The sequence below is a fragment of the Macaca fascicularis genome, chromosome 18 (assembly GCF_037993035.2).
Source record: "Macaca fascicularis isolate 582-1 chromosome 18, T2T-MFA8v1.1".
In the NCBI taxonomy this organism is placed as follows: Eukaryota; Metazoa; Chordata; class Mammalia; order Primates; family Cercopithecidae; genus Macaca; species Macaca fascicularis.
The window spans coordinates 753,920-877,077 of record NC_088392.1 but is presented as its reverse complement, the minus strand read 5'-3'; the positions used below and the strand labels follow the sequence as shown (position 1 = coordinate 877,077).

The following is a 123,158-nucleotide window of genomic DNA, read 5'->3' as shown; positions in this document are numbered from 1 at the left end:
ATTATAGGCGCATGCCACCACGCCCGGCTAATTTTTGTATTTTTGTAGAGACGGGGTTTCACCATGTTGGCCAGGCTGGTCATTAACTCCTGACCTCATGATATGCCTGCCTAGGCCTCCCAAGCCTCCCAACGTGTGGGGATTATAGGCGTGAGCCACCACGCCTGGCCTAAAATTGTTTATTGTAGACAGAATCTTGCACTGGTGCCTGTGCTGGGATACAGTGGTGTGATCAGAGCTCCCTGCAGTCTCGAACTCCTGGGCTCAAGCTGTCCACTTGCCTCAGCTTCCTAAGTAGCTGAGGTGCCTACCCACCATGCCCAGATTATTTTAAACAGTTTTTGTAGTGATGGGGCTTTGCTGTGTTGCCCAGGCTGGACTTGAACTCTTGGCCTCAAGCCATGCTGCCACCTCCCAGCCTCCCAAAGTGCTGGGATTACAGGCATGAGCCACCAGCCTGGGCTTCTGTTACCCTTTTTTAGCAGCTATTTTAGTCTGATGACTGTTGTGTGCAGTTTCTTAGATTCATTAAAGAAAGCAGCAGTTAATTAAACACTAATTAAGAAAACTTAGCCCCAGAACTGTCCTAGTTTTCAAGGTCTTTTTAGAAAATAGCACACATGCACTAACTGCTTGATATTGCTAGGAAGGGGGCTGCATACCTGATGACAGTCATCCTTGCTGCCTGCTGTGCCTGTGGCATGGCCATCGGCATGTGTTCTCACATTTAGTCCCACAGAGTGGGTGGTAGTCACCCCTGTCACACCTGAGGAAATTGAGGCATGGAAGTAGATGACTTGCCTGAGGTGGAGGCCTGTGAGGGTGGACAGTGCCAGAGTGATAGCTGAGTGGCTTCTAACATGTATTATCCCATTTAAATCTCACAGTAACCCTATAGGTATTAAGTTGTCTGTATTTTACAGAGGAAGAAACGGGAGCTCAGAGGCAGAGTTGGCTAGCTGTCCCAGTTTGCTAACAACTTGTGTGATTTCTCTGGACTTTAGTGCTAAAAAGGAACCTCTTAGGCAGAGGGACAAGCTCGTCCCTCCACTCAATTTCAGTTTGCCCAGGAAGACATGTTGCTTAGCAGTGGTGCAATATTATTGTTAGACCTGTATATTGCCCTTTGGGTATCAGGGTGAATAGGGCATCCTGATCCTAGACATCCTTTTTCTGGCAGTGCTGTCAACACTATAATAACAATAATAGATATGGTTACCAGAGCAGTTCCTATGTGCAAGGTGCCATTCTAAACATTTTGCATGTTAAATTTGATATTAAATTTGATAGTGACAATATATTAGTGACGAAGAATGATAGTCCTGAGTTAGTGAAAACAATAAAAAATGCATACAGTTTTGCTGTTTAGATTCTCTCTCTGCTGAATTTTCATGAACTAAGGAACAAAATTGCCATCTATAAAGTACTGCTGGAAATTTCTCTTATGGTTATTATGTGTCCAATTTCTTCAAGCTAATTTCTTTTCATAGGTGGTGAAAGTAAATGTTAAATGTTTCTGATTATAAGGGTTTACTTTGTAGCACACCTGCTAATTTAGGCTTCTGCAGTTTCGACTTTCTGTTGTGCAGATACTACATCACAGCTTTAGAATTCTGATTTTTGATCGTTTGTCCTAATTACTAAGTCTTTAATATTAACTACAAGTTTAAATATCATTTTAGCAATATAGAGGTTATGTAGGGAAGCTATTTTCATGTTTTGTGAATATGCCTAAGAATACACTACTTAGAACGGTACCCAGCACTTCACTTTCTTCAGATCCTAAACTTAGGAGTTTCTTAATTTATGATCCATGAACTTCCTTGGCTAAAAAGTGTAAATATGTGACCTAGAAAGTTGGAAAAATGTTAAAGTCTAGAATATTATCAGATTTTTTCATAATAGAGAGTTAAAATAAGAATGTACTTACACTACCAACTTCAAAGACCTATGCTTATTAATATGGGGACTGCTGTCCAGGAGGGCCACCGTATAAAGTAGATTAAATGCCAGAGCCTGTGGAAGATATTTAAAGTATAAACTAAAGTTTGGCAGCCACGTAGACATGTTTGCTGTGTGCAGACTAAGATTGTGAGGTCATACTTTCAAATACAAATTCAGAATTAATTGCAATGAATCAGTGTATTTATTTTTCCAGAGATTGTGTAGTTTCCTACAGTTTTGAACCCATGATATGGAAAGTTTAATGTTAAATAATTTGCCATTCACCTCAAAGTACACTAGAAAAATAGAACATAAGCAATGAATCATAAGGCTTTAGTGGTTCAGTGGTTTTTCTGACGGTAATCTTTCTCTGTTAGATGTATGTATATCTTGAAAGAGTCATAAAATTCATAAAAACATCCTGTGAGAGTCACAGATAGATTCATTCGTTGCACTTCCTGGCCTCCTACCAAGCAGCTTGTTTAGAATGGGAAGACTGAATGTATGAAAACCACACAAGACAGTTTGTTGAAAATAAAAACAATTCACACTCCAAACATCACATATACATATTTAGGATCCCAAATTTGGACTCTCATAAGCTACAAATGCTTGAAAGAGTCCCTGTGTAGGCCCAGATTGGAGGCCTCATTACAATAGGGAAAGGGATCTTTGGTCCTAAAAAGGATGGGAGATTCATCCACCGTTTGTTATTATATTGTGGAAAACAACTTCAGGAAATAACTGGGAATTTATAAGAGGTCATTTTAAAGAGATTAGGGATTTTTTAGGGAAGGTCATTTTTGGCTATTCAAACATTTTTCCAGGTTTTGTATGTGCTTTCAAATGATTAAATAGATCAATAAGACTACGTGAAAGGAGAGGACAGAATTGAAGGGGAGGGCAAGGGTTTTTGGAATGCGCTTGGGAATCCCAAATTCAGCCCTGCTCTGTCCCCTGCTCCTATTCCAGCCCCACGACCCCTTTGGGATGAAGCAGCTTGTGTGTCTAATTGTGTTGGTTCTACGGCTGGCACTCTTCTGGTTCTGTCTAATTGTGTTGGTTCTAAGGCTGGCACTCTTCTGGTTATGTCTCACATGTTGTTAGAAAATTGATAACCTCATCCAGAACTGCACATTGCATTTACAGTGCTTCTCTCTACACATTGCATTTACAGTGCTTCTCTATACCCCCACTTCCTGGTCTCAAACGACTTCACTTCTGACTTCATTTTTTATTCATAGGTGGTAGTAGTGGTCATCTTTGTCTAATAAGCTCCTGATTGAGAAGTGAGCAGAATACATATATATCAGCACACAGTGCTGTACATTTTCTAGCCATTTCCTAGCTATTTATAGCATCGGGGTTTTGTTTTGTTTTGTTTTGTTTTTTGCTTTGATATAATATTCCATGTTTAACTGGTTTGATAAATTAGGGTAAAAGTTGAGATACTAAAAATAGATGTGTTACTACTAAGATGCTAAACATGGTTTCAGTTCAGTATCTTTTGAAAAAGTTCAGTATGAAATCTGTTTAGTAATAAAGTTAGACTGTCCAGGGACATCACCATGTCTGTCAGTTCTTATCTGAGTCCTACTTAGAAATCCTTAAAAACATTTTTAGAATGCACGTGGTTTTGTCTAAATGAAACTTCTAGTTTTCAGGGTCAAAATACTTATCCATAATGTTTGAAGGACTTGGTATAATGTAACAATATCCTCAATCTAATTTCTCAACACTAAAGAAGTTCTGTGACTACATAAGCTGCTTCTGCATCTGAGAACCCACGCCAAGTTCTTGCTCCCTTGTGTCTGCTTCTCCGTTTACAAAAAGGTGGGGGTGGGAGCAGTAGGAAGATGTTTTCGGAATAATCATGTTTATTTTCCATGTGCTAGATGTGGAGGCTGGATCTTTGCCATTTCCTGAACAGTTAATTAGCAAGCTGCTTACCTGCAGTGGTCTGCACATTCATGGATGCCACACCCTGCTCTCCTGAAGGATTGCCATGGCGGCTGCAGTGGTCTGCAGATTCATTGATGCCACACCCTGCTCTCCTGAAGGATTGCCATGGTGGCTGCAGTGGTCTGCACATTCATTGATGCCACACCCTGCTCTCCTGAAGGATTGCCATGGCGGCTGCAGTGGTCTGCACATTCATGGATGCCACACCCTGCTCTCCTGAAGGATTGCCATGGCGGCTGCAGTGGTCTGCACATTCATGGATGCCACACCCTGCTCTCCTGAAGGATTGCCATGGTGGCTGCAGTGGTCTGCACATTCATGGATGCCACACCCTGCTCTCCTGAAGGATTGCCATGGCGGCTGCAGTGGTCTGCACATTCATGGATGCCACACCCTGCTCTCCTGAAGGATTGCCATGGCGGCTGCAGTGGTCTGCACATTCATGGATGCCACACCCTGCTCTCCTGAAGGATTGCCATGGCGGCTGCAGTGGTCTGCACATTCATGGATGCCACACCCTGCTCTCCTGAAGGATTGCCATGGCGGCTGCAGTGGTCTGCACATTCATGGATGCCACACCCTGCTCTCCTGAAGGATTGCCATGGCGGCTGCAGTGGTCTGCACATTCATGGATGCCACACCCTGCTCTCCTGAAGGATTGCCATGGCGGCTGCAGTGGTCTGCACATTCATGGATGCCACACCCTGCTCTCCTGAAGGATTGCCATGGCGGCTGCAGTGGTCTGCACATTCATGGATGCCACACCCTGCTCTCCTGAAGGATTGCCATGGTGGCTGCAGTGGTCTGCACATTCATGGATGCCACATCCTGCTCTCCTGAAGGATTGCCATGGTGGCTGCAGTGGTCTGCACATTCATGGATGCCACACCCTGCTCTCCTGAAGGATTGCCATGGCGGCTGCAGTGGTCTGCACATTCATGGATGCCACACCCTGCTCTCCTGAAGGATTGCCATGGCGGCTGCAGTGGTCTGCACATTCATGGATGCCACACCCTGCTCTCCTGAAGGATTGCCATGGCGGCTGCAGTGGTCTGCACATTCATGGATGCCACACCCTGCTCTCCTGAAGGATTGCCATGGCGGCTGCAGTGGTCTGCACATTCATGGATGCCACACCCTGCTCTCCTGAAGGATTGCCATGGCGGCTGCAGTGGTCTGCACATTCATGGATGCCACACCCTGCTCTCCTGAAGGATTGCCATGGCGGCTGCAGTGGTCTGCACATTCATGGATGCCACACCCTGCTCTCCTGAAGGATTGCCATGGCGGCTGCAGTGGTCTGCACATTCATGGATGCCACACCCTGCTCTCCTGAAGGATTGCCATGGCGGCTGCAGTGGTCTGCACATTCATGGATGCCACACCCTGCTCTCCTGAAGGATTGCCATGGTGGCTGCAGTGGTCTGCACATTCATGGATGCCACACCCTGCTCTCCTGAAGGATTGCCATGGTGGCTGCAGTGGTCTGCACATTCATGGATGCCACACCCTGCTCTCCTGAAGGATTGCCATGGCGGCTGCAGTGGTCTGCACATTCATGGATGCCACACCCTGCTCTCCTGAAGGATTGCCATGGCGGCTGCAGTGGTCTGCACATTCATGGATGCCACACCCTGCTCTCCTGAAGGATTGCCATGGCGGCTGCAGTGGTCTGCACATTCATGGATGCCACACCCTGCTCTCCTGAAGGATTGCCATGGCGGCTGCAGTGGTCTGCACATTCATGGATGCCACACCCTGCTCTCCTGAAGGATTGCCATGGCGGCTGCAGTGGTCTGCACATTCATGGATGCCACACCCTGCTCTCCTGAAGGATTGCCATGGCGGCTGCAGTGGTCTGCACATTCATGGATGCCACACCCTGCTCTCCTGAAGGATTGCCATGGCGGCTGCAGTGGTCTGCACATTCATGGATGCCACACCCTGCTCTCCTGAAGGATTGCCATGGTGGCTGCAGTGGTCTGCACATTCATGGATGCCACACCCTGCTCTCCTGAAGGATTGCCATGGTGGCTGCAGTGGTCTGCACATTCACCGATGCCACACCCTGCTCTCCTGAAGGATTGCCATGGTGGCTGCAGTGGTCTGCACATTCATGGATGCCACACCCTGCTCTCCTGAAGGATTGCCATGGTGGCTGCAGTGGTCTGCACATTCATGGATGCCACACCCTGCTCTCCTGAAGGATTGCCATGGCGGCTGCAGTGGTCTGCACATTCATGGATGCCACACCCTGCTCTCCTGAAGGATTGCCATGGTGGCTGCAGTGGTCTGCACATTCATGGATGCCACACCCTGCTCTCCTGAAGGATTGCCATGGTGGCTGCAGTGGTCTGCACATTCATGGATGCCACACCCTGCTCTCCTGAAGGATTGCCATGGCGGCTGCAGTGGTCTGCACATTCATGGATGCCACACCCTGCTCTCCTGAAGGATTGCCATGGCGGCTGCAGTGGTCTGCACATTCATGGATGCCACACCCTGCTCTCCTGAAGGATTGCCATGGCGGCTGCAGGCAAAGACTGGACAGGCAGATTCAGAATTCAGGAAACAGCATATTCCTGAGCGAGACTAGATGTCTGTTTGCTTTCTAATATAAAGTCCAGATCATATGAACTCAGGCTTTGGAGATTAGCGTAACTGTCTTGATAAGTTTGCTCTCTTTGCATCTCTGTGACAAGGTCTTTCTGCCTGTGGTAGCCCTCGGGAGAAGTGATGTGCAGAAGGGACCACCAGGAAGATCGTGCCAGAATGATTGCTTTTATTTGAAATCTACCATCCGTTAACTTAGAGGTTAAGCTGCCACCTACATTTGGCAGTGTTATATGCTTCTGTTTTCTCACTGTTAAAACATTTGCACATATAATTTAAGATTATAGAGTATACATACTCTATCAGCAATAGTATAAATATTTTACATAGGGCTAATACTGCAGACCTTTTTTCCTAAAGCAGTAAAGTATCTTGGACCAGATTTCCCTGGTTATATTACCACATGCATTTATCTCCTATTAAAGTTTGCATTGACTTTAGATAATATTTCCAGTAGTAGAAAGATGCTAATGAAATATAAAGGGCAACTTGCGGCCCAATAAAATTACACGATGAGGTGCTTCAACTGTTGAACACACTGAAGTAAATGCTGAGCTGGTTATGTCCTTCGTGATTTTATTTGTATTGAGTTCATTTGAATCTTTCCAAGTTGGCCCCTGTGTGTCTGCTTTATTTCAGTAGCCTTAGGAGGAGTACCACAAATCTAAACCTAAGAATAAAGGGTGAGATTAAAGCATGTTACTCTGAATCTACATCATTTTGGGTAAAATGTGATCTTCATTACTACTTTCATATATATAGGTTTCTAAAATTTGTTGAAATCAGTCATTAATGCTGAACCAGAAGAGTTGAGGTGGATTCATCTGTCATCACTGTGGGCTCCTGGGGGTATGGCTGGCTTGAGTCTGTTTAGATTGCTTCCAAGCCCTTTCTGTTGATTTTGTCCATTTTCGCTACAGCCCCTATGTGAGTTGGTGTTACATTGCTGTTGGCCAAAAGCATGAACTGCCCTAGAGATTTAAATTCTAATATTTACTTGCCAGGTGCTAATGGGCAAAATCATAACCCAAAATGAAAATATAGTATATCAAATAGCTTTTTTTCTGCTGTGAATTCAGTTGGCATCTGGATATTGGAATAGACCCAATTAAAAATCCAAGCATCTTGGCAACTTCATTGCTACATCTTGGTATTTAAATTACAGCAGTGTTAGAGATATAAACCAAACATACCTTATCTAACATCCCTCAAAACTCGTCAATTCTAATTCTAGTTAGAAAGTCTTCAAGACTCCTGTCTAAAGCTTTGATTTGTAATAAATAGGATTAATTAAGTTTGTGCATTTGTGAATAGAATCTTTGTTTTTAAGAACTCTGCAAAGAATAGCATTGGTTATTGATAATTTCATTATTTTTTTTTTCTGAGACAGGGTGTTGGTCTGTCGCCCAGGCTGGAGTGCAGTGGTGTGTGTGATCTCGGCTCAGTGTAGCCTCCGTCTCTGGGGCTCAGGCGCTCCTCCCGCCTTGGCCTTTCAAAGTGCTGGGACTACACGCGTGAGGCACTGCGCCCGGCCCGCTTGGTAATTTCAGTAGCAAAACTGAGTATTCGCCTGTGGAATGCTAGTTGGTGTAAGTTGCTAATTAGCAGTAACCATTAATTCAATTCGATAAACCTGCTGGGTTTTGTGTTTCATTCTGTCATTTGTGAAGCCCGGCAGGAAGAGTGGAGCCCCGCGCTGTGGTGCCTGTGTGCGTGCGTTTTAAAGCGTGTTGGAAACGTCTATAATGGCAGCCACGCGGCCTTGGCCACCCCGAGCTCACGGCCGCAGCCCGGCCCGGGCCCCCTGGACGTCCGGCCTGTCTCCGCCTTCCTGGTACGAGGCGGCCGAGGGAGCAGAGCGGCCGGGACTGCGCTGTGGCCGGACGGCGGGTGAGGCTTCTTTCAACAAGGCGAGTTTCAGTGAGAAATGTGTGATGCTTTTGATGTTGCAACAGAACATTGTTTCTAAGATGATGTATTTTGCATGTTTGGCACTGGGTGGGGCGCTCATCTTTTTTTTTTTTTTGAGACGGAGTTTCGCTTTGTTGCCCAGGCTGGAGTGCAGTGGCCGGATCTCAGCTCACTGCAAGCTCCGCCTCCCGGGTTTACGCCATTCTCCTGCCTCAGCCTCCCGAGTAGCTGGGACCACAGGCGCCCGCCACCACGCCCGGCTAGTTTTTTGTATTTTTTAGTAGAGACGGGGTTTCACCGTGTTAGCCAGGATGGTCTCGATCTCCTGACCTCGTGATCCGCCCGTCTCGGCCTCCCAAAGTGCTGGGATTACAGGCTTGAGCCACCGCGCCCGGCCTGGCGCTCATCTTTTGACTCCGCTATTGAGGTAGAGGCGGGAGAGGAGGAAGCAGCTTTCCCTAAGACCCGCACACCCTTGCCCTGTCAGTTTACCATTGCCATGGCAACACCCAGAAGTTGCCGCCCCCTTTCCACGGCAACACGTTTATTCTAGAAATCTCTGCATAATCTGTCACTTAATTTGCATATAATAGTGGGTATAAATGTGCGTGCAGCCCTGTCGTGTCCCCAGCTGCTGTCCTGGGCCCTCTGCCTTTGGGGTCACTGTGGTTGCTCCTGAGCTTCAGTGGGACTAGAAGCTGCCGCCCAGAAGCAGCGGGGAAGAAACCTTTCTGGGCAAAGCCATGACCCCTCCGAGGCTAAGCCCCAGTTTGGAGGCTCACCTGCCTTGCATCATTCCAGCCTGTCCCAGAGGCAGATCAGGCTGCATCTCCTCAGGGTGAGCCCCTGTGGCCTCAAACGGGCTTAGGACGCGGGGCCATTGCTGGGAGAGGCAGATTTAGGCTGGGGATCTGGACTCCGTTCCTAGCATCTGCTACCTCAGGACAGAGACGAAAATGCTATAAAATGTGTAACCGTGTGATAACAACTCTCCTGAGAAAGGAAAGGGGATGCTTCTGAGGAGAATCGCTGCTCCCCACAGAACTCCCCAGCGATCCCGGATGGGAGAAGCTGAGCTGCGCTGGCGCTGCCCTCACCCCCGGGGTGAAACGTGGCTGAGATTTCCACAGGTGACAGAAACCAGGCAGTGATTCAACTCGTATTTGACTTTCACATTCTCCAACAGTGTTCTTCAATCTGGGAAGGGTAGAAAATTGAAGTCAAAGGTAAGGAGAGTTAAAACATGAGATCATTTCAAAGTGGATGCAGCCTTGAAGCCCAAATGAATTAATTACAAGCTCCAGTTTGAAAGCTGCTGCAGGTGTGATTGCAGAACCGCACGGTGGCCCCGGAATGGGGAACTGCTGCTGAAAGGTCAGAAAGGGTGCGGACTGAATTTCGGGTAAGAGGACGCCAGCGGTTCTGGAGCAGGCGGCCTTCAGCTACGCCTGCGTTCACACGTACATTATTTCAGACTCACCCCACGTTTACATCTCTAAGCCCATCCAAGCCATGGCAGCGCGAACCTCTCCCTCCCCCAGCTCAAGGCCTCTGGGCCCCCAGGACAGAGGACAGGAGAAGAGACAGCCCCTCCTAGCTCAGGGGTGCCGGGACCCCGTGATGGCTGCTGTGCCTCTGCTGAGGTGCCAGGTGAGAGCCGAGACTTCCGCTCCCGCTCCACCAGCTCCGTCTGTCTCCAGGCGCAGTCAGTCGTGTTCTCCAATCCCTTCTGAGGTCCCATCTTACCTGGAAAGGCTTGTTGCCTTGTGTTTGGGACTTTTTATTCTGTGCTTTTCTTTTGGATATTAAATTTCATATCCACTCTTGCTTGTCACTCAGACCTTGCAGCCCTCTCCCTTCCATTGGAACACTCTAGTCATTTCTGTTTTCAACTAAGAACCAGCCTCATTCATGGTGAGAAATTAATGCTCCCTGGCTGTGGTTAGCAGACAGTATCAAACCGTGCAATCTGTTAAGGTCCATTCAAACACAGACCTCCGAAGTGATTTATTGTTCCGCATATTCTGGTCATACGGCGTTTTCAAATCATAGGTAAACAGGACTGTGTGTGTGTGTGCAAAAGAATGATTGTGCCCAGCAATCTCGGTAAACAGGTCAACTAAGAGCCCAAAATATATTTCTAGAGTGCTTACATCCAGAAGTGAGTACTGATTTGCTTTTAAGTAATATTTGGAATGCATGGGGTACCAGGAGGACCCAACTATGAAGTATTTATGTGGGTGGTGAGACTAGGAGTGATTTTGTTCTTTGTGTTTTTTTATATTTTAAAAATTTTCTAAACTGAATGTGTGTTTAGTCCTCTAAAAATATAAGTAATGTCCCATTTAACAGTGCTACCAGTTGGAAAAAGTGATTAACGTCATTTATCCATTAATTTATTGTATATAAAGCTGTTGCTGTCATTGTTGAAATTAGGTGTTGCCAGATTGTGCAAGTATCAAAGCTTGAAGTTCAAGAAGAAAAAAAAGTGGGTCATCAGATTGGTTGTTGATCACTCCAACAGCAAAGTTCTAGGCAATTAATGTTTTTGTTACTTCTGAAACATAAGTGCAAGGAATTAACAAAAAGTGTGCAGGGCAGGGACAGCTCCTCCGCCCTGGCCTCATACCGATGTTCTTGAAGTTTGCTTTGTCTTCCCTGCTGCTTGCATTTGCTGAGCAGAAAGTGAGGTGTGTGCTCCACAGGAGTGGTTCATGCAAGTGATGCTGCCCTGGCCCCGCACCCTGAGGTGAGGAGACGGCATTGGGGCAGGCAACGGGCCAGGAGACAGCAAGCAAGTATTTTTCCTGTATGTGGAATCATATTTAATAATTGTTGAAGAAAAAAGTCTTCACACCACACGTAGCAAGTTTGAATAGAGCTCTCTGATTACCTTGGTCCCATGGCTGACCAGTGACCGCCATTATGCCTGCAGAGATGGGATGGTGAGCCATCATTTCTCCTTCCTCTTTCGTGATACCATCAGTGGCTTAGTCTCCGTGTGTCCATCAGATCCTCCCCAATGCTGGGGATAAAACATGAATGAAATGGAGTTACCCCTCAAAGAGCTCCCAGCTCTAAAGCCATGACCCTGTGCTCCATCAACACACAGGAGCAAGGGGAAGGCAGATGTTCTGGGAGGAGCAGAGAAGGCTTCACAGAGGGAGGCAGCACAGCTGACCCCAAGTGTGAAGGGAAGCTGTGGGGGAAGTGCAGAGCGGTCCCTTTCAGGTGGAGCAACAGCACAAGATACCTTTGAGATGTAGACGTGTGAGAGGCACAGCTGTTTGAGGAGCATTGAAGAGTTTAGGGGCACAGTATTGGACTTCAGGGTTAAGTTCAGGATCTGGGATCAGAGTCTGATAAGTTTAAAGGTTCTTGAAATAATTCTGGTAAATAGATGTGGTAAGACAGTGCAGCAGTACAGGTGCAAAAGCTTCAGAAGCCTTCCTCTTTCTCCTCTCATCCTCTTCCTTCCCTCTCAGCCCTAAATTGAGGCAGAGTGAAGAGGGCTCCAACTGGCAGGGGAAGGACTGACAGGTGGTGCTTGGAGTCGGCTGTGGAGCCAAACAGGGTGGTGAGGAAAGTTCCCCTGGGGAAGGTGAGAATGGCCCCTGTCAGTGCGAGTGGGGCTGGGAGGTTGAGAGGTAGCTGTGAAGGGGCATCGGGCCTGGAGATGGGAGAGGGCACCTGTGTGGGGAAGAGGGTGGTGGTGGTGACGGAAGGTTGGTGGTTACATTCAGGGGACTGATCAGCATGTAAGTATATTAAAGATAATGGGAGCAGGTTTCTTACAAATAAGGAAAGGAAGAATCAATAGAGAGGTAAATGTGTGTGTGCACATGTGTGTCTGTATGTGAGAAAGAGAAAGATCATCCCCAAGACCACCCTCAGGTTTAGTGAGGTTCAGAAAGAACTCACAGGCCTCAGAAGTCATCTACTCAGGGGACACTGTAAGAGGGAAAGGCACAAGGCAAAGGCTGCAGGAAGCCTGTGTGAGGTGTGAACTTCCTCTCCTAGGGCAGTCATGCAGGGTGCTCCTAACTGCGCCGCAGTGAGCTGCGATGATGTGTGAGGTGTTGTCTGTCAGGATGCTGGCCTGAGCCTGAGTCCTGTGTGTGGTTTGGGGAATTGGTCCCATAGACACACAGGAGGCTACAGAACCCTGGAAGAAAATCGGGGGTTCATTGTAAGTCACATCATTTGTATGAATTGTCCAGAAATTGTCCGGACAAAAGGGTGCAGGTGATGCACGTTTCTAAGTGTGCGAAACACTCATGCTACAGTGTTCAACTTTTTTGGCTTCTGTGGACCACAGTGGAAGAATTGTCTTGGGCCACACGTAAAATACACTAATAATAGCTGATGAGCTAAAAAAAAAAAAAAAAAAGTCCATGCATAATTTTCATGATAATCTTATTAAAAAGTGGGCAAAGGACATGAGTAGACATTTTTCAAAAGAAGACATACATATGGCCAACAGGTATATGTAAAAATGCTCAACATCACTAATCATCAGAGAAATGCAAATTAAAACCACAACAAGATATCTCATCCTACCCTAGTCAGAAGGGCTGTTATTTAAAAAGTCCAAAAACAGATGTTGGCGAGGATGCAGAGAGGAAACTCTTATACACTGTGGGAATGTAAATTGGTACAACCTCTATGGAAAACTGGAGATTTCTCAAAGAATTAAAGATAGAACTACCATTTGGTCCAGCAATCTTCCTACTGTGTATCTACCTAAAGGAAAAGAAATCCACATATCAAAAAGATACATGCACTCATATGTTTATCACAGTACTATTCACAATAGCAAAGATATAGAAACTAGCTTGAGTGTCCATCAGTGGATGACTGGATAAAGAAAATGTGGTGTGTATATATATATATATATATACACACACTATATATATATATATATACACACACCCACACATACACACACACACACATATACACACACAGTGGAATACTATCCAGTCATAACAAAGAATAAAATAATGTCTTTAGTGACAACATGGATAGATTAGAGGCCGGTATCTTAAACATGTCAGACCCCAAAAGACAAATATCATGTGTTCTCACTCACAAGTGGTAGCTAAAAAATGTGTGCACATGGATGTAGAGTGGAATGACAGACCAATTTGGAGACTTGGAAGGGTGAGAGGGCAGGAGGTAGGTGGGTGATGAGAACTTAAGGGGTACAGTGTATGTTATTTGGGTGATGATACTACAAAAGCCCTGACTTGACTGGCACACTTTGTGTGCATATATCCAATTATGCACGGACTTTTTTTTTTTTTTTTTTTTTTAAAGATCATCAGCTGTCGTTAGTGTGTGCATGCTGAATAGGGTATCCAAAACGATACTTGTACCCCACAGATTTACACAAATAAAAAAATGGTTACTAGTAAGGATGACTAAGATTTCTGCTTAGATTAGTACTGTAGTAGCATTCATCTAAGACATTCTTTGTCCAAAATACTTTCAAATACAAAAGTCATGATTCCAAGAAAGTGAAGACACAGGATGCTCAGAGAAAGGATTGCCTGTTTCTCACTAATTGTCTTTCTATGGGTCAGTGGCGCTTAGCAGGGAATATTCCCTTCAATATTTTCAACAGCAACTTGAGTGACCCTTTACATATAAGACTTTTAATTCCAAATTTTTGTTTGTGTGTTTGTTTTTTTGAGACGGAGTCTGGCTCTGTCGCCCAGGCTGGAGTGCAGTGGTGTGATCTCGGCTCACTGCAAGCTCTGCCTCCCAGGTTCACGCCATTCTCCTGCCTCAGCCTCCCAAGTAGCTGGGACTTCAGGCGCACGCCACCATGCCCGGCTAATTTTTTGTATTTGTAGTAGAGATGGGGTTTCACTGTGTTAGCCAGGATGGTCTCAATCTCCAGATCTTGTGATCTGCCCGCCTTGGCCTCCCAAAGTGCTGGGATTACAGGCATGTGCCACCACGCCTGGCTAGTTTTGTATTTTTAGTAGAGACAGGGTTTCTCCATGTTGGTCAGGCTGGTCTCGAACTTCCAACCTCAGGTGATCCATCTGCCTCGGCCTCCCAAAGTGCTGGGATTACAGATGTGAGCCACCGCACCCAGCCTAATTCCAGTTTTTGACCGAGGAGTGAAGTCACTTACACTGGATGACAGAGTCCTATTGCTGGCTAGAATAGACAGTGAAGGTGCATCCCAGAATAAATAAAAGGTGGTGGATGGTGTCTTTCCTTACCCAGACTGTGTGGATAAACATTGCATTTTTATTTATTTATTTTTTTTGAGACAGATTCTCACTCTGTCGCCCAGGCTGGAGTGCAGTGGTGCAGTCATAGCTCACTGCAGCCTTGACCTCCTAGGATCAAGTGATCTTCCCACCTCAGCCACCTGAGTAGCTGGGACTACTTTTTAAATTTTGGGCGAAGAGAATATGTACTTGGCTAATTACAAAAACTTTTTTTTTTTTTTTTAGTAGAGACAAGGTCTGTGTTGCCCAGGTTGGTCTTGAACCCCTGAGCTCAAGAGATCCACCTTGGCCTCCCAAAGTGATAGGATTACAGGCGTGAACCACCACACTCAGCCTGCATTTCTGAAAACTGATAGATGGGGTGAGAAAAACACTGAAGCCAGAACATACAGGTGTGAATTATGGCTCTGAGAAGTATTTGTGTGATATTAGAAATATTAGTGTGCCTTCATTTTCTCATCTGAAAAGTAATGGTAAATGATAAAAATTCACAGTATCCTCTTTCTGGCTCTGTTTTTCTTGTCATTTATTGATAAATGAATTATGTGTTACCTTTTGTTTGTTGCCTGTTTCTGCAGCATGAGCTGCAAGGAAACATTGGTTTACTCATCCACACTAAGTAGGATCGTCAGTAACTGAACATCAGAGAGAACACGACAGCCTCTGAACAAAGAGCTTATGCTGGCATGGGAAACAAATGCAAAACCGTCGTGGCAAGTGGAGGACATGAAGTCGGGGTTTCAGTGTTTTTCCCTGTTGCCTGTTACCACCCGTTATGCGGAAGTAGATTTGGGACTCAGGTACTCTTACTAGCTTGTGTGGTGCCCTCTGCGGCCCGGTTCTGGATATGCAGCCCAGTTACTGAACGTAGGTTTGGGGCTCAGATCCTGTCATCCACGTGTGTGGTGCCCTCTGCAGTCTGGTTCTGTGCAGTTCTCTTTTTATGACTGGTAGTCTCTGTGGCCCAGTTCTGTGGAGGTGGTTTTCCATCTCTGATTCTCTCATCGGTGTGTGCTGGTCTTTGGAGTCTAATTAATTGGAAGTTGATTTTGGATATTCTCCTCATTCGTGTGTGGTGCTCCCAGTGGTCTGGCTTTGTGGAAGTCGATTTTGGATTGTGATCCTGTCATACATTTGGCATTCTGCCGTCCCCTCGTATGAGGTATGTTTGGCACTGTGCCCTTCTTACGCTGCAGTCTTACGAGAAAGGAGGTTCCACACTCTGATCCTTTCATCTGTACATTTGGGTCTCTGCAGTGTGGCCTCAGGTGGGTTTCACATAGGGTGTGTAATTTGGCTCTGAAGAGGTAAGACAGACTCCTCTGTCATCACGGCCATGTTGCTTAATAGCTCACATGACAGTCTACTGGAAGTCCAATTCTTGTAAAAGAGCGCTTGCCCGGCACTTTTTCTTGAGAGCAAGGGGACTCAAGTCAAGAAATAATGTGTTTATCTTCAAAGCTCACTGTGAAAGCAAATTTGGAAAATGGAACTCATTTTCTGGGTTGCAAGACCAATGATGAATCACGTTGTTTGCTGCTTATTACTGTTAGAGTTTATGTCTCTCCTTGGGAATATGGCTCAGTATTGAAAACATTCTCAATACCCTCAAGTTGCTTTTTTTTTCCCCTATGAGGATAAAGGAGAATAAAACACAAGATAATTGAGGGAAAGTAAGAGGGAAAAAAGAATTTGTATATTGATTTGGAGTGTCTTCAGGAATAAATAGGAGATGTTCAAGGCAGAAAGGAGAACGTTAAGAAGACTAGGTGTATAGATGTGGCACCAGAATGGTGGTGGTGGGAGATAATTCAAAAAATAGCATTTGTGCACTTAGGAAATACTTTTACAGGTTACCTGATGTGAAATTACAATACTGATACCAGCACAACATCCTAGAGGGAAATCCTGTGTGCTTGTTGGATAGGGTCTTGATCATCAAGTCCAAGTTTATAGGCAAGTCCTATAAGCTTTGGGGATTAGCCAGTGGTTCTCAAATGTGATTCCTGCACCAGCAGCATCAGAATCTACTGGGAACTTGTTAGAAATGAAAATTCTCGGTCGGGCTCGGTGGCTCATGCCTGTAATCGCAGCACTTTGGGAGGCCGAGGCAGGCGGATCACAAGTTCAGGAGATTGAGACCATCCTGGCTAACACAGTGGAACACAGTCTCTACTAAAATACAAAAAAGTTAGCCAGGCCTGGTGGCAGGCGCCTGTAGTCCCAGCTACTTGGGAGGCTGAGGCGGGAGAATGGCATGAACCTGGGAGGCGGAGGTTGCAGTGAGCCAAGATTGCGCCACTGCACTCCAGCCTGGGCCACAGAGCGAGACTCCGTCTCAAAAAAAAAAAAAAGAAAATTCTCAAACCCCACCCAAGTTCCTTAAGTCAGAGCCTGTGGGGTAATCCAGGTACTCTCTTTGTTTTGTTTTGTTTTTTGAGACGGAGCTCACTCTGCTGCCCAGGCTGGAGTGCAGTGGTGTGATCTTGGCTAACTGCAACCTCAGCCTCCCAGGTTCAAGTGATTCTCCAGTCCCAGTCTTCAGAGTAGCTGGGAGTGCAGGTGCACACCACCGCACCCAGCTAGTTTTTTGTATTTTTAGTAGAGCTGGCGTTTCCCCATCTTGGCCAGGCTGGTCTCGAACTCCTGACTTCAGGCAATCTGCCCGCCTTGGCCTCCCAAAGTGCTGGGAATACAGGCATGCGCCACTGTGCCTGGCCAGCAGGTACTCTTTAAACAAGCTGTTCGAGGGGTCTAGGGTTCACCCTCCAGTTTGTTTGAAACAGGAGGTCCTTGAGCTCACGCTGAGCAGCTTACCTTTCCAGAAAAGGGCAAGCTGGACATCAGCTAAGTAGGTTCATCCTTTCAGTAGGGATGGTACACAGTAAGTATCTTAGTGCATTTGGGTGGTCATTAGTTCAGCCTTCCAGCATTTTAATAAACTATTCAGGCCATGTGAGTTTTAGTGCTGCCATAAAAAACTTCATACTGGTGCCAACTCTTAAAATGCAAGGATCAAAAGTTGACCCTATCACACTTGGTTCATACTTGCATCCTTTAAAAACATTCCACAGAGGTGCAGGTAACTTACATGTCCTTCTGTTGGAAAATTTAGATTTTCGCTAAAATGGATTTCATAACAATCATGGCATTTTCTAGATACCTTTGCACCTTGCCACAAAACCCCCACTCGCAATCATTTTATGTGAAACCATCAAATATTAAATACCCTCACAGAATTGTGAATAAATTCACAATATCACTGCATGCTCTGGGGTTTATGATCTGGATTATCAGGTCAGGGAAACCCAAGCCTGAGGCCACACCTGGCTGGCAGCCAGGTGTACATGTGGCCTCTGCTCACACTTAAGCCTCGTATCTCATCCTGTGCCATGTGTTTCTGAAACCAGACATTAGTTTTGGAGAGTGTAGCCAGTGTTGGCACTTGACCCTGCCTTATCAGACTGGGGGGGTCCACTGTCCAGCTGCCCACAGTCCCAAGTTGCTGTGTGGACTCAGCAGGCGGCGAGTACTTGTGAAGCTCCTAGTGGGGTGCTGGTTCTCAGTGTGATCACATCTGTAATTTGCTGAGGAATTTTTTTTTTTTTTTTTTTTGAGACGGAGTCTCGCTCTGTCGCCCAGGCTGGAGTGCAGTGGCGCGATCTCGGCTCACTGCAAGCTCCACATCCCGGGTTCACGCCATTCTCCTGCCTTAGCCTCCCGAGTAGCTGGGACTACAGGCGCCCGCCACCTCGCCCGGCTAGTTTTTTGTATTTTTTAGTAGAGACGGGGTTTCACCGTGTCAGCCAGGATGGTCTCGATCTCCTGACCTCATGATCCGCCCGTCTCGGCCTCCCAAAGTGCTGGGATTACAGGCTTGAGCCGCCGCGCCCGGCCTTGCTGAGGAATTGAATTTGTAATTGTAATTTGAATCTTGGTGGCTGCCAGAACAATAGTGTGAATGAAAACTGTGCCAACCAGGGCATACTTGGGAAGGGCTGCATGCTGTATAAATTATTCAGAAAAGCTTTTTCAAAAAGACTTTGAAAGAGGGTTCTGGACTGTAATCTGTGTATCTGAGCTTAGGTCCATTTCCCCATCTACTTTCCTCAGAATGTGTGCAGATTCAGTGAAAAAAGATGGCCCATGATAGGCACATGATAAAGCTGTCATTCTCTTTTTGAGGGATTACTTTATCTCTGGTATTCTCTTCCACTTAGTACACAGCAAAAATATTCATACGTTTTGTTTACTCAAAAATCAAAAAAGTTTTTATTATCTGATATATAAAACCAAGAAAACTTTAATACATATGACATAGTTTTTTTTTTAAAAGGAAAAAGTGGCAGAAGTACAGACCTGTGTAGAAAAATACACTCAAGCAGCTGTCCCAAGCAGTAATTCCTAAAATTATGAATAGCACACATCTCACTGAAAGTCTCATTTCTTAAAAAAACACATTTGCTTAACAACTTAAAGTGATAAGAAATATAACCTTCCTTCTCGATAGCAGACCCAGTTATATAACAGACATTCAAGAATCAGCAATAACTTAGTAAAAGAACATCTCCTTTGTGAGAGTAACAGTATTAGTTTTAGTTCCACAGAAACCGCTTCTGACTGCTGGGGCACCGAACGACATGCCCTTCATCAGACAGCAAGTCTGGGGAGATGCGGATCCTCACAGGAGAGGTCACGGGGAAGCATCTTTGGTCTTCTCTGTGCTTAGGAACAAAGGACCAGCAATCCATTGCATACAAGTAACATCAAACACAGAGGCAGGAATTCACGACTCCTCAGCAAAAGCTATTTCTTACAAATAGAACTTACTTTTCACTTAATATTCAGAAAAAATGAAAATGCTGAGATGCAGTTTTCCCTCTTAGCAGTCCCATGTTCACGAAGTCAGGACAGTTCCGCCACTGACCAGCAGGTGGTGCTGGACCACAAGGAGAAGCAGCAGGAGGTGCGCGGCTGCGACAACCTAGAAAAATATTTTTTTACCTGTATCTGTATGAAAGATTTGGTCAAAGTTCTCAAAGTATAAATGTAACATTTTATTCCCAACATTGTATTCAAGCAAAACATATTATATAAAATTTAATTCTATCAAATAGGAATTTTTAAAATTACTAAATATATAAATGTTGCTGGAAGCTCAACATAAAGTGAGGATGAATTTAGTATTTGTTAAAAACCACTAAGTTCCACATGACTTCTTATAGTTGAAAATGAGAACTGCCAGGGACCATTCTAGAAATGAAGATTAGCATGTACTGTGACTTACAAAAAGAAACGTCTGTTTCAAAAAGCAAAGATGAGAACTCACATGCAAATGACTGCTTTCTCAAAGCCCTTGCTGGCCGTGTGCGATGCTTATCCTTCATTTCTGCTGAAAACATTTCAGAAATTGCCCTCGGAGTCTGTCAACCCACGGGAAAAGGGCTTAGATCCCAAATGGGACTGCTGAGCCCAGTCCAGCAGAGCTGCAGCAGAGCCCACCCTGGATTCCCCCTCGAGGCTGAATGGGCCATCTCTGTGGGTCACAAAAATAGTCCCTGGTCCGGTGCAGTGGCTCACACCTATAATCCTAGCATTTTGGGAGGCTGAGGGACGGATCACCTGAGGTCAGGAGTTCAAGCCCAGCCTAACCAACGTGGTGAAACCCGATCTCTACTAAAAATACAAAAATTAGCCGGGTATGGTGGCACGCGCCTGTAGTCCCAGCTCCTTGGGAGGCTGGGGCAGAATCGCTTGAACCCAGGAGGCAGAGGTTGCAGTGAGCTGCGATCACTCCAGCCTGGATGACAGAGCAAGACTCGGTCTCAAAACAAAAAACAGCCCCGGAACAATTCCACAGCTGCGGATGCCAGAAATGTGCTGGTGGGAGCTCTCCTGCCCCAGCCGATTTATGACTATGAGCAGTGTGAAAATCTGGATTTCATCTCCGTGGTTGTACCTGTGACAGGTTTGGGTGTATTTCTTCTTCGTTTTTTTTCTCCCCCCCAAGACGGAGTCTCTTGCTCTGTGGCCCAGGCTGGAGTACAGTGGCCGGATCTCGGCTCACTGCAAGCTCCGCCTCCCGGGTTCCCGCCATTCTCCTGCCTCAGCCTCCCGAGTAGCTGGGACTACAGGCGCCGCCACCGCGCCCGGCTAATTTTTTTGTATTTTTAGTAGAGACGGGGTTTCACCATGTTGGCCAGGATGGTCTCGATCTCCTGACCTCGTGATCCGCCCGCCTCGGCCTCCCAAAGTGCTGGGATTACAGGCGTGAGCCACCGCGCCCGGCTGCATTCGTTTTGAAAAACCAGCCTGTCACATACATCAGCACAGCCGGCCTCGCCTGCAAGTCAGCAGAAAGCACAGCAAGAATGCTGAGACATATTTTGCATGGGCCAAGTTAAAAACATGAATTTGACTATTTTTAAAAAGTAATTTTAAAGCTTCACTTTAAAAACAAAGTATGCGTAAAAATTTTTTAAAGCATTTGTTTACACTTGGTCAGATCTTTTCCATCACTTGGCAAAGGCGCGAAGAGCTGCACTCAGGCCTGGTACAGAGTTGTCTTCAGGCATTCATTTTAAGTTCGTGGCGAAATTCGATAAAAATAGGCAGTATTTGTGTTTCTATATCCAGAAGTTGAAACAAAGAGCTGAGTTGTTTTTGTGGTCAGAAAAACAACAACAAAGGAGGGGATGCAGTCTGCAGGTCCTGTCCCTGTCCTTACCCGGGAACTGGAGCCAGGACTGGGGGGCCTCTCAGTCTAGAGCGTGACCGCGGGCCCGTGCTCCTCCACGCCGCCCGGTGGCAGGGCCAGGCTGTGACGTGGGTCGGCCCGCAGGGAGCTGAGCAGCCGCTGGAGGCCGCCGTCCAGGGCCAGGTCCCGCTGCAGCCGCTGCGCCAGGCCCGCGCCGTTGACCCGGGAGAGGCTGCCCGCGGGGGCGCCCGGGGCCTGGGGGGGGCGTGCGGGCTCCAGCGTGCCCTCGATGACCACGTCGTTGTCCTCGTCGCTCTCCGCCTCGTCGGGGTGGAAGTTCTGCAGGACGCGCGGGGCGGGGGGACCCAGGAGGCCCGCGGTGCCGTCCGAGGCGGGTCCCGAGCTGCCCAGCGCGCGGCCGCCGCGCACCACGTTGTTGCGCTGGTTGGCGGGCTTGACGGTGACGATGAGGTTGTGGCTGTTGGCGATCATCATGTCCGTGACCTGGTCCAGCGTCTTCCCGGCCACCTCAATGCCGTTCACTTCCAGGACCTCGTCGTTCACAGCCAGCAGCCCGGTGCTCTCCGCCAGGCCCCCGGGGACCATGCGCGAGATGAAGATGCCGGGCACCTTCTCCAGCCCGTGCGGGGTCACGCGCACGCTGGCGCCGTCGCGGATGTAGAAGCCCAGCGGCTTCTCGCAGCCGTGCCGGTGCAGCCGCACTCGCCGGTGCGTCTCGGGGACCAGGTCCACATCGATGATGGACGACACGGGGCGGAAGTCGCGCGGGAGGCCGATGTCCAGGTGTGCGCGCCGCCGGGGTCCTTCGTCACGCAGCGCGCCCAGCGCCCGCCTCCGCCTGCACAGCGAGCCCGCGCCGAGGCTGCCACGCTCGGCCTCCTCTGCGGGAGAGGGGACAGTTAGAGGGACACACACCGAGCCCCGCCTGGGCCCTCGGCCGCCACCTGGCACTGCTGTTCCATCTGCGTGACGCCGAAGCACCCAGGTGCACAGGAGCGTCCCAGACCTGCAGGCTGGGCGGAAATCAGGCAAGCTCCAGTGCCGTCCCCTAAAATTAACTCTCTAGCGCTCTCCTTGCTGCTCCACAGGCACCAAACCAAAGGACTTACCGACTAAAAGGTGCTAGCAGGCACCTGCAGCAGAGAGAATCAATGGCAGAGGAGGGTTTGGGGCCCGGCGGACTGGCGAGTGCCTCAGCCTTCTGGGAGGCAGCAGGCTGGACTGGGGACTTCTTAAGCTTTGCCCATTCTCCCATATTTCCTTCTCTAAACTGTAAGATGGAGGCTCGTCTCTTTTTTCCTAAGGTTAATTACAACTAAGAGAGACCTTTCCTGCTGCTGCTTTCCTTTCTATGTGCAAGCCCCACCACGGTGTCTGCTAGTCAGCATTCAAGGCCCCTGAAGGTGTCGCTCAGTCGGGCGTGTGAGCATTTCCCTGCATTTTGGGTTAGCAGCTGATGAGGGGAGACAAGTGGACGAAGGAGTGGGAGCAGAGGACGGCTGCTTCCCTTCTGTGGGGCCCCACACACTGTCAGTGGTATCTGTAGGTAGGTGAAGCCTGAAGGCTGCACGGCTCCCTTCCTCAGGGACGCTGTGGGACCCGCCTGGCCACACCTGCCAGCCTGTGGCATGACACATTTGTGGCAGTGTGGAAACTTTACCCTAGAGTCGGGCTACTGCAAAATAAAAGTCCACTGAATTAATCAAGCAGAAACGTTGTAAGGAACTTAGTGTAAAGTAAAAATTTTAAGTGAAGACACTGGTGGCATTTGGAAACTCTGAATAAGGCATTTTCCTTGAGTCAGAAAAAAAAATCTTGTTTTATTTAATTTTTATAGGAAGCCTCTTTTGTTTTTGACACACAAGGGTCTGTAAAACAGGTGTCTTGGGGAGCAGAGGGAAGGGCTTGCTCTGCGAGGCTTGGTCCTGTGGAGTTGGTGGCATCCACAGCAGCCTGCTCTTTGGGCTGGGGAGGCTCACATCTTTGCTTTGCCAGTGAAAGCCAGGAGGGCTGGGAGCCCAGGCAGAAGCAATGCCATAAACAGGCGCTCCTCAGAGCAGAGACCTCCAGACTCCAGGCGTCAGTCTGGCTTCTGCCTTTCAGTGAGCAGGCAGGGCCCATTATGACCTGCTTTGGAGATGGGGAATGCTGGGTGACAGTTCTGGAAAGGACTCGAAGGCAAATTACTTTCACCATGGAGGCAACATTCAGGCAGCCTGGAGGGGAGGCCAATGCTCAGGCATCACCTCTCTCAACCCAGCAGAGCCCATGGCTGCCTAGACAACAAGAAGGCCCTAGCACAGGCTCTGGAACATGCTGCAGGCAGCAGGGTTAGTGCACCCTGGAGCTGGGATGCCTCAGCATGAGAACTGTCTTCCTGGGAGCTGCATCCCGGCCAGCACTCCACACAGCTGCTCAGTGACGGAAGCCATCCATCATCCCTTATCAGCATCATTTATTACCCACGGACACAGTAAGGTCTGAAAGGGCTTTAGAAATAAGATGACTTTTAAAAACTACACCTGTAAACCCTGTTTACCCTGATGTGATTGTTAGGCATTGTATGCCTGTATCAAAATCTCATGTAACCCATAAATATATATACCTAATATGTACCCACAAAAATAGAAAAATAAATTAAAATTACAATTGTAATACTCCTTTCCAGCTGTGACCACCTTTCCTGCACACTCACACGTACACATGGATATGGTTGTCTGTGCTTGTTTTATAGAAACAAGATCTCAGTTTCTGGCCAGCACCCGGCCTCTCTGCACCTCACAGACTCTGCAAATGCTTACTGGGTGACTTCAGGGATACAGATGAGTGGATAAAGTCCCTGCTCTGAAGTAGCCATGAAGCAAGTGGGAGCAAGAGATACAGACTGAATTTTCCATACAGCCACACGGAGAGCACCGTGAGACACGATGTGCACAGGATACGATGGGAACAGTGCAGGGGCATCTGGGGAGGTGGCAGTGACGCTGCCCGGGGGGTGTGGATCCACAACAGAGTTGAAGAGAAGACGCCGGAGGGTGAGGGGCTCAGACTCTTTCCGTGATGAGGAGAGGCTGAGCCTTTAGCGTTCGTCTGGTCTGGCTGCCGCCGCAGGTTTGGATTAACCAAGGGCCTGGGACAGAGTGGGCTCTCCCTGGACTAAAAGCTAAACCTGAACAAAGGCATCTGCCTCATGGTGTGCTCATTCTAAGTGGGAGGGAATGTGGATCCACGGGGCCACAGATGGAGGTGTGGCAGCATCCGAGGCACAGTGCTCTGCCTGTTTTCCATGATATGGGCTCTTCCCAAGGGGTCTCCTTGGATGACAAATCTATGCACTTTCAAGAGGGCAGCCCTTCTGGCAAACTCATGCCTGCAAGAACACTGTCGTGCATGTGGCCATCCACATGCTCCTCCCCGGGGACAGGCCCTGTGCTCGGGGCTGTGAGCAGCAGGGCCCAGGAGAAGAGACTGAGGTTTTATGCAGGGCAGGTGAGGCCTGACTGTGATGCTGAGGGTCGGGGAGTAAGAAATGGTGCGTGTCCATGCGCGAAACAGCCTGGCTGGCTGTCCCACACACGGGCAGAGTACAGTGAGGCCTGGCCTGGGAGAGGTGACACCTCCTGTTCCAAGCATCCTCTTTCTCTCTACCACTGACTCAGAGTTTCAGATTCAATTTCACCTCCCTCCGGGAGCCACTTGTCTTCAAGTCCCAGTTCACAGCCACCCATCCCGGGAGCCCCACCCCTGTTCCGCATAGTGCATTCCCTTCCACCAAAACCACAAACCTGTCTGCGTCACAAGGGCCAGGCGACAGCATCTCAGCCATCCCCACAGGGCAGCAGGTGCTCTGGCCGCAGTGCACGGTGGACCGGATTAAGGCTTAAGCCCAGAACTGTGGGATACAGAGAAGGGCACAACGGGCCAGCCCCCTTCTCGTAAGGGGCTTATAAATCACAGGTAGACCAGGGTTCCCTGCACCAATAAAAGCAAGTGTGTGGACCTCTGCTTCCCGGGAGTCATGTAGTCCTTCCCATCCCTCCTGCTAAGTTCAACAAAAACCCTGGATGTTACATACAAAACATAAGATGATGCAGGAGAGAAGTCACACTAGCTGGGGCCTCAGGACCCGAGAAGCAACATGGCAGCAGCTCCTTGGGTTTTCTTTTAGCCTCGTCATCTCAGACTTGGAGCTGAAGGCATCAGCAACCTGGATGCACCAACAGTCATAGACCAAAAAGCCCCAACAAACGTCTGCTCTGTCTGGACGAAGATCAGAAAGAGGCAGCCTGAAAGGATGGAACACGTGTGGACAATAACTGCCCCACCTGCCGCATCCCACTCACGGAGCCTGGAGCCTCACCTCCTCAAGGCTAGAATGGGTGCCCAACAGCCCCTGGCTCTGGTGCTAGAGAGACTAAGCAGGAGTGAGGACCTCGCCTTTGGTCTTTTCTCCATGGACCCCACAGTCCTGAGGGGGCCTCTCCTCCCTCAAAACACTCAGGGGCCATCCTAACAGCCCCTCCTCCCGGCCAAGTCCCAACTACTGCAAATCCCTTCCCTGCACTCCAAACCCTCCAAACCTTGAGGGGCGTTGCCTCTGTGATGTGCTCTCCATGTGTCTAAAGGGCTCCACCTTTTAACTTTCATGGTTGGGTGTCTCCACCGGGTCCACACTGCTCTTCACATCACATCTGAATGTCATGCCCATAGTAAGAGGATGAAACTGTTGGGTCCTGGGCCTTCAAGGACTTGAGCAGGGGGGAGCCTTGTTTACCCACCTAACAATAATGTAAAATATAATCCTAGCCAACCTCAAATTAAACCTTTTGAAGATATGTATCGGGGGAACCCACCCCCAATATTTCCACATAAGTTCTTTCTATTTGCCATAAGTGTCGGCCGGCTGAGAAATAAAGAGAAAGAGTACAAAGAGAGGAATTTTACAGCTGAGCCACCGGGGATGACATCATATATCGGTAGGCCTGTGATGCCCACCTGAGCCTCAACCAGCAAGTTTTTTTTAAGGGTTTCAAAAGGGGAGGGGGTGTAGAACAGGGAGTAGGTACAAAGATCACATGCTTCAAAAGGCAAAAAGCAGAACTACCAATAAGGGTCTAACAAAGATCACATGCTTCTGAGGGAACAGGACAAAGGGAAAAAGCAGAACTACTGATAAGGGTCCAACAAAAACAAGGCAAAGGGCAAAAGCAGAACTACTGATAAGGGTCTGTGTTCAGCGGTGCACATACTATCTTGATAAACATCTTAAACAACAGAAAATGGGTTGAGAGCAGAGAACTGGTCTAACCACAAATTTACCAGGGCAGAGTTTTTCCCCACCCTAGTAAGCCTGAGCGTACTGCAGGAGACCAGGGCGTATCTCAGTCCTTATCTCAACTGCACAAGACAGACGTTACCAGAGCAGCCGTTTATACGCCTCCCCCCAGGAACACATGCCTTTCCCAGGGTATTAATATTAATATTCCTTGCTAGGAAAAGAATTTAGCGATATCTTCCCTACTTACACATCCATTTACAGGCTCTGCAAGAAGAAAAATATGGCTCTTTTTGCCTGACCCCGCAGGCAGTCAGATCTTATGGTTGTCTTCCCGTTCCCTAAAAATTGCTGTTATTTTGTTCTTTTTCAAGGTGCACTGATTTCATATTGTTCAAACAGACTTTTACAATTTGTACAGTTAACACAATTTAAAAAATCAATTTGTACAGTTAACACGATTATCACAGTGGTCCTGAGGTGACGTATATCCTCAGTTTTCAAAGATAACAGGATTAAGAGATTAAAGACAGCCATAAGAAATTATGAAAGTATTATTTGGGAACTGATAAATGTCCATGAAATCGTCACAATTTATGTTCCTCTGCCATGGCTCCAGCTGGTCCCTCCATTTGGGGTCCCTGACTTCCCGCAACAGATATGTCTTTGTGTCTAAAACTTGGTAAAGGTTTGTTTTTAAAAAACGTGGTGTTGAATTGTTAAACCTCCAGGAAGTTGCCAGAAAACATTATAATTTATCATTTCCACTGGGTGTGGTGGCTCGCACCTGTAATCCCAGCACTTTGGGAGGCCAAGGTGGGCGGATCACCTGAGGTCAGGAGTTCGAAACCAGCCTGACCAACATGGTGAAACCCCGTTTCTACTAAAAATACAAAAATTAGCTGGGCGTCATGGCATCCGCCTGTAATCCCAGCTAGTAGGGAGACTGAGGCAAGACAATTGCTTGAATCTGGAAGGTGGGGGTTGCAGTGAGCTGAGATTGTGCCATTGCACTCCAGCTTGGGCAACAAGTGCAAAACTCCATCTCAAACAAACAGAAAATATTTCCACTGATTTCCTAACAAAACTACCACTTTGTCACCATCTGGACCTGTAAACAATGTGACTGTTCCCTTGTATTTTTCCTTCTGAGAGGAAGGCAGGCATGTCAGTGGCATGGTCAGGTCGGCACCGACACAGCACACCACCCCAGTCATTAGTGTGTTCCTCCTCTCCACCGCACCCCAAGCAGAACAAAGGCCCAGACGCAGGGCTGTGAGCGTCTCTCCTGGCAGCCCCACCTGGGTGCTGGAAGGCCCCAGTGGATTCTGCCAAGCAGGCAACTCAGTCTGGGGCACGTGTGCCATGGCAGACACTGCTGGCGTGACCCTCGGTCGGGGGGCATCAGGACACCTTAAGTTCATTGAAAGTGACCGATTACAGCCTCCTCAATGGTCAGATCTAGTAGCCCCATATGAAACACAACGGCTCTGTGGCAGCCTTTTTAGAATAGTATTTTCAATTTTCTGGTAAATGTCCTCCGTAGAGAACGTCAGACAAGCAGGGGAGGCGTGTGCCTCTTTCATCCTGTCCTGGCTCCTGACATCCTCGGAGCACAAGACAGCCCACAGGGTACTCCACATTTCCACCTTCCCAGGGAACTTCAGGGGAGTGCACTGGCCCTCCCTGCAGACCAGGAAGGTCTGGTCCTCCCCCCACCATTCTCACAGAAGTCCCTTTAGGGGCCCTTCTCCACACTACAGCCCCTTCTTTCTTTTGGGGCCCCACAACTGCAAACACTTGAGGACCCAACAGGCTGGAGCCCGCTTAGATCTTGGTCGTGCTGGCCAGACCCTAACATCCCATGCCTACCCCTCTGGCCTTGGCCCTGTGCTCCAAGGGAGTTTCAGCGTATCGAAAGGTGCAGGGCCCAGGGTGTCACCATATGGAATAACTACCACTTCTCAGTGCAAGACACTGGTCAATCAAAACAGTGAAGGTTAACAATTACAAGTGACATCCACTGGGCCTCATGGGCCACACCCCCGCTGTGGGTCCTCTGTTGTGGTTCCTGCCTGAGAGCATCATGTTGCATGTGGATGTGTGTGCAGGATAACACATGGGCAGTGCTGAGGACAGGGCACGGCTCTTCATGCAGCAGCTCACTCAGGGCAGCAAGCTTGGAGCAGGTACTCCTGGGGACACAGGCTCAGGGGTTCAGGGGCCTGGAATGGCCTGGATGGGGAAGGTCTTGTGTGTAACCCCCATGACAGGCAAGGCAGCAGCAACACCACCATGTTTCCAGACAGACTTGGGGTCCTGGAAGGAGGCACTGCAGAGGGTGGAGCTGGGGCCATGAGATGTGCCCAGGCCTGTCCTCACTTCCTCCCCCAGTGTCTCTGGTGCTCTGAGCCACGTAGGGAGATGAGGACAACCACAGGAACACGGCCCATGATGAACGTGCAGGGGATTTCTGAGCAGCAGGGAATGGGTCCCCTCATGGTGCAGCACCTCTCAGGAGCAGGCACACAGACCACCCTGTGCAAAGGCAGGTTCTGAACCCTTGGGCCTGGGGTGCAGCTCGAGGGCACTCAGGTGAGGTCGATGCCATGGGTTCATAAACTAATTCTGAGTAACAGGAGGTTGATGAGCTAAGTAACGTCTGTCACTGTCAAATGGCTGTGTAAGCTGAAAGATGAACACGTTCATAGGCAGGGGGCAAAAAAGCAAGCGGCTCAGTGGAGGAAACAGGCCGACACCCTTCTTGGAGGAGGGCCAGCAAGTGCATGCCACTCTGGTTCTTCCTGAACTCTTGACGGGATGGGCCGGCCATGGTCTGCACCCCAACCCCCTTCCCAGCATCCAAGGGCCCAGGGTGCGTTTGGTTCCAGCCACCCTGCCTGCTTCCAGTGAGCTGTGGCTGGGGTGAGAAAACACACAACCTGCCTGCCTGCAGTGGGAGGTGCAGGAAGGAACTGCCCGCATGCGGCTGCTCACACTGCAGCTGACCACTCACCCTGGCATGGGGACGAGGTGACTGAATTTCAGACAACAATCCATTTCTCCATCTCTTTCAATATGAACCACTGTGTATGGACTTCATTAGTGAAAAATTCCAGACTTTCTTAGAAATAAAATTTGTTTTAAAGAATACCCCATTTCTAAAATTCCAACTTTGATTTCTAAAATACCTTTTTACAAGAAAAAAATTGTCACTGCTTCTTTTTCAAGCAGTATGTTAAATCTGGTATTTTCCACAAAGTAAACAATTCAAGGAGTCACATTTTTTAGGCAACTGTCTAACCACCCTCTCTCCCCATATCCTGTTTTCAAATTACATTTGTGTGTGTGTATATGTGTGTGTGTGTGTGTAAATTTTTTTTTGGAGACTCTGTCGCCCAGGCTGGAGTGCAGTGGCACAATCTCGGCTCACTGCAGCCTCCACCTCCCGGGTTCAAGCAATTCTCATGCTTCAACCTCCTGAGTAGCTAGGATTACAGACGTGAATCACCACACCCAGCTGTCAAATTAAATTATATTTTCTTCTTCCATTTCTATTTTGAAGTATCTGTAACAAGAGGGGGAATTGGAATCTGGTCTTATGAAGCTCTCATGGTTCCAAGTTTTCAAACTAAAGATTTTCTAATAAATATTTTCTTACAAACAACCCCTTCTGTCACATAAGGGTTTGACCTGAATTAAAACTATCCTGACTCTCCGGCAGGGAAGGGTGGAAACTGGTGAAGCTTCCAGGGTCCTTCTCCGGGACGGAGCCTGTCCAACTGCACTCTGGGGAAGGGAGAGAAACAGGAAGGCGTCGCCTTCACGCTCAGGTCAGTCGCTCAGGAAGGTGGCTGCGCGTGCCTGAGGGCTTGCGCCCGGGAGGAGGTAACCGTGGTCCCGAGACACGCCCTCTGCCCACGCCTCCCTGCTAGCCTGGCCAGACGCATGGGGTGCCCAATCGTCTTCATGGTGGCAGCTGCAGAGGTAACAACTCATGGGCATTTGGAGAACGCACCAGGCCCGTGCTCAATGTTGCACTTGATTCCTGCGAGTGCTCAACAAGGGAAGCACCAGACAGATGCCAAAATTTAGGCACAGCAGCACTGCTTTGCCTCCCTTGGCAGCACAGGGCTGCAGAAGGACGGCGGGGAGCCCTCTGCCTCAAGGCGCCCCACCAGGACACACCCCTCCTCAGCGGTTCCTCTGCATGTTCTTTAGAATCCGATACATCGGGCCTGGATGGGAGATGGTGCCCTCGGGCACCAGAGCGTGTGGTCCACTTCACAGCCACACCCGCCCCCATTCCTGATCTTCCCGAGTCTCCTGGCTCCCGCTGTTCCTCGTTCTCAAACCACTCGCTTCACTGCTTCTGATTCAACTTTTCGTCACCTAAAGTGAGAGATACAACCTCTTTCTTTCCCTCTCAGGATCAATGACTTGGTTTTAAGTCACCCTGGAGAGGAGCAGTCAGAGCTCACACATCTGCCACACTTGATTTCAGGAGACGAGCGACTGTGAGGACCATGGTCACCTGGTGAATTGCCCAGGCCAAACGCCATGGCCTTGCCTGCTCACGGGCAAAGCAGCTGCCAGCTTCAATGGTAAGAAATCAATAAAGAAAGGAAGGAAGGAAGGAGGAAGCCGGAGGGGAGAGCACGTCTCAGTCTCTCAATGACGTCATCAGGACGCGCCCCGCCGGAGACCTCAGCTGCCAGATCAGCACGGCCTATTAGGGCCTTGTCCAGTCCCAGCTTGTCCAAGGGTAGTTAAGACCAAATTCCCTCCCCATAATTAAACAGCATGTAGACACATACAAAAAATACCGCAGAAGAACTACACCACTGGGTCAAAACACAGGCCAGAACAATATTTCACTTTTAAAGACAACATAAATGTCAACATTTTAAAAGTGTGCCACATTAGGTGAAAACAAAGCGGGTTGTGTACTAGTCTCAGAACTCAGCGGCAGTTTTATCTTTTCCACAAAACTGTCTTCAAACGCCAAGACCTGTCTCCTTGGGGCATCTCCACAGGCCTGGTCTGCAGCATGCATTCTCAGGGGATTCTTCCGGGCTCACCTGGCCATGATCCCCAGCACCGAACAGCTCAAGAACACCGTCTACCCCCACCTGCCGGAGCAAATCTATTTTCCACCAAGACCAGGACTGTCGGCTCTCAGTCACCAAGGACACACCATGGTTGGAGGCGACCAGCATGTTCTGATGAGGGAGGTGACGGTGCCTGCCCCAGGACCCGTATGTACTGCAACAGGCAGCCTGCAGGGCATGTGCCAGAGGCCAGGGCCTGAGCAACACACACAGTGCTGCCCAGGTGGGCCCTGCACCCTTGCAGTAAGGGACAGCGTCAACCAACGAAAACACCACACACACAAAGTCCTAGTTTCCATCTAAGAAGTGTTTTCTGGAACTTTAAGCAATGTTTTATTTCCACAAATATGGGGGAAAAGGAACCCTATGGTGCATAATTCTTATCTTACTTTAGGGTCCTGTTTCTGGACTCAGTGGACTCAAGTGTAGCCAGGTCCAATCTCTGCACTTGCCTCTGGAATGTTCTGCCAACACCCTTCCCCCAGCAAAAGGCTGCGGGCAAGGAGAGGAGGCCATTCCCGGCCCCGACCCAGGAGGAGAGACGGGAAAGGAATGAGCAGACTTGAGTTTAAATTTTCATTGGAAGTATTTAAGAAACATCTCATGTTGGTCCTGGTTCTCTATTATTTCTCTCTATTAAAAATACCACCCGAAGGCCGGGCGCGGTGGCTCACGCCTGTAGTCCCAGCGCTTTGGGAGGCCGAGGCAGGCGAATCATGAGGTCAGAAGATTAAGACCATCCTGGCTAACACGGTGAAACCCCATCTCTACTAAAAATACAAAACATTAGCCGGGCGCAGTGATGGGAGACCAACTCAACCTGCTTGGAAAGGGGCAAACACAGCCGTGCGCAGTGCTCATGCCTGTAATTCCAGCTACTTGGGAGGCTGAGGCAGGAGAATTGTGTGGGCCCAGGAGGCGGAGCTTGCAGTGAGCCGAGATCACGCCACTCACTCCAGCCTGGGCAACAGAGCGAGACTCCATCTCGGAAAAAAAAAAAACAAAAAAGCCACCCCACGTAATCTGTACTCACTAGAGAAAAACTGGAAGTAAAAATAATAATTGAAAAATCCCTGAAGCCGTAACTCACTCCTAGGTTACTGTAGTCAGCATTTGCTATGTCTTGTCCAACAAGCTGGGGTCACCTCAGGAAGGCCGACTCTGCCATGCCCACTGCCCTCCCCCCAAGCCCTCCGCCTGCAGCGTCCCTGGTCAGGCCGCGCTGCCTTTTGACAGGTCACTCTGGGTGGGGGTTTCCACCCTCCTGGAAGTCTCTGGAACAGAAAGCAAGAGACACAGGAGCACCCAGGCCCCATCCCTCCCCCAGTTCCCGTGGAGCCAGCAGGGGGCGCCACAGCAGTCCAGCAACAGGCACCTGGTTGCCGACATTACTGGCCCATGCTCATTCCCTGTGCATTTTGCTTAAAAATTTTCAGAGAAAATTTACATAACATAAAATTAACCATTTTAACCATTTTTAAAGTGTACAACTCAGTAGCTTTAGCATATTCACAACATAGTGGAACCATTACCAGCAATTACAGAACACTTCTATCACCCTAAAAAAAAAGTCCGTACCTCCCAATGCCTTCCTCTCCTCAGCCCGACAACCATTCATTACTTTCCGTCTCTATGGATTTTCCTGCCCTGGACACTTCATATAAATGGAATCTTACAACACGTGGCCTGTGTCTGGCCTTCTTTCACGTAGCATCATGAGTTAAATGTTCATCCACACTGTATAAGGAGGTCCGTGTTCCACTGTGCTGAGACACCACGTTTATTCATCCATTAATTTAATTTGGGTTGTTTCTAGTTTTGAGCTATTGTGAATAATGTTGTTGTGAACATTTATGTACATTTAACAAATGTTATATCAAATGTACATTTGATAAAGGGGGAAGAATGATAGCGTGTTGCTCTTTTGGTTTGGATGTTTAGTCTGGGCTTTCCAGAGAAGCAGAACCAAGTTTTTGTGTGGACATATTTTTCCTTTCTGCCAGATATACACCTGGGGGTAGAATTGCTGGGTCATATGGTAACTCTATGTTGAACTTTTTGAGGAACTGCCAGACTGTTTTCTACAGTGGTTGAAACATTTTCTATTCCCACCAGCAGTTCTGAGGGTTATGATTTCTTCACATTCTTGACAATACTTGTTTCTGTCTGTCATTATCAGCCATCACAGTGGGTGTGAAGTGGTGTCTCACTGTAGTCTGGGTTTGCATTTCCCTGATGACTGATGATGTTGAGCATCTATTCCTGTGCTTACTGGCCACTTGTATTATCTTTTTTGGAGAGAGGTCTCTTCAGATCCTTTGCCCATTTTCAGTTGGGCTGGGTTGTATGTCTTTCGTTGTTTTGAGACAGAGTCTCAGTCTGTTGCCCAAGCTGGAAAGCAGTGAGGTGATTTCAGCTCACTGCAACCTCTGCCTCCCAGGCTCAGGCCATTTCTGAGGCTGAGTGCCTCAACCTCCCAAGTAGCTGGGATTACAGGTGCCCACCACCATGCCTGGCTAATTTTTGCATCTTTAGCAGAGATGGTTTTGCCAACCTGACCTCAAGTGATCTGCCTGCCTCGTTCTCCCGAAGTGCTGGGATTACAGGCATGCACCACTATGCCCGGCTGGGTTGTCTTTTCTATTGACACGAGTATTCTTTACATATTCCGAGTAAGAGTCTCTTATAAGAAACATAACTTACAAATGCTTTCGTCCATTTTGTGAGGGGGTTCTGTTTCCTCAATAGTGTCCATTGAAATACAACAGGTTTTAATTTGAAGAAGTTCAATTTATCTAATTTTTCCTTTTTGCTTGTGCTTTTGTTGTTATATTTAAGAAATCATTGCCTAATTCAAAGTCACATCCCTGCCGGGCGCGGTGGCTCACGCCTGTAATCCCAGCGCTTTGGGAGGCCGAGGCAGGCGAATCACAAGGTCAGGAGATCGAGACCACGGTGAAACCCCGTCTCTACTAAAAATACAAAAAATTAGCCGGGCGCGGTTGTGGGCGCCTGTAGTCCCAGCTACTCGGGAGGCTGAGGCAGGAGAATGGCGTGAACCCGGGAGGCAGAGCTTGCAGTGAGCCGAGATCGCGCCACTGCACTCCAGCCTGGGCGACAGAGCGAGACTCCGTCTCAAAAAAACAAACAAACAAACAAACAAACAAAAAAAACAAAGTCACATCCCTGTGCCATTCTAAGTAAAGTAGCAAATCACATTATCTGTTGCTCTGGTAGAAACAAGCACAAAAAACCAGAAACAGAAATGTCACCATATGCTTGGGGCCAGGCTTATGAGAACATTTCCATCGGCTTTGGAGAAGTGAGCCCTGAATATCAGGCATTATTAGAAGTTGTCTGGAACCAGCAGGATATAAAAATGAACAAACCGGAGGCCGAAGTGGGCAGATCACAAAGTCAGGCGATTGAGACCATCCTGGCTAACACGGTGAAACCCCGTCTCTACTAAAAATAAAAAACATTAGCCGGGCGTGGTGGCGGACACCTGTAGTCCCAGCTGCTGGGGAGGCTGAGGCAGGAGAATGCCGTGAACCCGGGAGGCGGAGCCGAGATCGCGCCACTGCACTCCAGCCTGGGCGACAGAGCGAGACTCCATCTCAAAAAAAAAAAAAAAAAAAAAGAACAAACCAACTACCCAATGTAGAAAGTCCTTATTTAAGAAATTAAGTACCATCATGTTCAGCCACTAGGTTCCCAACATCATGAGCGTGTGATGCACACTAGGAAGCATGTTGCTTGGGGCTACAGAAAAAGTTTGTCATGGAGGATAAAGACACGACTCAACTACCAGGGCAGGGGTCATGGCCGGACACCAACCCAACCTGCTTGGAAAGGGGCAAACGCAGCCGTGCGCAGTGGCTCACACCTATAATCCCAGCACTTTGGGAGGCCGAAGTGAGTGGATCATTTGAGGTCAGAAGTTTGAGAGCAGCTTGGCCAACATGGTGAGACCTCATCTCTACTAAAAATGCAAAAAGTAGCCAGGCGTGGTGGCACGCGCCTGTAATCCCAGCTACTTGGGAGGCTGAGGGAGGAGAATCACTTGAAGCCAGGAGGCAGAGGTTGCAGTGAGCCGCGATTGTGCCACTGCACTCCAATCTGGGTGACAGAGCGAGACTTCGTCTAAGAAAAGGGGCGAACCCTGGGGAGACATCACCTGGGAAGGGGGAAGAAGCAAACACTGATGTTGATTTTTTTCTGTTAAATGAATTTCTTCAAACAATGGCTTTTTCCTAAAAACCCTCAAAGTGGCCGGGCGCGGTGGCTCAAGCCTGTAATCCCAGCACTTTGGGAGGCCGAGACGGGCGGATCACGAGGTCAGGAGATCGAGACCATCCTGGCTAACACAATGAAACCCCGTCTCCACTAAAAATACAAAAAAATTAGCCGGGCGTGGTGGCGGCGCCTGTAGTCCCAGCTACTCGGGAGGCTGAGGCAGGAGAATGGCGGGAACCCGGGAGGCGGAGCTTGCAGTGAGCCGAGATCGCGCCACTGCACTCCAGCCTGGGCGACAGAGCGAGACTCCGCCTCAAAAAAAAAAAAAAAAAAAAAAAAAAAAACCCTCAAAGTAAAAATAAAGCAAACTCAGACACACTTTTCTCTGCCACGAGGAAATGGTTCCTCAGCTGGAGGTGGCCCCGGAACTGCTCCCCAGCAAGTGTGCTAAGCCTCCTTCGAAGCGTGTGGCTACTGCCTCACAGAAGCCGCTGCGTTGTGAGTCCTGGGGCAGTTTCCAGGTCACGACAGGTCACGAATGCCCGAATTTCCTTGGCTTTGTGGCTTCAGGATACAGGGAAAGGCAGTCAGTCTGTAGAGTTAGGGAAGCTCTGCCCAATCCCAGAGCCACCATCCACTGCCTGGACCAGTTCTGAGCCCAGTGTTAACACGTGTAAAATGGGATGTGCCACCCTCCCTCCCACAGGGCTCCTATAAAACCCCAAGGCAGGGCCTACGGCCCTCACCTTTTGTGCTGCAGCAAGTTCATAGCCAAGCCTGTTCTTTCCAGGTCCTGTGTCCGCTGACGTGGAGGCTGGACTCCCACCTCCTCCGCTGACGTGGAGGCTGGACTCCCACCTCCTCCGCTGACGTGGAGGCTGGACTCCCACCTCCTCAGGAAAGTCCCAGAGGCTCCATAAAACCTTCCCACCTATTTCCTCCTTGGTATTCCCAGACCTTGAGGCCAATGACAACTTCCTTTGACAGAGAGGGGAACTGAGGCTGGAGGCTGCTAGGTGACAGCAGGGTGACAGACAACTCCTGGGTTCAAGCAATCCTCTCACCTCGGCCTCCCAAAGTGCTGGGATTACAGGCATGAACCACCGCGCCTGCCCACAAGTGCTTTTAATCACGGTTTCCACTATGTCCACTTGGAAGAACTCAGTGCACTGAGAAAAGACTGACGGATGCAGCCCACATTTAGTTCACACTCAGGGGTAACAGCAGGACCCAGGTGCTCTGACTCCAGCACTGGGTGATGCAGGAGGACAACCTCCCAAAACACAGACCCCTTTGCCCAAGTAAAAAAATGTTCGTTGTAAAAAAACAGGATCTCTCATGCATTTGTCTGTTCATTCCTAACCAATGCTCAGGGACAGCACCCAACACACGCCAGGCTTTCTCCCACATGCTGGGATCAGAAGACTAAACAGACTGGAGAAAATGGATTAAACAAAGCAGAAATAAATGCCCCATAATCCTTCTTCCTAACAGTCTAGTACACACTTCCCCAGACTATTTAGTGCAGCTAACACATTCTAGATAGGAAACAGGTAACACTTTAATAATCGTTTTATTGCAGAAGTGTGAACATAATGTGTGTCTTAGCTCCAGCTGCCATAACAAAATACCACAGATGGCACAACTTAAACTATGCACATTTATTTCTCACACTTCTGGAGGCTGGAAAGTCCCATATCAAGGTCCGGCTTGTCAGTTTCTGGGGAGGGCTCTCTTCCCGGCTGACAGACAGCTGCCTTCTTCCTGTATCCCCACGTGGCAGGGAGACCAAGATCTCTGGTGCCTCCTCCTCTGCTTATGACACAATCTGATTGGTCAGGGCTTCATCCTTACGATCTTATGTAACCTTCATCACCCCCTAAAGACCCTGTCTCCAGATACAGTCACACTGAGGGCTAGGACTTCGACATAAGAACCTGGGGTGACGTGGTCAATTCAGTGCACTACGCACACTGTTTTATAACTGTTCTCTTGCTGAGTGTATCTGAGTCACGTTCTCTGCCAGGGCACATCCTCATTCCACCACTGCAGGGACGTTAGGTGTTCGGGCTTTTGCCAAATGTTCACCATCACAAAAAACACCACAGTGAACAACCACACAGACCTGCCGCTGAGCATCTAGGGTGGTCACTTCCTAGATGCACGACTGCTGTATTTTATGTTAGTGTTCTCTGAGAGACACTCTCAGGCTTGTTTCTCTGAGACTCTGCAGGTCATACCTCTAAATCCCAAAACTCCAACTGTCCACCAGCTCCAGTCACATTGGAGGTGAGAGTGCCTGCTGGGATGTCATGCTGGGAAGAGTGTGGCAAGTTCTGAGGGGCTTCCTGGAGGAAGTGACTTCCAAACGGGAGAAGAGGCTGGCTGTACCCTGAGGGTCTGTGGGAGGTGACCCAGAGGTGGTGGAGGAGAGAGCTCCTAGAGCCAGGATGAAGAGAGAAAGGCGGGGGTGGGGGGCAACTGATACATCTTGAAACAGAAATTCACATTTTTTCCTGAGAAGTACCAGTGGTATAGAGAAGCACATTAAAGAGGAAGGAATAACATTATAAAGTAGGAACTGGAGCAGGTAACTTGATCAGGTTTAAAGTATGCACATGTGCTTTTAATCAAGTTTTTCCTTGTGTCTCTACCTGAAATAACTCAACCCACTATGAAAAGACTGATGGACGCATCCCACATTTACTTTACACTCAGAATACATACCTATATTTCAAAACCAGTACCTCTTTATTTCAACTCCAGACCTAATGCCCAAGTAAGTGCCCACTTACAAGGTATACTTCCTACTCCCTTCAACACGAAAAACAGAACAAAGGCCCTGGAACCACCTCACAGCAGCTGGTCCTGAGTCTCATCCACTCAGGTCTCAACCTCAAGAGAAAGGCAGGCGACAGTCAGTGTTGGCCAGGGTGGGGAGAAGGGTCGCAGCTTGCTATGGAAGGGGGTGCAGGCACACATTTCTGTGGGGGACTGGAAGGGAAATACGGGAAAGAATAAAAGTACAAGTCAGCCTTGAAGAAAGCCTCCCCTCTCGTCGCCTGCTGTGGAGAAGGCTGAGCTCCTAACAGGGCGAACAGCTCACCAAAGTGGAAAAAAGCTCCTCCCTGGTGCCGCGGCGGCCACAGGCAAAACATGGTCTATGTAAACAGCCCTTCATGATCCTTGGAAAACAAACAGGACACACACACACACACGGGATAAGTCACAGTCCAGCTGGGAAGCACGCATACACACATCATGGACATGAACGCGCACACACACATGCATGGGATGAACTGCAGTATAAATGGTAAGCACACACACATGCACACACAGGATAAATACCCCAAATGGGAAGCATACACACATATGCATGCAAACACACACACACGCACACGCACAGGCACAGGATAAATTACAGTCCAAATGGGAAGCACACACATGCATGAGATAAATCAATGCCCAAATGGGAAGCGCACACACACACAAGCACACACACAGGATAAATCATAGTCCAAATGGGAAGCGTGCGTGCACACACACACGAAAAATCGCAGTCCAAATGGGAAGCACACACGTGCACGCTCACCCAACACACATGCATGAAATAAATCGCAGTCCAAATGGGAAGCTCACGCTCACACACACACACACACACACACACACACACACACACACACAGGCATGGGATAATCGTGGTCCAGCAAGATCACATATTGCCTTAGACAAGAAACTTTTTCTGTGCTTGATTCTTCCAGATACAGCTGTGGTTTGCTCCTAAGACCAACCCAGCACGTGTGAGATGGGGAGACCTGGATTGCATCCGCGTGTCTGTCCCAGTGGAGATATCACTGGAAAAACTGCAGTGATCTCTATAAAAATCTCAACCACCCGCTCCCGGTAGGGTCAGCGCTGCACTCTAGGAAGAGAACGGGTCTGACTCCTCAAGGAGATGCCTCCGGGTCCAGGCTTTCTAAACCTGGGCCTTCCAGCCAGACTCCTCCGAGCTCAGTGTCCGCTGTTGCTGGGCTTAGAGGGGAGCCCCACTCCTTCACCGCCGACGCCTGCTCCTGGCTGCACCTGCCCTTGCAACAGTGTCTCCTCTCAAGAAAGGGAGAATCCTTCAGCCTTCGGTGCCTAAATGCTGAGAACCCATAAAGAGGAGCATCCCTGGAGAATCCCAGCTTGCAGCCATCCTCCCTCAAGCCCATTTCCAGTGTCCAACCTGGCTTTTTGGTCATTTTTGCTTTAGGAATGCCTCCGACCACAGCACTTTGGTAAAACCATGTCCTAGCCCCCAGTCTCCCTAGCAATGTCGGCTCTCACCCCAGATGGTTCCTGCCAGGATGGGAGGGTGGAGCTCACAGAGTCTGAAGGAGTGCCACCTTCACACGGCACAAGCATCTTTACAGAGCACACGAGGCAGAAAACAGACGTCCACAAATCTGGGCAGATGGACACATGCCGACAGCATGGCAAGGTCCCCTCTCTTTGCCCTGCCCCATCACTTCCTAACGTGTGTAGGAGCAGGTCCACCCAAAACAGCATGAAGGTTTCAAGCCAGTGGCTCCTCTCCTGGGGAGGGAGTGAGGAAGGAGGAGCAGGAGGCAGGCAGAAGAACTCACTGGGCAGGTGGCGTCCTGCAGGGAGACAGAGAACACCACGCCAGAGCCCACAGAGAGCACTAACCACCACTGACACTTTCCCGTTTCATACATTTTTTCTGGGGCCATGAAGAGGAGAAGCCTGTCACAAAGCACCAGTGGGAACTCACTGCCCCCCAGACTTCCCGACGCATCGGCTGGTGAGCACCAGAAGCCAGCCCAGTGCCCACAGCCAAGCCCACATGGTGTGGACCACAGCGCCTTCACGGGAAGGGCCTGAGGGTTGGCTGCAGTCATTTTTTTTTGTTGTTTTCAAACTGGAGGGGACCATTTTTCCTTGGTAAACCCCTGGCACTGAAATCACTCAGGTGAGCCTCGGTGATGAAGCCTCAGACTTCTTCAGGGTCCGGGGAGGATGAGCTCATCCCTGGAAGCCGGGCTCACATGCCCCAGACTGCAGCAACATGCCCTTCCACCCACGCCCGCTCCCTTGCCAGGGCGAGTCCTGCCTCCAGCGGGCCATTGGTCCCCAAATCCACCAGAGAAGGCCAACAGGACAGGGGAGTCCCCCGTGACATGCCACTGCCCCCCCGCTCAGGAGGCTTGCTTTAGGGTCCCCTGCTGCCCTGGGCCCACGTTACATCAGCTGTTCCATGCAAAGACTTGCAGAGCCAAGAGGGGAGGTGCAGGCAAGCTGTTAGGAGCACTGGTTTCTCAACGGTGTGGTCTCGCTGCCACCACTGGCCGCTGCCTGGGCCTTCCAGGCAGCGACTTCACCTCCTCTGGTAACAAGCACAGTGGCAGATGCCCATGCCATGGGTTCCATGCACCATCACCATACGAAGTCCAAGAGCAAGAACTCTGCCAAGACACTATTACCATCAAAAGCAAATGGTTTGGGTAATGCAAAATCCAGAATGATCCTGCAGTTTATATTTTGGTTAGGAATGCGATGGTCAAAGACCTGAAGCCACACGAAGGCGCCGTGAGCGTGCTGCCTGGCCCATCTCAGAGGGGCACCCGGCTGCTGGGAGCTACGTTGCAGCTGGTCTCGCCTCTGTCTAGGGAGGCAGAGCCTGACGGGAATGCCCCATTGTGCCTCAGAACGAAAGTTCAGTGGTCTGCAGAGAGGAGAGGAAAGGGGAAGCTGAATGTCCTGTGGAAAAGTGGCACAGAGGCCTGGCTGGGTGAACCAGGGCCTGGGAAGGGAATGGCCACTGGTGCGTCAGCTGCTCACCTGGGCCTGGGTGTCCAGGTCCTGAGCTGACTCCTGGTGATACCCCTCAGCAGCCCAGGTGGCAGAGGGGGCAAGGAGTGCCTGCTACCCAAGGCCTCTGCTTGGGAAGTTCCTGGCAGGAGAGCCAGGCGGGGCGTGGGCAGCCACAGCTGGGGCCGGCAGGTGAGGACACGTAGCTGGGAGGGGCGTACCTGGGAATGCAGCACTGTGCTCTTCCTGGGGCTGTGGCCTCACTGAGGCTCCCAGGCTACATGGAGGAGGCTCCACTCCATGGTGTGCACCCCCCAGGCATCACGGGGGCCCTCCCAGGACCAACCCAGACAGTGTCAGGGGTCCTTGTTTTCTGCGGGCTGGGGCACACGGTGGCCTCTGGGTGTTTTCACACCCAGAACGGCAATCACATTCTCAAGCTTAACTGTCTCTATGGCACCGCGAATGGCAGGGCTGCTCGCCACTCCCTGGAGGAAGTGAGCCTGACCCCCCGTTCCCGCCAGTGAGCTTGGCATAGGCACCACATGCTCTTGGGTCCCCCTCATACAAGCTTTGTCGGGCGGCAGACGTCCACCTGCAGGCCCAGCCCCTCCTCATCACAACAGAGTCCACCACAGGGGACAGTCACAACTTAGCCCCATGGTTCTGCCCCCAGCAGACATGTAGTGATGTCAGGAGACATTCTAGTTAGCACAAGTGCGGGGGACGCTCCTGGTATCCAGATGGCAGAGGCCAGGGGCACCGATAGCTGTCCATGTGCAGATGCCCCACAGCAAAGAAATGTCCAGCCCAGAACGTCAGCAGTGCTGAGGGTAAGAACCCTGGCCTCACACGCACGTTTCCAGCGGGTTGGAAGGCGGCTCCTGCAGTGAGGCTGTTCGAAGGCCTGAATCTCATATGTGATCTCGACATTAGAACATGGGCTGCGACTGGAGAAGCAGCCTTGCAGGGGTGAGACAGGAAGGGGCGCCACCCTGAAGGCTCAGTCTGTGTGGCAACGACACCCACCGACGAGCCCTGCGTACCCTGACGTAGACTGGTGTGCCCAAGCATGCCAGTGACCCCAGGTCACACGCCCCTGGGGGATAGGAGAGGTGGTGTCTGTCCCCTGGTCCCTCAGCCAAGTTAGCTGATGTCCCCAGCTGGGATGTCTGTGGAAGCTGTGGTCCTGATGCCACACACGCCAAGGCAGGCATCATGCTCTGGGCGCCGGGGGACCCAGTGTGCTTGGGTGCATTAAACACCCAGGCCACCAGGGACATGGTGACATGCCACTGTGAGCCCCCAAGAAGGCCTCATCTCCACACAGCGCTGCAGCCAGCTGGTGACAGACAGGTCTCAAAGGGAGGGAGCAACCCTACGTCTCTACTTCCAAAGCCCAGCAGGCACGTCCTTCCCCTAAACTTAGCAGATCAGATCTCCCTCCCCTCTCCCCACAAGGAGGGTCTCCTCCCCAGTCTCCCTCACCAGTGACTGTGCCCCTGCCTCCTGCTCAAGGAAGAGCTTCTCTCTGCTGCCAACCTGGAACCTGGCCCTTCCCCTCCTTCCTGGCTGGGAGCTGCTTCCAGCTCCTGGTCTTCCTGATGGGCGTCGGCTCCCCTTTCCTTGTGTCCTCTCCCCCTGCACAGAGCATGTGTGGGGACAGGCAGCTGGATGAAGCACCTCAGAAATCCACTGCCCAAGGCTGCCCAGTAGACCTGTCCCTGGGAGGGAAGCAGCCTGGCCCCGCTGATAGAACCTGCATTTCAGTCAGACCCAGGGCTGCAGCGCACAACACATTTCCAGCAGAGAAGCCCTTTGCAGAGTTCAGAGCTCTGGCACGCCTCATGTTCAACTCCTCATCTTGCCACCTGCTTTTGTTATGCGAGAAACTGAGGCAGAAAGCAGGGAGGCAACACAGCTGGGTAGGGCCCAGCAGGGTCTCACCCCAAGCTCCCCAGCTGCTCACCCACAGTGCTCTGGGCCCCTCCCACTGCGACCTGTTTTTGACCTTGACCGTCTGTCTCCCACTCCCAAAATGCCTGTGACCAACTGGCCTGCCTTTGATGAGATGCTCAGAGGAACAGCAGCCACTTGCCCACTGGCCCCCAGCCCTCCCTGAAGGGTGGCAGCTGATGCCTGCGTGTATGAAGGCAGCTCCTGCCCCCAGTATCCACAAGGAGGGATAAACTCTCACATAGACAGTGAGGGTGTGACAGGCCCCGAAGAACAGGTTCTGTGTCCACTTTAGATGCTGGAACTACACTTAAAGAGCGGCCAGCTTTTACAGATACAAAAATAAACACGTTTGCCTTTGCTTGTTATTGCCAAGGAAGCCATCTTCCCCTGCTTTGACCCCTCAACTGCGAACGCATTTCCTATAACATCTGAAAATGTACACTGAAAATCAAGTCACATTTTAAGGTAATGTTTTTGGCCAATTTGTTCTGAGAACACATATAAAACTACATAAAAATAACTTCCACAGGGAAAAAAGGTGCAAATCCAACAGACACCCTTTCCAATCACCTAGACGTCACCTGGGTGTTGAAAACCACCTTGAGCCCAAATCCATCTGCACCATCAATTCTCTTGTGTCAGGTGCCTCCACGGCGCTTATCAAAGCTGTTTTATTCTTCTAAAAATGACAACTTACTATTTTGGGCAGGACAAATGTTCCCGGAGAACTTTTAAATCTGATATTAAAGTTTTATTTCTTAGTTCTAGGTACAGGGCTAGACGTTTGGCTGAAGCTGTGTGTGCCACAACACTGCAGGCCCCACACCACGCAGCCAGACGCCCCTCCCAGCCCTCCTTCCTCTTGACGTGGCTCCCGTGGAATGAGATGGCCGGGGTCTCACGAGGGGCCCGTGAGAATGGGTGGGCCGTCCATTCACTACCATAGCATGCCGACAACGGGGGCACAGAGAAGCCCCCCTTTCGAACCAAGATTTGAGCTGAAGAGTCAGGTTCCTGGTTGCAGGCCTCCATCATCTGCAGGAAAATTAGTGAAGAAGTGGAGGGCCTTGCAATGTGAAAGGGTGAGAGAGAAAAAGCCAGAGAAGATTTCTGCAAAACAAGCCACAGATGGGCATGGAGAAGAGCAAAGCCACACACGGGCAGAGTGGAAAATTACGCTGATCTTCTCAGTGTCTCTAAAACAACAACCAAAAGACAAAAAACCACCAGCATCTGTCTTCTTCCTTTCCAGCCAGACAACTCTCCCCGGCCCTGATGGGTTTCAGGCAGAGATGGTTTCCGGAGGGCAGCGCCAGTCAGAATGGGTGGAGCAGGCCCCGGAGCTTCTAATGGCCCCAGCTGAGTCCCCCATGGCTCAGCACGTGATCCTGCCGGGGGTACACACAGCCCCAGCTTGAGCACTGTGCAGCCGTTCCCTCTCCAAGTACTCTCTGCCCAGGAGCCCACTTCATCCTGCTTCAGCAGCCTCTGAAGCTGAGAGAACCCCCTTGCTTGTTTCCACAGATATTCCTTTGGCTTCAGCACTCACCGCTCCCCAGACCACAAAGGTGTATGGACTTAGCAAAACCAGTCATCATGATTTTTCTATCTCAAAACCAGCCCTAACAATTTTTATACAACTTTTAAATAAAAACAAATGGAAAATACAATAAACAAGTCATCTAAATAAAGCTGTGGTGTAAAGTTTAAATTCCCCAAGTCAGAAGTCAATTGGATGTCCCTGTCTGAGCTGAGAGCACATGACAAGCGAGGAAACCACACGGACAACCCCACACTATAATTCCAGGGTCCTGTGTGCCGTGATGACCACACTGTGAGAAGCATTTTAACTCTTGCTTTTACAAACTTTCTTTTTACACACATGTTAGCGGTCAAAGAACTCTGTTTTTCCGGTCCTTTTTATTGTCTAAACCAGAGGAAATTGAGAACCCACCCCCATGCATTTGCCTCTGATGTGAGAAGGAAACACTAGGGCTTCAACCAGATGAGGGGCATTTGTGAAAACCCACAGCTAAGGTCACATTCCATGCTGCACGCTGGGCGCCTCCCCCTAAGGTCAGGACAAGATGAGGGTGTCGGCTCTTACCCTTGTAGCCACTGATGGTCATACGGCAACTCTCTGTTGAAGCTCCTGAGGAACTGCCGGCTGCAGTGAATCCACGGGTCTCACAGAAACTCGCATGTGAGCATCATTCACAGTGGCCAAAAGGTGGGAACAACCCCGATGTCCATCAACTGATGAGCGATGAACACAGTGTGACCTGTCCATACAGTGGGATCTCAGCCACAGCAGGAGCAAGGCGCTGAAACCCACAGCAGGAGCAAGGCGCTGAAACAGGCCATGACACGGATGAGCCACACCACAGATGACCCCACGGACGTGCCACCGAAGCACCATCACGCTGAGTGACAGAAGCCAGGCACCCAGACCATGCACTGTACGATTCCTTTCACGTGACATTTCCAGAACAGGGAAATCCAGAGAGACAGAAAGCAGGTTAGAGGCTCCAGGGGCTGGGGGTTGGGGGAATGGGGACAGACAACTTAACAAGCACAGACACTTCTTTTTGGGGTGATGAAAATGTTCTAAAACTGACTATGGCATTGGCTGCACAACTCTGTGAACACACCAAAAGACACTGGATTGGACAACTTAAATGGCTGGACACTGAATTCGGTCTCAATAAAGCTAAAAAATAAGGTGGCTCCTTCCAGCTTGTGGGAACCTAACTGCTAGTCCCACACACTTGCCCTCCTAGTTGCTGCAACCTTGAACGCCTTTTAAGAAAGAGAGATTTGTGAGAGCGCCTAACCTTTTCTCTGCTTTTAATCTACTCTCCTTTACCAAACTGGACTAAAATCGACATGAATGAATTACAATCTGAAAGTCTGTACCTTTCCCATACAATCTAAGGGGAGTGACCAGCCCGCTCCTTGCTCTATCCTGGGTGCCTTCGTATATTGTTTTTTAACAGGGTCACCTTTTACCCATTTCCCAGGATGACGGCCTCACCAGCGCAGGGAACAGGTTGCCACCAGGGGGCAACCAACGGCTGCAGCGGCGGGTCTGGACCACGGCAGGGACAGCGCCCGGAGAGCCGTGGCCGGGGAAGCCTGTACCGCACGCGGACACCGGGACGGTGTCACGCACCACAGTGAACTGACTGGTGATGCATTTCTTCACAGAGTGGCCGGACACTTTTGTTCTCTTTTCTTCTGACAACTTTGGATTGCTTCCATTTTTCTTACAAACATGGAGTTTTCCGTCATCCCAGACCGTTCTGCCCTGGTTTCTGTGCAGCACCTCACGGCTTTGCAGAGTTGGAGCAGCACTCGGAGCATGTCTGCCTATCCCATGTCTGCCTGTATTTTCAGCCCATGGCAAGACAGAAGGAAGAGTGACGAGAAGAGCCAATGAATCGCCACAGCTGCAGGACACTGTATCGCACGGGCCCTTGCCTCTAGGTGCCCTCAGCGGTTTGCCAAAGGTGCTTCATTAACTCTGACAGCACCTTCATCAGATAGAAACTAAGATGAAAATAAACCAGGAGAAATGAAGGCAGCACAGTTAGAACGACTCAAGTCCGGAACAGACTATCAGTAAAAAAAGGTCAGTCTTTTGGTCCCTCTGAATCCACAGTTTCAGGGAAGTTCTGTCACCTTGGCAGCTCTGAGAGCCACCGTCTTCAGGCCTGAGCCTCCACCAGTTCCTGCTCCCAAGTGTCCACTCAGCCTGCTGACCACACGACTTTGCCTCCCCGTCCTGCATCGCTGTGGACACGAGGCCTCCTTCCACATGGAGACACATCTAAGTGGCAGCAGCCGTGCCCCGACTGCCACCGAACATCTAAGGAGACACCAAGATCTAATGAGACGACAACCTGTCTGCTGGAGCAGCGGAAAGAGGTGAAAGCCACTGGTGGGAACATCAAAGCTGAAAAGATAAAACCAGATGACTCTGCCAGGCTCATCCCCAGATGAGCCTCAGCTTGACTGTGGTGAGAGGCTCCCAGCAGGAACCAGCAAAGCACTGAGGATGGGTGGAGCTCAGACGGTGCCTTAGCCTGCGGATGTGCTAGGCAACCCCTTTATCCTCCAGGGTTTGCCTTGGGCTGTAGTCCAGCCACTCAAGGGTAACTGCTCTGAGATGTTGTTAGAAAATCATGCAGTCTCCAACTAACCGAAACGTCTTGTACTCTCCAGGTTCTCAGCCTGGGTATTTTCCAGCACAACACTGCACACTGACCTGGGAGAGCAGAATCTGGTAAGTGTGATGTGCCCTGCTGGGAAGTGGGTCATTCCCTCGGGCATACAGGTGGCGCACTCGCCGAGTCTCTCACATACCCTCAGAAGGTGATTTAGTGTATTTTTAAGAGGCGAAGTCTTGCTCTGTTGCCCAGGCTAGATGTGAACTCCTGGGCTCAAGCCATCTTCCTGCCTCAGCCTTCTGAGTAGCTGGGACTACAGGCATGCACCACCACACTCGCCTAATTTTTAATGTATTAACAAGTAATTTAAAAAGTAATATTAATGAAATTAACTTTTGTTGTCTTTCCTATCTAGTTAAATTTGGAGCCAGCACTACCTGAATGTCACACGACCTAGATGAAATTATTCTAGGCACATGACCAGCAGCCCTGGAACACAAGGGACACGCACATGCTCCCACACACACACATGCATGCACCCTCACAGATGCATACACCCTCACACATGCATGCACCATCACGCACATCCTCGCACACGCATGTACCCACATGCAGCATACACCCTCACACGCTTACACCCTCACACATGTTCGCACACCCTCACACAGACTGTCACACACACGCACCCTCACACACACACCCTCACACACGCATATACCCTCACACGCGTACACCTTCACACGCATACACCCTCACACATGTTCGCACACCCTCACACACGCATATACCCTCACACACGCATACACCCTCACACACACATACACCCACACACGCATACACCCTCACAATGCACACACCCTCACACGTGCATACACCCTCACACGCGTGCACCCTCATGCATACACCCTCACACATGTTCGCACACCCTCACACATGCATACACCCTCACACACTCATACACCCTCACACACGCATGCACCCTCACATGCTCACACACACCCTCACACATGCATACACCCTCACGCACACACACACCTTCACACACACATACACGCATGCACCCTCACACATGCATGTACCCTCATACATGCATACCCCCCTCACACATACGCCCTCATGCATGCTTGCACTCTCACACACGCATACACCCTCACACACTCACGTGCATACACCTCAACACACATGCACCCTCACACGTGCACACACACATGCCTATGCACACACCCAAGTGCACACGTGCACTCATAGCTGCTGCTCTCGAGGTGATAACTGAGGGCTACAATCACACGTGATATGCAAAGTGCTAATCAACATTTCGTCTGTAGCTGCTATTCCTCCAGTTTTAAAAGTAACATAAAATTTTACCCTCAGCCCCTGAAATCTGCCTGCTAACCAGTATCTTCTCATCTTTTCTGGTCTTCAGAACCACCTTAAGAAATCAAGGAAGAATCCGCTAAGGGTTACTCTGATGGCCTGACACCAGTGGGGCTGCCGGCTCCAACCTGTTCTCTGGCCCTAGAAGGTCCACGTCCTGCTCTGCCCGGCTGAGGGGATGGCGCCCACGGGTGGGTGCCGTCAGGTTCTGCACAGCCACAGCTGACTCCCTCCTGGTGAGAAATGTACTTGGAACACTGGGCTTAACTGTTTCTCACATTTTGCTTCAGAGTGGACACAGCTGTGTCCCTCAGGCTAGCCATGAGGCGTGTGTGTGAGAAGGGTTCTACCCACCATGGACACGCATAACCACCGCGAGCTTCAGCAAGGGGGACACGCAGCATCCTCAAAGCAGCCCTCGGTGTGGCTGGGCTGCTCCAGTTAGATTTAGTTGTGAATCACCGCAATTCAGGCGTTGTGGGAGGGTCACGAGGAACAAAGGAGACCCTCGCCCCTTCCCTCTTGGTGTGTACGGGCCCCCCATCCACCTCCTGGCTCCCCTGTGCTGTACCCATAGCACCTACTGCGGGAGCGGCACCTGTCTTCCCTTGTGGGCTCCACCCCGGCCCAGGGATGACCACTGCTGACCTGTTAGATGCTTTGCAGGGTCAGGCCCGGTTCTGAGAGATTGCTACATAAGCTCTGAGAAACGCATCATTAGGTGACTGGTCGTCATGCAAACATCCTCGAGTGCACTCACACACCCTGCAGGGTGCAGCTCACTGGACGCCCAGGTCACGTGGAGAAGCCCACTGCTCTCCACGTGTCAGGCCGCCCGGGCCGGGCTCTCCCATAGCACACCCACACGGCGTGTTACTGTGCTGAATATACTAGGCAACCGTGACACAACGGTGAGTATCTGTGTATCTAAATACTTCTAAACATACATAAGGTGCGGAAAAAATAACATCGTATGGGACTGCTGCTGCAGCACACGTGCTTCACCATTGACGGAAATGTTACGTGGTGCGTGACTGTGCTCAATATTAGAAGTGAGATGCCTTGGACACAGTGATATCCCTCTCATTTTACAGTATTTCTATCCCTCCTCAGTTTCTGCTGCAGTTTAATCAGATACAACTTTGTTTAATCATGTGACCCCTCTTGGGTCCCATGGCTGGCCCCACCCTGGCCTCTCCCTAAGGCCCTGGAGGTGGCCTGATCTCACTGCCTGTGATAGGGACTCAGCTCAGATTCAAAGACGGAACCTACATGGGTGTCCTGGGGAACAGAGACTTGGATTCCAGTGCTGGTGTCTCTTCCAACAAGAATACTTTCTCGAGGGCACAGATGCAGTTCCGAGGGCCTAGGCACCTCCTCACGGTGACTTCCACCTGCAATTCCTGTCCGGGGCAGCAGAAGTTGCCCTGCCCCAAGTTCTGATGGCCCAAAACCTGGCAGGACCCTCCCAGTACAGGCACCTGAACCCAACTGTGCCAGCACAACCATCCCAGCCCTCCTCGGATGCCCAGTTTGCCAGAGGAAGGGTCTCTCTGTTTCCCCACCTATTGCTCTTGAGTTTTTATGATGAAAGAAAAAGAAAGGAAACATGGGCCCCTAATTTCCTACACAGATGCAGGGCACGGTTCACACGGCTTCTCAGGGGTCTACATCTCAGAAGATGGGCAGCTCTCAGCCAGTTGCCCTGACCTGGGATGGCCGGGGTGGAGCAAGTGACAGGCACGTGTGAGAGACCAGCCCACGAGATGGGCTTGCGGGGAAGTCAGGCGGGTGCAATCCCTACCATTTCCCCAAGTTCGTGAGGGAGGTGTGGACTTGCGGGGGCATCTGAACACAAGAGTGACGTTGGGTGTGAGTGTGGACATGGGAAGAATAGCGCTCATCCCATCAGAGGCAGCAAGGCAGGCGTTGCCCGGCCCGGGCTGCCTAATACGCTCTGGGGCAGAGAACCCAGTTCTAGGGGCTGCCCACGTGTCACTTCCACCCCAGATCTGGCTTCATGGCCTGGTTGTGATTCACCCTGTATTTATACAACACTACAACTGTAATTGAAACAACCAAAAATAACCGTTGGCAGAAAAGCCCATATTTAGAGCAGACCTCCTTCAGCAATTCCCATGGCCAGCATTCAAGGCCAAATTTTGCCAACACATCAAACCAACTGTTTTCTTCTTTCTTTTCAAAGGAGATCACAGAAGCCCAACAAAGAGGCCTGGGGCATGTCAACATGGTCCTCATTGGACTGGTCACTGGTCCCTTCCTAACTCAACAAAGGGCCACTGCCCCACCCCAGCTGTGGGACTGTATCTCTGGATGCTAAGCTGAGTCCAACACAAACACAACGGTAAGCCTTTCTAGCAGAGGGTACTAGGCGTTGCTCCTGGGACTCCTCAAGGGACCAGCATGAAATACCAATGGGCAAAGCACCCTTTTTCCTCTGAGTGTACCACGAGGACTGCTAACTCCAGATGTCTTCTCTTACCCACTAACACCACGTCAGGGGCCCACCAGACCAGGCAGGTCACCCTAGCCCCACAGTCCTCCCTGCCTGGCGCACAGACCCTCTGGACAAAAACAGCTTCAAGCGCGTCCCTAGGAGTCCCCCGTCCGTCACTGGGGCTGTTCTTTCATCTCCCACATGAGACCAGACCTCTCCTTCCAGAAAGAAGGTCAAGCACCAAGCAGATCTCGATCAGTTTTTAAACACCTAGATAGAGGCTCAAAGGCAAATGAAATACTGCTGTCAGAAGAATTTTTAAACAGCTGGTTTGAGACATCATGTAGGATATGATTTATCTACCAAAGAGCTTATTCTCTTAAAGTGTACAATTCAATGTTTTTTTTAGTATATTCAGGGTTGTGCAACCACCACCACTGCCTAATTCTGGAACATTTCCTCACCCCCCAAAAAAAACCCCAAACCCATTATACTCCCCATCCCAAGGATATGACTTTCAATAGGTTCACAGATTATTCCAGAGTCTATTCATGCAACTTACAAGCAAAAGTGAGCACAGATTCTTATTCTCTCCTTGCATTGTAAGGGTCATGTATCACACACACCATCCTGCCCGACGTTTTCTGCTTAGTATCTTCAAGAGCCTGGAATTTAAAAAAGAAACGACCCACACCACCTTCCGGCCATTTCTAAGAAGCCATCCAGTGCACCGGCAACAATCCAGGCTCAGGGGAATGAACCCACAGGAGGCCAGGGAGGGTCCTGAGGGCAGAGCCTCCTCGGATGGGCAAACTCTGGCAGGCCTGAGAGGGCTACTGTGTACACTGCCTCTCGTCCAGAGTCTGTTCCCAGTGGGCGCTCTGCAGTCCAAGGAGGTGTCCCTTTAGGCCTCTGATGTGTATAATGGGCCTGATGTGCACAGGCCCATGATTCTACCCGTGACCGCCTGAGCACACAGCTGCTTCTCCACCTGTAAGTCCAGCTGTGGGGAGGAGGCATGGAAGCAGGCCCAGACACGGATCCTGGTCTGTCACCTGATGGCCGTGTGGCTCTGAAAAGTCACGCAGCCTCTCCAGGATTCAGTTTTGGCCTATATAAAAACGGCAGCCACTCCTACCTCTGAGAGGAGGTATTAGAGACCATGGGTTTGAGGAGTGGAGGGCAGGTGGGCAGCCATTGGTAGAATGTGGGCTTAGGAGGCCTATGGAGAGAACACCTCTGAACTCCTCTGTGAGGCCCTGCAGCCCTTGGGACTCTTTCTTGGTCTCCAGGCAATAAACAAAACCACCATCCATGAGCAGGAAACAGAGCTCATTAAATCCCAGCCTGAAACAACAGACCCAGAACCTATTCACTCAAATTCTCCACGAAATGTGCAGGGTGTCTGCATCTCCCTCCACCTCCAGCCCTGGGAACGGCCCACCAGGGGTCAGACATTCTGGAGGCCCCATTATATGCCTCTCATCTAACAGGAAAACAACTGTGGCAGTCCAGGGTGTGAGAATTCACTGGCTCCATAACACCAGGGGGATGAGTATCTTAACAGTAACAAAGGGTAAAACAGAAGTAATTTTAATTCCAGAAGTGCCTGGCAATAGGCAGGAAGGTCACTGAAGGCTTATTTAAGGGTTTCATCAGCATATTCCAGGTAACTCAGGAGGATCCAGAGCTGAGCACCTGTTAACCTCAAACTGGCCACCTCCCTAGGACCTGCAGAAGAAAACGTCAGAGCAGCTGGAGCTGCCCAGATGTGTGGCCACAGCCCAGGCCTGGCAGAGCTACAGGAGGCGATGCCTTTGTAAAATTCTCATCTTTCTTTCTTTCCTCCTGTCTGTATGGTTCTTTGGGCTTTACCAACCTAGAGGAAAACGCCGCTCAGATTGGGATGGAGTCATCACTCAAAACACTCGAGTGCCAACCACAGCTCACCACCAGGAGCCCCCATGTGTGTCCCTGGGCAATGAGATGAAGAGACATAAATTTTCTGCCACAGATGATAGATCGCAGGCAGCTCAGACATATGAATTGCTACTGGTTCTTTTATCTGATAACAAGAAATTTTCTTGAAAAATGTTTAAATCATTTAGGTTTTGGTCTGTAAGAAAACCAAGCCTACAAGGGCCTATGCCACTATTTAAATATATTTGTCAGCCACCTAAGTGGGAGCCTTGGACTTGGCCCAGCTGGGTTTTTGGTTCCTCACCTGTAAAGAAGAAAGCTCGATTGGATGACCTTTAAAATTACTTCAATTTCAAATTCCTATGATTTTGCCATAGCAGGAGACTCAATGTTTATTAACTAAATGTGCTTAGATGTATACATGTGATAATGAGGGTAGCCAGAGAGAATCATTTGTTGGAGAACTGTTTAGGTTAGACAAGACTTGTTCCAAGATAGGGATTTATTTCCTAGTGCTGACAAACCAGCCTCCAAAGCCAAATCTTAAATTGGTCAAAGGTATCTAACTTCACCTTGATGATTCTGAACATCAAAAACGTGTATTTTCATGTTTTCAATGTACAAGAAGGTCAGCGTTAACCACAGAAGAGTTTCCATTTGATCATTAAGGAGTCACTAAAAACCCTAGAAGGTGCTGGGGTCAAAAGACCGAGACTGCGCATTCTCTATGAGACACGATATGACGGTGGCCCCTTGGTTCATTCCTGAGAAGCAAGAGCATCAATGAACGCCCTCCTTTGGTGGTCTCTGAGTCTGACCCTGAGGTGGGGCGCAGTGCAGGCAGAGGGGCCATCTGGCCTCAGCTCCAGCTCCAGGGGGCTGTTTAGCTGCCACTTGGGAGCAGATCTGTTTCGGAGTCCTTAGGAGAGGCCTCGACTGAATGCCAACCCCAACTGAAGCCACTGCCCAGTGTGAGCCCAGGTGACGGGGGACAGCAGACGCTGTGCTGGGAGCCTGAAGTCCCACAATTGCCAAGGCAGCCCCAGGGACCTGCGTGGGGCTGTCATGACACATTGAAGGGTACACTGTACTTTCGGAGCCTCACAGTGGTCCAGAACACCAAAGACAAGGAGGGAAGAAGGATGAGAGTGAAAGAAAAGCACACCTGGTCAACCAATCCCAAATCTCCACTGCTCATCATCTCCTCCTCACAGTCCCCACACCGTGGGCTCGCTGGCCATGGGAGCTGGGCCGTCAGTCCTCCCCTCACTCCTGTGTGGAGGGCGGAGAGGTGTCTGCGGGGAGCTGCTCTGCAGCAGCTTCTGGTGGATGAAGCACCAACGTGTCCACGTCCTCCTGGTCCCTGCCGCCAACATGTCAACACACCACAGAGGACGGACATCGCGAGACAGAACTTGCTTCCTAGTTCAGAGAGGCCGCGCACAGACGGTGGCTAAGGCCTCCGAGCTGTACTCTTTCCCAGGGCAATTTAACTCGGAGACCCACCTGAAGCCCAAGAGGCACAGCCCCTCCTCAGCACGGATGCCAGCCTCACAGAAGGCTCACTCCTGATCCCGACGTCCTCCCCGCTCCAGGTCCTAGGAGCCTCTGGCCTGGGGTGTGGTCAGTGCACAGGTGCTAGGAGGAGCAGCCAGGGAAGGAGGGTCGACCTCACACGTGGCCTGGGGAAGGGTCAAGGAACTCCCCAGAGACTCAACGACTCCATCAGCAAGGGAAAATTCTTTCCTGCTTTTTGAAAAAGTATAATTCCTCACCCTTTGATTTGAAATTTCTAGTAAGACCACAGATGTATCAGTTATAAACATGCCCCAAGGACATTGTGTAGAAATTTATACTTATAGGTACAGAGCTGTTTTTTGGAGTTTGACTTCAATTGCAACAAAAATACAAAACACTTTAATGGGTACAGAGTTTCAGTTTGGGAAGATTAAAACATTCTGGAGACAGATGATGGTGATGTTTGTACAATGTACCTAACGTACTTACTGCCCCTAAACTTATACCTAAAGATTGTTAAAATAGTACATTCTATGTTATATAAAAAGTAAGTCATTCGTCTATGGTACTGGTTAATGTCTTGGTGTTGACACTTTCCTCCACCCCAGCCTGTGGCTCCGAGTGGAACTGCTGAGGAGCGCTGGCAGGAAGTGCTGGCAGGAAGGCGGGAACGCTCAGCATCCCTGCCCCACAAACCACCATGAGGAGTAAACGGCTCCAACTCCAACAGCACCTCTCACCCCCAACTCTGCCTGTGTGGGTCAAGTGCTACAAAAACAGTCGGGATTTCTGGGAGCCTGAGTACAGGTGGGATGTGCTGCACATGGTGACCTACAGGCTGAATCATTTTCCAACAGGAGGGGATGGAAAGTACGAGATACGGCGCAAAAACAGGAAAAGAAACTGCTGTGCAAGAGGAAATCCAAATCTTGCTTACGTTTCTGGAAAAGAAAAAAGTTCACAGTGGAAATTTTTATGTCTCTGGACTCCAAACTAATATAGGAATATCATTTCTACAAGGGCTACTTTTCATTAAGGCACTACTGAATAGGGATTCTCCTGGCCACAGGAAAGCAACATGGCCTTAACGTGACAGTGCCACTGAATCAACCCTCGGTTCTGAGCACTAGCAAGCGAAATGCGAATGCACTAGTGTGAGATGCGTGACTGTCACCACCTCTGCATCCTCCACATAAATAAAGGTGCCAAATGGGCCCAAGCTCATGGATAAGTGAACTAAATTTCAAACTTTAGCTGAGAACTATATTCACAATGTTTGACCTTTCTTGAAGCCTCAGTGTCATCATGTGTAAAAGGAGAAAATTTACACAACTTGGTTTATTGTGAGAGTCACATGATAATTTTAAAAATCCTTGGTTAGCAGTAAAACATAACGTTTCTGAGAACATTCTAAATGTTCATAAACATCAATGTGCATGAGCCATGGACATTCACCCCTGAGATCTTAGTTCTGTGGGGTAGGGGTGAGCTCTGGACTTTGCGTACTTCATAATCCTGGCTCCAAAATACTGGTGCAGGAGGACCTAGGCCACGTGGGAAATTATTTCTAAGGGTTCCTGAAGTGAAAACGGTAACAGAGGTGAATTTTAGGAAATAAGAGATGTTAACTAGAAGAGAGATGGACATAACTGGGGGGTAATGATACCCATGGGAACAGAGAAACCCATGTGTGAGGTGTCAGCCTGAGGAGACCAGGGGCTCAAGTGAGCCCCTCCGAGGGGCTGGCTGTGCTGCAGCAGAGATGTGACTAGAGGTGACCCTCCTGGCCGACTGCTAGAGAACAGCAGCGCCGCTGTTGGGTCTCGCTGTGTGTCTGGGGAATAAAACGGCAGGAGGAGGAGGGGGCAGGAAACCAGCTCTGCCAGCCAGAGTCTCACCCTGGACCACGAATCACTTGGGCTCGAGATGATCACTGGCCTAGTATGAAAAGAAAGCCCCAACCTGTGCCTCCACGTATGGCCTCATTTCCATCAAACTGTACCCACACAAATGTGTTAATCATCACACAAGCCACTCTGACATGACAGAAGCCATGACATGGCCATTTTTACCACACAACGCTCTGGCCAAGTGACAGGTACAATCTGCTGACAGGCAGCATCCTTTTTGCTAAACTTGAACTCAGCAGACCTATAGCTCCTCGTCCACCAAGGCCAGGCTGAGAGGAGCGTCCATGAATACAAAGTGCCAGGTGCTTGGAGAAGTGGGGATCCCCGTTCCCAGGGCGGGCAGCCATCCATCTGGCCCCCTCAGTGCTATTCTGGCAGGAAAGCAGCCTCCCCCCAGCATCTCAGGCCAGACCTCCGCCCGCCCGCACCTCAGGCCAGACCTCCCCCCGCACCTCAGGCCAGACCTCCCCCCGCACCTCAGGCCAGACCTCCGCCCGCACCTCAGGCCAGACCTCCCCGGGCACCTCAGGCCAGACCTCCCCGGGCACCTCAGGCCAGACCTCCGCCCGCACCTCAGGCCAGACCTCCGCCGCCTTCACTGCAGCACTCCAGAGGAGCAATTCAAAGATCAGGAGTTCCTGTTCCACACAGTAAGAGTCTTCAAAGATATTTATATACACATATATATATTTTTTCTGGCCAGGTGCAATGGCTCACACCTGTAATCTCAGCACTTTGGGAGGCCAAGGTGGACGGATCACCAGAGGTCAGGAGTTCCAGCCTGGCCAAAATGGTGAAACCCCGTCTCTACTAAAAATACAACAAAATCAGCCAGGCGTGGTGGAGCGTGCCTGTAATCCCAGCTACTCAGGAGTCTGAGGCAGGAGAATCGCTTGAACCTGGGAGGCACCCATGTCAGTGAGCCGAGATGGCACCAGTACGCTCCAGCCTGGGCGATAGAGCAAGACTCTGTCTCAAGGAAAAAAAAAAAAAGTAAATTTTTTTTTTAAAGTAACAACCAATTCAAATGTTACTCTACAGCCCTACAAAAGAGTGGTCCCCTGGCAATATATCTATTTTAGTTCAAATACTCATACCTTTTAACCCAGCAAGAACATTTCTACTAGTTTTCCTTAAAAACAGAACCTGACAAGTATTTTAAAATATACAACAGTTTATAATAAAATTGTAACAATTTAAATAACAATAAGGACTTGGTTATACTTTGTTAGAGTCATGTGACTGATATGTCCATCATTGATGTATGTCTACATACACATCTACAAAAAGACAAAAAATATGGTGGTAGGTTAAAATAATTGCTATGCCATGTATATCATGACCCTGTTTATGTAAAACTATGTCCAACTAACCGCATCTATAGCGAGAGGCCTGGAATGATTTTGCCAAAATGCAAAAGTCATTGCCTCAGGGCGGTGGGATTGCCTCTATGTCATCTGAATCTTGCTTTACAAATATGTTTTAAACAGAAGAGCTTTTTTAAAAACAACAAAGTTTTATGAAGAATTTAATGACAGGTATGATATGTTAGGTCTTTAAAGATAATCCAAATTATAAATACATTATGGGTTTAAATGTTAAGAAAAGTAGGAAAATCACAGACTCCAATTCAATCAGTATAAACTCTCACCGTTTACATACAAGGTGTTTTGCTGGGACTACTGGAGAATATGAGTTAGTCATCTGTTTCCCTCTCCCTTCCCATTGGCTCAAGGCAGACAGCCGGGCGGCCGCGGCTGCTCCCAACCGCGCCTGCAGAGCTGGCTTCACGTGGGCGCCCTGGAGGACAACCCTGGATTCTTCTGGAGGGGGGGCCTCTGGCTCTGTTTCTTTTTGATGAGCTACATCAGCACATTTTCTCCTCCCTCAACACACTCCTACTCCAGCGTGAACGCAGCTGCAGGAATTTCATCTTCTCCACGTTCCCACGGTGGAGTGGGAGACTTTTTTCTTTCATTAAAAAAAAAAAAAGAAAATCCTCCAAACACACAAACTTACAGGAATCTGTGGCAAATAAAGCAGCAAACGTGTCTTACGGAAAACCTCCTACCCCAGAGGGCAAAGCCCACATTCTGTCTGTTCCCATAAGCACAGGGACACAGTGAGGCTAATTCAGCAAAAACACACCCTTTCCCTGCCCCCAAGGCACAGCCTAAGCCCCTAGGCGGCGTCTGAGGAAAGAGACGACAATGGGGCGTGGAATGCAGAAATTGAATTCTGGCCGCTTAACTGAGGGCTTCCTGATGAGCAGTGAACCCTCAATTTAAAAACCAAACATACCTCTGGCTAGTTACCTAAGAATCCAAGATAAACAATTATAAGCAGGATTTCTATGCTTGATACTTGAAAATTCTGCCAGTGTCCATAACGAGATTCTTAATCATTCCATGTTTTACTTTGAAGAACACCCCTTGCTTTTTCTAGTAACTCACTTAAGTGCGATCATAGCAAAATACACCCCTTCGTGCAACTTTTGATAAATCAAACAGTTTACAACTGCGTTCTCCTCATTCTAGGAACCCAAAAGAATGCCCAGAATGCCAAGAACAGTTAACAAGTATATGCAAATGTGCAACACTGATGTTAGCTTTAAAAGTAAGGAGTCCAGAGTGCTCTGTGCTGACCATCTTTCAGTGTAATTAAGTCTTCACATTCCGGAGGAGGACTACTGACACACCCTACCAAGTCCTGGGCTGTGCCTGGAGGTAAGTAACCACACTACAGCCTATGCTAGCATTTGCAGAGTTTATTTGATGGATAAGCAGGGAAAAGTTACTGTTTGCACTTCCTGTTTATCCTGCTAAAAATAGAAAGAGACGCTCCAAGTATCAACTTGGTTGTGCATTCTCTGGCAAGGGCCAGCTTCCCAAAACATTCCTGCACCCCTGGGGAGCAGGGAAACAGAGAAGTGCGTCCTTAACACTTAACACACTGTGTTTGCAACCTAAATAGGCAGACTCAAGTCCAGACCCTCTCATCGTGGCCAATCCATTCTGGTAACTGCTGTTGTTCTTACTTAAATGCGCACAGGGATACAGAGAAGGGCAAAGACAGCTGTTATTTGTCCAAAGGAAAAGCCCCTGGCTTTTCACAGTCCCTGGCCAGATGCAGCAGAAGCATAGCAAATAAAGAAGAAAGGCACTGAAGGCCTAAGGCTGGGTCCTTTTGCCCCCAAATGCCATGTAGTCATCGAGAGAACATCTGATCATCCCAGGAGAAGGAAAGCGAAGTCATTCCGGCCTGTTGTCTGAGCCCCAAATGCGGCCTCTCTGCAAGCGGGGCTCTGAACCTGGGATGAGCCAAGAGCCCTTTCGCAATCTGATGATGCTTGGGAACCCCTTTCTCAAAATAACGTTCTTAAAGGCATAGAATAAAGCACAGGGGATTATAGAGGAAATTATTTTGAAGACAATTATCAGAAAAGTAAAGCAAATGTGTGGCACATTACTTTTCTTATTCATGCATTAAAGAACAATATGGACCATTGTTTTTAAATAATGATTACTATAAATGATATTTAGGATATCGGAATGCAACTACCATAGGATATGAAAATATCCGTCATTTCTGTTGGTAACAAAGGGACAGGCCCAGCTAATCCCACTGGGCTGTGCTGTGTGCATTCCCAGTGAGGACAGGGAGGCAGCTGAGGATGCCACACTCCTGTGCCCACCTGGGGCATTCATCAGGCTTGGAGCCCTCTCAGAGAAGCATAGGAAGTTTCCTATTGCCAGGGAAAGAGAGGATTTTTTAAAAAAGTTTTGAACAAATATGTTTATTAAAAAGTCAAAGTATTCACATATGGAGGATGGCTGAATTTTGGAAATAAAGGCTGGAGATAAACCCCTAAAACCTCATCCAGGGCCATGGCTCAGATCCAGGGGTCTGCTCATCAGCCCTGGTAAGGTGGACAGTCCCTTCTATTTTTAACAGCTTTATTCCAATATAATTCACATAAACTTCACCCATTTAAAGTGTAGAATGCAATGGTTGTTGGTATTTACACAAATCTCTAGTTCTAGAACATTTCTATCACCCCAGAAAGAAACCCCCTCCCTCCCAATTCTCCCTACCTCTCAGCCCCTGGCAACCATGAGTCATGGATTTGCCCATTCTGGACTTTTGACATTACAGAGGATTCTCGTCACGTGTGGTAGTTTGTTCTCTAAAATTGACACGGTCACTGAATTACTGAGCACGGAACCATTGCTTCCGGGGGAATACAGGCTTAGGTTCCTGTGAGCCTCTGGTCACAACATTCTCATCAATACACAATCCTTGAATAATGAGAATCAACTCCAAAAGTCATCATACAATATAGGAACTTCTATGTCTGGCTTCTCTCACTTTTAAACATAAGGTTTCTGAGGTTCATCCATCTGTAGCATGTGTCAGTGCATCATTTTTTTACGGCTCAATAATATTCCACTGCATGACTAGACACGCACACGCATGCACACACTTTGTTGACTAGACACACACGCGCATGCACACACTTCGTTGACTAGACACACGCACATGCACGCACTGTTGACTAGACACACGTGTGCACACTTTGTTGACTAGACACGCGCACATGCACGCACTTTTTTTACTAGACACACACGCACATGCACGCACTGTTGACTAGGCAAACGCGCATGAACACACTTGACTAGACACGTGCGCGTGCAGTTGACTAGACACGCGCACGCACACACTTTGTTGACTAGACACACGCGCACGCACACACTTCGTTGACTAGACACACACGCATGCACACACTTCGTTGACTAGACACACACGCACACGCACACACTTTGTTGACTAGACACACGCGCACGCACACACTTCGTTGACTAGACACACACGCGCATGCACACTTTGTTGACTAGACACACACGCGCACGCACACATTGTTGACTAGACACACACGCGCACGCACACACTTCGTTGACTAGACACACACACGCATGCACGCACTTTATCCATTCATCAGCTGATGGACGCGTGGGTTGTTCCCGCCTTATGGATATTGTGAATAATGTTGCTATGAACATTTGTGTACTTTTTGTGTGGGTGCATTTTTCCATGTGCTAGTATTTTGCTGAAGGGTTTTTACATCTACATTCATAAAGGAATGCTATTCTGTAGTTTATCACTGTGCCTTTGTATGGTTTGGAGGAAGAGATTATTTTAAGCAACAGATTAATTTTTCTTTTTTTCTGAGACGGAGTTTCGCTCTGTCACCTAGGCTGGAGGGCAGTGGTGCAATCTTGGCTCACTGCAACCTCTGCCTCCTGGGTTCAAGCAATTCTCCTGCCTCAATCCAGTGAGCAGCTGGGACTACAGGCACGTGCCACTACATCTGGCTAATTTTTATATTTTTTAGTAGAGATAGGGTTTCACCATGCTGGCCAGGCTTGTCTCGAACTCCTGACCTCAAGTGATCCACCTGCCTTGGCCTCCCAAAGTGCTGGGATCACAGGCGTGAGCCACTGCGCTCAGCTGAGAAACAGATTAATTTTTTTAAGCATAATTGGGGTCTATTTCGACATGTATTAGGAGAATGCTGACTTTTCCTCTGTGATCGTAAATTCTCTCTTAAAATATATTTAAATAAAATATGTCCGTGTACAGAAAGTTATTAAGTAAATGACAGAGTGGGTATGGCTGCAGTAGAATCATGAAAACAGCATGACCGTGACTGACCCCGCAACACCCCTGCTGCAGTAAAAAGGCTGTGGGATTGAGTGTTGCCTCTCAGGGGGCCTCAGCTCTGCCCCAAACACACAGATTACTAAACATCCGCACAGATTCCTATGCAGGGAGGGTGCCTGACTGTGCACAGGATACAACTGCCTCTAATCGCCACCTGGAATGTCGTCATCTTTACAGTCAAATCCACTGAGGACAGTGAGAGGCAGCTCTCATTTTCCCAAGGACAGGACCAAGGGGCCAGTGATGTACACGCAGGACCAGCCAAGGGCTTGTCATCAGCAGATTTCGCTATTAAGCCCTGACAACAACCCCAGAGGCAGGCACTGCCACCTGTGCTACAGGTGAGGACATTAGAGCTCTGCAGGACAAGGCGCATGTCTGTGTCACAAAGCCAGGGAGAAGGTGGGGTCTGAGTTCGGGTCTCCCTAGCTCCACGCTGTAACATGACAGAGAAAGGCAGGGGCTGCTGGCAACATGCTCACGCTACAACCACGAGACATAGAAATCCTAAGCCAGCTAGTTAAACTGGGCTACTACTCAGAGGGCAGAGGAAGAAGGAAAAAGAAATGACGAAGACTGAACACAGGCCCAGCCAGCAAGCTGGAAAGAGGCGGAGCTGTCCAAGCCGCTGCTGGAGGTTAGTACATCCCCACTGGCAACACACAAGCCCACTTTCTGGTCCCACCTCAGCTTTGGTGCATCCCGAGTAGAGGGTGCCAAGACTCCTGGGGCCAACTGCCAAAGGGCACGGTGCCTTCTGCCGGCCTTCACCCCAGCTCCACAGTCAACAGGGCCAAAAGACTTGTTTCTTGCACAACGGGCAACAAAGCCCGTGCGCACATCTGCAGTTTACACCACACCTTCTTCACACCATTGCTCAACCCACACCATGTGAGCAAATGCTGTGACCTCGGATGGCAGGGGTACAGCCAGGAACACACGCCCCGCAACGCTCCTGGCCGGGTGGAGACGGACGGCAAACTAGCTCTGTGAGCAAGGGACAGAGCACAGAGGAAGCTGAGTAAGAGGACAGAGGACGACGTGCAGAGGGGAACACGGGCTCATCAGATCAAGCAGCTGAGACCAGGCCTTCCTGAGAAGGCAGCCTGTGAACAGATACAGATACCCAGGCAATGTGAAGGAGTGGAGAGTTCCAGGTCAGGGGGCAGGGCGCACAGGCCTCCATTCCAGGACCAGCAAAGCAGCAGGTGGCTACTGCAGAGGGCAGCATACAGAGGACCGAGGTGTGGCGTGCTGGAGGCTGTGCAGAACCCTGCAGAGACAGTGAGGGTCCTTGTCCCCCAGCAACCCTGAGGGACTGATGCGGAAGCTGAAGCTCAGCCCGTCCCCCAGGCCACTGTGAGGAAGTGACAGCTGTGTTGACTTCTCAGCACCATCAGCAGGATACCCAGGCCCAGTGAGAACTGCAGATGCAGAGTGTTCTGATCTTGTGCCAGAGAATCTGTCTGAAGTGAGGTCAATGAGTCTCCTGCCGTTCCCTTCATCACCACAGATGGGAATAACAGCCATCGCTAGTATTTACAGAGCAGGGGTGAGGAGCTGGCGGCACGCTGCTCAGCACCACCCTTACAGAAACTGGATGGGGGCTACTAGGTGAGTACCCTCGTTTTGCAAAGCAGGACACTGGGGTGAAGGAGGCGGAGGGCCTCGTCTGAGAACTCGCCCAGCCTGCCTCCCGCCCAGCACCCTGCTGCTGCTTCCTGTAGTCTCAGCTCAGGCTTTCCTCTGGGAAACCTCTCCTAGCTGTCCCAGAGACTCTGGCAGCAGATCCACGAGGGCAGACAGGGCACACGGCAACTTCACTTTGCAAGTGTCACCACTGGCTGCTTGGCTCCTTGAGGTGGTCAGTGTTCACCACGTGCACTGCGGGGCCGCCCAAAGAAGGAGAGGCAGTCAGTTATAAAAATGCCATTTTCCCAATATCAAGCCTCACCTGCAGGTCCTTCTTTCTTTCAGCATATTATCTTGAAACAACAAGGGTCTCCGAAGTTTGGAGATGGAAAAAAAATCTAAATGCAGTTCAGAGATGTGAGCAGTATGAGGTCCCACAGTACGTCAGCAGCAGGGCACCCCCCTTCCCTTTCAGCCATTAACCTATGTTAGTAATTTATTTTAACATAAAATGATATTATTAGTTATGGCGAAACTGGGCCTCAGAGCTAAAAGTTAACCAGTTATCATCTAAAGCTAACATATTCCCTACTACCAACGAGATGATGGAAAGCACGCGCCAGTAACCCCAAGTTTCATTCTGAGGCCACTGACTCAAGCCTCCTTATCATTGAGTTATTTCACTTCTAGTTAAACGACTGGAAGTATCAATATTATTCTTTCTTCAGTATTTAAAAGTCAGAAGTCAATACCATTTAAGGTAGAAAACACAATGTGAGTATTTTAAGTATATTAAATTAATGTTGATCAAACACATTTTAATTTCTTTAATCTCCTACTACAGGTTAGAAAACAGAACCAAATGTAATGACAGAAAAAATTGAAAACTATATTTTAAAAATGATTGTTCAACAAGACCAGGCAGCCACTCAACCACTTCAGTACCTCGTTTCTGGATGAAGACCCTGAGCAGGGGGTTTGCACTGGAAACCGCCTTGCAGAAGTTGTCGTCATTGTTGATGGGCAGCAGGTCTCCGTGCACATCTGCGTAGCCAATAGTTACATCACTGTTGGAGATATGGTGGGTGTGTACAACCAGCTTGTAGAAATCTTCAAACTTCCCAGGCTTATGACGGTCCAGAGAGAACCTTCGGAATTCCGCCCCAAACTGCAATGCAAGAGACAGGGGTTGGGGCGGGGGGGGGGGGCATTAATAAACACCAGAGAAATATCCAGAAACAGGGTGTGGTTAGTGTACTTAACAAACAAGCATTTATATTCCACATTTTCTTTAATCAATCATCCACTGATAGACACTTAAGTGATTTCATCTTTGCTATTATGAATCGTGCTGGAATGAAGATACAAATGCAGTTATTCTTTTAATACGATTTCCTTTCCTTTGGGTAGAAACGCATAGTAAGACTGCGGGATCCAATGGTAACTCCATTTTCAGTTCTGAGATATCTCATACCGTTTTCTGCAGAAGCCGATGAATTTAAAATGTTGTATTAAAAAAAAAAAGGACAAGCATTTATTAATTCTCCACAAGGTCCTGGGGAGATAGTGACAAACAGCTCAGTTCTCACAGAGCTCGCAGTGACTAAATAAGAAATTATAACACAGGAAGAGGGACCCTAAAAAATTAAAAGCAGTAATGACTCACGCAGCAGCTCTCTCATCCACACTGACCCAGGACGGCCCTCTCGTCCACACTGACCGAGGGGCAGCTCAGTCATGAACACAGATGACTATCCTGAGGACAGGATAGGACAGGCTGTGTAGCTCATGTTGTAGGAAAAAGCAACGTCAAAATTAATGTAAATTTTTTGGATGGCATGAAAGGAGAATCCTTCCTCAGCAAGGTCCCTTGCCTCATCTGAGGTTGCTGAGGCGGCATCTGCACAGCTCCGGGCAGGCCTTAGGAAACTCAGAGGCAGGAGAGGATGCAAGGCCGAATGAAACCTCGGAACTTTTTCCAAAGGCAAAAGACCATTAAGACCGTACGGGTCTTAATTTTAAGCTAGGAAGTGTCTTCATGAGATTTCTATTTTAGTAAGACAAAATGGTTACATTTCAAAAGGATCAGAAGTAGATGTAAAATTGCAAGAATAAAGGAACCTGGTTAAAATCAGACAAGTCCAAGGGAGACAGGATGATGGTCTGGTCCCTTTCCCAAAGGCGGCATGTACACCCCCCTCCGAGCTGTTATTAGGTGGTCCAGGTTTGGGAATGTCTAGGGACTAACCTCTTTTCCAGCAGACCCTAACCCTGGCCCAGAAGCCCATGAGCTGCCCACAGAGCTCCAGGACACCCTCCAAGAGAGGACCCCCAGGGGGACATGAGGTTAGGGTCATGCCCAAGGGTTCTGGCTCCTGTCATTCCTCACTTGGCAATTAGGAACCTTTATTCATCAGGTGGTACATATTCTGCGTTCTTCAATACAGTTGAAAACTAATTACATTGGTTCCAAAATATACAAAAATAAAGTGTCTAATGTTTATGGAAAACTAGTCATTATATCATCTAGACACTGTATGAATGAGTCAGGGAAAATCATCTAAACTCATATGTGCTTGCACCAGGATCACCTGGAGGCCCCCCAGAATTCTGGATTTGACTGTGCTCAGGTACAGCCCAAGAATCTGCATTTTTAACAAGTTCCTGAAAGAGCTGATGCTATTGATCTGGGGACCATACACAGAGAACCACTGGTTGTATGAGAATCAGCCACTAGACCTTAACCTCTACAGATTCTTTGTGAAACTGAACTGCTCGAGAACAAATCTCCTTTTCTACCTCCCTTTCAAAAAGCACTTTCCCCAGGTTACCAAAGGCAAAACAAACCTCTCACCCATCGTGCACTGCCCTTGGCAATTAAAAAAACAAAAGTCCCCAGGGCTCACCACAATGGGATAGTTCAAAATACTGGCTGGGGCAGGCACAGTGGCTCACGCCTGTAAACCCAACAGTTTGGGAGGCCAAGTAGGGCGGATTACTTGAGGTCAGGAGTCCATGACCAGCCTGGCCAACATGGTGAAAACCCATCTCTACTAAAAATACAAAAAAATGAGCCAGGTGTGGCGGCATACACCTGTAATCCCAGCATCTCAGGAGTCCGAGGCAGGAGAATCACTTGAACCTGGGAGACGGAGGTTGCAGTGAGCCAAGATCACGCCACCGCACTTCAGCCTGGGCAAAAGAGTGAGACTTGGTCTCAAAAATAATAACAATAATAATGGTTCAGGAGAAGCCACTTCCAATGACTACTCAAAACCCCTCTAACCTACTATCTATGTACTCAGTAAGGGAAGAAGTGTGACCCCAGAACTCGGTGTCTGGACAGGTACATGCTCTGAACACAGCTGCACTCTGGAAGGGGCAGAGGAAAGGCTCTCCTCTATCTCCTGCTAGTGTCAGAAGTGCAGAGCAGAGCAAACCCTTGAAATCCCTCCCCATTATTCAAAGGGACACGTTACATTTCTGCTCAGTGTTCACCCAAGGATGCCGCTGGCACAGCACGTAGGCAATGCAGATTCTTTCACACACAGGGGCTCCAAAACTTTCACACACACAGGTAAAGCCTACAACATAAGTTTTATGCAGCATCTGTGAGATCCAGTTTCCAATAAAATCACAAAGCATTTATTTCACAAACATCAATCCTTGTCTTTGCCATCTCATAGAGCTCATATATACTCACATGCATCTGTGTCCCCACCCAGATCTCATGTTGAATTGTAATCCCCAGTGTTGGAGGAGGGGCCTGGTGGGAGGTGACTGGATCATGAGGATGGAGCTCTTACGAACGGTTAAGCACCATCTCCCAGTGCCCTTCTCTTGATGGTGAGTGAGTGAGTGAGTGATCACGAGATCTGGTTGTTTTAAAAGTGTGCAGCACCTTCCCCCTCTTTTAGTCCTGCTCCTGCCATGTCGGAAGCCTACTCCCATCTCGCCTTCCACCGTGAGTAAAAGCTCCCTGAGGCCTTCCCAGGAACAGCTTCCCACTATGCTTCCTGTGCAGCCTGTGGAACCATGAGTCAATTAAGTCTCTTTTCTGTATAAATTATCCAGTCTCAAGCATGTTTTTATAGCAATGCAAGAAGGACTAATACAGAAAATTGGTAGCAAGGAGTCGGGCATTGCTATAAAGATACCTGAATACGTGGAAGCAACTTTGGAATTGGGTGTGGAGGGCTCAGAAGAAGACGGGAAGATGAGGGAAAATCTGGAACTCCCTAGAGATTGTGGAATGGTTGTGACCAAAATGCTGATAGTGATATGGACAATGAAGTCCAGGCTGAGGAGGTCTCAGATGGAAATGAGGAACTTACCGGGAACCAGAGTAAAGGTCACTGTGATGGTTAATACTGAGTGTCAACTTGATTGGATTGAGGGATAGAAAGTATTAATCCTGGGTGTGCCTTTGTGGGTACTGCCAAAAGAGATTAACATTTGAGCCACTGGGCTGGGGAAGGCAGATCCATCCTTAATCTGGTGGACACAATCCAATCAGCTTCCAGCGAATATAAAGCAGGAAGAAAGGGCCAGGCGTGGTGGCTCACACCTGTAATCCCAGCACTTTGGGAGGTCGAAGCGGGCGGATCATGAGGTCAGGAGATCGAGACCATCCTGGCTAACACTGTGAAACCCCGTCTCTACTAAAAATCCAAAAAAATTAACCAGGTGTGGTGGTGGGCACCTATAGTCCCAGCTGCTCGGGAGGCTGAGGCAGGAGAATGGAGTGAACCCAGGAGGTGCAGGCTGCAGTGAGCTGAGATGGTGCCACTGCACTCCAGCCTGGGCAACAGAGTGAGACTCTGTCTCAAAAAAAAAAAAAAAAAAAAAAAAACAGGAAGGAAAACCTGAAAAGGAGAGATGGGCCTCGCCTCCCAGCCTACATCTTTCTCCCGTGCTGGATGCTTCCTGCCCTACAACATCACACTCCAAGTTCCTTAGTTGTGGGACTTGGACTGGCTCTTTGCTCCTCAGCTTGCAGACGGCCCATTGTTGGACCTTGTGATCAAGAAAGTTAATACTTTATCATAAACTCTCCTCTCTCTCTCTCTCTCTATATATATACTCTCCTATATATGAGTTTATATATATATTTATACAAATAAAAAATACATATATAAAATACAAATTCTATACAATTTTTATATATTTAATATAATTTATATATTTAATATAGTTTTATATGATTATATAAAATATTTTACATAAAAATGTATTTTTATATATATATCTCCTATTTGTTCTGTCCCTTTAAGAGAACACGGACTAATACTAATACAGTCATTTTTGCTATGCTTCAGCAAAGATCCTGGCTGCATTTTGTGCCCCTGCTCTAAGGGATCTGTGGAACTCTGAAGTTGAGAGTGTGTATCTGGTGTAAGAAATTCTAAATGGGAAAGCATTCAAGATGTGGCCTGGCTGTTTCTAACAACCTATGCTCATATGTGTGAGCCAAGGAATAACCTAAAGCTGGAATTTGTGTTTAAAAGGGAAGCAGAGCATAAAAGTTCAGAAAACTTGCAGCCTGGCCACGTGGTAGAAAAGAAAAGTCCATTTTCAGGGCAGGAATTCAAGCAGGCTGCAGAAATTTCCGTAACTAAAAGGAAGGCAAATGCTGATAGCTAAAACTATGGGGAGATAACCTCAAAGGCATTTCAGAGACCACGATGGCAGCCCCTCCCAAAACAGGCCCAGAGGCCTAGGAGGGCTGAATGGCTTTCTTGGGCTGATCCAGGGCCCCACTACCCTGCACAGCCTTGGGACATTGCTCCCTGCATCCTGGCCTGTGGCTCAAAGGGGCCCAGGTACAGAGGGACACTGCTTCAGGGGGCACAAGCCATAAACCTTGGCAGCTTCCACATGGTGTTAAGCCTGTGGGTGTACAAAATGCAAGATTTGAGGCTTAGAAGCCTCCACCTATATTTCAGAGAATGTATGGAAACACCTGCATGCCCAGGCAGAAGTCTGCTGCAGGGGCAGGGCCCTCATGGAGAACCTCTACTAGGGCAGCGCAAAGAGGAAATGTGGGGTTGGAGCCCTGCTACAGAGTCCCCACTGGGGCACTGTGCAGTGGAACTGTGAGAAGAGGACCACATCCTCCCGACCCCAGAATGGTAGATCCACTGACAGTTTGCACCATGTGCCTGAAAAAGCCACAGGCCCTCAACACCAGACCTTGAGTGCAGCCGAGGGGGCTGAACCCTGCAGAGCTACAGGGGCAGAGCTGCCCAAGGCCTTGGGAGCCCATCCCACAAACCAGTGTGCCCTGGATGTGGGGCATGGAATCAAAGGAAATTATTTTGGAGCTTTAAGATTTAATGACTGCCCTACTGGGTTTTGGACTTGCATGGGGCCTGTAGCCCCTGCCTTTTGGCTAATTTCTCCATTTTGGGACAGAAGCATTTACCCAAGGCCCGTGCCCCCATCATATCTTGGAAGTAACTAACTTGTTTTTTATTTTACAGGCTTATAGGTGGAAGGGACTAGCCTTGTCTCAGATGAAACTCTGAACTTTTGAGATAATGCTGGAATGAGTTAAGACTCTGGGGGACTGTGGGGAAGGCATGAATGTATGTTGAAATGTGAGAAGCACATGGGATTTGGGAGTGGCCAGGGGCAGAATGATATGCTTTGGATCTGTGTCCCCATCCAAATCTCATGTCAAGTTGAAATCCCCAGTGTTGGAGGAGGGGCCCGGTAGGAGGTGATTGTTGGATCATGGGCGCAGAGTTCTCATGAATGGTTTAGCACCATCCCCTCAGTGCTATTCTTGTGATGATAATGAGTGAGGTCTCGTGAGATCTGTTCATTTAAAAGTGTAGGGCACCTCCCCACTCTCTTTTGGTCCTGTCCTGCCATGTAAGACTCCTTCCCCTTCTGCTATGATTTAACGTTTCCTGAGGCCTCCTCAGAAGCAGACGCTGCCATGCTTCCCGTACAGCCTGTGGAACCACGAGCCAATTAAACCTGTTGTCTTTATAAACTACCCAGTCTCCAGTATTTCTTTACAGCAATGTGACAATGGACTAATACATATACCAACTTCCAAAGCAATTTGTTTTTATCACTATAAACTAAACACATAGGATAATTTAATCATGTCTAATACAACTAGTAAGAGTGTTTTTGACTTTTACATGTAATTCTCACTTCAGTATCCCCGCAAAGGGACACAGCTCACTTTCACCTCAGGAACGCCAGGCCTCCCTAGAACAGCATAGGCCAAATGCTAGTTCTACAATGTTTCAATCTTAACTTTATTTAGCAACTAACCCTAAAACACATCTCAATTTCTCCGTACTTTCAATAATTTTCTCAAAATATGTCTTAGCATGTTAATTTGAAATGAAAAAAAAATTCAGACTGTTTCCTGAGAGAAAAGGCTGATTTGTGTTTAATGATGAGGCTGACTTTGCCAGCCCAGTTATATGGTAAACATGCTTCATATGTTGAATGAGCTCCAAAGTTTTGACAAAAAGAGATGTGAAATGTGACACGATAAAAGCATTTTATTTAAAAATCGTATCAGTATTGAGTACTAAATATTTTTACTTCCCCATCATATCAAACAAGCATCCTCTAAATGAAGGAATTAGCAGGTGTAATTCATTGTCATATACTTCTTGGTAAAGTCCTTTTAGTATACTTACCAGAAACTGAAACAGTGAACGGCTCTAATGACCAGGCAATAAACCTTGCCAGTCAGGTAGTTTCCAGTTACTTGCTTTCAACAAAATATAAAGTTGTCCTAATTGAACTGTCAGCTAATTATCAAAATAATTTTGACAGACCACTCTATTATTTTTGTCACACAACCTGTTGACAGTTCAAAGACCTGAACTGTGCTTAGGGGCCTTCACTCCCATCCACCTGAGTGTGCGAATGAAGCTTCACAATGTTGACACCCAACAACAAAAACAGCAAAACAATTGGTGCCAGCCTACCTCATTTAGCAATAAATACTTAATAGTAAATGAAAGATTTTTCAAATGTTTACTTTGGATGGCTAGTGATTATTTATCAAACTGCACAACTATGTTCCAATCACCATTTGATAATACTTGTAATAACTCAATCTAGAAATTTTTTACTATAAAAATTTATTTCATTTATAATTGTGGATTTACCATCTTAACCATTTTTAAGTGTACAGGTCAGGAGTGTACATTGACACTGTTATGCACCCACTCTCTAGATTGCTTTTCATCTTGCAAACTAGAACTCTATACTAGTAAACAACCTAAAAATATTTTTAACAAATAGAGCCTCAGGGCCACAAGAGAAGAATGTTTGAACTTCAATTTATATACATATTTTTGTTGCAGAGAAGAGTTACAGGGTAATGAAGCATAGTTATTAGAATAAAATACTAGGACAAAATCTCTTGAGGGAGTAATGGGAAGAACAAAGATAAAAACAATGTAAAATTTATGATTAGAAAAGAGCTCTTCAGAGTCAGAAAAGTGGCAAAAATAAGAGCCTGTTTATCCTGTTCTAAAATGCATGATAGTAGAACCAAATCATTCCATAAAATGCATGATAGTAGGATCAAATCACTACAGCATTTAGATTTCATTGGTTGTATTTAGAAGATCATGCACCAAAAGCTTTATTTTTAAATGGAATATTTACGGCATGCTGTAAATTATATCCTTTGCAACTATTTACATTTACTCAAAAAAATTCAAGTGCCAACTTAAAAATATATCATCCCCCTTTATACTGGTAGTTTTCCAAAATTCTTTTAGGCGTCATGTGACATTTGAAGACCATTACATTAGAGTTCAGGGATCACTATGAAAATGCCTAAACCACCATTAAAGGTTAGCAAGAAACTTGGCACTCCCTAATATTTTCATTGTGTTTCATGTGGGTGTTTATTCATATAGCAGGGCTTACAACAGGGCGACTGCTTCAACATCTACTGGACTTTGTTCATTCACCTACTATCCTGCACATAAAATGCCTCAAAGGGAGCCATCCTATTCTGGGAGTTCACCTCCTCACTCCAAACCAGCGACCAATTTCAATGAAAGATCAATACTCAAGCCAGGCATGGTGGTATACACCTGTAGTCCCAGCTACTTGGAGGCTGAGGCAGGAGCCCAGGAGTTCTAGGTCAGCCTGGGCAACATAGCAAGACCTTGTTTCTGTCAAAAAAAAAAAAAAATTCAAATTTCCTAAGAAAAGATTGCATTGCTGTGCCTGGCCTAGGTTAGTAGCAAGTTAATAGATAACCACATCAAAAAGTCCACGTTGGCCAGATGCGGTGGCTCATGCCTGTAATCCCAGCACTTTGGGAGGCCAAGGCCAGTGGATCGCTTAAGGTCAGGAGTCTGAGACCAGTCTGGCCAACATAGTGAAACTCTGTCTCTACTAAAAATACAGAAAAACTTAGGCAGGTGTGGTGGCACACGCTTGTAATCCCAGCTACTTGGGAGGGTGCTCCAGGAGAACTGCTTGAACATAGGAGGCAGAGGTTGCAGTGAGCCAAGATTGCACCACTGCACTCCAGCTTGGGCGACAGTGAGACGCCATCTCGAAAAAAGAAAACAAACAAACAAACACCACCTTTCCCTCACCAGTACCTGACACCATAAGCTGTATCATTTCCCCTTAAAAGGACCCAGGGTTCTGAGGCAAAATGGTTAATTCCAGGTAGATGGCAAGAAATATATGTAAGCCTATGAATCCCATGTTTTTTTTTTTTTTAAAGAATAAGATTATTTGTTGTTGGGAAATTCACAGGTGTGCAAATTCTTATTCTTCAATGCTTCTAGCAAAATGAACCCTCATGCATTATTTAGATAATGATTATTCTATTTTGTAGTTGATCTCAACTATTATTCCTACAATAGGATAGTAAAAAATGCGGGTGGGGGGGGGAGATTTCATCTTTTATTTATTTATTTATTTTTGAGACGGAGTCTCGCTCTGCCGCCCAGGCTGGAGTGCAGTGGCCGGATCTCAGCTCACTGCAAGCTCCGCCTCCCGGGTTTTTACGCCATTCTCCTGCCTCAGCCTCCCGAGTAGCTGGGACTACAGGCGCCCGCCACCTCGCCCGGCTAGTTTTTTGTATTTTTTAGTAGAGACGGGGTTTCACCGTGTTAGCCAGGATGGTCTCGAACTCCTGACGTCGTGATCCGCCCGTCTCGGCCTCCCAAAGTGCTGGGATTACAGGCTTGAGCCACCGCGCCCGGCCGATTTCATCTTTTAAAATTATTAAAAATGATCTCAAATACAAAATACCAAGATCAATAAGCAAAAGTGTATCAACTTCTGGCTAGGTGTGGTGGCTCAAATCTGTAATCCCAGGACTTTGGGAAGCCAAGGTGGGCGGATTGCTTGAGTCTAGGAGTTCGATACCAGCCTGGGCAACATGGGGAAACCATGTCTCTACAAAAAAATACAAAAATTAGCCAGGCATGGTGGCACATGCCTGTAGTCCCAATTACTTGGGAGGCAGAGGCAGGAGGATCGTTTGAACCTGGGATATGGAGGCTGCAGTGAACTGAGACTGCACCATTGCACACCAGCCTAGATGACAGAGTAAGACCCTGCAGCTATTTATATTTTTTTGATATACCAAGTGTATCAAAAGCTTCTAAATGCAAATAATTTTTATTTTCTTTAAAATGTATTCAATGATAACATGATTAAACTATAAACAGAAAGTAAGAAATGTCCATCTAACCACCTATATCATATCAATCTCTCTCTATTAATCATATCTACCTATTCCCCCAACTATAACTTCTTATCATAATTTTGACCCTTTTTCTTCCAGAAGAAGGGATAGAGCTCTGAGAAGCGTTTTTTGAATGAATAATACCTGTGAGCCAGTTGCAATAAAAGTAATGTTCCATACAGCTCTTGGTCAATAAACAAGGAGATAAAAAGATGATGGAAACCCAAGACAGCTAAGAGCCTGGGAAGCATGACAGGAAAGTGTTGTTTTAAGTTCATCTCCAAGCACTTCCAGAATGAAAGAGTAGGACCTGCAAAACTCTGCTTATCCATTAAAGCGAGAATACCGGGAAAAACTGTCAAAACCAATTTTTAGCGAACCATAGAAATTAATCAATGGCTTGCAACAATGCAAGGAGTGTTTATTCTAGAAAAGCAGCTGAATCTCAGTAAGAGCAGCAAGCTTTGTGGTGCTTTCACTTCCTATCCACCTCTCCTCAACTGTGAAATCCAGCAGCCTCACAGCCTGGGAGGCAGCAGAACCAGTCTGGAAGTTCCCCAAAGCCCACACTTGGGACTGTCATCGTCATACCTGTCTTGCAGCTCCAGGAAAAGCCCCACTCCTGGGGTCAAGCTCAGTGGGAAAAGCCTTGTCCCCAGGGCATTTGTTGAACACAATCAGCATCAGCTGTTTAACATTTAAAGCTAATATGATCAAAGTTAAAAAAATATTTTTTTCATGGGCCAAATTTATTTTGTTAGTAGGACCAAAATAGGTTATATACAAAGGGAACGACTAATTATAAACAAATAATTATTGCATACTCCCTGCCAATTTTACATCTCATGCCAGATACAAAGCATTTGCTTTAATGACCTTACAACGAGTAATTTGCCTAAAACCATGGAAAGTGGGGATATTTTCAAAGCAGCTGCTTATGTGATATGGCTGGCAAAACCTCGCCACCCCCCATCCCCAAACACACGTTATTAGTCATTCCTTTGAGTCAATACATTGTAGGCCTCTGTTAAAATATTATCTATGAACAGACAAATGAAACTATTCACATTTAGTTCAAACCAGTTGATTGAATGTCTTAGTCAATTAGTAAGGTCCTTTGTGAAAGGGACCCGGTAGCAGTTTTTTTTGTTTTTTTTTTTTGAAAAGCCATCTGTATTTTAGACCCTCTGCAGCTATTTATATTTTTTATGAGAAAAATTAGATGCCAATTTAAAAATTCATTATCTCCTTTACACTTGTTCTTAAAATTCTTTTAGAGGATATGTGATACTTGAAGATTGCTGCACTATGGGATAGAGATCACCATGAAAGTGCCTGGGCCGAGCACGGTGGCTCACACCTGCAATCCCAGCACTTTGGGAGGCTGAGGCGGGCGGATCATGAGATCAGGAGATCGAGACCACCCTGGCTAACACGGTGAAACCCCGTCTCTACTAAAAATACAAAAAAAGTAGCCGGGCGTGGTGGCAGGCGCCTGTAGTCCCAGCTGCTCGGTAGGCTGAGGCAGAATGGCATGAACCCGGGAGGCGGAGCTTGCAATGAGCCCAGATCACACCACTGCACTCCAGCCTGGTGACAGAGGGAGACTGTCTCAAAAAAAAAAAAAAAAAAAAAAAAAAGGCCTGAGGAATGGTTACCATCGGGACAAACAAGAATTGGACAAACACATTTAAAACACAATGCTGGGATGCATACCCATTAGGATGGCTACTATCGAAAAAGCAAAGTAGTAAGTGTTGACAAGGATGTGGAGAAACTAGAATCCTTGTGCACTACTGGTGATAACGTAAAACAGTGCAGCTGCTGTGAAAAACAACATGGCAGTTCCTTAAAAATATTACAAACAGCCGGGCGCGGTGGCTCAAGCCTGTAATCCCAGCACTTTGGGAGGCCGAGGCGGGCGGATCACAAGGTCAGGAGATCGAGACCACAGTGAAACCCCGTCTCTACTAAAAATACAAAAAATTAGCCGGGCGCGGTGGCGGGCGCCTGTAGTCCCAGCTACTCGGAGGCTGAGGCAGGAGAATGGCGGGAACCCGGGAGGCGGAGCTTGCAGTGAGCCGAGATCGCGCCACTGCCCTCCAGCCTGGGCGACAGTGTGAGACTCCGTCTCAAAAAAAAAAAAAAAAAAAAAAAAAAAAAAAAAAAAATTACAAACAGAATTACCATATGATCCAGTATTCTACCTCTGGGTATATAACTAAAATAACTGAAGGCAGAATCTGGAAGAGATATTTGTATATCCGTGTCCACAGCAGCATCATTCACAATAGCTAGAATGTAAACACCTAAGTGTCCATCGATGGATGAATAGGCAAAATGTGATATATACATACCATGGAATATTATTCCATCTTCAAAAGGAGGGAAATTCTGACGTGCTACAACATGAACAAACCTTGAGGACATTATGCTGAGTGAAATAAGCTGGTCACAGAAAGACAAATACTGTATGATTCCACTTATATGAGGTAAGCAGAGTACTCAAAATTTTATCACAGAGACAGAAAGTAGTATGGTGGGTGCCAGGGGCTTGGGGGAGGAGGAATGAGGAGTTTGAATGCAGAGTTTCAGTTTTGCAAGATGAAAAGAGTTCTGGAAATGGGTGATGGCTGCATAACAATATGAATATACAGCAGGTCCTCAAATAATGTTTCATTCAATGTTATTTCACTATAATACTGATAAGAAAAAAAAATCGATTCCCAGCCAGGGCCACTATCTGTGTGGAGTTTGCATGTTCTTCTCACATTTGCATATTTTCCAGTTACTCCAGTTTCCTCTCACATCCCAAAGATGTGCACATTAGGTTAACTGATGAGTCTAAATTGTCTGAGTCCTCGTGGGCGTGTATGTGAGTGTAACCTGTGATGGAATGGTGTCCTGTCCATGGCTGGTTCCTGTCTCGTTCCCTGAGCTGCTGGGACAGGCTCTAGTCACTCATAATCATGAACTGGAATAAACAGGTTCGAAAATGAGTAAATGAATAAATACAAATTATTGTAGAATAAACATTTGTAATCACACAAATATGTGGCAATATATGACTGCAATAAATGATGCAGTATGAACATGCCTGCCATATTTGTTATTGTTTTTGAACTGCATGGTGGTGGGAGGTGCTCATTACAATTTTCACTTTGCAAACAGTTATTCCTTGATTTAATCCACCACCACTACAACTGCTGTCAGTCACTGATTCACCAAAAATTGGGTAAATAATTATCTTGTTTTGGCTGGGCGCGGTGGCTCAAGCCTGTAATCCCAGCACTTTGGGAGGCTGAGGCGGGTGGATCATGAGGTCAGGAGATTGAGACCAGCCTGACCAACATGGTGAAACCCTGTCCCTACTACAAAAATTAGCCAGGTGTGGTGGCGGGAGCCTGTAATCCCAGCTATTCAGGAGACTGAGGCAGGAGAATCACTTTAATCCAGGAGGTAGAGGTTGCACTGAGCCGAGATCATGCCACTGCACTCCAGCCTGGGTGACATAGCGAGACTCCATCTCAAAAAAAAAAAAAAAAAAAAAAAAAAAATATATATATATATATATATATATATCTTGTTTCTATCAATCTTAAATGTATAGCTCACATTTATTTCAAATATTTAATATAAGAAATATTTAGGGTCTTTATTTAGAAGTTTGGTAATGTTTTTGTGATCAGAAATATGTTGTAGGAACTTAACTCTTGTTTGTATCAATCAGCCAATGGTAAATTGGTTTTATTACCAGTGGTTTTGCTTAAAGTCACAGTTTTCAAGAACCTATCGATGATAAGTGAGGACTTACTGGACTTAATACTACTGAACTGTACACATAAAAATGGTTAAGATGATGAATTTTATGTGTATTTTACAATTTTTGAAAATGAAAAAAAGAAATCCTGGGGAGTGAGATGTTCAAAGAAAGCTTTTAAAAGCTCTGATGTATTCCAGAGATGTAGACAGCTACACAGGGGCAGGGCTTTGTGCATGGCCATGAAAAACCTGAGGCAGCTGTGATCTTTTACATCTGACTGGGGTTCTGTGCAATCAGAAAGTGAAGGCTAAAGCAGACCTGGACTGCCAGAGTGTTGAAGCTGTGTCCCAACACATACAGAGCCACTCTAAAAGGCTGGAAGACTTACAGGTTCAAGGCATTTAAGGAAATCTCTATCTAATCATTAGCTGACCACAAAGCAAAGACTGAAAGTCACACATGACAAAGAATACAGACTTCATAGAATTAATCCAGGAAAGTCACTAAAAAATCCAATAGCAACAACAACAAAACCCTTGAGAAGGAAGGGTCCTATTCTTTAAAAGATTCGGTTTTGGCTGGGCGCGGTGGCTCACACCGGTAATCCCAGCACTTTGGGAGGCCAAGGCGGGCAGATGACGAGGTCAGGAGATCAAGACTATCCTGGCTAACACAGTGAAATCCCATCTCTACTAAAAATACAAAAAAATTACCGCGTGGTGGCGGCGCCTGTAGTCCCAGCTACTCGGGAGGCTGAGGCAGGAGAATGGCTTGAATCCGGGAGGCAGAGTTTGCAGTGAGTCGAGATCGCGCCACTGCACTCCAGCCTGGTCGACAGAGCGAGACTCCGTCTCAAAAAATAAATAAGTAAAAATTTTTTTTAAAGTTCAGTTTTGAGCAAAACTAAGAGATACAAAGAAACAGAAATAAAAAGCCCATGCAGAGGAAAATAAAGCAGTCAGTAGAAACTGTCCATGAGGGGGCCCGGATGTTGTACTTCCTAGGCAAAGATTTCAAATCAACTATTATAAACATGTTCAAAGACTTAAAGGAAACCGTTTCTAACGAACTAAAGGAATGTGTAAGAATGATACCGGACAGGCGCGGTGGCTCAGGCCTGTAATCCCAGCACTTTGGGAGGCCGAGGCGGTGGATCACGAGGGGTCAGGAGTTCATGACCAGCCTGGCCAACGTGGTGAAACCTCGTCTCTACCAAAAATATAAAAACAAAAAATTAGCTGGGTGGGTGGTGGGCACCTGTAGTCCTAGCTACTCAGGAGGCTGAGGCGGGAGAATGGCGTGAACCCGGGAGGCGAAGCTTGCAGTGAGCCGAGATCGGGCCACTGTACTCCAGACCCGGCGACAGAGCGAGGCTATGTTTAAAAAAAAAAAAGATATCTCACTAAATAGAGAATACCAATGAAGAGATAACAATGATAAATGTAGAACCAAGCAGAAATGCTAGAGTTGAAAATTACAAAACTGAAATACAAAATCCACTAGAGGCACTCAACAGCAGATTAGAGATGGCAAAAGAAAGAATCAGCAAACTTGATGATAGGTACATTGAGATTATCCAATCAGAGGAGCAGAAAAAAAAAAGAATAAGGAAAAATGAACAGAGCCTCAGAGGTCTGTGGGATACCATCAAACAAATCCAGAGGTCCCAGAGGAGAGAAAGAGGAAAAAAAAAGGCAGAAAGGCTATATGGAGAAATAATAGCCAAAATTTTCCATTAAATTTTTCATTTGATGAAAAATTAATCTATATATTTTTTAAAGTTTAAGTGTATCCTACTTGTAGTTTGTTAAAGAGGTCCATACCTAGACACATCATACTCAAACTACCAAAAAAAGAGAGAGAATCCTGAAAGCAGCAAGAGAAAAACCATTCATCCTATACAAGAGATCACCAGTAAGATTAACAGCTGGCTTCTTGTTAAAAAAAAAACAAAAAACAAACAAACAAAAGTCCCATGGAGACCAAAATGCTGTGGAATGACATACTTCAAGTTTGGGGAAGGCAGTGGGGATAATTCCATATCCAGCTAAACTATCCTTCCAAAAATGAAGAAGAAAAAAAAAAAGTAAAGGAAAAATGAGATATTCCCAAATTAATAATAAACAAATTAACACTGAGATAATCTGTTATTAGTAAATCTGCCTTATAAGAAATAATAATGGGCCTCCTTTTTCAGGCTGAAATGAAAGAACATTACACATAACTTGAATCTACAAGAAGAAATAAAGAGCCCTGTTAAAAGTAACTACATAGGTATATAAAAATGATAGTATAAATGTATTGTTGTTTGCTTGTAATTCATTCTTCGATTTAAAAGGACAACTGCAGAAAACAATGACTATAAAAATGTTTTGATGATGTTATATGAAAATGTAATTTGCATGATGATAATACCACAAATAAGAGGGATGGGAATAGAGCTATATTGGAGCAAAGTTTTTGTATATAATTGAAATTAAGTTGGTATTAATCTGAGCTAGATTGTTTTAAATTAAGATGTTAACTGAAATTAAATGTTATTTGAAAAGCAATCACTAAGAAAACAGAGTAAAAGAAACAACAAATAAATAAAATGGCACATAAAAATATTTATTTAACAGAAAAGAAAGCAATGGAGAGCAAAATGAGACAGAAAATAAACAGCAAAATGACAGGCACAAATCCTACCATATCAGTAATTAAATGTAAATGAATTAAACATTCTAATAAAAAAGGCAGAGATTGGCAAAATGGATTAAAACACAAAACACAAATAGAAACAACAACCATTCTCCAATTATATGAGGAGACATGCTTCACATTCAGGGAAACAAACAGGTTGAAAGAAAGGGGATGGAAATAAATATACCATGCAAACAGTACCTAAAAGACAGCTGAAGTGGCTATATAAACAGCAGACAAAATAGACTTTAATGCAATAATTATTAGAGACAAAGATATTTTATAATACAAGGGTAATCTATCAGGAAGACATAACAATTATAAACATATATACATGTGACAACAGAGCTCCAAAATAAATGAAGCAAAAACTAACTTAAAAAGAGAAATAAATAGTTTGACAATAAATAAACAGTTCAACAATAAATGTTGGAGACTTTAAATCCCATTTTCAATCATGAATAGAACTAGGCAGAAGATCAACAAGAAATAGAAGACTTAAACAACACTATGGAACCAACTAGACCTGGCAGACATCTGTATAATACTGTACCCAACAACTGCACAATATATATTCTTCAAGTACACATGAAACATTCTGTAGGACAGACCATATTTAGGCCCTAAAACACGTCTCAATAAGTTTAAAAGGACTGAAATCATACAAAGTATGTCTTTCAACCACAATAAAATGAAATTAGAAATCAATAAAAGAAGAAAATGTGAGAAATTCACTAATAAGTGCTAATTAAACATACCCCTAAATAACCTATGGAATTAAAAAGAAATCACAGGGGAAATTAGAAAATATGTAGAGATTAATGAAAATGAAAATACACCATACCAAAATTTATGGGATGTAGCTAAGGCAGTGTTGAAATGAAAAGTACAGCTGTAAACACCTATATTTAAAAAGAGAGATTTCAATTCAATAATGTAAACTTCCACCATTAGAAATGAAAAAGGAAATGCAAACTTAATCTAAAGCAAGCAGAAAGTAGAAAATAATAGCAATTAGGGTGGAAATAAATGGAAGACTCAAAAAACAGAGAAAGTGACAAAATTAAAAGTTGGTTATTTGAAAATATTAATATTGACAAATCTTTAGGTAGACTAACCAAGAAAATAATGAGAGACAATTCAAACTACTAAAATCAGTAATGGTGAAGGGGACATTACCATGGGCCTTAAGGAATCAAGAAGGATTATAAGCATTCTAGTAGCAATGATCACACCTAGCATGCAAGGAACCAAGACTCCTTGGAGAAATGACTGATTGAAGGGCTGGTACAGGAAATATACATGAAGCGCCTTTGGTATTTTATAATACCGGAAAGAAAAGAAGTGCCAAAAAACAAAACAAAACCCATAATCATCGGGGTATGTCAAAGGGAAATAGAAACCAACAGAAAAAGCTAACAAAGACCAAAGCTGGAACAATTTGAGCAAGTAGTATTAGATTATAATTCAAAGTATAAATAAAATCCATGACTCCACAATGAGGTAAATGACTGAGTAAATAAATGGGGGAGAGTAGACTGGTCTACCATTCAGAAGAATACCAAACAATTTATGTAGATACAACACCCTCAAGGATGTAGAGCATAACTTCCCACTTCTTACGTGTAAGGCACATACAATGTGTTCATTCCAAAACCTACAGTATAAAAAGGGGGAAGAAAGAGTAACTGTACAGTGGAGAAACCTGGCAAACACTCTCAGCCAGGTAACCAAGATCAACATCCATAGTAATAAGTAATGTTGATAGCATGTATCTTGATACGATGTAATCAAGATACCACTTTACCACTGTTGTCTTCTTCCCCAAAACCCATAATCCCAGTATAATAATGAGAAACATAACAGAGAAATCTCAATTCAGGCACATTCTACAAAATGTCTGAAGAGTACTCCTCAAAACTATCAAGAACACCAAAAACAAGAAAAGTCTGAGAAATTATCACAGTTAAAAGGCACCTAAGGAGATGTATTAGTCCGTTCTCATGCTGCTATAAGGACATACCTGAGACTGGGTAATTTATAAAAGGAAAGAGGTTTAATTGACTCACAGTTCTGCAGGGCTGGGAGGCCTCAGGAAACTTACAATCATGGCGGAAGGGGAAGCAAACACATCCTTCTTCTTCAAATGGTGGCAGCAAGGAGAAGTGCAGAGTAAAGCAGGGGAGAGCCCCTTACAAAACCATCAAATCTCATGAGAATTCACTCACTAACACAAGAACAGCATGGAGGTAACTGCTCCCACGATTCAATTACCTCCCACCAGATCCCTCCCATGACACATGGGGATTACCGGAACTACAATTCAAGATGAGTTTTGGGTGGGGACACAGCCAAACCATATCATTCCACCCTGGTCCCTCCAAAATCTCACGTCCTTACATTTCTAAACACAATCATACCCTTCCAACAGTCCCCCAAAGTCAACTCATTCCAGCATTAACTCAAAAGTCCAAGCCCAAATTCTCATCTGAGACAAGCCAAGCCCCTTCTGCCTATGAGCCTGTAAAATCAAAAGCAAATTAATTACATCCTAGATACAATGGGGGTATAGGAATTGGGTAAATACACCCATTCCAAATGGGAGAAATTGGCCAAAACAAAAGGGCTACCGGCTCCATGCAAGTCTGAAATATGACAGGGCAGTCACTACACTCAAAGTTCCAAAATGATCTCCTTTGACTCCATGTCTCACATTCAGGTCACACTGATGTAAGAGGTAGGCTCCCATGGCCTTGGGCAGCTCTGCCAGGTACAGCTCCCCTCCTGGTTGCTTTCATGGGCTGGCATTGAATGTCTGTGGTTTTTCCAGGCACACAGTGCAAGCTGCTGGTGGATCTACCATTCTAGGGTCTGGAGGTTAGTGGCCGTCTTATCACAGCTCCACTAGGCAGTGCCCCTGTAGGGATTCTATATGGGGGCTGTGACCTCACATTTCCCTTCCGCACTGCTGTAGCAGAGGTTCTCCATGAGGCCTGTGCCCCTGTAGCAGACTTGTGCCTGAACATCCAAGCCTTTTCACACACCCCCTGAAATCTAGGCGGAGGCTCCCAAACCTCAATTATTGACTTCTGCACACCCGCAGGCCCAACACCACATGGAAGCTGCCAAGGCTTGGGTACTGCACCATCTGAAGCAACCACCTGAGCTGTACATTGGCCCCCTTTAGCCACGGCTGGAGTGGCTGAGACACAGGGCACCAAGTGCCAAGGCTGCACACAGCAGGGTGGCCCTGGACCTGGCCTAGGAAACCACTTTTCTCTCCTAGGCCTCCAGGCCTGTGATGAGAGGGGGCTGCCGTGAAGACTTCTGACATGCCCTGGAAACATTTTCCCCATTGTCTTGATGATAATATTCAGCTCCTTGTTGCTTATGCAAATTTCTGCAGGAGGCTTGAATTTCTCCCCAGAAAATAGGGTCTTTTTGTTTGTTTGTTTGAGATGAAGTCTTGCTCTTGTCCCCAGGCTGGAGTGTAGTGGTATAATCTTGGCTCACTGCAACCTCCACCTCCTGGGTTCCAGTGATTCTCCTGCCTCAACCTCCCAAATAGCTGGGATTACAGGTGCGCACCACCATGTCCGGCTAATTTTTGTACTTTTAGTAGAGATGGGATTTCACCATGTTGTCCAGGCTGGTCTTGAACTCCTGACCTTCAGTGATCTGCCTGTCTCAGCTTCCTAAAACTTTTCGAAAATAAAATTTTATTGTAAAAAGGGATCATAGAGGAATACTATGAGTAACTGCATGCCAACAAATCAGATAACCTTGATGAAATGGACTGATTCCTAGAAAAATACACAAACTACCAAAACTGACTCAAAAAGAAGCAGAAAATCTGAATAAATTTGTAACAAGATATTAAATCATCTCTTGTTTGACTGAATTATCTGAATCTGTACTAAGAAAAGTCCAGACCCAGATGGTTTCACTGGCGAATTATACAAAGTGTTCACAAAATCAAAATCAAACCTTCACAAATTCGTCCAAAAAATAAGAGGGAACACTTGCCAATTTATGCTATGAGGTCAGCTTTCACCTGATATCAAAACCAGAAAAAGACATCACAGGAAAAGAAAACTACAGTCCAATATCTGTTATGACTAGAGATAGAAAAATCCTCAAGAGAATACTAGCAAACCATATCTAGCAACATATAAAAAGGACCACACACCATGACCTGTGAGATTTATCACATGAATGCAAGGTTGGTTTAACATTCCAAAATCAGTCAATGTAATAAACAATATTAAAAGGACAAAAGCCATATGATCATGTCAATAGATACAAAAAGAACATTTGACAAAATCTAACACCCTTTTATGATTAAAAACACTCAACAAACTAGGAATAGAAAGAGACTTCTTCATCCTACACAGAGAAGATCCATGAAAACTCACAGCCAACATCATACTTAATGGTTAAAAGACAATGATTTCCCCTGAGATCAACAACAAAACAAGAATGTCTACTTTCACATCATCTATTTAACATTGTACTATAGTTTCGACCCAGGACAGCCAAGAAAATAAAAGACATTAGATTGGAATGAAAGAAGTTAAAATATCTCTATTCACAGATGATAATGCATTTGTATATAGAAAATCCTAAGGAATCCATCAAAAAAAACCTTATTAGAATTAATAAATGAGTTCAGCATGGTTTTAGTATACAATACCCACACAGAAAAATAAACTGTATTTCTAAACAGTAGTGATGAACAATCTAAAAATTAAGAAAATTCCATTAACAATAGCATTACAAAGGATAAAATAGGAATAAGCAAAATAAGTGAAAGATTTATACATTGAAAACTATAGAATATTGTTGAAAAAATAAAGAAGATCTAAATTAATGGAAAAGACATTCATGCTCGTGGATTAGAAGACTTAATTTTTTCTTTTTTCTTTTTTTTTTTAAATGAAGTCTTGCGCCTGTAGTCCCAGCTACTCGGGAGGCTGAGGCAGGAGAATGGCGTGAACCCGGGAGGTGGAACTTGCAGTGAGCTGAGATCGCACCACTGCACTGCAGCCTGGGCGACAGAGCAAGACTCCGCCTCAAAAAAAAAGAAAGTGACCATCCAAGCCCCTGCACTGACGGCTCAGAGAGGGTGAGAGACTTGCCCAAAAGCCACAGATAAACTTGATTCCAGCTGGAAATGAGACTCTTATTTCCTGACTCTGGCCCAGTGCTCCAACTGTGTATGCATTCTTCTTACCACTGAACACATAGTCCCCTGCTGGTTTCATGTTAAACTCAAGTCAGCTACTACTGACTTAAACACTTTAGGATGTCACGCTTTTGCTGATCAAGGTGCAGCTCTGGCTCAGAACCATCCCCAAGGAACCGCCGCACCGTTTCTCAGTCTACGCACGAAGCAGCCATCATCTGCATGTTGGACTCGTGTCTGCTTTTCCTTTACAAAAGGTCCAAAATAATGAAGAGGAGAATTTTAACGGTGTCTTCTTGTCACCTAGTCCTTTCATACTAGGGAGGACCCTTAGGGGCTGGACCCATGTGCTGTTCTTCAACAAACCAAAGGGAGGGAAGCTCTTGGCCATTTCCATCACTCATGCAAAGGCCCATGCCATGTTGAAGTTCTCATAGCTGCTTGGGGCATGAGATGCACATATATTATTTTTAATCTTTAAGCCACTTGGGAGATGTAGCGTCCCCTTTATAGAGGCAGACAACTGAATGCCCCATTCACAGTTACCCTGCTCACTCTCTGCCACAGTGCCCGACTCAGTTCCCTCGCAGCTAACCTCCCCCTTCAGGCTGGTTTTCACAAAAAAGCAAAATTAAACTTGAAGGGCAAATGTTTCTGACACTGCATTTCTATTGTCCTTTGTCATTTCCTCAAAATACTCTTGTGTTTTTTAAAAGCATTCTTCTTCTTTTTTGCACCCAAATCAAGATAGTGTTGCCTGAAGTAGTCGGAGAAGCTGGGGAGAGTAGCCATCCTGGGGAAACCAGCAAGTTTCAATGTAGATGCCCCCTCCCACATGTACAAGACATACAAAGAGGGAAGTCCAGGTCTAGTGTGACACCCAAGGTGCTGCCAGAGGACAAGAAGATCAGAGCACACCTAGTCATCTCTGGGCCACTCACAAGGGCCCCACACACGGACATCTAACTGTGCACATCACCCCACCAGAAAGAAAACCACTCTAATGTGCAGGAAGACATTCTTCCAGGCTTCTTTAACACGTATGTTTTTAAAAAATCAGGATCACACACTGTTATATTTTTCTTTATGATTTGAATAGGGCTATATAACCACATAGCTCAACATTAAGCTATTTAGTGAAATCTCCAGCTACCCAGCCCCCTCCCCACAAGTAACCAATGACTTCAGCATTTTTTTTTTGAGATGGAGTTTCTCTCTTTGTTGCCCAGGCTGGAGTGCAATAGCACGATCTTCGCTCACCACAACCTCTGCCTCCTGGGTTCAGGCAATTCTGGCTCAGCCTCCTGAGTAGCTGGGATTACAGGCATGCACCACCATACCCAGCTAATTTTGCATTTTTAGTAGAGATGGGGGTTTCTCCATGTTGGTCAGGCTGGTCTCGAACTCCCAACCTCAGGTAATCTGCCCGCCTTGGCCTCCCAAAGGGCTGGGATTACAGGCGTGAGATTTCAGCTCTTAATGTGCCCTTCCAGAGATATCTTATGCATGTGAAGGCAAATAAATGTGAATTGTCTCTATCTTCCCTCTTTTCTAAACAATGGTAGCACACTACCCACACTGGTCTACTTCATGCTTTTTTCACTTAATTGGTATATTTTGAAAACAGTCTTTTGCTGGATGTTCACAGTTCTACTGGGGCAGTACCCCTGATTCACAGCTGCCCCTGAACTGGAGAAAGATTATGTCTCATGATTATAATGTGCCCCCAAAGACGTGACAGACTCTTGTCACACTGGCCAGGAAAGAACTAGGCTGAAGACCCAGGCATTAATTTATCAGTCAAAATTTGCTGAGGAACAGGTCACCTCCCAGATCCTAAGCAGCCACAAATTTAAAATTTTTAATTGCCATATTACAAGTGGCAGGAAACTGCTGCAGCTTACCACTGACTACAGTCACACAGCAGGCACTTGAATCTACTGAATTAATGAATTAAACCTGTTGACCAGTTTTTTTGCTTATTTGCTTTTTTGAGGCAGGGTCTTATTCTGTTGCCCAGGCTGCAGTGCAGCGGTGGCTCCCTGCAGTCTCAACCTCCCAGGCTCCAGCAATCCTCCCACCTCAGCCTCTCCAGTAGATAAAACTATAAGCTCACAACCACCACAACCAGCTAATTAAAATAAATAGATAAATACATATATATATATATATATATATATATATATATATATATATATATATATATTTGTAGAGACAGAGTCTCACCCTGTAGCTAGGGCTGGTCTCGAATTCCTAGGGTCCAGTGATCCTCCTGCCTGAGCCTCCCAAATTACTGGGATGACAGGCGTGGCCTGGCTTGACCAGTTTTAAAATGAAACTCTAGAATTGTATTAAATTGACATTGGCTGACAATGTCACAAAACAGAAAGACAGGACAAGGTTTGAGCACAAAGTCATGAAATGTGTTCCATGTCCCTTATAGAGCAATGAGTCCCACCAGTCCGGTCCTGCGGACACTGCATTTGCCATAATCTTCCCCATCTGGAGCCAAATGTCAGCACGCAGGTGAACATGTTTTCAAACAGCAGAAACAGAGAGGCAAGGTTTCAAAGAATACTTGCACACGGTGACAAGAAGCAAGGCTGTGTTTTCTTGCAAAAGGCTTTGCTTCCAAATGACTCGAGAAGAAAGCACTGAATTGCTCTGACCGGCTCCCCCCTTCTTCTGGTCAGACTTGGGTGGGAGCCACTGGGTCACACACACCGGGTGGTGTTCCACACTGGTGACTGCATGGCAGGCGCTGCGTCTGTTGCAGGCAGGTGGATTCTCCTGAGAGTCTGAGGACTTCCCACCCACTCCCCATCCCACATCCTTCCCTTCAGCAGAACAGACCCTAGAAAGAGAAGAACGTCTGAGAAACCCCATTCATGAGAGGGCAACCCCGGGAACCACCAGGCCACCAGGGCTTCAGAAAGGCCAGGAGGTTCACAGCAGTGTCCTCTTGAGTGGCCACGTCTCTATTTGAACTCACTTCTTTGAGCCAGGTAGAAACTTACTCATTGAACCCATATTTTCCTGTGCTGGGCTGTACAGTAAAAGAAAAATGTGGTCTCCATTTTATCCCCAAGAGAGCTTAGTATACAGTAGACACTAAAAACATTTACTAAACGACAGGTGACCGGCATGAGGCAGGCCCCACCTTTGCTCATCGAGGAGCGGTTTCAAGGCCTCTGAGCACAGCAGGAAAAGGGCCCTACCTGGTGCCCAGGAAGCGGCATCCCACGGGGAGACGGCAGCGAGCAGTGAGACCCCAAGTGAAAACTGCGGAAGGTGCCGTGGGGAGGTGAGGGGAGGTGAGTGGAGGGGAGGGGAGGTGAGCAGAGGGGAGGCCAAGGAATGGGAGCTCCCGGACACACAGTCCTGGGGAACACAGGCCACATGCACAAGGCCACCCCAGGCCCATCTACATGGACCCCCAGCCTCCTCAACCAGCGCTGCTGGGTGAGTCTCAGGCACCAAGTGCCCCTACAGCTCACACTGTCAGCGAGGGGTCCCCACCCCAACAAGGCCCACCCACCCCAGGCCTGCCCCGGGGCATGCAGACTGTCTCTATCTAAGGTCCCAGACACCACAGGGTCTTGGCCCCAAGCCCACAGACTGCACCTCCTAAGATGCAGCCCTGAAGCCCCACCCCCATCCACAGACTGCGCCTCCCACCTAAGGCCCTGCCCACTGAGGCCCCATCCCCTGCTCACAGACTGCATCTCCCATCTAAGGCCCCTCTCCGCCAAGGACCTGCCTCACACCCCCAGGGGCCTGCCTCGAATCTAAGGTCCCCACCCCAGGCCTCCAGGTGAGAACAGTGAACAACTGCAGACGATCAGAAACAGAGACAAGAGATTCCCACAGAAAATGCTCATCAAAATACTTACAATTGTGACAAATGGAAATACTAAGTGCATCAAACACATGAAAGCACATTTCCAGGTCGAGATACGATGAAGCTAACAGAAGTGGGTTTATTTTTATTTTATTTGAAGACAGTCTCACTCTGTCGCCCAGGGTAGAGGGCAGTGGCGTGATCTCTGCTCACCATAACCTCCACCTCCTGGGTTCAAGCAATTCTCCTGCCTCAGCCTCCCGAGTAGCTGGGATTACAGGTGCACGCCACCACACCTGGCTAATTTTTGTATTTTTAGCAGAGATGTGGTTTCACCGTGTTGGCCAGGCTGGTCTTGAACTCCTGACCTCAAACTGCTGACCTCGTGATCTTCCCACCTCGGCCTCCCAAAGTGCTGGAATTACAGGTGTGAGCCACCATGCCTGGCCAGAAGTGATATTTTAAAAGGGTTTAAGGGCTCAAGGAAGCCTTTACAATATAGTAAATTTAAAAACACACACATAAGAACACAACGCCAAATCTGCAGTGAGGTCCCAATTAGGTCAGAAATTACTTTGGCACAACACAGCGCAGATGGGCAAGGCCCCTGGGCTGGGAGTCCTGTCTGAGCCAGGAGCCCCCTCGGGCCAAGGAATCAGCACCTCTGGGCTGGGCCCAGGCAAGGTCATTTCAGAAAGTTCGATCTCCTGCTCCTCCAGGACGTTCCTTGAACCAGAAGCATTCCCTGGAGCCAGCTGGAGATGCTCTACACCAGACCCGGAGTCCAAATCTGCACGCTCACGAGAGTCAGGGCTCACGTGCATATTAAAGGTTGCACAACTGACCTATCTTCATGTGGCTGATGGTTTGCTCGAGCCGGAAGTTAGACAATAATCACACACGTAAATACGTAATTGCAAACTCTGAGATATGCAAACAAAAACTGTAAAACACAGGCCCTAATTTAAACTGCGTGTACAAGGAGTGGAAATAACTGGGTGAAGCGTGAGGACAGAGAGCATTTCACCCCATGGCACAACCAAAGTAGCCTGGACAGCCCCAGAACAAGAAGGGCAGTGTGGGCGGCCAGGCAAGCAGGACCTTGTGTGTGTCTGAGATGCTCCACGGAAACGCTGACACGGGAGTTGGCTCCAGGACGTGCTGGGGGCCTTCAGGTGTCTCCCACATTCCCCCACGCATCCAGGTGGGTCATAGGGTCACAGTATCACCACATCGGAGGAAGAAGACCCTCAAGTCTCACTGTCAGGGTGGGGTCACACGCGCAGCTCTAAACCACTCACTGGCAGGGGCTGAGACTCGCTTAGACTGTCAGAGCCCCTGGCCTAGAGCAGGGTCTGATGGGAGGGGATGGCGATGCTGGCCTACCATCCAAGCCCAGGCACATTCCAGCTGTAAAGGAGCTCGCGCGTGTGCATGGCAAACATGAGCCAACTCGGACCCTCAGGCCAGGGAGCACACGTGCACATCTGTGTCCTGTAGGAAACTAAGAAACACAGAAAGAACTCCATGTAGGAAAAGAGAGTGCAACGGGTCTTAAAAGAAATACAGGCGGACATCCTAATGAGGAACCTGCGAGAGCGTGGGACTCGGCATTGTTTGCTACGGAATGACTTCCTGGGCTGACACGTTGGGACGGTTTAAAATCGGGCCACACACCTATGAGTCAGATGAGGTGGAGCCTGGCGCCCGCCCAGGTGCTGTCCACCCAAGATCCAGAGTGATGATGGCCCAGCCGTTGGCACTCGCAGAACTGCCCAGACGAGCATCATGTCAGACTGCCCAGGATGATAGCTAAACCCACTGTACCCTGTGGTCCCCTCTGAGCAGAGGCAGTCCCTGCAGAGGGCCTGCCACTGGTTCATGCATGTGTTCTCCACCGACGCACCCAGCCCTGCTAAATGTAGGAGTTGGGGAGGGGTAGGAGTGAGAACACGGAGGTCTATGAACATGGTCTCTGTCCAGAAGGGATTTATCATACAGGAGAGAAGACAGAGTCTGTGCCAAGCTTTGTGTGCATGCTGTCTTTAATCCTGATGGCCACCCTAGGGAGGTGTCATTGTTCCCACTTTACAAATGAGGAGACTGAAACCTAGAGGGGTTTAATAACCTGCCCATAGTCACAAGGCTAGTAAATGAGGAGCTGAGGCTGAATTCAAGAAGGCAATTTTGAAAAGACCTAAAGGGCGACAATGATGGGAGAGAGAATTCCAAATGGAAGGTCAGGTACAAGGGGTGCCCTTTGTGGGAAGGAACACCCCAGGTGGGAGGAGATGCCCCTCACGGAGGCAATGGACAAGGATGGCCCATCAGCAAGGGAGCAGGATGAACGGGCCAGGGCCACTCCAGAAACAAGTGAGGGCTCAGGAGACTCTAGTGCTGAGAAGTGGGGCCAGGGGAGGGGTGCTAGGGAGTTGGCCTGGGCCCAAGTGTGTGAGGCACGAGCACAGGCTGTTCATCTGTCCCTGCCTTCACAAGACTTTCCTGAAAGGTTAATTCACTTAGGCAGATGCCTGGAACTCCAGCCTGTGGAAGAAAGTGGGGTCCCATTCCCATTTTAGCTCATGATACATGGATGAATTAGGCAGTTCTGCATCCGAGCTGTGCTGCCCACTGGCAGTGGCTGAGGGGATGCAGACTGGGTCACTGGAGTTGTACAAATACAGACAGAAAACACAGCAAAGCTGCAAAGAGCCAGGCTCTGAGTGGACACTCCTGGGCTCCAATCCTCACCTGTATTGGCTGTGTAACTTTGGATAATTTATTTAACTTCTCTGATCCTGTTTCCCCTTTGTAAAATGGATAAAAACATTCATCCCAGAGTAGTGGTGTGAATCTAATACGAATACATGTTCTATGCTCAACACAGGCCCTGGTGAGAGAATAAGACCCCAGCCAATGGGAGCAATTCACGCGCTCAACTTGCTCACCAAGCTGTTTGTTCTCCCCCAGGCCGAGAGATGGGTTCAGCATCTCACAGCCATCCACAGGGATGGCTGCTGAGCCCTTCTCAAAAACCCAAAGTTGCAAGCACAGTAAAGGGAGACCTCTGGCATGTATGGAATTATAATAGTGCAGAATAGTAAACCTGTTTTGGGCTCACACTGTGGGCCTGAGCTGCTGGCAGATTCAGCCTTCCCGCAGCTGAACCACAAGCCCTCATCTCTGAGTAGAAGCCACTGCTTTCCTAGGCCTGTCCCTTCACTGCTGGCAGGTGGCTGTTTTTCAGGGCATTTTTAAAAAATGAAATAATCTTTTAATAATTCCATGAGCGAAAAGCTGTGTTGAGTGTGACCAGAGCCCACAGCTCTGGGTGGAGATAAACAGTGGTAGGTTCTGCCCCCGCCCCCCAAGCCACGCCATTCAACGGGCCTCTGCTAGGTGATGTCCACACCAGGGACGAGGGTGGGTGGGGTGGGTCACTAGGAGGAGTCCTCTGACCTCTACTGCAGAAAGCCTACTGCAGGGCTGCTGACGGAAGTAGACGAGGTGGCCAGGCCTGCAGTCCTGGGCCTGTGCTCCCTGCATGATTAGTCTGTTTTCACGCTGCTGATAAAGACATATCTGAGACTGGGAAGAAAAAGAGGCTTAATTGGACTTACAGTTCCACATGGCTGGGGAGGCCTCAGAATCATGGTGGGAGGGGAAAGGCACTTCCCACGTGGTGGTGGCAAGAGAAATAGGAAGATGCAAAAGCAGAAACCCCTGATAAAACCATCAGATCCTGTGAGACTCATTCACTGCCACGAGAGCAGTGTGGGGGAAACCGCCCCCATGATTCAAATTATGTCCCATCAGGTCCCTCCCACAATACATGGAAATTATGGGAGTACAACTTAGGATAAGATTTGGGTGGGGACACAGAGCCAAGCCATATCATTCCTCCCCCAGCCCCTCCAAATCTCATGTCCTCACATTTCAAAACCAATCATGCCTTCCCAACAGTCCCCCAAAGTCTGAATTCATTTCAGCATTAACCCAACAGTCCACAGTCCAAAGTCTCACCTGAAACAAGGCAAGTCCCTTCCACTTATTAGCCTGTAAAATCAAAAGCAAGCTAGTCACTTCCTAGATACAATGGGGGTACAGGTATTGGGTAAGTACAGCCATTCCAAATAGGAGAAACTGGCCAAAACAAAGGGGTTACAGGGCCCATGCAAGTCCGAAATCCAGCGGGGCAGTCAAATTTTAAAGCTCTAAAATGATCTCCTTTGACTTCAGGTCTCACATCCAGTCACACTGATGTAACAGGTGGGTTCCCATAGCCTTGGGCAGCTCCGTGTCCCTGTGGTTTTGCAGGGTACAGCCTCCCTCCCAGCTGCTTTCACGGGCTGGCATTGAGGGTCTGTAGCTTTTCCAGGCGAACAATGCAAGCTGTCGCTGGATCCACCGTTCTGGGGTCTGGAGGACTTTGGGTCTTCTCACAGCTCCACTAGGCAGTGCCCCAGTAGGAACTCTGTGTGGGGGCTCCAACCCCACATTTCCCTTCAGCACTGCCCTAGCAGAGGTTCTCCATGAGCATCCAGCCCCTGCAGCAGGCTTCTGACTGGACATTCAGGCATTTCCACACATCTGAAATCTAGGCAGAGGTTCCCAAACCCCCAGTCTTGACTTCTTTGCACCCTCAGGCTCAACACCACATGGAAGCTGCCAAGGCTTGGGGCTTGCACCCTCTGAAGCCACGGTCCAAGCTCTCCATTGACGCCTTTCAGCCATGGCTGGGGCAGCTGGGACGCAGGGCACCAAGTCCCCAGGCAGCACACAGCTCAGGGACCCTGGGCCCGGCCAACACCACCATTTTCCTTAGGCCTCGGGGCCTATGACGGGAGGGGCTGCCATGAAGGTCCCTGACATGCCCTGGAGACATTTTCCCAATGTCTTGGGGATTAACATTTGGCTCCTCCTTGCTTATGCAAATTTCTGCAGCCGGCAATAATTTTTCCTCAGAAATTGGGTTTTTCTTTTCTATAACACTGTCAAGCTGCAAATTTTCCAAACTTTAACGCTGTGCTTCCCTTATAAAACTGAATGCCTGGCCAGGCGCGGTGGCTCACGCCTGTAATCCCAGCACTCTGGAAGGCCAAGGCGGGCAGATCACCTGAGGTCAGGAGTTCAAGACCAGCCTGGCCAACATGGTGAAACCCCGTCTCTACTAAAAATACAAAAATTAGCCGGGCATGGTGGTAGGCACCTGTAATCCCAGCTTCTCGGGAGTCTGAGGCAGGAGAATCGCTTGAACCCAGGAGGCGGAGGTTGTAGTGAACGAAGATCGCACCACTGCACTCCAGCCTGGGGGACAAGAGCGAGACTTTGTCCAAAAAAAAAAAAAAAAAAATTAATGCCTTTAATGGCACCCAAGTCACCTCTTGAATGCTTTGCTGCTTAGAAATTTCTTCCACCAGATTCCCTAAATCATCCCTCTCAAGTTCAAAGTTCCACAAATCTCTAGCGCAGGGGCAGAATGCCACCAGTCTCTTTGCGAAACCCTAACCCTAACCCTTTGTTCCAGTTTCCAACAAGTTCCTCATCTCCATCGGAGACCACCTCAGCCTGGACCTTATTGTGTACATCATTAACAGGCTTTGGTCAAAGCCATTCAGCAAGTCTCTAGGAAGTTCCAAACTTCCCCACATTTTCTTGTCTTCTTCTCAGCCCTCCAAACTGTTCCAATCTCTGCCTGTTACCCAGTTCCAATGTCACTTCCACAGTTTCAGGTATCTTTTCAGGTATCTTTCAACACCCCACTATGTTGGTACCAATTTACTGTATTAGTCCATTTTCACATGGCTGATAAAGACATACCCAAGACTGGGAAGAAAAAGAGGTTTAATTGGACTTACAGTTCCACATGGCTGGGGAGGCCTCAGAATCACGGTGGGAGGCGAAAGACACTTCTTACATGGCGACCGCAAGAGAAAATAAGGAAGATGTGAAAGTGGAAACCCCTGATAAAACCATCAGATCTCCTGAGGCTGATTCACTACCATGAGAACAGTGTGGGGGAACCACCCCCATGATTCAAATTATCTCCCACCAGGTCCCTCCCACAACATGTGGGAATTATGAGAGTACAATTCAAGATGAGATTTGGGTGAGGACACAGCCAAACTATATCACTGCACCTGCCCCGTCTCCACCAGACAGACTGGACACAGGGTCAAACATGCCCACACCAGCATTCATGGGCAGGATCAGAGGCTCAGGCTGCTGAGGAGAGGGTCTAGGATGCATGAGGGCATTTAGGAAGCAGCTCATCCCTGAGTGGCGTCCTTCCTACAACCCGTCGGGCCACATCCCTGGGGAACTGCTACCAGCTCGCGGTGCAGGACAGGTGAGTGTGGGCTCACAGGGAAACCCTCCTGAGGGACAGACCTCCATGCACACAGGGACCTGGGGCTGAAACCCTCCTGAGGGACAGACCTCCATGAACACAGGGACCTGGGGCTGCTCATCTCCAGAGTAGGGAAGTGGGGCCTCCTCAACAGTGAGACCCTCAAGGGACAGACCTCCATGCATGCAGGGACCCCAGCTGCTCATATCCTGAGGAGTGGAGTGGGGCTTAGTCAACATACCATTTATCTCAATTGCATCTCTCTGATGTCTGCTGCTCCTGTCCATGCAGACACACAGTGTCACCTTCCAGGCAAACTATCCCACCTCTGACAAAGGAGAACATTCATGCAAAGTTTGTAAACAAAACAAAGCCACCTGAGGAGGTACAGGATTTAACATTCAGCACCAATCACTCATGCACCACCGCACAGCCCGGTGACTAGAACAGGCGGGGCTCACACAGGGCCCAGGAGGCCTGCCCCCACAGCTGGGCCTGCACTCCCTCTCATCCCTGCACCAGTACAGGTGCTGATGGGCCCAAGGTGACTGCAGGCCACGGGGGTCAGTGCCACTTCCTCCCCCTCATGAGGGACCACTTTGAAGGCAGAGAAGTTTATTTTGTCCCAAGGAAACACCCCGTATTATTGCAGACACCAGCAAGGCATGAGGTCAGGACTGTGGGTGGAAAGCCAGTCATGGAGGCCCCTGAGCCATGGGACACAGGTGCTAACATTGCTTTTGTTTCCAAATCCTCTGGAACAGTTGACCACCTAAAAATGACAGCTGTAACAGCCCCAAACTCCTCTTTCACGCCTTAACCAGGCACCTCAGGGGCCTCACACCCGAGCTCAGGTCCCCAGAAAGAGGTTTCTTGAGGGCTCACGCATAGGCAGACGGTCCATCCTGTCTCAGAAGCCAAGGCAAAAAGAGAGATCTGACACCACAGAACTGACTGATTTATAATCCAGCTTTTGACAAGCGTACCTGTCAAAAGTACGCTTGTACTGATGTGATAAGACAGAAAATAAATGCACCCACTCAGCAGGCGGGCTTTTAGGAGGAGCAGAGAAATTCACACAGTGCCCTGACGGCCCTCGAGACAAAGGCTTCACGAACACCCTCCTGTGAGTGCAGAAGGGATGAGCTGCCAGCCAGGCACACCTCCCAGGCTGAAGGGGGAGTGGAAGCTCTTGGCCCTACGCGTGTCCACAGCCCACCACGAGGGAAGCTGCTGTGAGGTCTTCATTCCACACGTGAAGCTCAGGCACGTTTTCCAAGAAAGATTGTCCAACTTTCATTGTACACAAAGAGCCCCGGCACACAGACGTCCTGGGACCTCTGGCACAGTGCCAGGCCTGTTCTCATCGCAGGTCCCAGCTTCTCCCACAACATCCTGCCCACCAGAGGGGCCCCAGAGATTGGTCAGCTGGTGTGAACTCAAGAAAAGCCAGGAAATGCTTAAGAGCAGCCAATCAAACCACAGAATTAGAAGAAGGGCTGTGAAAGCCCTTCACACATCAGCAGTGGGGACCTTAAATTCTGTAAGATAAAGGATCTTTTCTGATTTTGATTAATCAACAAATAGCTAATAAGTCGTGGCTCAAGGCCTACAGGACCTACAATTGCCTCACCCCAAATCCACACAGGGGTCACAGTCTCCGTGTACACCAGAAACAGGAACAACCCCAATGCTGAGTCATAGGTAAGATCAATGACCGAGATCACCCCCATAGGGCAGACTTGCATCACTGAAAGCCAGTATTAGTGGGGCACGGTGGTGTGCACCTGTAGTCCCAGCTACTCAGGAGGCTGAGACAGGAGGATCACTGAAGCCCAGGTGGTCGAGGCTGCCGTGAGCCATGATTGCTTCACTGCACTCCAGCTTGGGCAACAGAACAAGACCCATCTCATAAATAAGGCCGTCATCCTAAGTGGCTAAAGATCATTAGCACGAGTGTCCGTGTGAGTAGTCAAAACAGCAAGCATGTTATGTGCTCAAGAGAAGCATGTGCATGTGGCCACTAGAGGACATGGGTTAGAACATCTGCTGGGAACAGCCCCCACCTCATCAGCAGGACACACCTAAGCTCATTCACACAATGGAATACTAAATCTCCATCAAAAATAAGGTCTACTGATACATAAACACAGATGGATCGTGCAGATATGACACTGAACTAGAGAAGACAGACAGTGCTCAACCTAATGATAAAAAACTGGTCTGGTGATCGAGACCTAATAGTGGTTACCTCGGGGGTAGGTACCCACTAGAAGAGGGCATGAAGGAACCTTCCTGGATGCTGGAATGTTCCGCATCTGGATCACCAAGCCGTACACCTAAGATGAGAATACTTCACTGTAATACGCTCACCGAACCCAGCAGACACTGTCGTTGGGTTAAGGGGGTCTGCGACAGCTTCCTGAACAGGCAGTGATTTGAGCCCTGAGGCAGGGAGGCAAGGTTGAACTTCCACTGGCCAAAGTAGGACAGGATCAGTTTGCTGGGAGGTCACAGAATGGGGGGAGGGGCAGGGGGAGGTGGGAGGTGACAGACAAACTAGTAGTTTCACATGGGCCATATGGGAGGGCCTCGGTGCCCAGGCTGAAAGCATCCTGCACTATGGTGGTTTTCAAACTTTTTAAGCAGCGAAAGCCTTCTTCCCCCGCCAAGTAAAATGCTACACATGTACCTCAAAACAAAGCAGATCTGCTTTGGCTGGGGCTGGGGAGTGGAGCCGTACCCTCTTAGACTCCTCTGCCGCTGTCTATGAAGCACAGGATGGGTGACTGATGTGAAGGGAGAATAAGGGAGAGGTTGGGCAGGGGCCAGGGTGCAGGAGAGCACGTCCTCAGACCCTAGGAACATGGGAGCAGCAGGGAGAAGAGGGGGTCAAAGGTACCTGATGACACAGCTGTACCAGAAGCGCCCTGGTCCAGCCACCCCATTCCCAGCGGGCTGGTCCTTGGAGCACCTGAGTGTGCCCAGGCAGCTCTGCAAGCGCAAGTGTGTAGGGCTGATGGTCTACAACAGGGGCACCCGGGGCCACACTGGAAGCGGAAGAATCATCTTGGGCCACACATAAAATGCACCAATGACAGGTGATGAGCTTAAAAAAAAAATCTCATAAAGTTTTAGGAAAGTTTATGAATTTGTGTTGGGCCACATTATTCAAAGCCATCCTGGTCCACATGTGGCCCACAGGCCACGGATTGGACAAGTCTGGTCTACAAGGAAAGGGCACAAGCACCCCAGGAGCTGCGGAGCAACAAGCAGGTTCCTGGTCTATCTCTGAGCACTGAGAAACTCAGGAGGTGCCAACAGCAACAGAAATAGCTATGGGGGCTCTTAATTTCCAAAGTACCTCACCTTCTCCCCCCACCTACAGCACTAGCGCCACTTACCTTCACAGCGATGGAGAGGGCAAGGCCACCAACGCCTCTCAGGGATGCCCCGGCAATAAGCCAACTGGCAAATCAATGTATCAATATATTTTAACTGCTAAAGAAAAGCTTATCTGGCTCACAGTTCTGCAGACTGTACAAGAAGCGTGGTGCCAGTATCTGCTTCTGGGGAGGGCGTCTGGCTGCTTCTACTCACAGTGGAAGGTGGAAGAAGAGCCGGCCTGTGCAGAGATCATGTGGCAAGAGAGGAGGCAACAGGGGAGGAGCCAAGCTCTCGTTAACAACCAGCTCTTGCTAGAACTCACAGAGCAAGAACTCACTCATTACCACGAGGATGGCACCAAGCCATTCATGAGGGATCCACCACCATGACCCAGATATTTCCATTTAGGCTGTACCTCCAACATTGGGGACCAAATTTCAACATGAGGTCTGGATGGTCAAATATCCAAGCTATAACATTCTCCCTGTCCCCCCAAATCTCATGTCCTTATTACACTGCAAAATTTAATCATCCCTTCTCGATAGTCCCCAAGAGTCCTAACTTGCTCCAGCACCAACTCAAAAGTACAAGTAGTTGTCCCTTTCCTCAAAAAGTAGTTATTTTCTAAATTTGCTTAACAGACCATTTCTGAACCAGTAGCTGTCAGGAAAACCCACTTGTTTTTCATCTGAATTGAACCCAAGGAACACTGATTGTGTCCCTACCACAAACAAAGCACTGCTCTTCCCACCTCCAATGCTCCCCTCTTCCTTACACAGCACGCCACTGAGAAATGTGGCTAGGGTTCTGAACTGGCCTCGAAAAACATGTGGGGAGGATTAAAGAACCCCAAATAAGGACAAGTGGGGACTGGACCCCACCTGCTTCTGGGAGCTACGGAGACCTAGAATCTCAAACCACCTCACACAGGCATCACTGTTGCCGATGCAGAGACTATCAGAGCTGGGTGCTGGGATGACTGGGCTGCACCGGAAACCTCTGATTTCAAGGAGATGTGAAGCTGTGGATTCGGTGATATTTGATTATCAAGACAAAGGACACTCCACCCAAATCTGCCCACTTACCTGACTGAACCTTCACTGGTGTTTTTAAGGCAGGGATGTTGTAAGTTTTACCCCAGCACAAGCCCTATGCCTGACACACAATAGTTGCTCCGTAAATGAGTAAACAAATGCATGGATGAGATCAGACTTTGAAAGAACAGCTACTGAATAGAGAGGACTTCCCTTGAGGCCATGCAGCAAGAACCTTCTACAGTGATGCAAGAAAAATAAGACTTCTTCCCACAAAACACAAGACTAACCCTCCCAGCTGTTTCTTGCAAGCTCCAGATTCAGGTAGCTGAGGGGGTCTCTCATCCTACGCATGGTGAGCCGGGAATGTGTGTACCCGTGTCCTACTTTGGATTTCACAGCTTGTTGGATTCTGAGAGGGGCATGAGCCCTCTTCCAGCAGCCATGGACAATTGTGGTTCCCATTCTAGACTTTGGAGCTAGACTGTCTGGGTTCCGACCCCTCTTACGAGCTTTATGACCTTGGGCAGGTCAGTGAAGCGCCCTGTGAGTCAGTTTCCTCTTCATTTGTATAATGGGTGTGACAAAGGAACCCACGTTACAGGATGGTGATGGGCATTAGTGAACTATCTGCAATTGCAATGTATTTAGAACGGTCCCTGGCACATATATACACATATATTGTAGGGGCATTAAGTAAATGTTATTAATACTACTTCAGAACACAACCTCTGCACAGCAGGCAACGTCTGGCCTGGGGGCCTCAGAGCAGGGCTGCAGGTGCATGCTGGGAAGAGGCTGGGGGCTACACAGGACCATGTGCCTCCCATGGTTCCCCAGGGTCATGGTGCAGTAGAAATTTGCCCAGAGGAAGTGGATTTGACATGTAAGCAGCCAGGTGAACAAGTCTAACCACCTGGGAGGGTCTGCTGCTGTCATGCCAGGCTCCCTTCTTGCTGCTTCTAAAGGTCATGGAGACCCCTTTATAGGAAAGGATCAGGATGCCTCTCCTCTTTGTACTAGTTCTGGACATGATTCACAAATGCCAGAGCTTCTAAGGCCTTGAATGGCTGCATCTCCCATTCCCTGATACTGCTTCACTTCCCTAAAATTAGGGCCTTCTATCTGAAATGCCATGAGTCCTAGGAAAGGGCTCTACCTCCTGGAAGGCCATCAGAGAATTTTGCTTCTCACAGGCCACAGACCTACAAGAAATGGGCAGCCTCCCCGGGGGCAGTGACGCCATCTGTGCCCCCCAAGCTGACTCCGCACTTGGGTCCCTGGTAAGTCTCCCCAAGATGTGACTTCCCAAATCAAGTCACCGAACCTGTTTAAGCACAGACATGCACAAATACAACAAAACTAAAGTCTTAAAAGGGCGTAGCTGACACACACAGGTGAGTCAAACCATGTCCAGGCAGTTCTCAACTGGCCCACAGGAGGCAAGTGTCAGCCACCCAATGGGGAGGCCTGGCCTCAGCTCCATCCCACCGGCTGTCGCACATCACACAGCTGGAAGGGCAAGTTCCTGCAGCACCATGGCAGCCAACGGCCTCAGCCAGCAATAAGATCTTGGGGACCAGAGGAGATATACTAACATAAAACACTGCCCGCCTGGCTGTCCCCAGCAGAACCTGGCCAGCCAGTGCATCGGCCAGCCCACCAACAGGCTCCTCATACCCTTGTCATCCTGGAGGGCCCAAGTTTAATGCCTGGGGGCGAGGTCACAGCACTCTCAGAGCCAGTCACCCTCAGCACCATCTGCACGGATTGGAAACACTGTGAACAAGAAGCTCCCATATTTATTAACTCCCAAGAAAACTAACAGAGAAAAAGGATTCAGGACAAAACCAGGCAGTTAAAAATAAATATACAAATAGCCAATAAATATGAAATTTTTAACTAATAACTTAAGAGATACAAATTAAAACAATGGGATACCATTTCACTTATCTAATTGGGAAAGAATGAGAAAATGTCCAGTGCTAGGAGGAGGAAAGAAGAAAGGGATGGGGAGAAAGAGACAGATGAATGAATAGATATGAAACAGCATCTATAAATTGGTAAAATAAACTTTCCAGAAGAAAAGTAGAAATACGTACTCAAAGCCTTTAAAAGTACATACTTTTCCCAAGTAATGTCACTTCTAGGAATTTGTTCTAAAGATCAGTAAGAATTTTGCAGTGGTTTAATATAATCAATAACCTTTACATATTTTATATGTGTATATTCTATATATAATCTTTATTTAAAGACTTAAAGATACTATTTACAGCACTGTTTACTATGGAAAAACTTGGGATTAACTTAAGATACTGGTTAGTCATGGTTTAGACAGGAGCGGAATACAATGCAGTCATTTCTTTGTTTTCTAAAAATATTAATGACGTGAAAAACATTTGCAGTACATAAGTTGGAGGCGGAAGCTGGCTACACCATGACATGCCTATTTGACCCAAATTCTGTAACACAAAATTGCGTGCATCATACATGCACACAAAAGACCAGAAGGCCAGAGGCAACATTTAACAGTGGCTCACCTTTGGACAGGAGAGCTACCAGTGGTGTTTGTCCTCCTTTGTGCTTGGCTGTGGTCTCTAAATTTCCTACGGTGACACGATGGCACTGTGTTTGCTTAGAATCCAAATAAGCCCCAACATCATTTAATAAGGAAGCACAAATGGGATGAAAACCGTCTCCCTCAGATCATCAACACGACAGACAATCTGTGCCGAACATAACTGTGGCACCAGCATCATGACAAGTGCCAATAAGCTGACCAGAAATACCAATAAGGGGTCGGACAGAGAAAGCTTGGTCGGGCACAGGCATCCAGAATGACTTTGCAGAAGAGGGAGCTGTCTAAGAAGGTCCTCAGGATAGGGCAGATTCTCAGAGAAAGCATTTCAGGTAGGGGAAGCCACAAACTAGGGATACGCAGGCCAAAGAAAGCATGGGCCGAGGCCATGAGCAGTGGGCCATCTATGCTTGAGTCCAAAGGAACTCAGGGCTCTAGGCTGAGCACACTGCTGGGAGGGGACAAGCTGTGTTTCTCTGGATTTTTCAAGCTTACGCAGACAACATGGGAATGGACAAAATACTAACATAGTTAAAGGCGTTGCTAAGTTCATAGTGGCACCGTGGTGCTTGCTGTCTTCTCCTCATATGAAAATTCATCTCTGTTTGCTGCCCCCTGTAAAACCCTTCCAATCCCAGCACTGGCTTTTCTGCTACATTCTAAGGTGGCCAAGGACTCTTGCTTTCCCCCACCTGAAACACCCTAAACATCTGCATAGTTCCTCCCTCCCCACTGCAGCTCCTGTGGAAGGAGAGGCAAAAGTCAAAGCTAAGTGGGAAAAAAGGTGATCCCACAAACAGAACTAGGCAATCGCAAGTACATACTGCTGCTGGTGTGGTGAGGAACAGATGAACCTCTAGAATTAAGGTAAAAATGTTTGGAGAAGTATAAGGGGCTGCAAAATGGGGAAGAGCCACCAAGTCAAAATCAAGATCATATGCCCCCTTGCACACACACACCAGGATCCTGTCCCTAAGCACTGGGGACTGACCATCTGTGGCAAATGGTTAATGGCAAAAATTCTGAGAGAACCTAAGGCAGTTTTCCAACCCAATATCTTAAAATGCCAAAGAATTCTGACCTGCAGTATTTAACTCAAAGTGCTCTTGTATTCAATGCATTTCATCTTGAGAAGTAAGCAGAAAAGGTATCATGCCCATTTTACAGATGACATAACTGATGCTTGGAAAAGGTAAATGACTTGCCCAAAAGCTCACAAACGCAGTAGGTGGCAGAAGTGAGGCTGGACTTAGCTCCCCAGACGCCATTTTCCCCACAAACCAAACCATGGTGTTATGGTGCTACATTTAGGCTGTCGTAAGGCTTTGCTGTATTTTGACAACAGCGTCTCCCTATAGAGATAGATGCCATAGTAACAAACATTAACCATAAAGTGGGTAAGTGGGAGGCCGTGCACAGAAGGAAGAGCCACAGGGACCCTCTGGACAAGTAAGTTCAGCACCATCATGGTGGGGAGGGCACAACAGCAAGTTCAGTAAGGCCCAGGTCAGTGTGGCCCTTCCAAGTTCAACCAAAACTCTAGCTCTGCCACTCACCTCCAGACAAGCATCTGCTGCATCTGAACTTGAATCCATGCTTGGGGTGTGAGGCAGCACCCCTTCTTTGCCAAGTGTAGCCAGCAGAGACAGGCAGGCTGACATCCCAGGGAAGGCAGAGGCAGCCTCTATAGTGCCAGCAGCCCAGGACTGCAGGATGAGGCCTGGTGAGGGCCTGTCCTCCAGACCTACCTTGGGCCTTGTTGAGGCCTCTGATTCTCTGGAGCTGTGTGTGTGAGGAGGCAGCCACCCTCTGCAGAGGGCCAATGAGCACAGAACTGAATCTTTAACGTTCATGTTAACCAATCAGTCCTCCCTGGTTAAACAGCTGCTGTGAAGGGCAATAGGAAGGATCCTAGGATGAAAGGGAGAAACTGTTCTGCACCTTGATTGAGTTGGTGGTCACACAACCGCACAGACCTAGGCATACACGAGTGAGTGTGTAACGCTGCTGACACCCGATAAGGTCTAGGATAGGACAGTGTGCTAGTCACACGAGATGTCACCATCAGGGAGGCTGAGCAAAGGCTGAGAGGCTGAGAATGTAGACCTCTCTCACAGTTACTTGTGAATGTACAATAACCTCAAAATAAAAAGTTAAATAAGATAACATACCACACGTGCTTACTGGCTACTGTACTAGATAGTGCACCTCCAGACAGCCGTGTTCCCACTGAGCTAAAGAAACCTCCCACCCAGGCTTGTGGGCTCTTCCCTTCACCTAACCCACAGCTGGCACACTTGATTTGGGGGAGTTGGGGGCACTCCTGTGCTCCAGAGAAGATGGGTGTGGGGCCGAGGTCATGGGGCAAGGGTAAGGACAGGATCTTATGATAAATGAGGGATTCGTTAAAAGACCATGTACCCCTAAGTAGACAAGGATCCTGCAAATCACTGTAGCAGGCTGGAAAGGCGGCCACGCTGTTGCTGGGACAACCCCCTCAATCCTCTGCCGACACCCTGGAAATCCTACACCAAACGTCAGAGCAGCACAGGGAGAGAAGGCTGTTAGACTTGCTTCCCCAGAGACCGGGGAGGGAACACCCACCCTGCGCCCAAGATAGGCACAGAGTTGGGGGTGCGGGCTCCACTCCGCCGTTAGGAGCCTTTCCTACAACTCTGAAAACCGGGGTGCGAAGAAAGGGCGAAAGGGCCGCTCAACTCCCAGAGAGTAGCCAGCGAAAGACTCGAGGGACCCCCTCCCGCAGGACCCCGAACCACTGCAGCTCCTCCTCAGTCCGCGGGGTCCACCAACGAGACCCTCACAAACAGCATCTGTGGCGAAGGAACCGCCCCCGCAAAGGGCAGAAGCGCCAGATCCTATCAGCCAATTACCCAGACGCGCACCGCGACCCGCAAGTTCAGGCACGCTCCGCCCGGGCGCAGGCTGCGGGAGGGGCCGGGCACGCCCGTGGGGGTGGTCTGGGTCTGGGTCTGATCCGGGGGCGCGCTCGGGAGGGGTCTGGGTCTGAGCCGGGGGCGCGCCCGGGGGAGTGGGCTGGGTCTGGGGCGGGGGCACGTCCGGAGCTTGGGGATTCTGGGGTGGGGGCGGGGTGGGGTGTCTGGCCCGGGGACGCGCCCGGGGAGGCGTGGTCTGGGTCTGGGCACGGGGAGAGCCCGGTGCGTGCTCTGGGTCTGCGCCGGGGAGCGCGCCTGGTGCCTGGATGTTCGGTACCGAGCGGGCGGGGGACGTCCGGCTCGGAGCCGGCGGCAAGTCTCCTCCTGGCCGGTAACAAGCCTCCTTTGCAGCCTGGAAGGCGCCTTGGCCAGGGCCATCCCACGGTCCGGGGCCCCAGAGCCCCTCCACGGCCCCGAATCCGAGCAGCCCCTGGCCCTCAATTCGCCCTGGAAAGGCCGCCCTCCCCTCCAATGTGTGGCGCGCCCCGATCGCCTCTCGCTCGTGGAACAAAAGAGCAGCTCCCGCGGAGCGGGTCCAGAGTCTGCACGGACTGTCCGATGGCCCTCGGCCCTCTGAGCGCCGCGGCTGCCGGGCTTTGTGTCCGCGCGGGGGGCGGGAAGGACGGCCGGGGTCCCCAGTGCGCGTCCCGCGGAGCGGCGCGCGGCGCCCGAACTCGAAAGTTGTCGCCGGCGCCTGTCGCCTCCACGCCGCCCCAGTCCCCCTCCGCGGGGCGCCCCATTCATTAGCCGGGAGACTGGGCGCAGGGTCGCCGGGGCGGGCGGGGGGCTCACCTTGCTCTTGACTTCCACCGCGCTGCAGTCGTAGAATCGCAAGGTCTGAGACTTGTGAAAACTCCGGTTCATGGTTTCGGCCCCGGTCAGCCTCGCCGTCGCCCTCGCTCCTCAGGGGCCGCAGAAAGACTCCCGGGGGCGGCGCCCCCAGGCCCCGGCCCCAGCCCCGGCCCGCGCTCGCTTGGCCGCCGGGCTGCTACCGGTGCTGCGGGCCCGAGCTGGGCTGGCCGCGCGCCTCAGGGACTCCAGGGGCCGCGCGCGGGAGGAGCGCGGGGGACGCCGGCGCGCGCCGCCCCACCTCCCCGCGCCCGCGCCCGCGCCCCGCCCCCGAGCCCCGGAGGACCCGCCCATATCCCCGCCCCGCGCTTCGGAGGACCGGCCGCGCCACGCCACGCCCCCACGCTGCAGCTCCGCGGCGGATCGCCAGTGGGTGCGCGCTATCTTCTCCACAATCCCAGAGCCTGGGGGAAGGAGCGTCGCAGCCAGCCAGGGCGTCTCGTTTTGATGGCCTCCACGGAGCAACCTAGGATAGGGGCTGATTTTTGCCGTTGTTTTGGGTGATAGTCAAGAGAAGGATGCTAAGAGAACCGCTAGAGACCTGATCCCAAAAGGCATCACCTGTCACTACTAATTGTCAAGTTGTTGATGGCCTGGGAGAAGGGTTTTATCAAATAGGCTTAGAGCAGCCTGGCCAATACTGTGAAACCCCATCTCTACTAAAAATACAAAATTAGCCGGGTGTGGTGGTGGGTGCCTGTAATCCCAGCTACTGGGGAGGCTGAGACAGGAGAATCGCTTGAACTCGGGAGGCGGAGGCTGCAGTGAGCCGAGATCGCGTCACTGCACTCCAGCCTGGGAGACAGAGCGATACTCCGTCTCAAAAAATAAAAATAAAGGCTTAGAGGGCTTTATCAGATAGCCTATCTCTAGGGAGAGGATCAGAAGCAACTGTAGACCTGCCTGATACGAAAGGAGACTTTTTCTAAGGCAGCTGGAAAAAGAGAACCTGTTAAGACAAAGAATCAATTACTAGCGGCATCAATGAATACTTACCAATCAAGAGGCCTCTGAAACAGGGGCTTGCTGACACCAAAGAAACAGTCCTTGCCCTTGAGGAATTTGTGATGAAGTTCAGAAGACAAGACAGTTTTTAAAAAATCATTGTAAAGTATACTATGAATTGTTGTAATTTATAAGCTATATAATTATAAATCTCACCGTACATTCATTGCAAAAGAAACCTGCAGAATGCAAAGTGAAAAAACCTGTAAAAATTACCTGTAGTCATGCTACTCAGCAATCAACTGTATTAACCTTTGGTGTATTTTATTTTCACTTAGTTTTCTGCACATATATTTGTATATTTTACAGAATTGTAACTATGCTGTTTATCTAGTTTTACAACTTGCTCCTTTCGCCTTATGCTATATAATGAACTTTGTTTCCCTCTAAAAACAGGATCTTGCTATGTCACCCATGCTGGAGTGTGCAATGCCACAACCACAGCTCACTGCAGCCCCAAACTCCTTGGCTCAAGCAACCCTTCCATCTCAGCCTCTCGTGTAGCTGGGACCACAGGTTTGTGCCACCACACAGACTAATTCTATTTTTATTTTTGTTTTTGTAAAGACGGGGGTCTCTATGTTGTCCAGGCTTGTCTCAAACTCCTGGCCTCAAGCAATTCTCCCCCCTCTGCCTCCCAGATGTGAGTCACTACGCTTGGCCAGAACAGTTTTATCAAATGTTCTTAGGGAAGATGTTTTCTAAAAGGTGCTTATATGAATATAGGCATAATTTATAATCATTTCATTATTGTTGGGTATTTAAGATGTTTCCAATGTTTGGCTTTTATATCATACTGTGTTTTTAAAATTTGCTTATATTTGATGTTTTAAATTGACTTCTAAAATTAGAACTACTAGGCCACAAAGTACACACCTCTAAAGCCTTTAATACAAATTACTTCCGTAGAAATCTGATTTTCCTTTAGTTTTGCTAAGTTTTACCCTGTTGCATGCTGGGACTTAGTGCCAGTGAGAACCATTACAAAGGCACTGAGTTATAATTACTGCCCTTTAGAGAAATGCTAGACTGACCAGAGGACTGGATATGTAAACAGAGTTCCAAAACAAGGCACGTGTGCAGCAAATAAGCAAGCAAAGAAAAAATGCCAAGAGACACACACTTGGCAAGCAGACTGTGGACAGAGGTGCTGACATTCTTTCAAGGGAAATTTCCTAAACTGAATGCAAATCTTTGGACTTGGGAAAAGTCACAGGCTCAGTGCTGACTGCAAGTTGCCCACTGTAGTGGGCAACTTTGTTTTGTGTTTAGAAGAGGCTCAGTAATATCCTGAGGGAGAAACTCCAACTGACACATTTTAAGAAATGGAGGGACAAAGGACTGTGTGGAGAAATGAACAGCATTATAGGGAATGAAGGTGGGGGTGGGGTCCACCCAGCAAGCTCGGGGCTTTGGAGTGGGAAGACACCTTTTAAAGGAAAGGCTGGAAGGCTACAGAATTTCAAGCAGCCTTAGACTTGGCTTCTGGACCGGGTTGATGACAGTGAGATCATTTCGTCAATGCCTCTGGCTCAGAGTGTGGTGTAAGGCCCAAAATCTGCAACACCTGGCACTTGTCAGCAACACCCCACCCCAGACCCACTGAATCAGAATCTGCGCTTAAACAAGATCCCCAGGTGATTCATGTCCACACTGAAGTGTGAGAGGTGCTGCTTCTTTATCTTAATCATCTGTTGCTCCACAGTTCTTGATTGGCACGATCTTCAGGCAAAAGCAGGAGAAAAGGGTGGGAAAGCTTGCGGTTGCATGTGGAGCCTGAGTTTCCAGCTGAGACTTGAACTGGATTCGCTAGGGCTTTGAGCTCTTAGTTGAGTCGGGTATAGAAAAAAAAAAAAATTATCTGAGCCTTCAGCTGGAAAGGCTTTTACACAACAGCAAGATTGGAAAAAACAAAAGCCCTCTCCTGCCAGACACAGTGGCTCACACCTGTAAACCCAACACATTGGGAGGCTGAGGCTGGAGGATTGCTTGAGGCCAGGAGTTTGAGACTAGCCTAGGCAACTGGTGAAACTCTGTCTCTCCAAAAAATAAAAAAATTAGCTGGCCAAGGTGGGAGAATCGCTTGAGCCCAGGAGGTTGAGGCTGCAGTGCGCTATGATTGTGCTACTGCACTCCAGCCTGGGTGACAGAGAGAGAGACAAAAAGAAGGAAGGGAGGGAGGAAAAGGAAAAGAAGAAAGAGAGAGAAAGAAAACAAAAGGAGAGAGAGAGAGAAAGAAAAAAGACTCCACAGATCCTGGCCTGATAGCCTGCCTTTTCACACAACCAGGGGGTCATGGGAGCCTCTAAGGAGCTGACTGTTTTCGGACAGAAAATGAGAGAGAAAATAGGAATGGGTAGGGGGTTAAATCTTCCTCAAATCACGGCTTCTAAGAACCCATCTAATAACTGAGCCATCAGGAGCAAAAAGGAAGTATGTTGTGGACCCAGTAAAATGTACTCCTTGACCGGGTGCAGTGGCTCACGCCTGTAATCCTAGCACTTTGGAAGGCCGAGAGGGGCAGATTGTTTGAGCCCAGGAGTTGGAGACTGGGGAGGCCGAGGTGGGAGGATTACTTGAGACTGGAAGGTCGAGTGTGTGGTGAACTGTGATTATGCTGCTGCACCCCAGGGCATAGCAGAGCAAGACCCTGTTGAAGAAAAAAATGAGGGCAGGCTCTTTTATGATTGAACATTTGTTACTGATACATATGTCCTAAGAAAACATTCTCTAAGATAATTCTGTTGGGTAATAGGAAAGCATCACTGTAACATTTGAACCAGCAGGCTGTTGCATTTGCAATGCATTCTAATATATTTTCGGATGAGGCAGGAGAAGAACTGATATTTGATTGAAATAAGGAAATGGCAGAGTAGTTATGCCTCATCATCACCTGATTCTCATCTAAAGGCATCCCTTCGTTTTACCCTTTACTCTTCCCCTGCTCAAAGAGGCCTCTTCTGCCTTTTTTTCTCTTTCATTTTTTGAGATGGAGTTTCATTCTTATTGCCCAGGCTGGGGTGCAATGGTGCGATCTTGGCCCACTGCAACCTCCGCCTTCCGAGTTCAAGCGATTCTCCTGCCTCAGCCTCCCAAATAGCTAGGACTATAGGCATGCACCACCATGCCCGGCTAATTTTGTATTTTTAGTAGAGACAGGGTTTCACCATGTTGTCCAGGCTGATCTCAAACCCCTGACCTCAGGTGATCCACTCACCTCGGCCTCCCAAAGTGCTGGGATTACAGGTGTGAGCCACCGTGCCTGGTCTCTTCTGCCTTTTTGATGAAGTAATATCTTGACTCTCAATGGAAGCTTCATGCCTAAACTGACTTTCCAGTAGCTCTTTCAGCAGATGGCACTGTGAGGCAGAACAGAATGAATTCCCTGCATTCCAGAGCCATATGGATGTCATTGCTCGCATCTGCCCACATCCTACAAAGTGACCCTGGTTGCGCCCCCTAGATTGGTACAAAGGGCTCCCTCCTCAACCAGCTTGCAGTGTGACCTGCATGTCCATCCCAAAGTGGAAGACAAAAGGCAGGAAACCTTACCCAGCTATCTCTGACTTTGCATTAAAACTCTGGGACACTTTTTCAAAATACAAATAAAAGCACCTAGAACGTGAAGCACAGTCTTTGTTCCAACTATTACACTAAGCGTGGATTAGAGTCTCAGGATCTGTTTTAAAGAGTCAATCCATAAAGCTTTTCACTGACTTGGTGAATATATCAGAATGTGATTTTATGGCAGAAAAGCGTGGTCAGTTTTCAGCCACACAGCATCCATTCATCAGCATGATTCATCTCCTGGTGCACACTCCCAAAGCATTTCAGAGGTTCGAAGTAGTTGCAGGCCCTGCTGGATTTCCTACGAGAAGAAACTGCATGCTTTTCCTCTTGTTTATTTCAACATGGTTTCTTGGTGGCCCAGTTTATGTTCATCTCCAAGATAATGTCTCCGATTCATCAAATTCTGCCATGGTGCTGGCCTGTGCTGGGCCCTGGCAATACAAACATTAAGGAAGTACTCATGTCTTCTAGCCTTGGGGTCCTAGCCAAAGCAAGAATCCCGAAGCCAGGCGTGAAGAGTTCATTCACTCTAAAAGGATATGCATCAACTCCTTATTCTTAGATCTGTGGGGAAATTGTCCCAGAATCTGCTGCTTGATCACTCAAGTTGTAAAACCAACAGCATCACACAGAAGGCAGTGAACAAGCAACTTTCTGGAGCCATCCTTATCCCCAAAGGAAGACAAGGGTTTGGATTCAGACAGTACCCAGCTTGATATGTAGTCTCCTCTGTCCTCAAAACGTGCCAAATGTAATTGTTCTAGAGCATCCCACAGAAACCCCACATAATGCTACCCGGCCCAAGGACAAACTGGGAAACCCTCTGGGCTCCCTCAGATGACCTTGATCCAGTGTCTCAGCCTTCTGGTTCATGTCCCAGTCTCTGCACCTCTGCATGCCCTTCTGATATCTTCTGGTTGTTGATTTGGATCTCCCAACTTTACTGCCAAGAGTAACTGCCTGGACTTTCACTCCCTGCTAAACACTAACATCCCTGTGGCCTCCAGGGGTGACAAAGTCCTAGAATTCCAGGTCCTCTTCTTCCCTTTCTGCCTACACATATCCACAGATTCTCAGACATGGTCTCAAGCACTCTTTGGGTCACTGGTCACCGAGACTCGATGTGTGCAATGCAGACGGAGCTCATCGCTTCTGACCTTGCTCCTGTCTCCCCAAGCTTCTCGGGAAGCGTCTGTCTCCACCTTCATAAACATCATCGCGCAGTCACCTCCACCAGGAAAGGTCGTTCCGGACGGTCTTCCTGCTGGACTGCCTGTCTCCAGTCCCACCTCAGGCAGCCCAGGGGTCACCCAGTCCCTTGGGTGGACCCTCTCTTCCAGGGATGTGTCAGGGCTGCTGGTCCCCTGTGGTCTGTGAAGCCCTGCACTTGCCTGTTGCTGTCTGCAGCCTGGCCCCAATCCTTCCAGTGACCCGTGAGCCTTTCTGTGTGTGGTCGTCTCAAGGGCCCGTCTTTGAGCAGGCAGCTACTTTGGCTGGACCTCTGGTCCCCTTTTCTGCCCAGCTAACTCCTCCTCCTCTGGCAGGCCTGGGGCTTCCATCCAAGGACTGCTCCTCTCTGTGTGCCTCTACCATTGCATTCTCACACTGCGGAGGGGGACTTGGCTTACTTTTTGTCTTCTCTACCGGATGGCAACTTGAGGACAGAGGTTTAGCATTTAATCTCTGTATCCCTGATTTTTCTTTTTAAGGGATATTCATCCAGGTTTCTTACTTTTGTATTTCTCAGAATCTTTATAGACATCCCTCTTTGTTTCCATAGAATAAACCCCTATAAGTGGCATTAGTGGATCACAAAGAAGGCACATTGATTTCTGAAAGTACCACTGAATTGCCTTCAAAAACATTGTTCTAAGCTGTACTCCCACTAGCAGGAATGGGGGAACCCAGGCACCCCTCCTTGATGTGACTGATAGCCCCACTTGGGGTGGGGTGGGGGTGGGGATGGAGATAGGGGCGTGTCTATGGGCGTGGCCTCGCCGTGGATGTGGCCTCTCTGTGGGCGTGGTCTGTCTTCTGTGGGTGTGGCCTCCCTGTGGGCATGGTCTAACCTCTGCCCCAGGTATTGGTTGTGTCCTGCTGTCCTGCTCAGGAAAGTGTGGAGAAACTTGCTGGCTGACTACTCACTCAGCTGTTAAAACCCTGTCTCCTCCTTCGGCCCTCATCCTGTGAAGTGGCAGCACTGTCTCTCACAGTGAGGTCACCGAGCTGTCTCAGGAGAGTGATGCTCTGAGGGAAGAACATGAGTGGGAGCTGAAGGGAGAGGCATGGGGGTCGCCAGGCAGCAAGAGCACCAGCTGTGCCCTGGACAGGAGGGCTCTGTGAGTGTGTTTGATGACTGGGTGATGTTTGCCCCGCATACCTTCACGTATGTGAGGTTGTTGGAAGGATAGGGTCACTGTCTGGGGTAACCAGGTCTGAAGGGTCTTTTGAAGGAGGTTATGTGAGTGCAGAGCAGGGGGGTGGAGGGTGGGGCGTGGGCATCGGACCTGGCCCCCTTTGAAATTAGTGAGACATGAGTAGGAAAGCAGGAACTTGCTCTGGCTGGCTGGCGCCTCGTGTGAGATAGGGTCGGCAGATGTGGGTAGTGGGGACCTCTGTGGATGAAGGGCCTTTACCTGTAGGAGGTATTCACAAAGTCTATCGAAGGCTTCTCTATGCCACTCACTGTGAGGTGCAGGATGGGGATTGATCTGGGTCCAGCTCTCCTGGGCCTGTCTCAAGACCTTGAGGGAGGCAGTGTTCAGAGACACCTGCAAATAGAATTTTCCTGATTAGAGTGGTATGTTGGATACTATGCTTTTCCCCTGATATGTGGGTGACAAGCCACCCAGGTGTCAAGGCAAGAGATCGAGGGCACGAGCTATTCCAGTCTAATAAAATATATAAAATAAGAATAGTTATAATAGATATAGATAATAGAAATGATTATATATGAATATCATTAATCATTACTTTGTAGCAATTACTCTTTATTCCAATAGTATAATAATCCTCGCTCTACAATTATAACCTAGGAAAAACCAGGCCATACAGAGACGGGAGCTGAGGGGACATAGTAAGAAGTGACCAGAAGACAAGAATGCGAGCCTTCTGTAATGCCTGGGCAGGGCCACCAGAGGGCGCCTTGGTCTAGCAGTAATGCCAGCGTCTGGGAAGATGCCCGTTGCCAAGCGGACTGTGGTCTAGCGGTAGCGTCAATGTCAAGGAAAAACACCCGCTACTTAGCAGACCGGGAAAGGGAGTCTCCCTTTCCCCGGAGGAGTTCAGAGAGGACTCCACTCCTTCACCTCTTGTGGAGGTCAGGCCCACCTGCAGTTATCCGGAGGCCTAACCGTCTCCCTGTGATGCTGTGCTTCAGCGGCCACACTCCTAGTCCGCTTTCATGTTCCATCCTGTACACCTGGCTCTGCCTTTTAGATAGCAGTAGCAAATTAGTGAAAGTACTAAAAGTCTGTGATATGCAGAAATAAAAGTGTAAGCTGTCTCCCTCTCTCTCCTTTCTCTCTGCCTCGGCTGCCAGGCAGGGAAGGGCCCTCTGTCCAGTGGACACGTGACCCATGTGACCTTACCTATCATTGGAGATGGCTCTCACTCCTTACCCTGCCCCTTTGTCTGGTATCCAATAAATATCAGTGCAGGCTGGCATTCGGGGCCACTGCCAGTCTCCGTGTCTTGATGGTAGTGGTCCCCCAGGCCCAACTGTCTTTTCTTTTATCTCTTTGTCTTGTGTCTTTATTTCTACAATCTCTCGTCTCCGCACACAAGGAGAAAAACCCACTGACTCAGTGGGACTGGACCCTACACTGATACCCATTTTTCCCCTTTTTAGAAATGGAATATCTCCATCTTCCTCAATTTTAGCAAGGTCCATTTCACAGCCTCCCTTACAGCTAGGTGTTACCACCCAAGCAAGCTCTGGCCAATGAACCTAAGTGGAAATGATGATCTACCCGTTACCCACCACCCCACCTTGCCACTGCCTGTTGGCCTAGGATTGGCAAGCAGTGGATCCTTGGCCCTGGGCAGGAAGCTGTGGGTTAGGGATGGCAGAGTGGTCCTGTCAGCCATGGAGCATTCTTTCAGCCTGGACAGTGAGTGTGTTTGGAGCTTTCAGCTGCTTCATTTTAGTTGTTCTGTATCCAAAACTAGTAACTGAAGCCACGTGTGTTCTCAAGTTCCCCATGGGTATGCCTCTGGAAAGAAAAGATTTACAGAGAACAGACTGGAGGTTGTAGAACCTTCAATGTTCAGGGCAGCAAAGGCTGTAATGACTCAAGTTCTATATAGCACAGGTGTTCAGTGGTAATTAGGTGGGATTTGTATTAAGACTGCATTTATGCAGCAAGCACATTGCAGTTGCTTAGATTGTGTTTATTTGGGTTTATGTGCCTGAGGGGAGTGGGACTGGGGTGAGGGAATTGTGACATAGCCCTTTTCCACTAGAATAGAAAAGGAGGGGAGTTAGAGTCGTAACTTCTTCCGTTTCTCCAAGAGTTTTAAGGTTACAAAGTGCTCTCATATGCATAAATTCATCTGACACATACACACAAATCCCTTGAAGTATATGGGGTATTAGTGCATTCATTTAGAGCTGAGGGCTCATAGGTGGAAGATGTTAATAAGCTTCCCAGGTCCGATGGTTCAGCAGAGCATTTTCCATTGCTAGGGCCCTTAGGGATCCCCAGGATTTATCCCAGAGTGCCCATAATGGGCAGGGAAAAATGGGGGACAGTTTCCAAAAAAAAAATACCTGATTGTCCACCACAATCACCCTAACTGTGGGTTAGGGTTAGGGTTAAGGGTTAAGGGTTAAGGGTTAAGGTTAGGGTTAAGGGTTAAGGGTTAGGGTTAGGGTTTGGGTTAGGGTTAGGGTTCGGGTTTAGGGTTAGGGTTCGGGTCAGGGTTAGGGTTTGGGTTTGCAGCTTCACAAAGAATACCTCCCTGTGTTTGACCAAAAGCAGGAACAGTCCTCCAGGTGATCCCCACATAACCCCCAAATTAGGAAATACATGGTTTCCATGTGAAAGTCCAGTCTGCAGACCAATTTCACTTCATTGCTAGCTGGGAGAAAATGTCTGTTTCCATGTTGGCCCAATTTCTTTTTCGGGAACTGTTCATGGGACTCAGTTTTCTGTTTTTTGTTTTTGGTTTTGTTTTTGTTTTTTAAGACGGAGACTTGCTCTGTCATCCAGGCTGGAGTGCAGTGGTGCCATCTTGGCTCATTGCAACCTCTGCCTCCCGTGTTCCAAGAGATTCTCCTGCCTCAGCTTCCGGAGTAGCTGTAATTACAGGCACCTACCACCACGCCCGGCTAATTTTTTGTATTTTTAGTAGAGATGGGATTTCATCATGTTGGCCAGGCTGGTCTTTAACTCCTGACCTCAGGTGATCCACTCGCCTCAGCATCCCAGAGTGCTGGGATTACAGGTGTGAACCACCGCATCCAGGCGACTCTCAGTTTTCACAGCCTTGACAGATGTAAAGAGTGAGATGACTCCAAGCTGGGTCTGCCCAGTGTTTCCTTCTAAACAGGTGCAGAGCCTGCGTTCCTGGTATGAACACCTTGGCCTGATGCTGCGCTGTCCTCACTGCGGCCCACCTGGAGGAGCACCTAACCATCCTACCACCACTGGCGATCTCACTTGGTAATGGCAAATATTCATTTACAATCACAAATTTCATCCTGTCAAGCTCTGGATTTAAGTTTGCCGATGATTTCCTCTGGCCTTAGAACCATGGCCTCCAGACCCTGAGTTCTCCTGCCTGCTGTCCTCTCCCATCCAGTCTGCTACAGCTGCCTGCAGTCCTACTCACGGGGACATGGGCTCCCAGGTGTCTTGGGGATTTTGTGTGGGTTCCCCCAACCCATTCACTCACTGCCCACCCTAGTTTTTTAAGGCTTTGTTTAGATAAGTCCTTCAAGTCACAGCAGTCATGATATCTAAAAGTAGAAAAGTTAATAATGTGAATTTCTAAAGACAAATCATTATTTATTATATCATCTGTGAGATGACCCTCAATTGTTTTTTTTTTTTTTTTTGGAGATGGAGTCTCCCTGTGTTACCCAGGCTGGAGTGCAGTGGCATGATCTTGGCTCACCACAACCTCCACCTCCCGGGTTCAAATGATTCTCATGCCTCAGTCTCCTTAGTAGCTGGGACTATACGCACCCACCACCACGGCTGGCTAATTTTTGCATCTATAGTGGAGACGGGGTTTCATCATGTTGGCAAGGCTTGTCTTGAACTCCTGACCTCCAGTGATCTGCCTGCCTTGGCCTCCTAAAGTGCTGGGATTACAGGCATGAGCCACCATGCCCAGCCACCCTCAATTTATAAATCAAGAAAATACTAGTTCCCTGGAACCAAAGTTCATATTTGAAATAATTAGGAAAGAAAAATAAAATTCCGGTGCTGAAGGAAAGGCAAATTGCAGTTGATTGTTGAAACTGCAGAAGAAGACTGGGCGCAGTGGCTCACTCCTGTAATCCCAGCACTTTGGGAGGCTGAGGCAGGCAGATCACCTGAGGTCAGGAGTTCGAGACCAGCCTGGACAAGATGGTGAAATCCTGTCTCTACTAAAAATACAAAAATTAGCCTGGTCTGGTGGCACGCCCCTGTAGTCCCAGCTACTTGGGAGGCTGAGGCAGGAGAATCGCTTGAACCCGGGAGGTGGAGGTTGTATTGAGCCGAGATTGTGCCACTGCACTCCAGCCTGGGTGACAGAGTGAGACTCTTTCAAAAAAAAAAAAAAAAAAGAAATTTCAGAAGAATTTACTGGACAGACTATTACCTTGCTATATTCTCTAGCCCTGTGTTAGCAGTTGCAAGGTATTTTAGGTTTAAACATTTTTTTTTTGAGACAGAGTCTCACTCTGTCGTCCAGGCTGGAGTGCAGTGGAGCGATTTCCACTCACTGCAAGCTCTGCCGCCTCCTTGGTTCATGCCATTCTCCTGCCTTAGCCTCCCAAGAAGCTGGAACTACAGGCGTCCACCACCACGTCCGGCTAATTTTTTTGTATTTTTAGTAGAGACGGGGTTTCACTGTGTTTGCCAGGATGGTCTCGATCTCCTGACCTCATGATCTGCCCACCTCGGCCTCCCAAAGTGCTGGGATTACAGGCGTGAGCCACCGCGCCCAGCCTTAACACTTATATTTTATATAGTCATTCGGTATAGTTAACTATCAAAAAGTCCTATCCACATCATGACAACCTATATGAAATTTGGAAACCTCTTCATCAATATAATGGAAAATTGGTAAAGTAAGTGTAGATATTTAAGCAGATGAATTATTAATATTTAAGTATTGACATGGAATGTAATTATGTCATAGTTCTGGCATGGGACTTGGGGGGCTTCCTCTGTTGCCTCTTGCTGGATGGCAAATTCTTGGCCTGTGGAGACCGAAGGATAAACTGACACCTTCATTGGAAACCCTAGTCCAGAATGAAAGTCCTCATTTCAGGATATACCATTTCCTCCCATGCATTTTCTTTTTCTTTTCTTTTTTTTTTTTTGAGACGAGTCTTGCTCTGTCACCAAGGCTGGAGTGAAGTGGCCTGATATCGGCTCACTGCAACCTCCGTTGCCCGGGTTCAAGCAATTCTCCTGCCTAAGCCTCCTGAGTAGCTGGGATTACAGGTGTGTGCCACCACACTGGCTAATTTTTGTATATATATATATTTTGTTTTTGGAGGCAGAATTTTGCTTTTGTTGCCAAGGCTAGAGTGTGATGGTGCGATCTCGGCTCACTGCAACCTCTGCTTCCCAGGTTCAAGCGATTCTCCTGCCTAGGCCTCCCGAGTAGCTGAGATTACAGGCGTGCGCCACCAAGCCCAGCCAATTTTGTATTTTTAGTAGAGATGGGGTTAGTCCATGTTGGTCAGGCTACTCTCGAACTCCCAACCTCAAGTGATCTGCCTGCCTCAGCCACCCAAAGTGCTGGGATTACAGGTGTGAGCCACAGAGCCTGGCGCTAATTTTTGTATTTTTACTAGAGAAAAGGTTTCGCCATGTTGGCCAGGCTGGTCTCCAACTCCTGACCTCAAGTAATCCTTCTGCCTTAGCCACCCAAAGTGCTGGGATTACAGGTATGAGCCATCATACCTGGCCCTTTTTATTTTTATTTCTTTTTTGAGACAGGGTCTTGCACTGTTGCTCAGGCTGGAGTGTAGTGGTGCGATCTCAGCTTACTGCAACCTCCACATTCTGGGCTCAAGCAATCCTCCCACCTCAGCCTCCCTAGTACCTGGGACTGCAGCTGTGTGCCACCATGTCCAGCTAATTTTTGTATTAGTAGAGATGGGGTTTTGCTATGTCGTCCTGGCTGGTCTTGAATTCCTGGACTCAAGTGATCTACCTGCTTCAGCCTCCCAAAGTGGTGTGATTACAGGTATGAGCTACCTTGCCCGGCCTATTTTTAACTTTTTGATGAAATACCAAACTCTGTTACAAATAGGCTTCACCCTTTTATATTCCGCATACAGTATTTAATGGTTGTGATTTTTCTCCGACCTTGCCAACCCTTGTTATTTTACATTTGTTGGATTATAGCCTTTCTAGTGTGTGTGAAGGAGTATCTGGTTGTGGTTTCAAGTTTGGATGGTCATAATGATAATGATATTGATCATGTTTTCATGTGCTTGTTTGCCATTTGCATGTCTTTTTGGCAGAGTGTGTGTTCAACTCTTTGTCCATTTGTAATTTGGTTGTTCTTGTTGTTGAGTTATACAAATTTTATATATATTGTAGTTAACAGACCGTTGTTGGATATATAATGCGCAAATATTTTCTTCTTTTCTGTGGGTTGTCTTTTCTCTTTCTCTCTCTCTCTTTTTTTTTTTAGGAGACTAAGTCTTGCTCTGTTTCCCAGGCTGGAGTGCAGTAGTGTGCTCTTGGCTCATCACAACCTCTGCCTCCTGGGTTCATGCGAGTAGCTGCGATTACAGGCATGGGACACCATGCCTGGCTAATTTTTTGTATTTTTGGTGGAGATGGGGTTTCTCCATGTTGGTCATACTGGTCTCAAACTCATGATCTCAGATGATTCGCCTGCCTCTGCCTCCCAAAGTGCTGGGATTACAGGATTGAGCCACCATGCCCGGCCTTTATTTATTTATTTATTTATTTATTTATTTAATTTTTGAGACAGGGTCTTGTGCTGTTGCCCAGGTTGGAGTAGTGGTGCCATCTCGGCTTACTGCAACCTCCACATTCTGGGCTCAAGTAGTCCTCCCATCTCAGCCTCCCTAGTAGCTGGGACTACAGGTGTGTGGCACCATGCCTGGCTAATTTTTGTATTTTTAGTAGAGACGTGGTTTTGCTATGTCGTCCTGGCTGTTCTTGAACTCCTGGACTCAAGTGATCCGCCTGCCTCGGCCTCCCAAAGTGCTGGATGGGATTATAGGCCTGAGCCACCATGGCAGGTCTTTTTTGTTTGTTTGTTTGTTTGTTTGTTTGTTTTGAGACAAGGTCTTGTGCTGTCAGCCAGGCTGGAGTGCAGTGGTACGACCTTGGCTTACTGCAACCTCCATATTCTGGGCTCAAGCCATCCTCCTGCCTCAGCCTCCTTAGTAGTTGGGACTACAGGTGTGTGGCACCATGCTCGGCTAATTTTTGTATTTTTAGTAGAGACAGGGTTTTGCTATGTTGTTCTTGCTGGTCTTGAGCTCCTGGACTCAAGTGATCCACCTGCCTCTGCCTCCCAAAGTGCTAGGATTACAGGCATGAGCCACTGTGCCCGTCGTGTTTTTAACTTTTTGAGGAAATACCAAACTATGTTACAAATAGTCTGCACTGTTTATTTTCCACTTACAGTATTTAAGGGATGTGATTTCTCTCTGACCTTGCCAACACTTGTTATTTTACGTTTGTTGGATTATAGCCTTTCTAGTGTGTATGAAGGAGTATTTGATTGTGGTTTCAGTTTGGATGGCCATAATGATAATGATATTGATCACCTTCTCATGTGCTTATTTTCCATTTGCATGTTTTTTGGCAGTGTGTGTTCAAATCTTTCTCCATTTGTAATTTGGTTGTTTTTGTTGTTGAGTTATACAAATTCTTTGTATATTGTAGTTAACAGACTGTTGTTATATAATGTGCAAGCGAATATTTTCTTCCTTTCTGTGGGTTGTCTTTTCACTTTCTTTTTTTTTTTTTTTTTTTGAGATGGAGTCTTGCTCTGTTGCCCAGGCTGGAGTGCAGTGGCAGGATCTTGGCTCACCGCAACCTCTGCCTCCTGGATTCAAGCGATTCTCGTGCCTCAGCCTCCCTAGTAGCTGGGATTACAGGCATGGGCCACTACGCCCAGCTAATTTTTTGTATTTTTAGTAGAGACCGGATTTCTCCATGTTGGTCAGACTGTGTTGAACTCCTGATGGCAGGTGATACGCCTGCCTCTACCTCCCAAAGTGCTGGGATTACAGGTGTGAGCCACCACGCCTGGCCAGTTTTTATTTATGTATTTATTTATTTTTGAGGCTGTGTCTTGCACTCTTGCCCAAGGCTGGAGTGCGGTGCTGCCATCTCTGCTTGCTGCACCCTTCACATTCTGTGCTCAAGTAGTCCTCCTTCCTCATCCTCCCTAGTAGCTGGGACTACAGGTGTGTGACACCGTGCCCTACTAATTTTTGTAGTTTTAGTAGGTATGGGCTTTTGCTATGTCCTTCTGGCTGGTCTTGAACTCCTGGACTCAATTGATCCACCTGCCTCGGCCTCCCAAAGTGCTGGGGTGCTGGG

The 123,158-nt window shown here is 48.1% G+C and overlaps 1 protein-coding gene and 1 long non-coding RNA gene across 3 annotated transcripts; one reads left to right on the top strand and one right to left on the bottom strand.

The window, feature by feature from the left end:
• Window positions 1-18,921: 18,921 nt before the first annotated feature.
• On the bottom strand, window positions 18,922-108,001 carry PARD6G (par-6 family cell polarity regulator gamma). 2 transcript variants are annotated; one of them, XM_045378170.3, is made up of 4 exons: window positions 107,764-108,001; window positions 65,439-65,661; window positions 21,406-22,277; window positions 18,922-19,662 (listed from the first exon to the last, which is right to left on the bottom strand). In XM_045378170.3, exons 1-3 carry the CDS (start codon window positions 107,833-107,835, stop codon window positions 21,442-21,444), a joined length of 1,131 nt encoding a protein of 376 aa, XP_045234105.2. In that variant the 5' UTR covers window positions 107,836-108,001; the 3' UTR covers window positions 18,922-19,662; window positions 21,406-21,441. The 2 variants fall into 2 exon arrangements, with proteins under 2 accessions (XP_045234105.2, XP_005586411.3); XM_005586354.4 differs by having other exon boundaries at window positions 18,922-22,277.
• On the top strand, window positions 63,869-67,004 carry LOC141409018 (uncharacterized). Its single transcript, XR_012427077.1, has 2 exons — window positions 63,869-64,475; window positions 65,338-67,004. It is a non-coding gene; the product is annotated as an uncharacterized lncRNA (long non-coding RNA).
• Window positions 108,002-123,158: the final 15,157 nt, after the last annotated feature.

Coding starts and splice junctions, on each gene's coding strand:
- PARD6G (XM_005586354.4), bottom strand. CDS start 107,835: ATGAACCGGAGTTTTCACAAGTCTCAGACCTTGCGATTCTACGACTGC. Junction 65,662..107,763: donor CGGTGGAAGTCAAGAGCAAG/GTGAGCCCCCCG, acceptor CTTGCATTGCAG/TTTGGGGCGGAATTCCGAAG. Junction 22,278..65,438: donor GGTCTTCATCCAGAAACGAG/GTACTGAAGTGG, acceptor CCTCTCCCGCAG/AGGAGGCCGAGCGTGGCAGC.